The following is a 130,543-nucleotide window of genomic DNA, read 5'->3' on the forward strand; positions in this document are numbered from 1 at the left end:
CCAGGGATTTCAAAAAGTGAGCCAAATGCAGTGATATCCTCAATTTCATCATAAAGTGTATCAAAGATTATGGGAAACACAAAATCGCCGCTTAAAATGGTTTTGAGAATGAAAATACCTCATGCAAAAAATGTGTGAAACATTTCTTCTTTTACACCTGTGACAACGTTTTGTCACATAGTGAAATTATTAGCACTAATTCTAACAATAAAATTCAATTAAATGTATTGCTTATTTTCCAGCTGCCATTTTCCTCAACTATACACGCTTCAAAAATGTAAATAAAATGACAAAAATTGGCTGCTGTATTGTATCACAATGAAGTATGAGGAGCAACGATCCCATTAGTGCAATAATGAAGCAATTAGATGTCAAAATTCTACAGTAAATACGCATGAAACGACGGATAGTTCTGCGTATGAAATTTCATACGCTAGGATATAATGGGTTAAGTAAAATTATAAGTACCTGACCTGATTCTTATTACTAATTCACATAATAATCACAGTAAACACAATCTTCTTATATTGTTTGCAAATATTTCCGAGGAGTCACCAAACTGAAAGGCATAATTAGCACGAGAAAAGGTTCGAATCATTGAAGACAGTGGTTCATGGAATCCAAAATATGTCTGATGGAACCCCGACAATAATAATAACGTATCTCGTGTTCTCCTCACTACTCGGAAATCTAAGCCGGGCAGCAATTCAGGCGCATCACATTCTCCGTTTAAAATTGCCACCAAGGTAGTAGCTTGCTGGATACTACGATGACATTCTAATGTCTCAAAATTGAGCAGCTGGCAACGGTCACAATTCGGTGGTAAATTTTGCGGCTCACGGCAAGACAAGTTCCTAAGAGCTAAGCGTACGAACATTTTCAGTACTCTCTCCAATTTTAAACACCAGGTTACCCAAGCAACATATGTAACGTATGTATTTTTATATGTATTTCTTAGATAGTGGTTTGTTGCTAATAGACTACAAACAAGATTGTTGCTACTAATCAGACCGTAAAAAGTGGGTTTGTTGACTAAAAGAATTATTTTCCATTTTATTACTCCGATTCTAAACGATATTCAGTAGGTGGAGCTTATAATGTTTGATAACTGTTAGTTGAAAGTAACTGAATGCTATAGTGGATAGCAGCTGTCAGTGTTTGTTTGCAATAAGTATCGTATAAAGACCAAAACACTTGGAAACTCGTCAAATACTTGCCGACAATAAAAAAAAATTGCAACAACGAGATGGCGTTATCGATGCATCTGTATTTGTTATTTTTCTTCTGTCAACGAATCAGCCACAACGAGAAGGCGGCCATGATGCTTTCATAAATTTGTGCACCATATTCGAATTGCATATTGGTAGGCGCAATCGAAAACTGCGTCATTTGCCTGGAGCGCTATATATTGTTGTTATATTTTCATTCATTTCTGATTTTATTTGAGGGCACATTTAAAATGTAAACGTAAAATTGAAAAATTCACAGTAAATCTAGATGCGTCGGTGAAATTTAAGTATAGAAGAGCAAAATATTTGCTTTCAAATATTCCAAATTATCTTGCCCAAATAACATCGCATTATTCCAACACCGAAAATTTTCCAAACATAATGGAACTCGATTTGAAACTAGATGGCATAATTGATTTGCAATACAGCGTACGTTTTAATGACATGGTACAAATTGACTCCGCCTTGGGGCTTTTTTGGTGATGAAACAGTTGAGATCATGTTCACCCGGCTTGATTATTACACGTGATTTGGTTTCATTATTAGTTGTTAATATTCTTTTACTATAAAATATGTTGCTTGGGTTAGGTGATGGGGATTCCAAACCGGCAAGACGAACTCGAGGATTGGTCTGACCAATGCGCAGTATAGGGAATTTAGACAGTACGGATCCGTAAAATCCCGTGAAATCTTCGAAATGAGTCCCAACTGGCGATTTGCTTTCGCAATTATGTTGGTCATATGAGAATTGAAGGACAGCTTGTGGTCAAGAATTACACCCAGGTCATATTCTGCATTGACTCTCTGTAGCGCAACCCCATCGATACTGTAATCGAAGATTAACGGATCGTTCTTCCTGTGGAACGTTATCACGGACCATTTGGCAATATTTACAGTAAGCTAATTCATTCCACACCACTTCACAAAGCGGTCAAATAGTGCTTGCAGTTGGTGGCAAGTCTCGGTTGACTGGATGACTAAGTACAGCTTAAGATCGTCGGCAAATATGAGCTTGTACCCGGAATCTAACACTAAAAAACAGTGAGAAAAGCAGTGAGCCTAGATTGCTGCCCTGCGGTACACCTGATCTATTGGTAAACGGAGCCGATATACAAGAGCCCAATTTCACACAAGGCGTTCTGTGCGTAAGGTAGGAGCTTAGCCACAACGTAAGCATGTCGGGCGCTCGTAAATTGTACAACTTCTTGAGAAGAATTTCATGGGCAATTCGGCCAAAAGCAGATTTCAAATCTGTGTATAAGTGTTCACTTGTGTTTTCTCCTCCATGAACACCGGGAACATGTAGGGTTGTTTCCAAAAGTTGGGGAACTTAGCCTGGTCAAATGATTGGTTGAAAATGCGGGACAAAGGTTCAGCAAAAGCCACGGCACAGCGACAGTAGACAACAGCTGGAATCCCATCCGGTCCAGGGGAGAAAGAGCTTTTTAGCTTTCTTGCAGTTGCTATTACCATGTCGGGTGAAATCGAAAAGGTGCTTAAGACAGCGATATCTTTCGAAACAGATTTCCTGATCAGATGCTAAACAGGGAGCAACGACGGATGCGAAATGATTGCCAAACCATCCACAAGCTGTTGCAGTGGACGACGCTGCCTTTTCATCGAGGTACACATTGGAAGGAACACTGGAATTTTTCTGTTTTGAATTTGCAAAGTTCAAAAAACCTTTAGGATTACTTCGTAAGCCTACTTGAACTCGTTGTACTTACGATCTATACAGAACAGCGTTGAGATTCCGGTATGCTTCATTGGCAACGTGAAAGTCGTGATTCGTGGCGGGCGATTGTTTGCTTTAGCATGCATTTCGTTTTCTGCGAAGGACTCGCAGCGCCGATGTACTCCATGCCGAGGAAACAATCCCGTTTACTGGGAGATTATTCTGTAACCAGTCCTGAATTACTTGGCAGAAGTTTCTGGTTATTGCATCTGCATCAGCAGTTCGTCGCTGTTGTGCTATCTTATGACAAACGCCATTTTGGGGTAAACGGAGTTAGATATGCCACATTACTTGTTTAAAAAATCTCTACAAAGTGGCGTTTTCAGAAATTTGAAGTTCTACTTGGTTACTTAGATATAGCGAGAAACATGATGAGAAATTGTGAGCTTTTTGCTTCAAATCACTGTATCTAGGAATTTGCTCAAGTTATATTGAAGTTTTAGATGTTTTTATGTGTGAAAATGTCTAAGGAACACAATGGCTTAAACATTTTCAAAAGAAAATTACACGAGTTGTGAGAAAAACACAGTTTTAGTATTAAACTGTAAATAAAGGATAATTGGCAACACTGTAACCAAAAATAACAATTTTGTCTAGATTCCCTGTCTCATTTCCTTCAAAATGCATTTCACCGATTGTTTATAGGCCGTATAAACGCAAAAATATGAATAAAAATTAAAAATTGATGATTTTTTTCTATGGAAAATTTTCCATGCACGATTATGACACGTCATACAAATTTTGTCATCAATACACGCCTATGACAGTGCGACTTTTGTTTGTGTGAGTGCGACTTTTGTTTACATTCATAGTAAAAACTCGCAACATAGTCAACCGATCTTCGTAATATTTGAGAGAATAATGCAGAAAAGATAGAAGCATCAATTGTCTTCTTTGAATTGTTTATACCATTTGTAAGTTTCAAGATATTCAATCTCAAACTTTAAAAAACGTTTTTCTCGAAATGTGCTAAATGGCGCTTGTCATAAGATAGCACAACAGCGACGAGTTGGCTAGCTGGAACAACTACCGGCATAACCGGGCAACCAGGCGATTGCATCATGATAACTAGCGGTGCGTGGTGCGTGTCGACTTGCAGAAGGGGGATACTGACTTCTCGACCGAAATACACAATATTCCTTCGAGCAGAAAACTAGGTCAACGACCCGTCCAATTTGATTGGTATGTGTAAAGCGGCAGGATAGATCTGTAGCAGCTTGGAATCGCACATTGCACCGTATCCTATGTGATCAAGTTGTTTAAAGGGCATCAGAGCGGTAAAAAACGAGGCTCTGCATGACTATTGAACCAGTTAAAACGTCAATCCCACATTTCGATTCAAGTTTCAATTTATTTTTAACTACAGCAAACAAACATTTGGCACACCAAGTGTACAAAATTTGGAAGGTACCGAGCCTTAGCCAACCAACTAGAAAATTGAAAACTTTGATTGGCAAGCGATTTGCGGATGTGGAAAAATATTTATTTCTATGTCATATTTGAGTCTGTAAATGAACAAATTCACATGGAAATGCCCAAAAGTGACTTCTTGAAGTCTTACGAAGACTCGGTACTATTTGGTAGGATTTGGCAAGTTTCATTTTGCATGGTCAATCTTAGACTGACACAATACCAATAATGATGCTCTGTAATGCATCCGCCTTATCTAGAAAAAATAAACCATCGTGTAGACAAACGTCATGAAATCCCAATAAAAAAGTTGAAAATAGCCTTTTTAAAGTGTTTACACACATAAACCCTGACTTTCCCCTAGATTTGAATAAATGAGTCTCGGCAATGTGCGTGTGTTTGAGGGTATTTGAAGAACCTCGGACATTTGGTAGCGTTACCCAACCCCAAAATTTCTTCGTCTTGATGGAAGTACTTTTTATCCTCAAACAACGTCTACCAACTATGAAGGTCAGATTACACCGTCTGGGAATACTATAGCGTAGTTAATAAGTCCATGACGATATTTGGACATCGGCAACGACACCAGGTTGTGGAAATCTGAAATCGTCTTTGTTCTCAGTGTAATTTAAATCCCACTTTATTTTTAAAGTAATGTCAACACGGTTCACAGATTTGGCTTAAATTTGTAAAAGAGCCTCAGAGTGGTATGGAGTGGAAACTGTACCGAAAAGCTGGGAATTTTTTATCATCGTACTACTACAGCGTACTACTTATAGCTTTTCAATTGTAGGGGCCTCCTAGCTCAAGAGTGCCCAGGGGCCCCGTGTAGTCTTAAGACGGCCCTGCGAGCAGTGCGTGACTTAAGTATCTTCAAGATTGCCTGCCAGGAGAAAAAATAATTCTTATTGTTATTTTGTTATTTATCAGTGTGCAATCAGGCTGTCTCAACAACCCATTTCTGCAACCTATGTGCATTAACTGTACACCTACCGTCTCTCCGTTGCACTTGACAGTGTGTGCAGTGCTTTATGGTCACACCTACGACCGCGCACCCGGCTTCCCATGAGCGTTTTGGCGGCTCAGAGGCTGTCCTATGTTGCTCAGGGATACATTGGTCCTATACACATCCATGCATACAGGCATACATACGGGCTTACATTCATACATACATACAAACTATTTGGCGCAAGTTTAGAGCGTGTAACGTCGTGTCATCCTATGGAAAATCATCTTACCATCGCCTTGGGGTCAACGCCATATTGGCAAATTTTGCATTGAATCCGCTTTTGTCTTTTCCTAATCTTCTTTTTGTCTCCTAGGTCCGAAGCGGATCAATGGACTATTAATTGAAACGGTAAACATACTAGCAGTATTAGTCCTTACTCGCGAATACTTTTCTTACAACTGTGCTGTTTCTTCTCTATCTTATAACATAACTCGATTATCCCTGTTCTAGTCAATATACATAATCATTACATTATGGACCAGGCAAACCCTTAATTTTTCTATTATTATTATCCTGAGTAGCTATACCAACGAAGGTATTTTAGGATTTGGCAAAAAGAATCTCTGCCAATAAAGGCGTAAGAAATATTTATCCACTGTTCCCCATAAAGTTTGTTCGAACCAACTGTCCGCCTGGTTCGACTCAAATAGACCATTTCCTGAACTAGCCTCATACTCACGATCAAAAGAGTCGACAACTAGTAGGATCCACATGTCCCCCACCCAAGCGAATTGATCAACTTGCAAGTAGGAGCACATATCTACCAACCAGCCAAGAAAACTTCCGAATCAATGAGAATGGACCAGGCCAGTCGAAGGCCACAGGTCCAGTGCCATCTCGTACAGCGTCATTGTCATTTCTCAGCCCACACCCTGGCAAACGTTCATCCGCCCATCTAGACTCTGTCAAGATGAGAACCTACAAAGCCTATGTGCTAATCCGTATAGATTTTGGTTTGCTGAAACGAAACAAAAGCAAAATAATTGTGATTAGTATCGTAGGTATAATAAATAAGTAAACAATTTCTCATCTGTTTTTTGTTTCCTTGTTCGTAGTCCTCCTTCCTGTTCCTGATCTATTTGGGCTATTGGCTTTCCGTTTCCTTGGCCGTCACGTTCTCTTGCACCGAGTTGCATATATTGTAGCAAGAGAAACAAATGAAAAGACAAAAAAATGAAAATAAATGGACGTCTGCTATCTGTGCCTAAATTGATGTTGCTTCTCAGTTTTGCACGACCCAGGGGGAACTTGGCCTTGATCCCAATTAGGTTTTTTACTGGCACACTTAACCTCACTTTTCTTGACAGTTCACTTGTACTGTTTAAATGGACTTAGAAAAATTTGTGGACGACTAGATTCGCTCGAAGAAAATCGTAAAGAATTTTTCTAAGTCCATGTAAACAGTACAAGCGAACTTTCAAAAAAGAAAACTCAGTTCATTTGTGACGTCAGCGTAAAGTATTCAATTAGGTTTTACACCGACCGACGTAACCCCACAAAATGAGCCGGATGAACTTCGTTTGACAATTCTCGGTGGTTTGTTTACATGGAAGTTACGTGAGTTCGAATGTAATAGAGGCTGGATGTTGTTGGCTCGAATCAAAACTTGTCGAAAGTAAACAAAGTTCATTTCATATCGTCAACCTGGCGCCCAGGTGGTGAAATCAACGGGGTGCTGGAGCGTTGCCAAAAAAAAATTTATTTCCAGATTAAATTTTACTAAACTTCCCAGTTTAACTCAGCCGGAATGCTGGCTGGATCTAATTCGTATTCCGGCTCCGGTGACACAACCGATTCAAGTTAGAATGTTTAAGGGGTACCATTTCGATGCGGCTTAGCCGCATAACCGGGGCCCGAGCGAGGTGGCCACCGACCCGCCGTCGGAAGCAAGCGAACCTGTGATCCACTCGTTTGCCCGGCTTACTCAAACATAGGGGCTATCCCTAGTTTAAGTCCGACTGAGCGGTAGCGAAGTCGGACAGCACGCGCAAAAGCGATGTGGCGTAGCCACATTGGGTGCTGGACACAAAATAAAATTGGCAACGCTAGCAAAAGGTAAACACAAATGAACACTCCGGATGAACCTATCGTCAATTGACATTTCGACGAGTTTTGATTCGAGCCAATAATATGGGCCCTGTAATAGATGAGCACCCGTTGCACTCGCACTCACGCAACTGACAAGGTAAACAAACCACCGAGAATTGTCAAACATGAACTTTATTCACCATGAGTTCATTCGTGTCGTCATCTTGTAGAACTCAATTCTCTGTCGCCGATGTTACGTGATGAATCAAAACTCGTCGAAATGTCAATTGACGATAGGTTCATCCGGAGTGTTCATTTGTGTTTACATTTTGCTAGCGTTGCCAATTTTATTTTGTGTCCACCACCCAATGTAGCTACGCTACATCGCTTTTACGCGTGCTAACTTAAACTAAGGATAGCCCCTATGCTTGAGTCAGCCGGGCAAACGAATGGATCACAGGTTCGCTTGCTTCCGATGGCGGGTCGGTGGCCACCTCGCCCGGCAGATCCTCAGCGGCTTTGCGCCGCTTCGGTTCCTACACGCCACCGCAAAACTACTAAAATTCAGTATTTTTGACTCAATCTCGTGGTATCGTGCAGGAAGGTAAAATTAGGTAAACCGTGTTGAAGATAGTTTCCATTTAACTACGGCAAAAATAATAACTCAACCTTCAGTTTAATTTGCTTAAATTTAAGTTGAATTTACCTAATTTTGAGTATATCCCAAACAACTTAAAAGTACCTTACTGTACGGAAGACCTCGACTGAGTCGAATCTCTCGTTTTGTTTTTGACAACACTAATAAGTGCGAAAGCGACGCACAGCTCATAGTACCTAAATTTAAGTTAATAGAACTTATTCTGTAGGTTATTTTATGGTTGCGTGTAGGCCTCGGTTATGCGGCTAAGCCGCATCGAAATGGTACCTCTTAAACATTCTAACTACACGCAGAATTTTATTTATGCATCGATAGCATACTTTTCTATCTGTCTCTCGTTTCTTCTGCTGTAAATTTTATGCATTGGACATATTCGGTCTATCCACTCATTGAATGCTTACTAGAAGTATATGCATGAAAATGCATAAAAATCACAGCAGAAGAAAAGAGACGGGAATAAAGCATACTTTTTACTGTGCATATCTTTATTTCTCAGTGTAGAATCGGTTGTGTCACCGGAGCCGGAATACGAATTAGAACCAGCCAGCATTCCGGTTGAGCTTAACTGGGATGTTTAGTAAAAACTGGAAATAAAAATTTTCTGGCAACGCTCCAGCACTCGGTGGTTTGTTTACTCTGTCAGTTGCGTGAGTTCGAGTGCAACGAGGGCTCATCTGTTTCATTCGAACTTACGTAATTCCCATGTAAACAAACCACCAGGGTTATGTCGGTTGGTGTAACATCTAATTCTAACTCTTTTCACCACCTGGGCGCCAGGTTGACGATATGAAATGAACTTTGTTTACTTTCGACAAGTTTTGATTCGAGCCAACAACATCCAGCCGTTGGTGCGGCGTGTACGTTTCGGTGAATGTCTCAATTGAATACTTTACGCTGACGTCACAAATGAACTGAGTGTTCCTTTTTGACAGTTCGCTTGTACTGTTTACATGGACTTAGAAAATTCTTTTCGATTTGCTTCGAGTGAATCTAGTCGTCCACAAATTTTTCTAAGTCCATGTAAACAGTACAAGCGAACTGTCAAGAAAAGTGAGGTTAACTGTGTCTGTAAAGAACCTAATATGAAAATTCGATTTGTTTACATTTTGCAGTTGGGCCTTTTTCAAATATTTGGCTAGAAATGTCATCAATCAAAATACGCTGTGTTACAATGCGTTACGTTCCGACCCCAGGCAGGGTCCCCCAGCTCGAACGGAATGAAAATTTAATTTGGTGTGCTCTTTGTTTACTTGGCTGATCAGCTGTTCTTTAGAAAACCTGTGAACAGCTGATCAGCCAAGTAAACAAAGAGCGCACCAAATGTCATTCCGGTCGAGCAGGGGATCGGAAAGTACCGCTATGTAACGCAGCGTGTACTGGTCGGATCGAGCTGGCTCAGAAAGTATAACGCTATGTAAAGCTCAATTCAGACGATACATCAACTTCCGTCAACGTCAACGGAACGTCACCGTTCCGTTCAGGATAAGTTAAAATTTAATGCGTTTCTCGTGTGCCCGTTCACACGTGCTGTACTTCAAAACGTTCCGTGGCGTTGATGATGTGTATGGATGCCTTCATTTAAGGACATTATGCATGCGAGTCACAACAAAGCTTCTACGCCGCACACACCCCTCTCCCCTGCCTAACCATGTATCTGACATGAGCAAATTTAAAAATACGTGTTTCAATACACTAACCTTGCCGGTGTACCACGAAACTGCTACTTGAGGAAGCTAGAACATTTTCCTATACAATCAACCCGAGTTTTTGACGGAATTCCAGCTATAGCTCTTATTTTGTGCGAAAATATCACCCCTCTTCACTTGGGGTTTCTTTACGAAACGCTTTTATTTTTCTTCTTCTCATTTTCAAAACACTTTCAAAAGCACTTTAATCACACACCACTGAAAAAACACCCGCGAAACTTTAATCGTTTACTAACTAAACTTCAAATTTTCTGCCAATGTGCAGATTATTGAAGGAAAATGCCCGAAAACTTATTTGTGCAATTGAATTTTCACTTAGAATTCCATTTTTTCTCAATGTAAACAAGCGCGTCGGTGCCTAGCAACAAAGCCTGCATTGCTGGCTTCCACATATCTTCCCGTATAAATAAAAACCATTCCCGAAATCTTCGGAACCATTTCCAAACTATTCATATAATACTCACCATATTGGGAATACTACTGATATATTCCACCATTATAATTGAACTGTTTTACTACCATACCCATTATAGTAACCATTTGCTATACCTTCCGTGTATTCTATATTGGAGATTTGTATACTACATTGTACTTTTGTGTCAGAGGTTAATATTGCTCTGCTGGTCTTTGTTATCCGCATATCTGTTCACGCTGCTCTAAAAACCTGTAGCTTAACATGATCAAAAATCCTCGTCTTACAATATTACGGCGATAGCTCAATTGGATAAAGCGACAGTCCACTTAGCCTCAACGAAGCTCTCATCAGAAGATTGCGTGTAACAAAATAAAATTTCATCAATCGATAGAATTGAAATGTGGAATGGGAAGACGTTTTTTTCTCCACCAATATCTTATGCATCGCTAGATCTAAAATATGCATGTCACCATAATCTGTATAGTTCTTGAATGGTATGTTGTCAAAATGTATATGGAAAAAAGAATATTTTGGTATGGTGACCGTTCTTAACGACCCGTTGTTTGTATGGTTGAGTATGGAAAAACGACACTGGTTATGTTCGATATTATACCAGGCAATGGTTAATCTATTGTTGAACGTACCATATTGAAAATGGTTTTTTCGACGTTTGATGCAATGGTTGGAATATGGTACAGATTTATGCGGGTTCACCTTAACTGCGTGTAACTAATATTAGGCAATCCATGAGACGTTTCTGATCAGCTGATTATTTCTTGTTCACTTATTCTGACGTTACTCCGAGGGGTGCGACGTCCAACAATATCGTTGATTCGATCCAACATCAAACGAATCGGACTAACGAAAGATGTTTGTCGGACGAGTTTTTCTGTTCGCAGGAGTAGACCAGAGTTTTTAATAGTAGAGTTGCGTAAAGAGGATTGGCAACATTGGACCAATAATTCGACACAGATCTTTCATTAGGGCCTAAGTCGCAATGTACTCAAATGGAGAAAAATCAGTTTCAATATTCGGCGAAGGTTTTCTAAATGTAGTTTTTATTGTAGGTATAAATTACTTTATGACCGTGTTTTTCCGGAAGCATTTTTCGTTAAACCTTATGACAATATAACAAAGAATTTAATTCCTATGTGCTTTTAGTGGGTAGAAACTAAAAAAATGCTTACGCCCAATTTGCATCCCAGTCGTGATTTCGCCCTTCAGCAACCACCATTTGCGGAAGGGCTAAACCGTGTACATAATTTTCAGAAGGGCGCGGTAAATGGGCTAAACTGACTCTGTCTTGCTGGGTAGGGCTGGGTAAATGGGCGAGCTTGACAGTATACCTTTTAATAGGGCTCAGCAAATGGGCGCATAGAAACCCAATGTAAAAGAAAGGGCGCGTGAATCTTTTCTTCAAATTTCATGAAAATATCGAAATATTCGAATGTTTATGTGCAACAACTATCGAGTAGACATGATCATAGTAGATATTGCTTATCATTTATATAACAGAATCGCCGTTTATTCTTTTATTTGTGAATAATAACCGTACGCCCGCTTCTGTCTAAAAATGTAAGTTTGGCCTTTATATTCCATATGAGAAGAAAGGCCTAAGTCGAAATCTCGAAGAAAATGCATGTTTCGCCGTTTTGTTTTCTTTAATTATACATCGAACTAAAAACCATTTTAACTAATTTTCACCTCAATCTTGTAGTATTTTTGTTGCATAATGTCGTAATAGCGAAAACGCAGTTTGTTTACATTTGCGATTTAAGCCCTAATGAAAAATCTATGTCGAATTGGTCTTTTTTAAATTTTGGCAACCTTTTATTTTTAGTTAAATTTCAAATGACTTCACTCGAACGCTTCAGTTAGAAGTTAACTTTGCGCATTTAAAAAATTAAAATTAAGTGTTTAGTTTTATTTTGTAAAAATCAGTACGATAAATAACATCGTATAAAGAATTTAAGCTTTTTCCGGTTCTCAACTGATCCGCAACTAAGAACGAAATGCATTGATTTTTGCCGCTTGTCGTCTGATTGGGGTGTGACAAAAACAATCGAATTTGCAGTGTAAGATAAATTTGAATAAGTACATATGTATAAGTGGAATGCATACACAAATTTGTCAAAATTTTAGCTGCACTTTAACTATGAGAAATACCTTCATATTTCCACTGTCGGTGGAAGATTATTAACATTACCCAGAGCTGTTCCGGTGTTTGAAATAGTGCCAAATTTGAATATCAGTGAACATATATTTTTTAATAATTGTCATTAAGCGAAATATTCCTGGTTTTAAATAAGGTTAATATTACATCATTGATTTTTTCTCATAATTATAATCACATAATAACGATACTCCCCACGCATTCGAGCATTGTTATTCTTCGTGTCCGATAGGTACACTGAGCGAAATCGCTACATTCATATTATATGATATTCATATAATTCAGCGCTATTGGAATTTCCAATGATTGCGACATTAGACTCTTAATGGAATATCAAAATTATATGGTTATCATGTTGAAAGTTGCATTCCTCTCAAATTCAATTCTATCAGCTTTCCATATAACATTTAAATTCCAGTGTCAGACCCAAATCTATCAGCGCATTATATAATAACTATCTGATAACTATCATATTAAAAACATTAGGTGGTCCAATGAAATATATGTGACACTATGTTAAATGTATATGGAATGTTTAACGTGTTAAAGCATATGATTCATTTTCAAAAATCAGCGAAATTAAATGCATTTATTTCCATCAAAATAGAAATTCATAATGTATTTTGCGTTGCGTGCAATGTTGTTTGCGTTGCGTGTAAGACGTCAAAACCCTACAGAAAAACTAACCCTACATTTAACAAAACGTCGAACAAAGTGGATCAGCGTAGGACGTTTGTTAAACAAACTTTTCTGCAAGGGAGTGCAAAGCTGATGCAAAAATGGAAATTAAATGCATTTTTTCTAATTTGATGCAAATTTGTTATACATTCTTAGAGTGATCTGCCCCTAGCCTTGTACGCAGCTCTGCTGGGTTCGGTTCCCAACCCCGCACATAGAATTAGAGATTTTTCCAAAAAGAAATTTCTCCAACTCGAAAAAAGGCGATTGACCTTAGGTTAAAACCTCTATTAGTGATGTCTGATTTTTGCAAATAATCGATTATCCATTAATCGAATAATTTTTGAGAGCTTGATTAATTCATTCAATTAATCGACCAAGATAATCGATTAAAATCAATAATCGATTACTTAGTAAATCTTAGTTTGGCGACCAAAAAAAAGGTCCTGGACACGTTTTGAAAAATTTGGAGAAGCTTTGTCATATTTCTTGTTCTGCGACTTTCATTTTCAACGCGCACCCTTCATTAATTATGCTCTCGATTAATTGATAGAAGCTACTCGATTTGCTCGATTATACCGAAAGCTTGTAATCGATTCTTGATTTTTCGATTATTTTAGAAATTAATCGATTGTTTGCGTTAATCGAGTAAAAAAAGGTATCACTAACCTCTATAATAAAAAAAAATTAAATTTTAGCACAAAACTGTTGAAAATTATAAAACTGGGGATATATTTGTTTTAGTTCTAGTTCCACAATGAAACACATATATAAAAATAAAACGCTGTAGAACATGAGCTAAGGTCATTGTTTAGATTTCAACCTGGATCCAGTTTAATTCTAAAATTATTAACCCTCTAGCGCCCAAATTTTTTTTGGCTTCAAAAAACTTTTGGAGGTGGTTTCGTGATGAGAAAAACGAAAATAATGTTGATAATTCTTGAAAGTAATGGATTTTTCATTCAAGCCTTAAAATTAGTAGGCCGCCTAGAGGCGGTGTTCGGCATAAAAGAGCAGACTGTTAGCTGCATTACAGAATTTTAAATATGTGACGCAGGAATTTCGCCAATTTACGACTATACGCACAATGATGCCACCTGGCCTTTTTTGATGATAAAGTATTGATCGCGTGAGATGTTTTTTGAATAAAACTGCAAATCAACCGATACTTGTTATTATTTTTCAGCCTCAATGCTCCTGCATTTTAATTTCGGTGCACACTTTGTATTCAAAAGCTAAATTTTCGAAATTCTTCAGGGGAAAATTCGAAGTAAACAAACAAAAAAAATTTGCCTGTGGTTATATGTGGTTACATATACGTCCAAGGAAAGTTGTTTTCGCGCGCTATCGAAAAATCTAGTTATTCGTAGAACAGCTTTGAACTCGCCCTAAATAACAAAAATGCTGAAACTTAAAAACATTACCTAGGGTAATGAGCCTATTTTCGCCCTAACGTATTGGTTCAAATGGCGATTTTTGATATAATAATGGTTCATAAGAAGAAAGTAAAGATAGTGGTGCCAATTCTTACGCATTGCATCAATTGTATTCCGAGTAATTAATGAAATGGTAAGGCACCCTTCCTAATACGACTAAAGTAGGCTCTTCACTCTAATACGCTCGAAAACTCAATATCACTTACAACGTGTATGAAACAGAATTTAATGCAACATAAACGTGAAGTGCAGAACTAGAGACAGCGCCATATGTCTAATACAAAAGGAGAAAAAAGATTCCGCCAACTAGCCCCAGATTCCCCTAAATATTATTAAATGATAAGAATATCCATATTCTAACAGCAACATTCAACCAAAGTTTTTAAAACATGCTTCTTTTCAGCTAAAATTGCATATAATGCTAGTTTCGGTACGATAAATAATCACCAAAGACTGAAATTTTTTTTCGCTCAGATGCCCAACACCGCCTCTAGGCGGGCAATGTATTTTACCGAAAAACCTAAACTTCCGAATTATTCCACTAAACCAATTCACATCAACAGTGAAATGCTAGTAACAGGCTACTTGGAAATATTTTTTTTAGCTTTTGAAATTTCCAAAAACAGTTAAAATTTGTTTAATGAAGATTACAACCACAGACTAACAGACATAACACTATGAGGGAATTCCCTAAAAAAACATCGATCCGACAATTTTCCCAGAACACTAGCTCCACCTTTTATTCACAGTCCCAATCACTCATTTACTGGTGGGTTACCCCTCAGGTTTGGGAACAATTTTTCACTAGTGGTCTATCCCCCATATGCTTGTTCATATGTCAGTGGCGCCATAATTTCAAATGTGGCCACAGTCCCAACTACAAATATATTTAAAATGACCGTTAAAGCGGGCGAAGCTTTGTTTTTGAGTGTTATGTCTGTTAGTCTGTGTTACAACTACACACAAAATAATTTTTTCCACATTTTCCTCGAATTTTCAACTTTGAGCTTCAATTGCCTTTGACAGAAAGCTACGAGTATTCAAATAATGTGTGTGTATGGAAGGTGTGAGCGTTGGGAAGAAATGCTAGAGCGGAAGACAACATACAATCATGTTTTAGTAGTTTTATTTAGATCTTTATAGAGACCGCCTAGAGGCGGTGTTGGGAACTAGAGGGTTAAAATTACAGATTTGGACAATAATAATACTGCATATAAAACAATTTTATTTGTTTAGCTATTAATCGATTAAGAAATGGTTAGCCTAAAGCACAGTCTATAGAGAACAGTTGCGCAAAGAGTGAAGTCAAAAAAAGCCTACCTATCGAGCGCAATTGGAATCCATCTCTGATACCTCTGCAGCAAAGTTGGATTCTAATTTTGCTCGATAGGTAGACTTTTTTCGGTTTCACTTTCTGCACGCTCTTTGCGTACCTTTATACTAGGGCCTTTAGCCTAAAGGTTGTTTACCTAAGTGCATTAGTACATTATTAAAAATTTAATTTGAAAATGAAATTTCATAGTTCGTGGAAGAACTTCCTCATCATATAGTACATAATATGAATACTCGTTTTGAGTATATTTTCTGAACAGACCAACCTATTTTATCTTAATGGATCAGCCAATAAAGCCATTCTTTCCAATTGCTCGATTTATGGCAAATAGATTATTTTTCGCATAGTCGCTAATTGCAATCGATACATACCAAGAGATAATTGATTAATTGAAAAAATCGATCAGTTCATAAGTATAGCAAAGAAAATGGTATTGTACTTGACTGACGGCGCCGATGGTTGAATGGTAAGTGAGACCGCCGTCTCCCACCAGTTGGTCTGGATTCAATTCCAGCCGAGGTTGAACATTTTCTGAGAAGGAAAAATCTGGTCACGCCTTCCTTCGGAAAAGAAGTAGAGCCGTTGGACGCCGGTCCATGACATGAGTTGATGGGTACGATATCTAGTCCAGATAGTGGAGTCACCGCCTAGTAGCGGAAATAGGTCGAAGGAAAATAACTAGAATATGAAGAATGGTATTGTACTTGATTTTAGGATTTTGTTACTGTTAAAGGACCATCAATAAATTATGTTTTAAGAAGGAGGGTGTAAATAGGCAAATATTATAAAATAACAGTGTAGTCCACCTCTGCATTTCTCAATCTTTTTAACGCCAATATGGCACGAAAAGTTACTAGAACACTGTGAATTTCGTCGTACGTAATGGCAGTTCTCATTGCACTACAATACATTATAGTAGAGGTGGCAACATTTCTCAATTTTTTAATTCATTCTCTCCAGTATGGGAATACTACATGACATCGTTCTAATGATTGTGTTATAATACCGACATGAGACATCGAGAATTGTGTAGTCTGATCAGTTCATTAACAGGAAACAATGAAAAAACGAAAAAAAAACGCTTTCCAAAATGCTGTAAATCTCTTTTGCCTACGTGTATTTGGAATAATTTCACTAACACAGCTCGAGAAGATTGTGCTAGTTTAAAGCAGTAACCCTAAAATGCAGATGATGCAAAAACAAATTACACAGTTAAACTTTCGAAATAATATGCATGGTAAACACTGAGCCACAGACTAACAGACATAACACTCAAAAACAAAGCTTCGCCCGCTTTAACGGTCATTTTAAATATATTTGTAGTTGGGACTGTGGCCACATTTGAAATTATGGCGCCACTGACATATGAACAAGCATATGGGGGATAGACCACTAGTGAAAAATTGTTCCCAAACCTGAGGGGTAACCCACCAGTAAATGATTGGGACTGTGAATAAAAGGTGGAGCTAGTGTTCTGGGAAAATTGTCGGATCGATGTTTTTTTAGGGAATTCCCTCATAGTGTTATGTCTGTTAGTCTGTGACTGAGCTCCAACTGTTATTTTGTCCATCTATTGTTTCTTACGTTCCATTGGTCCGGCAGCATACTTAATGTTTCAGATTAAATGCCGACACATTAGGAGATGATAATTTTGCCCACCTTTCTCTTCCGCAGTAAAGTTCAGCCGGAAATGAGCTGGAATTCTGACTGGTTCTTATCTTGATACATATAAGGAGAGTGGCGACAACACTCTCAAAAATGAAACAATTACTATTTGTCAGTGTCATTCCAAACTGGTCAAATCCATGTATTTTGAGAAGTCGTTTGTTTGTCTGGATTATCACTCACAGATAATCATGACTGTTGTATTCATTCTTCTTACACACACTCTGGTTCTAGTTAGATCTAGCCAGCATTCCGGTTCATTTTCCGGCTGAACTTAAGTGGATCTACTTCGTGAACGTGTTTGATATTTCATTCTACGGCGCACCCTAATCGTCGAATTATTGTTTATTGCGATTTAAAACCTTTCTCATCTACAAATGGCGTTTCATTTATGTCCTTTATGATTCGTATGGGATTTACTGGAGCAGACTATATTGCAATGAATAATATTTGGTGTATAGCAAATTGTAACACATGAGAACAGGATAGAAAGCTAGAACGGGAGGTAGCATATTTTTACTGAAGACTATATAGTCTCCCATCATGAGATTAGTCGATAGTGGATTTTGATAGATTAAAATTAATTCATGAATTATATCACATGCTCTTGAAAAAACTACAGTTTTCATGTCACCGTGGTCGTGCCCTTATCACTGGCCCACTATATCCCAGAAGCTTCCATTCGGGTCATTAAGCCAGATGCTGTTTTTGATTTTTTCCGGTCTAGCTGACGTTAAAGTTAGGTAATCGACCTTTTCAACCTTTTTGTACGCAAATAGACGTATAAAATAGTTTTATTAAATTGAATTATCACGACCACACCTTCCATTAATCTACCATGATCCCTATTCTTTTGCAGGGATAACTGTCAAAAATGCTAACCCATATGGCTAAATTCACTGTCATGTAGGACGGATAGTGTCAGTGTTTACATATTTTTAGTAAATCAATTAAAATCATTCTGAGGTTTTAAAGGTTGAACTTATATATTGTTATATTAAGGAAAATAAGCTCTATCGGTTTATGAAATAAAAGGAATTTTATTCTTTATTTAATGGCCCAAATACCGTTCTATGTTCGAACAATCAAGTTCATAATACATGTGTAAACATTTGATCGAATATACGTCAAAACCAGGGATGTAATGCACCTCAGAGCAAATAAAGAGAAAAATAAAAACCTGTTTTAATCCACCTAGAGGTGCAATTGTGCCTTTCTCATTTCTCCAAACTATGATTTAATAGCTGGTTCGTACAATATAACTTTATGGAAATGTCTTTCATTCTTATTACACTTGGTAAGTATATATAAGAGCACCTTTTTGCATTCATCGCGGTATCGGTTTGAATCGGAGTTTTCTATGTGATCGACCTCCACAATCCGTAACTCCGGTGCTGGAAGTCGGATGGAGATGGAATTTAATATCAGTTTCTGGGGACGCAACACCTTTCATTTGAGACTAAGTTGAGCAAATCTAGCCATTTTCGAGAAACCAATATAACCGTTATTCTGACTTTGGATGCTTCCGGATCCGTCGATGGTGGCCAGTGTGGCCAAAGAGACTTTGAATGACTGTTGGGGACCTAGATCTACAAATTCAACAGTTGTGTTTACATTTTGGAAAAAAATCACCTTTTTACATTCATCGCAGAATTCGTTAGAATCGGGATTTGCTGCGTGATCATACGTATCACCCTGTAATTCAGGAACCAGAACTCGGATCCACACAAAATTCAACAGCAGCTGATGGACCTTTCATTTAAAATTAAGTTTGTCAAAATCGATTCAGAAAATTCCGAGAAACTGATTTGGAAAAATCAACAAATTTTGTTTTGTAACCATACTCTTCAACTCGTAATTCGGAACAAGATGTCGGTTGAAAATGAAATTCAATAGCAACCTATGGTAATATTATACCTTTCATTTGAATCTTATGCTGTTTTCGGTTTTAGAATCGAGTCGCCCTAGGTTCGCTCTAATGTTTACAGTTTCCATATAAAAGTGACAGCTCCGAGCGAACCTAGAGCAACTCTGATTTAAAAACGAAATCAGCATTAGTTTGTAAAAATCGGTTCAGCCATCTCCGAGTAACCGATGTGGACATTTTGTTAACAAATCCGCACATACACACACATACATACACACATACACACATACATACATACACACATACATACACACAGATATTTTGCGATCTCGGCGAACTGAGTCAAATGTTATATGAGACTCGGCCCTCCGGGCCTCGGTTAGACAGTCGGTTTTTGGAGCAATTGCATAACCTTTCTATATAAGAAAGGCAAAAGAATAATATTTAATTAGCTTAATAAACATGAGTTCAATGTTATCTTCATGTGATTATAATTTGCAAAGGTTGGTGGAATGCGTTTGAACGTGTAGGGAATGGGGGTTTAGTAGAGTGGGTGTGGAGGATGCGTCAGAAATCCTTCATCTTATTTCGGTATACGGGGTGGATGAAGGAAATCTGGGCGTGAGGGTGATCCAAGAAGAAGGGAGTGATGAAGGAGGGAGGTGTAAGGGCAAGGTGGGGAGGGGGGAAGGGGCGGCTACGCAATACTCAACTGCATATTTTGCCTTCCATTTGAGACTTGGTTTGAGAAAATCGGTTCAGTCATCACCGATGAACCGATGTGACTTTAATTGTGGAATATGCCCGGAATTCCGGACTTCCGGAATCGTCGATAGTGGACAATATATTCAAAGAATGTTTGATTGGCAATCAGTGATCTAGATCTACGATTAGAAGTAATTTGGTGACCATTTCAATAGTTTTTAGCCTCTGAGGTATTACGATTGTACCGATTTATATGGGAAATTCCAGTGTATCCTTACTAACACCCCTGTAACTCCGGAAGCAAGAGTCAGAACAGAATGAAATTCAGCAGCAGTCAATGGCATTACTGTATCTTTCATTTGAAATTAAGTTCGTAAAAATCGGTAGAGAATTCGTTGTGGAATGGGTGTGATATTAGCTTAGGAACTTGGCGGGTTCCCCGAGGGCGTCATGAACCGTCATAGGTGGCCAATGTGGTCAAAGCTGCTTTGATTGATCATTAGTGATCCAGACCCGCAAACTAGAGTAATGTTACATCAATTTTAATATGTTTTACATCATTTGAACATTATGGTGGTACCAGTTTATATGGGAATTTGTTGTGTGACCGCACTCTTCAACCCGTAACTCCGGAACCGGAAGTCGGATCAACTAAAAATTCAATAGCAGCTTATGGGAGCGTTATACCTTTCAGATGAAACTAAGTTTGCGAAAATCGGTTCAGCCATCTCTGAGAAAATTGTGTGAGTTTAAATGACACACACACATACATACACACACACAGACATTTGCCGATCTCGACGAACTGAATCGAATGGTGTATGATACTCGGCCCTCCGGGCCTCGGTTAAAAAGTCGATTTTTACAGTGATTGCATAGCCTTTCTTTATATGAGAAAGGCAAAAAGGTGCGAAATCGGCAGTCCCAAAAAGTCGATTTTCATAAAAAAAAAATTTTCGAGATAACATAAAATCTCGACGTTTCATGCATTTTAAAGATGTTTGGCATCAAAAACGAATTTGATTTCTGAAATTTCATGGGGTCCCCCCTTTGAAAAAAAATTTAGTTCCGGCTTATATGGGAATTTCATATGTGACCGGATGGATTAGTCTATATTTCCGGACGCATCCAAGCGATCCGTACGAAATTTTATAGACATCTGTGGGGATACTATAGCTATCATTTGGGACAGTGTTTGTGAAAATCGGCCCAACCATTTCCGGGAAACTGATGTGAGTACGTCAATTTTGAAAGATGGCCGCTTTTCCCGGGCACTTCCGGAACCGTCTATGGTGGTCAATGTAGTCAACGAAAGTTTGTTTGGCCGTCGATACCTAGAACAGCAAATTTAAGTTGTTTGAGAGACATTTTAGCGAAATTTTTACCTTTTTTGCTTTCATCGGAGTATCGGTTTGAATCGCAATTTGCTATGTGATCGCACGCCACAACCTGTAACTCCGGAACCGGAAGTCAGATCGGGATGAAATTAAATAACCATTTACGAAGGCGCAACACCTTTCATTTGAGACTAAGTTTGGTTGAATCGGTCTAGCCATCTCCGGGAAACCGATGTGACTGTTATTCTGAATTTGGATACTTCCGCCGGGGCTTCCAGAACCGATGATGGTGGCCAATGGGGCCAAAAAGACTTTGAATGGATGTTAGTGACCTAATACTACAAATCGAAGCAGTTGTGGTCATATTTTGGAAAAATTTTCACCTTTATACATTCATTGCAGAATTTATTAAAATCGACATTTTCTGCGTGATCGTGCTCACCACCCTGTAATTCCGGAACCGGAAGTCGGATCCATCAGAAATTCAATAGCAGCCTATGGGAACGTTGTATCTTTCATTTGAGACTAAGTTTGTCAAAATCGGTTCAGCCAGCTCTGAGAAAAATGAGTGACATTTTTGGTCACATACACACACACAGACGCACATACACACACATACATACATACACACATACATACACACGCTCAGACATTTGCCGAACTCGACGAACTGAATCGAATGGTATATGCCACTCGGCCCTCCGGGCCTCCGTTAAAAAGTCGGTTTTCAGAGCAATTGCAATACCTTTCTATTGAGAAAGGCAAAAATTTTACCTTTTTACATTCATCGCAGAATTCGTTAGAATCGAGATTTGCTGCGTGATCGTACGTATCACCCTGTAATTCAGGAACCAGAACTCGGATCCACACAAAATTCAACAGCAGCTGATGGACCTTCCATTTAAAATCAAGTTTGTCAAAATCGGTTCAGAAAATTCCGAGAAACCGATGTGGACAAATCAACAAATTTTGTTTTGTAACCATACTCTTCAACTCGTAATCCGGAACAAGATGTCGGTTGAAAATGAAATTCAATAGCAACCTATGAGAATAGTATACCTTTCATTTGAATCTTAGTTTCTAAAAATCGGTACAACCATCTCCGAGAAACCGATGTGGACATTTTGTTAACAAATCCGCACATACACACACATACATACATACATACATACATACATGCACACATACATACGCACATACAAACACACATACATACACACAGATATTTTGCGATCTCGGCGAACTGAGTCGAATGTTATATGAGACTCGGCCCTCCGGGCTTCGGTTAGGAAGTCGGTTTTTGGAGCAATTGCATAACCTTTCTATATGAGAAAGGCAAAAGAATAGTATTTAATTACCTTAATCAGCATGAGTTCAATGTTATCTTCATGTGATTATATTTTGAAATGTTGGTGGAATGGATTTGAAAGGGTAGGGAATGGGGGGTTAGTAGAGTGGGAGTGGAGGATGCGTCAGAAATCCTTCATCTTATTTCGGTATACGGGGTGGATGAAGGAAATGCATGAGGGTGGTCCAAGAGGAGGGGAGTGATGAAGGAGGGAGGTGTAAGGGCAAGGCGGGGGAGAGGGGCGGCGACGTAATACTCAACTGCATATTTTGCCTTCCATTTGAGACTTGGTTTGAGAAAATCGGTTCAGTCATCACCGATGAACCGATGTGACTTTAATTGTGGAATATGCCCGGAATTCCGGACTTCCGGAATCGTCGATAGTGGACAATATATTCAAAGAATGTTTGATTGGCAATCAGTGATCTAGATCTACGATTAGAAGTAATTTGGTGACCATTTCAATAGTTTTTAGCCTCTGAGGTATTACGATTGTACCGATTTATATGGGAAATTCCAGTGTATCCTTACTAACACCCCTGTAACTCCGGAAGCAAGAGTCAGAACAGAATGAAATTCAGCAGCAGTCAATGGCATTACTGTATCTTTCATTTGAAATCAAGTTTGTAAAAATCGGTAGAGAATTCGTTGGGGAATGGGTGTGATATTAGCTTAGGAACTTGGCGGGTTCCCCGAGGGCGTCATGAACCGTCATAGGTGGCCAATGTGGTCAAAGCTGCTTTGATTGATCATTAGTGATCCAGACCCGCAAACTAGAGTAATGTTACATCAATTTTAATATGTTTTACATCATTTGAACATCATGGTGGTACCAGTTTATATGGGAATTTGCTGTGTGACCGCACTCTTCAACCCGTAACTCCGGAACCGGAAGTCGGATCAACTAAAAATTCAATAGCAGCTTATGGGAGCGTTATACCTTTCAGATGAAACTAAGTTTGCGAAAATCGGTTCAGCCATCTCTGAGAAAAATGTGTGAGTTTAAATGACACACACACACATACACACACACACATACACACACAGACATTTGCCGATCTCGACGAACTGAATCGAATGGTGTATGACACTCGGCCCTCCGGGCCTCGGTTAAAAAGTCGATTTTTACAGTGATTGCATAGCCTTTCTTTATATGAGAAAGGCAAAAACGCTCTTTGCACTTTTCATGTGAACCACCGCTCTTCTCTTCTTTTTCGTTTTCAAGTTTCTCTTTGTGCGGTCGCTTTGCACATCGCAGTGTTTTTGTACTGCTTTATTTTTCATCGGTGTATTTCGCTCTTTGTGATACATTGTGTGAGCAAATAACAAGCCTGGTCAAAATATTTGCGCCGCCATACCAGCCTATCCCAACTAGTGGCATAACTATGCCGGCCGTTTTGAAATTTCTATACGATCAGCTATAAATTCAGTCACACTCATGCTCTTTGTTGGCTGGTAAGAATAAACACGAACTCGTGTAATTCGACACCATTATCTGATGGTATGAAATCAGAAGAAGAAAAACTTTAATGTTTTTCTAATCATATTCATATTGACGGCGCAGAACTCAAACTTATTGGATATCATTGAGGTTTAACATGAACTTTGAGTAACATTTATATGTGTTCATATAAATTCTACACATCAAATTGAGGTACGATTCATATGACAAATCTTATGAATATAAAACATATTTTCATTTTAGTTAAGATGAAGTTCAAATGAATTTCAAAACACCCAACGAAAGGGGTTCGAACGGGTCTGCAGTTTAGGTCATTTTGTCCTCTCTATACCGAACATTTTACTCACTACCCCAACAACAATCCCTCCTACAAAACACATCGCAACATCCGTTTCAGAATCAAAACTGGTTAGCCAACGTTCACCAACCCAAGATTTTTTGTCAAACCACGTAATCATTGTACGTACCTGTATTTACCCGTGATTTTTCTTTGTGCATCAGCTAGAGACCCGCTCCCACAACGAAGAAAAAAGTTTTTTAAAGAGCAACAAATCTTCAAAATTTCTCCAAAAGCTTGTCGACTTTACGTCTAAGTTCAAGTTATGAGCTACTCAAACTTAAGAGTTGCTCTCGGTCGGCCATTTCGTTTTTTTCTTGTCAGACTTCATTCCCCAACCCAGTAGCAATGAGATAACTAAGATCATTAGCTATTCATATAACTTGAATATGCTATTCTAATCTTATTCATATTGACCGCGCAAGATTCAAACCTATTGCATATCACTGAGTTTTAATATGAACTTTTAGTAACATTCATATGGTTTCATATAAATTTTACACAACTAAGCGAAGTGCGATCCATATGAGAAATCTAATGAATACAAAAGACATTTTTATTTCAGTGTAGACGTTTTGAGTGTTCAATAGGTAGATTTGCTTCAGTCTTTGCGCAACTGTTCTTTATAAACTGTGGAGTAGACCTGTTGACAGAACCCACCGCTGAATTGTCAAACAAACGTCTAATGGATTGCCTAATTGACGTTCCGTACCAGTGGCAGTGACGGAAGCCCAGAGATGCCAGATTTGCAGACAAGTCTGCAAATTGGCAGACTTTTAATTTAAGTTGCAGATTTTTTCGATGACGTAGATATTTGCAGATTTTTTAGTTTGGTTGCAGATATTTGCAGATTTTTTAGTTTGGTTGCAGATATTTGCAGATTTTTGAATATAAAGGCTTTTGGTTACACTAGCTTTCCTGACATTTTTTGTACTTCCCAGACTTTTAAAATTATTATCGCAGACATTTGAAAAAAGTACCTGGCATCGCTGCGGAAGCCTGATATATCGTGTGAATCGTACTTAACGCAGCGTATTTTGTTTGATCGCGTAGGCCAATTTTGTAATTGAAATTTCCTTTTTGTAAAAAATAATCATTGTTCGGTTTTGGATGCTTGTAATTAGGTTGTAATGTGTAATTGAAGTGTTCAATTTAGAATTGTCAACATAACAAAACTATATGTGTGAAATATGTTCGACTCCAGCAATTTATTGAATATTTGCCGTGCATGTCTGAACGATATCAGCACTAAAGATTCTGTTTTGGTGAGCACTGTCGAAGAATCTAGCGCAAAAAGTTATCACGATTTGCTTCACGAATGGCATCCTTTTGACAATCAACCGGTACCCGGCATTTATGCTAACTTCGAACATGCAAATAATAAAACTTACTTTTAGGGCTATGACAACCATTTTCCTAAATACCTCTGCTTGGATTGCACTCAACGAATCGATGGGATTCTTAAGTTCCAAACGGAAACGGTGTCCAATTCGCGACTATTGTTTGCTATTGTTGAAGTAAAAGTCACCAGCAAAACCGTTTTGTTGAGAAAATTGCTACGGTCGGAGAAATCCCGCCAGACATTGTCTCGCATGGGATTTATCAACTCGAAAGATGATGTGATTAATCAACTGCTAGATGGGATTCAGCCACTCCATTCAACTTGTATCAAACAAGAAATACAGGAAAGTGTGGAACCAAACTCTATACAGTTTCAGGATTATATAGATCGTGAGGATAAGCCGGAATACAGTGAGCTGTGCATCAAAAGCCAATTTCCGGCTTGTGAAAGTACAACAAATGAATGCAATGAAGAATTGGTCCTCAAATTCGAACCAGGAGAAGAGACCATACGTACCGTTGATACGGGGCCGACACAAGCCAAGCAATCCAAGAAAGTTGACCGCATACGAAAACGTCCTTGCCTGGTCGAGGGCTGTGAACCTGTCATCATCGGACAGACCGCTCAGCATATCAAGGAGAAACATCGCACGTATTGTAAGATTTGTGGATTGGTATTCAGTTCATACTATTTAGCTGCGTCGCACATAGCAGTACACAAGCCAAGTGAACAGTTGCTCAGTTGTGATGTTTGCTTTAAAACGTTCTGTCGGGATCAGGATCTGAAGAATCATTTGCTGCTCGTTCATGCTCGAATTGACGCCAAACATGTATGTCCATTTTGTGAGCAGGGATTCCAGATGTATTGTTAACTAAAATTGATAGTTACGGTATTCATTAAAATATTTCTTTTTCTTTTACAGGATAGCTGATCTGAAAAAACACCGTGAGATACATCTTAATTCACCATGTCATTTGTGTGGCAAAAGTGAACCGTTTAAGGATTACAAACATTTGGCCGATCACTTCCGAAAGAATCACGACAAACAGTTGTACAAATGTGGTCAGTGCTCAACTGCTTTCCTCGGTCGACGTGAGCTTGAGATCCACAATAAAAAACATCACGATGGTAGTCTAATAAACTGTGTGGAATTTGCCGTGAGACAATGGGATGATACGAACCATTGCGCGTCCTGTGAGAAAATTTTTTACACTGAAGTTTATCTTAAATCACACGCAGCTGCTGTCCACAAACTGGGCGAAGATCACGATTCGAAATCCTTAACTGCTCTTGATCAGGAGGAGTACAAGTTCAAATGTAATACATGTAGTTCCAGTTTCCGTTTGAATACATCACTAAAGAGACACACTCGCAAGGTGCACGGTTCCGAGCGAATAGCTTGCGAACAATGCGGGGCCTCTTTCAAAACATCCAGTGAAGTTAATGCTCACATTCGGTACCGGCACACCAAAGATTTCTGGTACAAGTGCGAATTTTGTGACAAGCCTTGTAACACTAGCAGTGCATTAGCGGTTCATCGGAGAACTCACACAAATGAACGACCATGTAAATGTCCGTACGAGGGTTGTGTTAAAAATTACAAAACCCACGGAGCCCTGCAAAAGCATGTTCGAGCGAACCACACCAACGAGCGACCGTATAAATGCCACTATGAATCTTGTAACAAGGCGTACATCTGTAGCCAGCATCTGAAAGCTCATATTCATTGGCACACACGGGAAAAACCGTTCAAGTGTTTCTACTGCGAGCTATATTTCAGTACATCCCCTAACCGTAGAAAGCATTGCCAAGTTCATCACCCCGGGAAACCTGTCGGTAAGGAACTGGAGAAGATAGCGACAAATGCCGATGTGCTAGACTCCAGTGTAAATGCTGAGTAGGTAAATGTGTTACTCTCTAAAATATATATTGAAATAATTATGTGATAAACTGGGTCCAATTGTCTTCGAAATTTGTGAAAGTTTGAAGAGTCAATAGTCTCGATTTTCTAAAAGATTTATTAATATACCAAAAGACAATTTTTTCTACGTCGAGTAGAATTTTCGAAGGTGCTTCAACAATGTAACAGACTGGTGATGTCAGTCATTATGCGTAAGTGTTTAAAAATGTTATGACATTGAAAAACCTTTTCTATGGGTTGACCATATCAAAATAATTTATTATAACACTGCATACATTCCTTTTTTCGGTTTTAACAAGGTCAAGATGTATATTCAAACAGTGATCTTTTTTTGTGAATTATGACTAGAAGTTAATAACGAGGATTACTTTTTGTATTGTTTTCTCGTGACGTTATCGAGATTTATCAAATAATATTATTGAACCGCTTAACGCAGGTTGAATCGTTGCGACAGAAGAGAGACAATATTTGAAACTTTTGGCTAAGCAAACTCCGGTCCATTTTTAATGTGTAAAACACCAGTTGGCGAATGGCTGATTGTGATAAGCCTTAAGCTGCCTTTTTCTATTTCGTTTGGGAAGTCCAAGTTAGAATGCATCCGGCATGAGTCCCATTGCATCGAGAAATTGACCCATCGGACTCTGTTTTACTCCAACAATCTCGATAGTATTTGTAATCTTGTTCTTGATGTTTCGCAAACGCAACGAAGCATGAATGAACGTTACTGAAATTAATAAAATGGTTGATTAATGCAGTCTAATCGATGATATCATCCTGTTGATGACACTATTTCGCAAGCCACGTACGTGAGAAGGGCAACAATATAGCAAACATCACAATCAGAACGGCATCAAAAAGGAAGAGCACCAAATAACTGCAACCCAGGACTCCACCCAGAACTGCCCATTTGTTCGGTTGTTGTTGGCCGGCCGCTGCACTCAAAGAACGTTGTGCCTCAGAAGCGAAGAATTTGATAAACACGTACATAAGCGCCATGATAATCGAGACCCCAAGAACGACCTTGTACGGATGCAGCAAACCAATCAGCACAAACACGGCGCCACTCATGAGAAAATAATTAGTCTGATAGTACAGCAAGTTTTTGACAACTCGATTGCCCCATTTCTCGAAATCCTGAACGTTGGGCAACTGGAACCGAGCCGATTCCAGAAGAAAATCGCTCACTGATCGCAGAGGCGCCAACTGGAAGTTTCCTCCTGGTTGTGAGGTCATTTTTTGCTTGATTTTTAAACTTCACTACGATGTTAGGGAACCTGTGAGATTGTGCGACATTTAGTCAGTTCTATAAATAACATTCTCTGCTTTGCATGGGACACTATACACTTACCAGCTTCTACGAAGAATGTATTGCGCACTTCCCACCAACCTGGACTCCGCACTTTCGAAGTGCGAGTGATCAAACTGCTACTGAAAACTGCGAGCTGTCAAATCACATGTATTTCAAGTGATAGAGATGGTATTTTCATGGACAGACCAGTCGAGCTAACCAGTCTATGAGAAGAATTCAATAGAAGAATAGTAAGTGCGCAGTGTGGTTAGAATCCAATTTTTACTGCCACAAGCAATAACAACTGTAGCCAATTTCCGAAACAAAGTATTATTCTGATTCATGCACCTGACAACTTGACAGGAATCGAACTGGAAGATAGCATAATTTTCTATTTTGTTCAAAGAGGGCGCTCAAGAGATTCTTAGAGCAAAGACGATGCTTTAAGGTTGGAGAGAGAATCGGCAAAAATCAAAAACGAAAAAAGCAGTTTTTTTCCACACCGAGTGTTTAGATGTTCACTGTAACAACATTTTACATAAGCTGAAGTGAAAACTCTACAAATGCATCATATCAAACATTGCGTGCTGATTTCGTTCAAGAACATTAACCAAGCTGAGTCATTCGCCTTGCGAAACAACATGCAGCACACCGCCGAATGCGGCAATGTTAAATATAGCATTCCCGTATACAACGAGAACGGCGCTGTAGAAGTTCGTGTCCATGATTCGGCTACGCATACCCCTGACAGCGTGATTAAAAAATGCTTGCAAAAATACGCAGAAGTAGACTCCGTTACACACGATACATGGAGGAATTTTCTCCAGGGCATCCCTAACGGTGTTCGTGTAGTGAGAATGCGCGTGACCAAGCCAATTCCATCATACATAACCGTCCCCTAGGGGCAGATCACTTGTGATGCATTTTTAAAAATCAGCGAAATTAAATGCATTTATTTCCATCAAAATATAAATTCATAATGTATTTTGCGTTGCGTGCAATGTTTTTGCGTTGCGTGCAATGTTGTTTGCGTTGCGTGTAAGACGTCAAAACCCTACAGAAAAACTAGCCCTACACTTAACAAAACGTCGAACAAAGTGGATCAGCGTAGGACGTTTGTTAAACAAACTTTTTTGCGAGGCAGTGCAAAGCTGATGCAAAAATGGAAATTAAATGCATTTTTTTCAATTTGATGCAAATTTGTTATACATTCTTAGAGTGATCTGCCCCTAGACCGTCACAGTGTTAGGAAGTGACGATGTTCTCATTCATCAAACATCACTAGTCACGTACCCAGGGCAAATTCCTACGTGCCAGTTCTGCACGAAGACGCTGCACCCCGGAAAAACTTGCGCAGAAAATGTTAAGGAAAACTCAACAAATCCAACTGAAATCAGCACACAACCATCTTACGCTAAACCACTAACAGCTGCAAAACCAACATCTCCGGATCAAGCACCAACAACCAGCAACAACAACAACGAAACGAATGCCAAAAACGAACATACTATAACCACAGACTAACAGACAACACTATGAGTGAATTCCATAAAAAAACATCGATCCGACCATTTTCCCAGAACACTAGCTCCACCTTTTATTCACGGTCCCAAACACTCATTTACTAGTGGGTTACCCCTCAGGTGTGGGAGCAATTTTTCACTAGTGGTCTATCCCCCATATGCTTGTTCATATGTCAGTGGCGCCATAATTTCAAATGTGGCCACAGTCCCAACTACAAATATATTTAAAATGACCGTTAAAGCGGGCGAAGCTTTGTTTTTAAGTGTTATGTCTGTTAGTCTGTGCTATAACGACCCTTAAGAGTAAAACACAAACTGGAACATCCGACCGCGAGCAGCAGGAAAGTAGTACGGATGAGGACATGGACGTAAACGATAACACGAAAGAAGACAAACGAAACGAACCTCAACTTGCAGTGGACAACACTGGCAATATTTCGCCCCCTAGAAAAAGGATCTCAACACGTAGCAGCAAGTTGTTGTAACATAGTTGTTTATTTTAATTATTGTAAAAAAAACAAACAATCGGCCTCGTCGAGCTACCGCATTTGGGCCTAAAATTTTTTATTAATTATTAAAAAAATGCCCTTTTTGACAATAATCGTTTACGCCAGCTTGACAGCAACGCCCGGTTGAAGATATCGGGCGTTCATTGAATAAACATCCAACGCATTGGACGAACGTAGGATGACTTAATCTCACTGGGCAGTTGACGTAAACGATTATTGTCAAAAGAGCCATTAAACGTATTACGAACTGAATAATTCAGACCGCCATTATGGCACGTAAAAAGCTGGTTTGGTCACTGCACAGTGACGTCACGCATTAAATTGGATAGGTGGTGGTCCTGTTGTTTACAATTTGAACTTTTATGATTTTTTGTAATCTTTGGCATATATTTGGCAGAATCTACAATGCCTTGGAAATGTGGTGTGTGGAAATGTGAATTCGCTGTGAAAAGTCCGGGAATCGGACTATTTCGTTTCCCTACTGTTGGAAAATGTCTGAAACAACTATAGCTATCGAAAGAATTGAAGAATGGAAAAGTGTTTTGGGATATGGCAATAATTTTACGCATTCCAATAAACGAATTTGTAATCATTTCCGAAGCGGCAAGAGAAAGCTAAAATACGAGTACAAACTAAACCAAAATGTGTAATCACCCTTATTCTTGTTTACGACGTATGCGAGATTCGTTTACGACGTATGCGAGATGCAGGGATGCCAGGTGCACAGATTTATCTGTGTTTCAAAGATTTTCAATATGCTGCACAGATTGCAAAAACTGCACAGATTTCCACAGTTTGCTGTTTTAACGCACAGATTTGCCCAGCTTTCTTCTAGAATGCACAGATTAGCACAGATTTCTAAATTTTTTACCTTGCGCTTAATATTTGACTCGCGCGAAAGCCAAAAAAAGGTCACCACATCTTATTTTTAACCAAATTTGTACGTTTTCCGTGACACAGATTTTTAAATGGGTCGCGCACAGATTTTTCAAAATATCACCTGGCATCCCCTAGATGCTCGTTCACGACAGCAAAATCTAATGGGCTTACTATTCGTTCGAACCGCTTTCGAACGAATCTCGCATTCCTCGTAAACAAGAATAAGGGTGAATATCAATATACAGTCGTGATTCGGTGGTTGGACACTTTTTAACTGGACCGTTTTTTAGTTGGACCTCCGCTAGTTGGACCATTGTCCAACTAAAAAGCATCTGAATGTCGAAATCTTATGTCAAATTCACTTTGACAATCAATCTAACAATTATTAGAGATGTGAATAGATGCAATTACACTACTAACGTCTCCTTTGGAGAGTTTTTGACATCTGTCAGTCGGTTCAACTAACGAATCAAATTCGTTAGTTGGACAGAGGTGTGGCCCAACCAGTGAATCACGACTGTATGTAGGAAAACCTACCCGACTCACTGATACGCAGGATCCGGATTGGGTGCCATCACAACATCTCTCCAAACCAACATCGTGGAATCTGTCATATTCGCCGCGTGTGAAGCAAAGAAGAACCTCTTCTCATCTATAAGAACCTCTTCTCATCTATAAGCATGATTCAGGCGAATTGAGTAGATTTACTCCACAACAAACTGACTTCAAACATTCATCTATTCGAACTATTACTTTATTTGATTTAACATTGCTTTCAGTCATAAAATTCATATTTTAGATGCAAATAAAAGATCCAGGGACTCTATGTCGACTAGTTCATCTAAGTCTATGTCTCCGAAGTTACAGAGTCATAATTCGGTGACATGGTTCTGGTATCAAAAATCACGCGCGGAGTGGATCACATCAACGATTTTCCGTCGCAGCCAAACAAATGAGGAAAGTTTGTCTACTAATTCACATGTTTCTAATTCTCCAGATCAATCATATTCCAAGCTTTCATATGGTAAAGTTGCATTTTACTTTTAATTATGTTCGACCATAACCCAGCTATCAGATTCCAGCCACTTAGTGTCGATTAAGGGGTTATATACAAAGTTGTGGCGAAAAAGTGAGCTAAGTTCGTGATTGTTTTTAAAAGTGTTTTATGCAAATTTTATTTGAGCAAGCAACAGACAGCTCGTTGGTAGTGCTATCGAAGTTCGAAAAAAACAAGTCGAAATAAAAAAATTAAAGGGTTGTGTACAGGACACGACCACGGTGACATTAAAAATGTAGCTTTTTTCAAGAGCATACGTTATTGCTCACTCTCCTGTTTTCATATGTTACAATTTGCTATACACCCTCCCTATTAAAACATAATTTATTAAAGGTCATTTAACGGTAATCTATTATTACAATTAATCAAGTATCTCACTAGCTGATTGGCATTATTTGGCTGATCCTTCTAGTAAAAATAGGCTGGTCTGTCCAGAAAATATATTCAAAAGAAAAGCTCCATATTGAGAACTGTGATGAAGAAGCCCACGCCCGCCAACGGAAATATACAGATTCTCCATGAAATATGAAATTTCATTTTCCATTTAAATTTTCAATAATGTACTAATGAACTTAGGTAAGGTTTTAAGGTTCAGTATTTCTTGATCGATTAGTGGTCGAACAAATGAAATTATTTGATAAATTACATTGTTATACAACGTTCGCACTACCAGTTGAAACGGGTTTTGATGCTATCTTGGTGACATTTTTCTGGATGCTAATTATTATAACGTGTTATAACTCTGTAGTGTAAACATTGTATTGTTAAACCAATTCTGCAGCGTTTTATGTTTTTGTCTCCAGTTTTCCGCGAACAAACACTACTCAGCTTTTCCTTAATTTTTGCGTTTTCACGGATAGTTATCCTACGTTTTGCATCACAACACTATTACAAATGTCAAACTGCATTGGATATAGATTCCACGCACCCACGTCTATCAGTGTAAATATATGTGCGTGCTGTCAAAAGGCTCAGCAAATTCCTCTTGTCTAAGGTGTCTGCTGTGTCTCCTTTTCCAAGTGCTCCAGTGGTTCGTTGCTTTCTTAACGGCTTACAATACGACCAGATTTCGACTGGCCGGAAGTTCCAGGGTCCAGCGATAGATTCCAACTATCACTCTCCAGTGTTCCTCTCTGGAGCCACCATGAAACGACGGCAGAGAAGGAGATTTACCTGAGCCAGTCCGTGGCTCCTTTGACGATCTTGTTTTTTACCAGTTGCTGCTGCCCTTGTTGTTTCCTGTTTTTCACTTAGGGGAGTTTTCTTTTATTGGTTAGGAACACTGTTTAATCTTTGGAACTTGAAACTTAATTTATTCAAAAAATATATACAAACGTTATCTTAAAGCTACATGTTGCCCACGCGATTCATATATCGCTGCGGGAAAATTTATACCTTTTAGTCCAAACGTTTTTCCCTATTCTCTTATTTTACGACTTAAATTTCCTGTGGTCTTAGAAGGGCGAATTTCCTATTTATTTACTTATATATTTGACCCTGCCTCTTCAAAACTGACGTATTTAACCACATTTACAGATTCTTACTATTCAATCCTGGTCCAGTCTCATAAGGGCTCACAAAGTATGCGGTTACATTTGTACCGCTTTCTAAGATTGTATTACTATCCTAACCGCAGAGAAACTGAGCAGGAAAAACCAAAGCTAGCTAGTCGGACTGCATATTACATGCTTATGTAAATTAGGTGCGGGAGGTTGGTAAATAGACAGAGTGATCCCTTTTTCTGTGTTCTTTTCATTCAATTTTCGGGATTTTAAGATCAACATCAACCTTCTCTACGTGATGCATCGATGCATTTCTTATACAAGGATGGCAATGAATAAAAATCTCGTTTGCGCGGCAACATACATCAATTTTTCCACAGCAATCGCATTCTATTATCATATCTGGTGATGCTGCTATGAATGGTTTATCGCTGTATAGAAAAATGCCATATTCAAAGAATGACACATTAATATGGTTATTATACAAATATTTCACATATGCCTTTGCCCGAGCTTCATGTTTTCTACCGTATAAAATTGCTGGTGTTTTGACAGTAAACAGATATGGATGACAAATTTCTTTAAGTAGTGAATGCTTCGAAGGAGGAGTTTCAACTGATGCACTAACGACTTCTTTCATGACAGATGCAGTCACTCTTCCTATGCGAATATGATTCAAAAATGGGTTAGAGCTTTGGCCCTGCGTCAGTTTCTCAACACTTGCAATTTCTGTTGCTTTGATCTGAAATGACATTCTTCTACCGATTTGCCTTAAATTCTCTAAATTAGCATTCTCGTATTCCATTTTGAACATTCCTTGTAGGATTACAGGTGAACCCATCGTGGCTACAAAATTTGCGCAAAACAGCTGCATTCGACCCATCTTGTTTTAACTTCTGAAGTAAATTTAAAAAGTCAGATCTGGTAGCCTTCTTACAAATTGTGTCATTGGTTGTGGCACCTGATAAATTCATCTTCTGCAGTTTAGTTCATGCTTAGCGAAACGGATTGTATAGAAGCCAAAAGAATTGCTTCCTGTTTTGCTTCTAGGCTTAGATTTTCGTCAGAACTGTACTCAGTACTGTTTTCTGTAGGGCATGTAAAGTTTATCGGTAACGCATCATCTGATTGTCGGTGGGTATTCATGTACTGATAAGTCACTTCATCAATTTGTTACATCTCCCGCAGATTTTTTTCCTGTAAAAATTTCTTTTCCCCTCACTTCATACACCGTCCCAATCCAATTTAAACAATGGAATCAGAGTACTTGCAAGAATGCACTACGCGAAATTGCATCAATCAGTCTTTGAAGGATCGGAGTACAATACTTTAATGGTTTTCCAACGTAATTTCTGCGCGACTCCAGTCCCCGTAAAAAGCTGTATACAGTCTGTAGAAGCTATCCTAGAAACATGTATTTTTCCTTCTAAAGAATGTCGAGCATATGCAAGAGGTTGTGTAATTCAAGTATATTCACGCAAGTATTGTATCTCAGATGGTAACAGCTTAGGGAGCTCTGCATTAGAAATTGTAGAGCGCAACTTTTCCGGATCTTTGTCATAAAGTCGGCATATCTAAAGTAATTCAGATGGGATTGGAAAGTCACACAAATTTAGATTTTTTTTAATTGTGACTTAGCGTCGAATTCGGAATTCCATCTGGTGTTCACTGGTTACCTTAATGGCATCCTAAATTTGATTTGCTTTGCTTAGTCCACCACTAGGTCAACCATGTCTTTAATTTTTGCTCTACACTACATGCATTTTAGATAGCAATGATGTCGATGAGTATGTATCATAACCACTATCAGAATCATCCTCTGAATTTTCGTCTATAAAATAAAGTAACATTGATCACTAAGAGGACTTCTCTGATAGTTATCCTACGTTTTGCATCACAACACTATTACAAATGTCAAACTGCATTGGATATAGATTCCACGCACCCACGTCTATCAGTGTAAATATATGTGCGTGCTGTCAAAAGGCTTAGCAAATTCCTCTTGTCTAAGGTGTCTGCTGTGTCTCCTTTTCCAAGTGCTCCAGTGGTTCGTTGCTTTCTTAACGGCTTACAATACGACCAGATTTCGACTGGCCGGAAGTTCCAGGGTCCAGCGATAGATTCCAACTATCACTCTCCAGTGTTCCTCTCTGGAGCCACCATGAAACGACGGCAGAGAAGGAGATTTACCTGAGCCAGTCCGTGGCTCCTTTGACGATCTTGTTTTTTACCAGTTGCTGCTGCCCTTGTTGTTTCCTGTTTTTCACTTAGGGGAGTTTTCTTTTATTGGTTAGGAACACTGTTTAATCTTTGGAACTTGAAACTTAATTTATTCAAAAAATATATACAAACGTTATCTTAAAGCTACATGTTGCCCACGCGATTCATATATCGCTGCGGGAAAATTTATACCTTTTAGTCCAAACGTTTTTCCCTATTCTCTTATTTTACGACTTAAATTTCCTGTGGTCTTAGAAGGGCGAATTTCCTATTTATTTACTTATATATTTGACCCTGCCTCTTCAAAACTGACGTATTTAACCACATTTACAGATTCTTACTATTCAATCCTGGTCCAGTCTCATAAGGGCTCACAAAGTATGCGGTTACATTTGTATTTTCCTAATGTTACTTAGAATAACCATTCCAGTTATTATCTGCGAGTATTTTCTAAATGTTTTCCGAAGATTAGCAGCACTATCGGTTGTGCAGTAACGTACCTTATCCACGATGTCAAAGTCGCAGTGCGCTTTGTGAATTGCTACTGCTAGAGCATCAGCTGTGTGCCGTCGCTTCAAACGCCGCACAGCGAGGGTAATCGAATTCCTTTGAAACATTTCCTCGTTCAACCAACGGGTTGTCATACTCAAATAACTCCTTCTATATTTCAACCAGTAATCTGCAGTTATCGAAACGTTTCCAACTGATGTCATTTATTGTCTTAATTTGTTCAATCATTTCTGCATATCGACGGTCAATTCGTTTGCGAGTGATGGCCTGTATCTAGCCCTAAGGCCTTCGTGCAAACCCATCTCATTAACTCGTTTGAAATACGGCGAATCGACTAAAGAAAACGATAGGCCTTCATTTATTATCAGATCGTCTATTGCATTGTCTACATCAGTTTATGTTACATCATTCATTTTGGGAGATATTCTTCTTGCCACCTTTTTATGAATAAACATTTCTCTTATTTTGTCTTCTAACCATTTATCCTTTCGCTAAAAAAAAATAATGCATAAAATGCAGCATGTCACATAAAAATCAAATAATGAATACACCCTTAGGTGTGACTTCAAATTAGTCGAAGAAGAATATCCACAGCTTATGATGGTTATTTTTAGCAGGCATCAGTGGCATAGCCAGAAATTTTATTAGGGGGAGTTGATGAAAATCGTTGATTTTTCGTCTTCGGCAAAGTTGTTAATAATGTTGAAGGCTACACAAATGCGAAAAATAACATATTAAACGATATTTGAGAAATTTCCTCAAGCCAGTTCTTTTCAATGAAACTTTTTATTGTAAGCTTCAGAGAACTATCTTGAATAGAATGCGAATTTTATTGTTTATATATACAGAAAAAAATGTTGGTAAAAATAAGAGTTTTTCACTATTAGCAAAAAAGAACCAACGCATACTCTTAGTTTAAAAATAAAACTTTTGTTTTGAGTGCTATTCTTCATTTGCTTAAAAGGAAAACTTTTACTTTGATTATTATTCTTGATTAATTTAAAAGTTTTATTTTCAACCTAATAGTTGGCGTTGGTTGTTTATTGCTAAGAGCGGAACACTCTTACTTTTACCAATATTTTTTTCCTGTGTGTACAAAGCAGAAAACATTTATCCTACTGTAATATCAGAATAACTTGTTTTAAAGCTATACAAAACATTGTTTTTTATTCGCGCGGGAGGGCACAATCCCTAACTTAAAATTACTTTTTAGCCTTTCGGATTCTCCTCATCAGTAACTAGCATCATCTTGGTGCCAATTAGATGATAAATCTAAACTAGCACCAAAATTAGCATTAGTTAGACCAACGACGTTGTACGCTCAATACTAAATCCAAAAAGTCATACGTCTTGCACGAACTAAGCAATTGGCATGTTCCGAGCAATGTCTCGGAAGACAAGCACAGAAGCGCTGGTTTGCTGCGTATTCTCATCAGCAAACCAGAGCTATGACTTTTGGATTTTTGTGATATAATCGTCGGAGAAAATACATAGTTTGGTGCTCTCTTAATTACTAAATTACCTTCAATTATAGGGCCATGAGTTTTTTTCAAACCTGCAAAAAATTAAAAAAATAAATTATTCGCGAAATCTTTGTTATCCCGCGAAAGAATATTCTTGGCCATTGTTTTCTTTTATTTGTTGACCATAGCAGTGCGTGAGGCGGTCTATTCGTGTGGTCCAATTTTGGATGACGTGTTCGATCATTTCAATTGGTTCTGTTTTCATCCTTGGTTGGTTTTTTGCTAAGAGCGGCTCTAATAAAATAAAAAGTAAACACAAACTTTAGCTCATATAGTGTAACGATTCCACATAATGTTTAGATGATACCCTGAACAGGTCGTTAGGCTCTTAAATCATGAGATGTTTATTAGGGGAAACACATTTACCAATATTTTTTGTGTGTGTATATTAAAATATATAAAATTTAGTAGAAGGTCTTTATGAAGTATGTTACGCCCTCAGGTAAATCGATCGAATTGGAAAAATGACACTATGTAACACTTTGCTTTGAATAAACCCTCTAACTCTAAGCTGTAAAATAATTGAATTAATTAATAGTACGTATTTTTTATTAAAAAATATATGTGAAATTTTCTTGCGATTTCTCAGTGTAATATGTACTTGGTTCTAGAAAAAATACGCAGGAGGTCACCTCTCACGAACATTGTTTATACTCTTTTTCCGACAGGGTCATTTCTCATCTGTCGTTTTTGACATTTTCCCTTTTTGTTTTTTCACTTCAACATAAACAGGCAAGTGTGCCAGTGTGCGTGTGCGACCCCGTTCATAATCAAAAACCCATCACCGTCGTCGTCGAGCAGTCGCGTAGTATCGGATCAGAAGCAGACTTTTTTTCGTTTCGAATCAGCCATCATCATTGTCGGAAGAATCGGCAAATGGAATCAGAAACAAGCGCTGAACAAACAACGGTCTAGGTTGTAAAGGTATGCTGTTCGCAAATCCGTTTCCAGGTCACCGTGAAATGATGTGAAATCGGTGGTTTTTGTGAAAAGTGTGCATTTTTTCCTGGAGAAATAGACTAGCAGGCGTAGAAGAGAAACAAGAAGAAAAAAGGTGCGAAAGATTTTCGGTGGAAAATAAAAGGGAGTGAACGAAGAAGTGAAGCATCAGGAGTATCATCGGAAGAATAATATTCGTAGTAAGCTGGAAAAAGTGCAGTGTTTATGGCATTTGAATAAACTCCCGTCCATGTACAAAAGTTTTTGTCAACCCAAGAAGCTGGGAAAGTGCATTTAACCTTTCCTCTGCTGGGCCAAGGGGATTAGGCCTAGGAGCAGACACATTTAGTAGTTTCTTAAACTTCCAGGAAAGCGAGTCAGAATGAGTTCCAACAATACCACCAGCAGTAGTACCACAAACAGTAGTAACAGTAACAACGGAACGAACAGCATCGAGGTCGAATACAACGAAATCGAATCCCGCAATGGCTGGTGTTCGGTTTTTCAGGTAAGTGGTTTTCGTCTGTCCAGAAACTTGTGTTTTTTTTTATTAAGATATTCGCCCACATAAGCATATGCCGACCAAGTGGCAGCTTTTCCACCAGTCCGTGAACCCTCGCACTGCCCTCAGTCGAACAACCAACTCGTTCTTTTGTCTTTGCCAATGTTCAGCCCGTTCAAGAGTGAGATCGTACTAGTTGTTCCTGTTGTGTCGTTGCTCTGTGTGTCACGGATAAACACGTACGAGAAAAAAATTAGTCACGGGCTGTCGTAACTATTGAGTGTTGCTTGCTGAAGGACGGATTCGCAGCAGCGAAGAAAATTGAACTTTTCTTCTTTCTGCAGTTAAAGTACACGCTTGCTTTAGAATCTTTGGTAGGTCCTGTGGTAATGATATATGGAGGTGGCATGCAAAATTGTATTTTCTCTGAACAGGGTGATTAATTTGTTCAATTTTTTGGCCACCAAGTATGAGTTTGTATTTAATTGAGACTGTTTTTTGGACTACTATTATAGATTATGTGCTTCTACGGTTGGTAGTAATGGTAGTAATAAATTAATAAACGTTGCTGAGTACGATTCAACTAAGGCATTGTTTAAAAAGTGACAATGCTTAAATAATACAATTTTCTCGGTCAACTCATATGGCGTTTTCGTTTTTTCTTGGTGCTACACCGGTGTAGTGCAAAGAAAGAGATAGACTGATTACACCCAAGTTTGAATGAGTGTGGCACCGACTACACCGGTGTAGTGCACTGTCAAAAACGAATATGCCATTAGTTTTTACTTCTAAATATTTCACTTTTTTGCCAGTCGGTAATACAGTAAAGACCTGATTTTATCAGCCTCCGATTTTTTCAGTTCTTTGACCAGATTTTGTCAGCCTCATATGAAACTGATAGTATTTTGATGGGCTCTAGCAGACGAACCATGTTGAATTGTTTACTTTAGGTACTTTTCCCTCTGTAAGTGGAAAACATGTTTTTCCTTCGTGAATATGCTAGTTTAGTGTTGTAGATTCATAAAAAAGAGGCGGTGAACCGAAAATTTTAATAATTCATTAACAAGTTGTACCTACCAACCTTTCTCGTATGGTTATTGTGCTCCCGAATGTAAGGCTTTTGGCGAAGCTTAATGCGGCTATGCCGCATAGCCGAGTCCAAAGATCCGAAGCGGCGCAAAGCCGCCGAGGATCTGCCGGGCGAGGTGGCCTTGTTACTTGTCATCGGAGTCGCAAGCAAACCTGTGATCCACTCGTTTGCCCGGTATACTCAAACATAGGGGCTATCCCTAGTTTAGGTCCGAAAGAGCGGCAGCGAAGGTTAGGAAAACTAGGAGTGAGGACGTCTGATGAGGAGGATCACACCTAACAATATCCACTAGGGTAGACGAGCCCTTATTCATCTCATTAGTCGGGATATCACACTCTTTCGCGGATAACTCGGCTTTCAGTGATTGGAATGCTCTTAAATCGGTATCAATATCTTTGCTTCGTTCCTAAGAAGCAGTACAATAAAAAATCTCGCCTGGAAAATGTAAAATACTCCCGTTTGAGCGAAGCGAAAAGTCGAGTACAACGCACCCTTATTCGTCCTACCATTTGAGCCAATGCGTTGAATAGAGAGAGCAGATACTGCTCTAACTAATGTGTTCAAATGGGTAGGATGAATAGAGGTGCTAAGATGAATTGAGGCACAGTAACCCTATATTAAACAAGCATAGTGGTACAGAAGAATTCAATCTGATGCAACAATCATTTAAGCAATCATGAATACACACTACAACAGAAAGAATAACTGGTAGAATAGCTGGAGGGAATTTAGTATTCGTGGACATTACGGTTGACTGCGCTCTCTGATTTACTAATAGTCGATAGATCCGCTTCAGACCTAGGGGACCCAAGAGATCAGGAAGAAGACATAAGCGAAATCAATGCGAAGTTTTAATTGCATCACTGACGTCTTAGCATGCGTCGTTAGGAGCAGATAACAAACAAAACTATGAATTTCAGAAACTGCATGAGATGGCGCTGGGCCTGTGGTCATCGACTGGCATGGTCCATCCTCATTGGTTCGGAAGTCTTCTTGGTTGGTTTTGGTAGATGTGTGCTCCTACTTGCAAGTTGATCAATTCGCTTGGGTAGGGGACATGTGGATCCTACTAGTTGTCGAGAGGCTAGAGCCTTGTTGTCCCTAGCTGTATGCAGAAGCCGTCTCCACTCCATTCGGTCCATTGCTGCTTGTCGCCAGCCTCGCAGTCTTCGAAGGGTCCGCAGGTCGTCCTCTATTTGGTCGATCCACCGTGCTCGCTGTGCGACCCGTCTTCTTGTTCCTGTAGGGTCGCCCTCAAGAACCATCTTCACCGGGTCGTCATTCGACATTCTTACGACGTGCCAACCCACCGCAAACGTCCTATTTTTGCGGTATGCTCGATGGATGGTGTTTCAACCAACTGATGCAACTCATGGTTCATTCGCCTTCGCCACGCTCCGACTTCCATCTTCACGCTACCATAGACGGTACGCAACACCTTTCGTTCGAAAACTCCAAGGGCGCGTTGGTCCTCCACGAGCATAGTCCAGGTCTCGTGGCCGTAGAGTACCACTAGTCTAATCAACGTCTTTTAAATAATCAACTTCGTGCGGCGGCGAATTTTGTTCGACCACAGCGTCCTCCGGAGTCCAAATTAGGCACGATTTCCCGCCAAGATCCGTCTCTGAATTTCTCTGCTGGTATCATTGTAGGCGGTTACCAGTTAGCCCAAATATACGAATTCGTCGACCATCTCGATTTCGTCACCGTCAATCCGAACTCGGGATGGGAGGTCCACATTGTCGTCTCTAGAACCTCTTCCTCTCATGTATTTTTTATTCGAAACATTGATGGCAAATCCAATTCTGCTGGTTTCAGCCTTCAGTCTGATGTACGTTTCCGACATCGCCTCAAAGTTCCGTGCCATTATGTCAATGTCGTCGGCGAAGCCAAGAAGCTGGACTTCCTGAAGATCGTGCCACTTGTGTCCATCTTCGCTCTCCTTATTACACCTTCTAAAGCAACGTTGAACAGCAGGCACGATACACCATCACCTTGCCGTAACCCTCTTCGAGATTCAAAGGGACTCCAGAGTGTCTCTGATACTCGAACAACGCACATCACCCGATCCATCGTCGCTTTGACTAATCGTGTTAGCTTATCCGAAAAACTGTACTCGTGCATTATCTGCCGTAGCTGATCTCGATCGATTGTGTCATATGCCGATTTGAAATCGATGAACAAATGTGCAGAACCTACCGAATTGCGAATATTTGGTCCGTAGTGGCAAACACGTTAACATACAAATACTTGATCCCTTCGCGACCATCCACGGCACCTACACCCACGATCTCGAAAACATAACATCCCGGTGATAACGTCTCAGTGCTTAAAAATTTTTAAACGCGGTCTCAATCGTGAACCTAAAAACTCTCGCGCTCGCACGATCATGAATTGATCACTTCCGGATGTTTTTATCCTTGATATCAGCAGACTAGGTCCATGCCTTTAATTGAACCAATTAAAAAAAGATAGCTCTCATATCCACTGGACACCACGTTACATGGCGACATGACCGGGAATTCTAGTGATATGGGGAAATTTAGTCCCTGTCAGAATGTGAATTGTACATCTAAAACTATCAGAATCAGTGCGGTAAAATATCAATTTCAAACGAAAATAATCGTTTCAAGTGAAACTTCGAGCCTTTCACTGTAAACATACCACCACTATATCAGTTGAGTTCGGCTGCCGTCTTCGTTTGAGTCACTCAAAGTTCACTGTCAATTGAATAACAGGTTCTAGTCATTTGACGTTTTTGCCTGTTTAGTTTCTATTGAACACCAACCTCACATTAGCACGGTCTCAGCTAATGGAAGTGAACCATTCCAATGGACCACTCACAAATGAATATGAAGGAACACTCACTGGCATAAAAATAACTCCGACCAAGATAATAAATAATATAGGGTAAAGGCTATGATAAGACGAGGCAACTCAAGACGGATACAGGTACGAGCATTTTTTCTCTGTATGAGTAAGGTTGTATTTTTTTTTCGATGAAGCTGATAAATCAGGAGGATATGAAAAAGAAAAGAATAAAACAAATGACGTAGTGGGCTTTTCTGCTTAACAAACATAAAACAAATTCACTCAAAAATGACAAATGTTCCGAACCTTTCTTTCTCTTCTTCTTGGAGAGTTTTCTTTCCTTTCTTGTGCCCTGGTGAATAATTGTTGACAGATGACTGTATGCAACTAGCGAGGTTGGCAGTGCAGCCAATTTCTTTGTCATATTTAGATATGTTGCTATAATACACATAATAATGACTGTTTTATTAACTCACATTTCGCCAAAATATATCTGGAACTAATAAATCCAAGATTTTTATCATATACTACATGTTTCTAGCAAATTTGGTCAGCATAACAGCCTATTCATCAGAATCAAATTTGCCACAAACTTTGAAATAGAGATGGACGTACTACCAAAATACAGAAATATACAGAAATCGTATTACTAGTTGCTTTATCTTGTCTTAGGTGTAAACGGGCGAACTCGTTAAAGGTCCAAGATGATAGATAACGGAAATCGATGGTTAGTCATTTTAAATGAAGGCGTAGTTGGTTGAGTGGTAAGCGTGACAGCCACCCATCCCAGTTAGTCTGGGTGCAATCCCAGCCGAGGTCGCTGAGATTTTTCTGAGGTGTAAAATCTTCCTTCGGAAGGGAAGTAAAGCCGTTGCCTAGCAAAAGCAAGTATCGGATTAACGTTCCTTCTGCGATCTACGTTCGGGCCAGGCCGGCGCCGGTTTTGTTCAATAAACACTTTAGGATTACCAGGAGTTGCACATTGAAAGATGTTTCCCTAATCCCAAGCACTACTACTGATTCCCTGTGCAACTTCAGCTAGTCTAGATCGATAACGGAGTAGCAGCTACGGGTGGTCGTACAAGGTCAAGCTCAAGCTCAAGCTCGATGGTTAAAGTCATTTTTAAATCAGAGATGAGGGCAACATGGATACCATTTGAAAGGAGGTTAGGCCATTTTGAAATCCAAGATTGCGGCCTATAGTGACCAAGAAACTGTGAAAACAACTATCAATATGGGTATCATTTAAAATAATCATAAAATACCGTAATTTATGAATTTAGGCCATTTTGAAAACAAAGATGGCGGTTTCGGGTAACCACCACAGTAAAAACCATGATCAATATATATCTATATCGCTTTTGCAATGATGGTCACTAGATGACGGAAACTGACGATTGAGGACATTTTGCAATCAATCAATCTGATATGGCGCCTTTTGGTTACCTCAAATCAATAAACCCACCTTCGATATGACCTATTTATAGCATTCATATCGAGCAGAACCTTTTCCAATTCTTTCTAAAAAAAACCTATTTTAATCCACCTAGCGGTGCAATTGTGCCTTTCTCAATCATGAATCACGAGAATGTGTGCGTTGTTTATATTCATTAAAAGCTTTTAAATGCATATATTACATTTTATTATTGTACATCACATGACAACTATATACAGGAAAATAAATCATTATTCGAGTTCTAAAATTTTGAAAAAGAAAAAACAGCCACGGTAATATTGAACTGAAAAAAGGTGCGAAATCGGAAAGTCCCAAAAAGTCGATTTTTATAAAAAAAAATTTTTCGAGATAACATAAAATCTCGACGTTTCATGCATTTTAAAGATGTTTGGCATCAAAAATACGAATTCGATTTCTGAAATTTCATGGGGTCCCCCCTTGAAAAAAAATTTGAGTTACGGCTCATATGGGAATTTCATGTGTGGTCGGACCGTTCAGTCTATATTTCCGGAACCATACAAGCGATCCGTGCGAAATTTTACAGACATCTGTGGGGATAATAGAGCTATCATTTGGGACTAAGTTTGTGAAAATCGGCCCAACCATTTCCGAGAAACTGATATGAGTTTGCTAGTTATGAAAGATGGCCGCTTTTCCCGGGCACTTCCGGAACCGTCTATGGTGGTCAATGTAGTCAACGAAAGTTTGTTTGGCCGTCGGTGACCTAGAACTGCAAAGTTAAGTTATTTGAGAGACATTTTAGCGAAATTTTTACCTTTTTTGCTTCCATCGGAGTATCGGTTTGAATCACAATTTGCTATGTGATCGCACGCCACAACCCGTAACTCCGGAACCGGAAGTCGGTTGGGGATAAAATTTAATAGCCATTTACGGGGACGCAATACCTTTCATTTGAGGTCAAGTGTAGTCGAATCGGTCTAGCCATCTCCGAGAAACCGATGTGACTGTTACTCTGAATTTGGATACTTCCGCCGGGGCTTCCGGAACCGATGATGGTGGCCAATGTGACCAAAGAGACTTTGAATGGCTGTTAATGACCTAGTACTACAAATCGAAGCAGTTGTGGTCACATTTTGGAAAAAATTTCACCATTATACATTCATTGCAGAATTTCTTAAAATCGACGTTTTCTGCGTGATCGTACTCATCACCCTGTAATTCCGGAACCGGAAGTCGGATCCATTAGAAATTCAATAGCAGCCTATGGGAACGTTGCACCTTTCATTTGGGACTAAGTTTGTAAAAATCGGTTCATCCATCTCTGAGAAAAGTGAGTGAGATTGTGTTCGCGTACACACACACAGACGCACATACACACACACATACATACACACACACACATACATACACACACACAGACATTTGCCGAACTCGACGAACTGAATCGAATGGTATATGTCACTCGGCCCTCCGGGCCTCCGTTAAAAAGTCGGTTTTCAGAGCAATTGCAATACCTTTCTATTGAGAAAGGCAAAAAGATTCTCGTAGACTATAGACTGTGCTCGTAATGTGTTCCTATATAACCAGTGTGGAAATGTTTTACCTCTTCACCATGTCATCGGAATTGTACACAGGGAACTATTGGTAGAGGTGCAAATAAATAGCTGAATTACATATTTGATTTTAGCAATGAATTTGACAGCTTCGTACAATTATGATAGCATACTGCGGCTATCATATTTCTTCTTCAAATTTTCTTAAATTCGCAGAGTTCAGACGAAAATAATGAATCTACTAATAACAGCTTATTGAAACTGGTTGCAATGAAAAATGTTATTTGGTAGTACGTTCATCTCTATAATATTTTTGTTGCAAATTTGATTCTGATGAATAGGCTGTTATGCTGGCCAAATTTGCTAGAAACATGTAGTATGTGATAAAAATGTTGGATTGGTTAGTACCAGATAAATGCGAAATGTGTGTCAATAAAACGGTCATTATTATGTGTATTATAGCAACATATCTAAATATGACAAAGAAATTGGCTGCACTGCCAACCTCGCTAGCTGCATACACTCATCTGTCATCTGGCACAAGAAAGGCATGATAACCAAAAATACGAAGCCAGTTGTCTCTTTTTGTCTTAGGTTTACCCGGATCTCATTTGACTGGTGCTCACTGGGGAAATTGAAAGCTGATCTATTCATTTGAGAGGATCAAACGAAGGAGGTTGAATATGAATTGCAACTCATTTGAAAGCAGCGGTGAGTGAAGTGCCATGAACCCAGCTTCAGATTAACAACAACTGATGCGTTAAATGAATGTGAATGCTACTGCAGACGACTGATTGACTGCGTTCATTCAGTTTCGATTGAATGAAATGAAATTTTACTGCACTGAATGAAGGTCCACGTGACCATCCAAGAACGCACGCGTATATAGGAATGGTCACACGGTTACAAAATCCAGTTTTGTACACGCGAAGTCACATGCACGCGAGCCTACGTGACAAACACGTTAACATACGAACGCTTAAGCTCTTCGCGATTAACAACTCACACCTACGCCTGCGATCACGCAAACTTGATAAAACCCCGGTAATAAGGTGAAACGTTTTAGTACTTACGAAGTTTCAAACGCGAACCTACAAACGTCCTTCGCGATCACGTCCGGAAACCATTACCCTCTGTCCTAATAACTAAGGACCAATCAAGAAATAAAGCTCATATCCACCAGACAACACGTTCAATGGCGACATCTCCGGGAACTCTAGTGATATGGAAGATCTTACTTTCTTAAAACATCTGAGCCGCACACCAAAAATAAAGTATTAAATTCGCGGTCCGCGCGCGATTATCCAAGAACACGCGAATATGCGAAAGGCACACGGTTATAAAATAGAATTTATGCACGAAAAGTTACATACACGTTAGTACACGCGACATACAAAGGCACACGCGATCAAAAACGTTAATGTACCAATGCTCGAGCCCTTCGCGATGATACATGCGATCGCGAGTCCCTACACCTGAACCGTACAATGAATATCATATTCAGAATCACGGCCCTCTACAATTGGCCTAAAGCAGTGTTTTAGTGGGCGACATTGCCTGTCTCGTATGTGATTCTAACGGGGAGCCCTTCCGAGAACCTAGCTCTGCAGCTCCAGTATGACAACTCTCGAAAAAAAAATTTCAATCCTATTTGAAATCCACATCGTCAATACAACTATTTTCCTTTACACGTACAATACTTTTTTCAATTCTCTCTAGTATGAACAAAAATATTGAACGTGTATGAACCGGCTTGATTTTGTGAACCCTATTTTGCTAGTACGGATTCCAAACAGCAAAACCATATTCTAGAGTTGACATTACACTCTTTGAGATAAATATGTGCAAAATTCTTCCGATTTGGCGAAATTTGTCTCGCGGGATGGACGGAGATCCACTAAGTCATCCGGTTGCGTCCTATAGGCCCGCTAAAAATGTGTGCACATTACCTGTAAATGACAACATCGTTGTTTCTGCCAGTTGAGAATCATTCACCCGGTCGTAACGAACCACATAACACAACTCGTTGCTGTTGTGCTATCATATGACAAACATCATTTTGGGGTAAACTGAGTTAGATATGCCACATCACTTGTCTAAAAAATCTCTACAAGGTGGCGTTTTCCGAATTTTGATTCGGCTTGGTTACTGAGAAAATGTGAGAAACATGCTGAGAAATTTTTAATTTTGTGCTTAGAACGACTGTCTGGGGATTGACTCAAGTTATTTTGATATATAAGATGTTTACTGCCTATAATCGCAAGTCAGTCCCATGTAGATAGGGAATCCCATAGAAAATGGGACTGTTTTGCGATTATGGGCAGCTTATATGTGTAAAACGATTGTATACTATTCTCCCGAAAATCATTCCCCAGAAAGCCATTCCCCAGAATTCCACTCCACAGAATATCATCCCCCAGAATGTACTATTCGCCAGGAAGTCATTTCCCAGAATGTACCATTCCCCATAATTCCATACCCCAGAATGCACCATTTCCCAGAAAGTCATTCCCTAGAATTTTTTTTTATTTCCTTCCCACTTCTATCGAACGACATTCTTCGCTTTCGATTCGGTCACATTTGAAATGATTTGCATTGTGTTGAAACCGAAAATTAGGACATTATTTATTCCGAATTAAAATAAAGAATTTGCTGACTTTCCCCAAAAACCATTCCAGAGAAACTAAAATACCGAAGTGTTTCCCCAGAATGAACTATTCTCCAGAAAACCATATCCAGAATGAACCAATGCTCAGAAGTTACACCGATATAACCATTTTCCAGACGATATTTTTGAAGTGGGAAAAAATCTTGATAAAAATTATAAATCTTTCGGAATAACGCTCCCTCGAAGAGTGCACTGCTACCAGCATTAGACAAAAGAAATATTTTTACATTCCTTTTAATAATATAAACATACCTATAGGACAAATCGCAATATTCAGTACAGGTGTGTTTTTGAGAGAACCATTTGGTAACAACCATAGAAAGCGATAGCCCCCTTCCTAGAATCCCAAAGAATGTAAGTAAGGTTATGTGGCGCAACCAAAACTTTGTACATTACCTAAGTCAAGGAACTGATACAGTGTTAAACGGCTGAGGATAAGCCGTCGAAAGCGGCAGCTCCTCGCAAACAAGGCAGTTATCCATTCGCATACCCGATTTACTCGAACATAGGAATTGTTTCCTTCTTTCAAACATGAACAGTTTTTATATATTTATGCCAAATAACTCTTGCACGCAAACTTTTGATCTTTTTGTCTACCCGTTTTATTCAAACATAGGTGTTGGTTCCTTCTTTCCAGCTTTCCCTGAATCTATATAAAAATCGAAAAGAATGCACATTTTGACAAACGGTTTGGTGTGTTTTTAAAGTATTTATCCTTCCTTTGCATTGGAATGTTTCGTACGTAAAAGTACGATCCACCCGACTGCTCGGTTTACTCAAACAGGTGGCACTAAATACACTCGAAAGTAAATGGTACTTTTACCATATAATGTCTCATGTCAAACGATATTATGCCAAATGGCTTTGTGTCGAGCAGGGTAATCTTTTTCAGAAGCTAGGACAATGTTTAAAGTATTATGTTGCACTGTTAGTGCTGATTATTTTTCATTTGAATACATTTTCTAAAAGAGCTTCCCTTCTCTTCCTTTGAGTTTCATTTTTTGGAATATTTGTTTTGATACACTTTTGAAGTTACGCAATGTTTATTCAGAGTCTTTCGAGATAGTGACTACGATCGAAGTTTCTTATTTGATGCGTTTCATTGATCGTATTCATATGACGGCTACATCAAGGAGACGTTCCTGGTTGATGGTACCGGTTACAAGGAAAAATCCGCCAGATAATTTATACAGACATTCCCAGTAGGAACGGTTGGTGTTCTGTTTGAAACCATTGGCCACGCTTTTTGTCATCGTTTCGGCTTCTCCCCAATCCAGACCTTTTGCCTATAACCAACATTTCTGAAACACTCAGAACCAATAACAGTTTTTTACTAGTCTATCCCCCGTATACTTGCGCATATATCAGTGGCGCCATAATCGCAAATGCGATAACAGTACCAATTAAAAATTTATTCAATTCAATATGACCGCTAACGTTGGCGAGGAATTGTTGTCGAATATTATGTCTGTTACTCTAAGTACCAACCAGTTAAACTCATTCCGGAACCGGTTCAGATTCCTGAATGGAGTCATTATGGTTATAGGCACAAATCCCCGACTATGTACGGGGAACGTGCCATTTGAGCCAATATATTCTGATTCCTGATTCCTGATTAGTGCAACATGTTTGAGTAAACCGAGCTAATCGTAAATTTGCATTTCCAATGCAAAAGAAAGAGAAATGCTCTAAAAACACACCCAACCATTTGGTGAAATGTGCATTCATTTCGCTTTTGATATAGATTTAAGGAAAGCTCAAAAGAAGGAATCAACACCTATGTTTGAATAAACAAGGCAGACGAAAATATCACTAATTTGCGTGCAAGAGTTATTTGGCATACAATTTCAAAGAACTGCTCGTGTTTGAAAGCAGAAATCAATTCCTATGTTTGAGTAAACTGGTTTTACAAGTGGATAACAGGTTTGCTTGTGAGATGGCCGCCATTTTCTAAGGATCATCCTCCGCAGCTTTACACCGCATCAGTTCCTTGACTTAGGTAATGAGCAAACCTTTGTCATAATCACAAAAAAACGAATAAAACTTTTTTTTTCTCTGGGGAATGACTTTCTGGGGAATAGAGCAGTCTGGATAGTGGCTTTCTAGGGAATGGTACAGTCTGGGAAATGTTTTTCTAGGGTGTGGTACATTCTGGGATATTGAATTCTGGGGAATGGTTTTCTGGTAAATGGCTTTCGGGGGAATGGTATACAACCTGTAAAGATTGTATACTATTCCCCCGAAAATCATTCCCCAGAAAGCCATTCCCCAGAATTCCGCCTCATAGAATACCATCCCCCAGAAAATACTCATTCCCCAGAAAAGCTTTATTTTTTATTAATTTGATATTTTTAACTTACTACAGTCGTGATTTGGTTGGTTATTTCTGACTGGACCTCTGCTAGTTGGACCATTGTCCAACTAAACAGCATCTTAATGTCAAAATCACCTTGACAATGAAACTGAAAATAATCAGAGATGTGAACAGAAGCATTTACACTATTAACGTCTCCTTTGGATAGGATAGATAGACGTCTGTCAGTTGGTCCAACTAGCGAATAAAATTCGTTAGTTGGACATAGGCTGTGGCCCAACCAACAAGTCACGACTGTACTCGTTCCCACTTCCATCAAACGATATTCTGCGCTTTCGATTCGTGCACATTCCACACAAAATAAAATACCGAAGTGTTTTTCCCAGAGAGAACTATTGTCCAGGAAACATGTAGAACAAATTGCAGAATCTAATACAGGTGTGTTTTGAGAGACATTGGGCAACAATCATAGGAAGCGGTAGCGCCACTTCCTAGGATCCTCCGCAGCTTTACACCGCATCAGTTCCTTGACTTAGGTAATGAGCAAACCTTTGTCATAATCACAAAAAAACGAATAAAACTTTTTTTTTCTCTGGGGAATGACTTTCTGGGGAATAGAGCAGTCTGGATAGTGGCTTTCTAGGGAATGGTACAGTCTGGGAAATGTTTTTCTAGGGTGTGGTACATTCTGGGATATTGAATTCTGGGGAATGGTTTTCTGGTAAATGGCTTTCGGGGGAATGGTATACAACCTGTAAAGATTGTATACTATTCCCCCGAAAATCATTCCCCAGAAAGCCATTCCCCAGAATTCCGCCTCATAGAATACCATCCCCCAGAAAATACTCATTCCCCAGAAAAGCTTTATTTTTTATTAATTTGATATTTTTAACTTACTACAGTCGTGATTTGGTTGGTTATTTCTGACTGGACCTCTGCTAGTTGGACCATTGTCCAACTAAACAGCATCTTAATGTCAAAATCACCTTGACAATGAAACTGAAAATAATCAGAGATGTGAACAGAAGCATTTACACTATTAACGTCTCCTTTGGATAGGATAGATAGACGTCTGTCAGTTGGTCCAACTAGCGAATAAAATTCGTTAGTTGGACATAGGCTGTGGCCCAACCAACAAGTCACGACTGTACTCGTTCCCACTTCCATCAAACGATATTCTGCGCTTTCGATTCGTGCACATTCCACACAAAATAAAATACCGAAGTGTTTTTCCCAGAGAGAACTATTGTCCAGGAAACATGTAGAACAAATTGCAGAATCTAATACAGGTGTGTTTTGAGAGACATTGGGCAACAATCATAGGAAGCGGTAGCGCCACTTCCTAGGATTCAAAAGAATGAAACAGTGTTAAGTAAGTAAGATTATATGGCGAAACCAAAACTTTGTGCATTATCGAAGTAATTGAAGTGATGTGGTGTTAAGTTGCTGAGAATGAGCTGCCAAAAGCGATGGCTCCTCGCAAGTAAGCCAGTTATCCATTCGCTTATCCGATTTACTCAAACATAGGAATTGATTCCTTCTTTCAAACATGAGCAGTTCATTGAATCTTCATGAAAATGACTCTTTACGTCTGCCCAGTTTACACTTGAAGAATTGTCCTAACTTTTGAGCAAGACTATCCTGTTCGGCATCAAGTCTTTTGGCACAACATCGACTGACATGAGACATTATATGGTAGTTGGCCATTTGACCTAACAACCGTGTAGCATAAGCACAAACATAACACTATGATTAATTATACACTATACGCGCTTCTAACCAGCCATTTACAAATTAGTTAACCCTCAGACCCAGAAACTTTTTTTACTAGTGGTCTATCCCGTATACTTGCGCATATATCAGTGGCCTCATACATTATAATCGTAAATGCTATCACTGTCCCAACTAAAAATATATTCAAAATGACCGCTAACGTTGGCGAAACATTGTTGTTGTTACTCTCCAACCAAAGATGTTGGTAGTAAACTAAAGAGAAAAGTTCTCTTTTTCATTAAATGCTGTGAACTGTGCTGTCATATGTTTGTCGAGAAATGCTCTAAAAACACACCAAATTGTTTGTCAAAATGAGCATTCTTTTCATTTAAACCGATCAGACGAAAGTATGACAAATTTGTGTCCAAGAGTTATTTGGCATACAAAATCAAAAAACAGCTCATGATTAAAAAAAGGAACAAAGCCTTATGATCGAGTAAACCGGTTATACGAGTGGATAACAGGTTTGCTTGCGAGAGGCAGCCACATTCGGCGGCATGACCTCAGCAGCTCCACACCGCATCAGTTCCTTGAATTAGGTAATGAGCAAACCTTAGGCTCCACCACAAAAAATGATTACGAACATTAACTTTTCTGGAGAACGGGACATTCTGGGGTATGATTTTCTGGGGAATGGAGCATCCTGGATAATGGCTTTCTAGGGAATGGTACATTCTTTCTGGGGAACGGTACATTCTGGGGGTTGGAATTCTGGGGGTTGGAATTCTGGGGATTGGCTTTCTGGGAAATGGCTTTCTGGGGAATGGTATACAACCGCTGTCAAATAACTCTTCTCGATTTTTCTAAAGTTGTGGGTCTGATATTGGAATAAATAATTAAAATATAATTTATTAGGGATCATCCATATGAAATGAACTAAAAATGAAAGTATTCGATAAAGGAACTTGGTATCTTCAGCACAGTTGCTCGCAAAATTATTCTCCACAACTTTGCCGAAGACTTTTGCTCATTACATGTTTGTAAGAGAAATTGAAAAATAACACTCTTAGGAAAATTAACCACCAGGTGGAAAGGTTCAACATTATCGCTGATTGTCTTGACGACACCATTGATTCGAGGCTTTTGACTTATTTGTGATTGTGCTATCAAAACTGTGTTTCTTGAGAAATATGTCATACGTCGAAAAAATCACATCGTCATAGATTTATTACCAGAAAATGATAAATAATATTCATTTTCTTCCATTTGTGCACCATTTTGATTGAATTATATTCAAATAGCAAAAAAAAAAAATAAAAATTCATCCAGCCAATCGGCAGTTTATTGCTTACAACAGCAAATAACAAATGAAAACAAACTAGGTTAATTTGCAATGATGCAATGCAATGACATGACAAATTATTTCGAAAAACTTAATTATGCATGCTCAATTTTGGAACATTGAAAGAGGCATATTTTTGATTTATTTGAAATTAAAATCTTCCAACATATTTATTGCAAACTTCGTCTGGGCGTGGTACCTGGGAATAAATAAGTTATAATCAGGGCAGGAAAATTTCGAAAAATGAATTGATTGCTGTTCGAAGCTTCACGAAGCACCTTCTCAAGCATACCACATGCAATCGATGAGTTTGACACAATCGCTGCGAACATTTAGGGGTAAAACTTATCTCTGCTCGGACGAAGCGAGCTTCGCATCTAGTTCGCTCTTTACAATGTTCGAAAAAGTTCACATTAACCTTAGAAGCACACATCGTCGAACACGAGGTAAGCTCTTGGCTCGTGGTTTTTGCGTTTTTGGAACATTTCCACAGAGTTTCGAAGCGATATTCGGTGAACACATATAAAGCGAATGCCTCGTTTATTTGAGAATCGCGAACATCGAAGTTTTATATCGCTTCAAGCATCAGCATCATGAGGCCACCGCGAACATGTTCGCTACGTGACTATCTGTCTTAAAATCATAAACTGTAAATCTTATTTTGAGTATAAATAAAATGGATTATTTTAAGATTATAATTTAGGATTTAGGGATTAGGTGCGTCGCATACCTTACCAATTTATGAGCCACGAGTTTGAATGAGCGTAGTGGTAGTGAAATTCAAATTCTTTTTTTCGGAATACAATTATGTTTACTAGCTACTTTGATTGCAAACTCGTCTTTTCTTCTTCAAGCGGAGTATATTTTCCCTGCCAAGGAGTTTAGGTGAAGATGTATAAAGTATGTTTAAGGGGGTAAGGGTTTCAGCGTGAAAAAATGTTTTTTGGTGAAATGACTCTTTTGGATGAAATGATACATTATAATGTACAAAAGTTTTGATCAATTCGCTTCGCCCAAATTTCTAAAAAAAAATCGCAAATAGTGTTTTTTAACGCTAAAACCATTACCCCTCTCTTAATAATCTCCCTATCTAAAACAAATTCTTCCTAAAAAGAACAATTTTCGGATGGAATCTCACTGCTGACGTCTGCGTTCAGTTAGACGGCGAACTTCAGTTATTTGCATCCACTGAGGGGTAGTTAGGCGTAGTCCGTTGGCCTTTGTTTTCAACTTGTTGCGGTTTCTAACGTTCTTGCGCAACATTCCTAAATCGGCTAGTCATATTCACTCAATAATATGCGATGATTTGGGTGGTAAACGTTATTTTTAATTTTGCCAAATGAATTTATTAACAAATACCTACATACTTGAATCCATTATTATTGTCATTAATTGAATTATAATTTCTTGGCATCTGTACCAAACCAAGAGGAAAGCTTCCAAATGATTTTTATAATATTGTTTTATAAGTTTATTGGTTGATTACCTAATCACAAGAGACAAAATATTTATTTTCAAACATTTTCGACAGAATCTGTTCACTTAATAAATGAAGTGTCAAACTTATTACATGTTCCACTTTTATGAAATTTATTTCCTGACTCCTGTACATGTGTTTTGTGATAAATAATGAGAAGGATATTCCAACTTGTTTGTATTGTATTTGTTAACTAATTACTGATGGAGAAACGCAAAGAACTTACAAACAATGTTCTAGTGATTTTTTTGTTGGAAATCCAAAAACAATTCTGAAAAGGACAAAATTTGGTTTATCTTCTCCATGATGTAATCTTCCCTTATTTGACTTTTACTAATAAAAAATAAAAGAAAGAAATCTTTAGGGCCCCCCGTATTTTTTTTTTTTTTTTTGAATCAGTTATAGCCGAAATGCTTTATGTAAGGGAAATCTCGGAAAATGAGAAGCGAAATAAATAACTCCAAGTAGAATGAAAGTCGTTCTAAACTCGAACTTTTTCGAATACTGTCTTTCCATTATTATTCGCTTTTTGTCGCATTCCATATTTTGATATATTATTTTGAAGACCCATATTTAAGATCAATACAATAGTAATTCTTCAAAAGGGCTAATGAGACTTTTGTAAACAAACTTATTTCGCTCATTTTTCCGCTACAGAGTTGAATTTTATGAAAAATACACATGAATCAACATCTTTGCCCTCGGTAGAATCGATTTCAAATGTTTTCTGTGTTGAAATGATAACAAATTAAGAGAAATCAGCAAAACAAAAGTTTGTTCACAAATCTTATTAGCCCTATTCAAATATTGATATGGAATAATAAAATCAATCACGATCAATTTCGATTTTTTTTTTAATTTTGCGGTGGTGTAATCCCTTAAGTGGTTGATTTAACGGCTTCTTTCAAAATTTATCGAACCTACTCCCATTCGTTCATTCGTTAGAGTAGTTTATGTTAAAGAGAGTGTACTAAATTAATAGGAACACTTAAATTTAGGAAGTTATGACCCTCGCTCCACAATACAGTTTGCGACAGAATTGCTCAACTGAAAATTATTAAATGAAATGAATGAAAACAAACATTAGTCTATAGCATTTTGTACGCATGCACTTCAGAGGTCCAAGGGTTACAATTTCTGTTCTAGTTCTCGGATCGCCAACACATTTTTTTCGATTTTTTGGCCCAGTTCTCAAGGGAAATCCAGTTTTTAACTTTTTGCATACATATTGCATTGAATGAAGAATTTAGATAATGTATTCATAAAGTATTAATAATAATTCGATTGTCCGTTCATTTTAAAAGGCTATTTTCTATAACTTTACAACTGATTTAATTTCACTTTCAAAATTTCTCGAAATATCATGTTCTAAAAGTTCTCAACCGATATAATATTCGAAAACAGTTATAAAAATGTCTCATCACACTGGTAGATGGATTCAAAGCGTTTTTTTAAATAAGTGCACGAAAAAACATGCGCCCTTCTAAAACATACTTCTGAATCAAAATGGTTTTACTGTTAGTCGAAAACAAGATTTACAAAACGACCAGAACTGCCAAATAATGGAATGGTCGAGTTTATTGACATTCCCTATTTATTTCTAGGATTCATCATACACATCATGACGTTATTTATTTAACTGATAATCGATTTTTTCCTTTGAATGGATATCGATATCTTTATCCTCAAGAAACTGACATAACTGGTAAGTGACTATAGGAACATGACTAAGATAAGCGACCCACTCAATACGTCGTGTACATTGTGTTTAACTTCATTTTCTAGCCCTAATTTATTTCATTTGAAAATTTATCCCCGCCCTGTCACGAAATCTTGATTTTATCCCTACTGGTAATATATCAGTAGGGTATCTTAAATAAACTTGTTACGTCACTTTTCAGTTAACCCCAGCATCCATAAGCTACACATTGTCACAATTATTTTTCACCTATTCCACCCTTAATACAAGGCCTCTGTCTAGAATATACTTTTTTTTTGCATAACTAGTAGGTAAGTATTTGAATAAAGAAAACTAATATCGTCCGGCGAACATGTTAGCGATGGCCCTCGCGATGCTAAATTGATATAATCCTTCGGTGTTCGCGATTCTGAAATACTTCGAGGTAATCTTTCTTTTGTGTTCGCGAACATCGCTTCGAAGCTCCGTGTAACTGTTTCAAAAATATCGATCACACGAACCAAGAGCTTAGCTCGTGTTCGTCGAAAACTACGCAAAAGCTTTTACATATCTTTCCGAACATCAATGAAATAAACAAGAAGCTTCCTTTGTCCTCGCCGAAGAGCATGCAAAAGTATCGCCCAAATGTCCGCAATTACGATGGTAAGCGATTGTGATGCGAAGCTTGTGAATACGAACCAGTAACGCAAAGCTTCGCGCTTTGAAAGTATTCGAACATAGGTTCGGTTCGAATATTTCCTGCCCTGGTTATAATACAATATCAAAAATTTAAATACATGTAAACGATTTCCAGAAATATATTTCATTACAAGTGTACGTTCAATTTTGGAGCTGACTGTCGATGTACGGTTCAGGATAAAGCAAGAGAGATTCGATATGCTTGGATAACCTTGCTGAACAGTATATCAAGTATTTATAAATGAAACCTCAATACTTTGCCGGAACGTACATTCCCTGAAAGTATGAAGCGGCAATTACAAACTTACGTTGAAATAATTCTACGCTTGGAGGTCTACTTCCAATACACGAGAGCGCAGTTCTTGGTAAACGTAACGAGTTGTGCTGAAACAACAGCCAACGATCAGGAGGAAAGAAAGGAGAAAGGCACTGAAACTGTGTTGCAATTTTGCATGGCACAATGAGAACACTGGCACTAAAGCGAACGGTGTACCGACAAATGCAAACACTGTAACTAGACGTGCCTCACCGCTACGGCTCTGCGCACTGTTGGTTGGCGGTGATGCTTTTGCCGGAATAGAATGAATGGTGGACAGACAGCAAAACGAACTCTCCTCTCTTCCAACTCCTGTACCAGCAGCCCTTTCCTACATGCCCGCCAATCATCCCAACGACACCAACGAACTGAAACTTCATTTATTGTATGAACGACGTGCCACCGAATGCAGACAACCAAACCAATAGAACGTTGCTCTAGAGCTGCGCTAAAAGGAAACGTGTGCTACTATAACGGAATACCTACAATCCAAATTTGATTGAATTGACACTTGCCGTTTGGTAATGCTATTTTTGTGTGTTTTGTCTTATCCATTATACCTGCCCATCGAAGCTTTTTTTTTGTTTCTTTCGACCGTTCGATTCGTCGTTTCCGTTCCGCTTGAAATTTCATCAAAATTTAATCTACTGTCTGACCTTGTTCCATTACAGGATATCCGCGAGAAGAGTGAGCAGGAAGCACGGCAGAAGGATTTCTCCACCAACGAGTCGAAAAAATTGGACAACCGACGGCTGAATCGGTATCGCGATGTGTCCCCGTACGATCACTCTCGAATAGTGCTGAAACGGGGCGAGACTGATTACATCAATGCCAATCTGGTCAAGGTAAGAACAATCAGGAACTACTTGAGACACAATCAAACATCAACGTCATTGTTAATAGATAGTTATAGTGCGCGATGAGTCTTTGCTATTATAGGTACTGTTCCAATAATACCAATAATACTACTTCTGTTAAATCCCCAGATGGAGCGCGCGGACCGGACGTACATTCTCTGCCAGGGACCGCTACCGCTAACCGTCGGGCACTTCTGGTTGATGGTGTGGGAGTACAATTCCCGGGCGATCCTGATGCTGAATAAGCTGATCGAGAAGAAACAGATCAAATGCCACCTCTACTGGCCGGAGAAAATTGGTGAGGAGCACAAGCTGGAACTGCCGGAAGTGCAGCTGGCTATTGAATACTTGAAGTGTATCGAGTACAAGAATTTCTGCAAGCGAACATTTCGGTGAGTGCATGATGCTCGACGATCGCTACACGCGGGTAGTTTATGGCATTTAAATTGGTTTGATGGATGAAATCAGATTGCGTGATTGGCACGATTGAGTGCTCCGATATGAGGTAGCGATTAAATCTGACTAGAGTGCCAAGCTGCCAAGCGTGAAGTTTCAAATCAATGTGGACATTTTGTTGAACAGTTTAATATATTTTTGCCATTTCTCATTTATAGATTAACAGATATGGAATCGAGTAAATCACGTGAAGTTGTGCAGTTCCATTATACAACGTGGCCAGATTTTGGCATTCCGAGTTCACCAGTTGCATTTTTACAGTTTTTAAAAGATGTTCGCGATTCCGGGGCGTTGGATAAAGACGTAGGCCCACCTATTATCCACTGCAGTGCGGGGATCGGCCGGTCCGGTACCTTCTGCTTAGTAGATTGCTGCCTGGTTTTGGTGAGTTTGAATATAATTGATCGGTATTGTTTGAAAACGGCCACAATGGCGTCTTTCAGATTGACAAGGAAGGCGAGGATAAAGTATCGGTTCAGAATGTACTCCTGGAGCTGCGACAGTATCGAATGGGGCTCATTCAAACTGTGGATCAATTATATTTTTCATATCAAGCCATCATTGAGGGTATGAAACGAATGAATAACTCTGTAAGTATCGTCGTTTTCCAAATGTGTTCTAGTGACAAAGTTTATACTTGCATAATTCGTATATTTTTAGTCATTCGAAGATTTCGAGGAACTATCTGTTGTGGTGGCCAGTAGCCAACCAACCTCGGATCAGGATACAGAGAATGACGATACCCCACCGCCGTTACCGCCACCTAGGTCGCACTCGCTGACAATCACCCAGAAGCCGCTGCCACTGATTCCGAACAGTGAAAGCGTCCACGAAGAATTCATCAGTTGCCAGGAACGTGATATGGTCAACAATCTGATGAACCTGGAGAAGAGCAAGCAATACGAGATTAGCAAAGACCGACCGCTGCCGCCTTTGCCGAAAGATAGCCCGCTGGACAAGGTACACGAAGCGAACAGCTCGGACGATAGTGGCGCATCCGGAAGTAGCAGCGAAGTGGACGAGTTGATCGAGGAGAATGACAGTGATGAGGAAGATGATGAGGAGAACAATAGTGATAATATCGAAAGTTCGGTGCTGGATGAAACGACGATAACCAGCTCGTCGACGATGACGACGACGACAACGAGCGCGGCGGCAACAGCCGTGAACAGCAACACGTCGACCTTGGAATCGAACAAGGGTAGCGAGAGATCATTCGATGCCAATGCGACGCTGCCTCCGGTACCGAACGGAGTTGATGGGAATAGTGCTGGCGAGGAGGGAGCTTCCAGCCCGGAAAGAGAACTGTAAGTATTTTTGATCTACCATGGATTTCACACCCAACTCGATGGTGAGATTGCCAGCACCTCTCATAATTTAATGAAATTTGGTGGGCCGTGATCGCTTTGTCTATATATCACATTGGATATTTAGGGTAGGGGTAACAATGACTCCGCGCATACTTATGCAAACGAAATTTAACGGCATGACAAATATCCTCAAGCAATTTGATACAATTGTTTTGTTATTTTATGCACAAGTACGTACAGCAGCATTTGATGTTGATGGTGCGGATGGACAGGGAGACATCATTCAATCGAAATATTGAATGGAACATCAGATGAGTCAAACGTCGGTATATTATAACTGCGAATATTTTTCACAGCAGGCAAGATATAATTTTTTAATTTCCGATGCTCTGACTCAATAAACTATAGTAAAAAAAACTCGCCTTTTGATGCGACCTCCCCTGGGCTAGAGTACGCCTTCTCACTGCCTCAATGGAGCTGAAACTGTTTGCGGGCAAGGTGTTAATGATCCCAAGAGTATACTAAATGGCAGTTAATACTGTGACAAAAATTGAACCAGGCTCACTGAGTTTAAATGAGGCAGCAACGTTAAAGATGCCGAAGCCTGTGGACTCGTTGGGAATTGATCCATCAGTGTACAGCATTTTGCCGTTGGTATTTATTATAAAAATATGTTTGGGGTTACTACTAAGATGAATTGATGTTCTGTGTCATGTAATCGAAGTACAAGTACATAAACCGGATATGGAATTAAGCTCGAGAAGCCTTTAACAATGTGCTATCACTATGAGAGGTCCCAACATCGATTTTTTTTAGCAGAAAGACGCCCGTAAGCACTTCGAGGCTCATCGCATGGGTCGAGTGCACATCCCCAGGTAGTTTTAGAGTCGCATAGGTCGAGCCGTGCCGCAAAGGTACTTTTAGAGTCGAACCAAACCCTGAAATATATGAATGTTGAAACTTGAGCAATGGTTTGATCTATTAATTGAAGCTGTAATTTCGCTGATTCCTAGAAAATACGACTAGCTCAGTTTTCTCCGTGGAGAACTCGATACCCAGCGGGAGAGCCCAAGCAGACAAATTGCCCAAGCTATCTTGCTGTGGTCCTTGCAAGTGCACTGCTTTGGGACCTGTTATAGAGACCACACCGTCATCTACCTTAGCGAGCAGGAAGTAACAGGACCGTGTAGCTAAATCGTTATGGTCGATAAATCACCATGCGAGAAATGCATCTGTTTTTCAGACAACAAGTTTATAAAGAGTGTTGATAGAAATAGAATCAATAGTATCCAAAAATACTGATGCCATCCACTCTTTGTTAGCAGGCCATTTGAATTTATGTTGAGAGCAACGCAAGGCAACCGTTCGTTGCCTTTGTGGAAGCCAAATTGTGTGCTTCGACCCAATTGTCGGGGCGAAACACGATCATTCCATCGAACAACTTCCGGATACAAGACAGCATTGTAATCGGTCGGTACGAGTTGTGGTCGGAGGCTGGTTTTCCTGGTTTTTGGATGGCGATGACACTCACTTGTCCCTAATCATCTGAGACAATGTCACCCTCAAGAAACCTAGTAAATAAAGCGTCTCCTGGCGGAGCCTAGCAGATTCTTCAACAGGTTCAATTTGATGCAAGTGAGAACTCAACCATCGAAAAAGTTTTTCGTTCGCGGTATCGTGAAAGGACGCGGCCTTGGTAGATCCTCTGTGTTACGGTGGAATCCGGACAAACTTTGGCGATATCGAATATCCAACTGTTTGAATATTCCGCGCTCTCGCTAGTACCGTTTCGGTTGCGCATACGTCGGGCCATGCCGCAGAGTGCTCATCGTAGTTTTCCTTGTAAACCCGTCGCCGAACAGGCGCCAGGGACTATGTTTATTGGCTTTCATCAAATATTTCATCCACTTCTCTAATATCGCGTACTGTCGATAGGTAGTCGTTCTGGAACGCTTTATACGCGGCGACCTTCTCCGCTCATACGCCTGAGCACTCTTTGTTCCATCTCGGGTTGGGATAACGTTTTTAGGTGCTCACGGCGGGTTATTGTTTCTTCTGAGCTTGAATCGTGGTATAGAGAATCGAGTTGGACACAAACTTGTAGTCTTCCTCGGGGGAAAGTACCCGTGTCGAGTGGATAGATTTGGATGTCGCAACAGCGTAGCTCTTCCAATCAATGTTTCGTGTAAGGTGATTGAAATTACAATCGGCTGCTGGTCATTACCGTGGGGATCAGATATTACCTCCTACTTGTAATCTAACCGTAGTGATGCCGAGCATGGAGATATGTCTAGTGCATTTTCATTGGTGGTCTAGGAATCCCTGTCATTTGCCCTGTGTTTAGAATTGTCATATTGAAATTGCCACAAAGATCTTGAATTGCCGAAGATCGACTATCGTCAGACAGCCCTACCCTGTAGCGTGAAAGTTACAGTCTCCAAAAAGCAGTCGTGGTGCGGGTAGGTGCTCAATCACGTTGGAGAATCTTCGGTATCCCATCATAGTCCTAGGAGGAAAGTAAATAAAAGCAATGCAAAGTTCTCTGCCTTTGATTGTTGTTTGACAAGCGACAACTTCAATGCCTGGTGTCGAATGGAGGTTGATTCGATTAAATCAGTAGCATTTTTTGATCCCAAGAAGTACCCCTTTATAGGAGTCTTTTCAATCCAAGCGAATAATGTTAAGATTGTGGAAGTTGAGGTTAATATTAAAAGTAAGCCATGTTTGACATAGGGAGAACGCATCACAGTTATTATGATCTAGCAGGTGTTTTAATAAATTAATTTGCAAGGAGGGGCCGTTGTTCAGTCAACTGTTCTAAAAATGTTCTTACTGTTGGTAGAATAGGAACCAGAAAGCTTTTCAATATTTCGCCCACAATGTCAGAAAATTTAAGGCATCCCGTTTTAGGCTAAGTTTAGCTGACTATAAAATAGGAGCACTTGAGGTTTTTGGTGCCCCGGAAAGTGTTGGTTGTATATCAATTTTCCAAAACCAGGGGGTATTATCTGTATGGAATTTGTAGCAGCACTTCTAATTGATGATTTTTATTTTGTACCCTTTGTTTGGGACAACGTAAAGCTTTTACTTGGAAGTACGGGTGAGTTTGGAGTAGGTCTTTCGCGGGGGTTCCCAAACGGAGCCAATCAATGCCCCTCGCAAGGGTCGTTACACACTTAATTTTTTCTACCGAGTCTCAGCATTTTTGCGACTTTTATCGAGATTTGAACAGCCGAGCATTCGGCAGATTCATTTTTCGCTGAGATCTCAGTAAAAGCTACAATTGTTTGCTGAGACTCGGGAAATGTGTCTCTGAAAATCAGCAAGTAAGCCGAGATATCAGTATAAACATTTACTGATTACTCGGCTGTGCGGGAAATTTCCGAGCTCAGCTAAGTGTGTAGAGGGGTTATCATCAGATAGCAAAAGACTGTATGGGTTTTCGAAGATCAGTGGAGCAGCTCTTTTAAGCATTTCTCCATAAGAGTGATCTTTGGCGGATCGCTTCAGTGTATTCGCCCGAAGTTTGTACGTTGGGCATGTCCAAAGTGTATTCGCATTCTCCCCACACTTCTCAGCGGGCCTCCTGCAAGCGTCATTCGCATGGCGTACCGCACATTTGCCGCACCACTGCTTGTTGCTACATTAGGTGCTCATATGATCTAGCTACTTGCAATTGGAACAATTCATGACCCGCGGTAAAAACAGACGCTCAGGTAGACTTAGTTTCGTTTGATTTTAATTTTACATGACGTTGAATTTCGCAAATCACGTAATATTGCTTGTGGCTCTAAAAACTGGATTCTAACCGCACTGCGCACTTACTATTCTTCCATTAAATTCTTCTCATAGACTGGTTAGTTCAACTGGTCTGTCTATGAAAGTACCATCTCCATCACTAGGAATACATGTGTTTTAACACCTCGCAGGTTTCAGTAGCAGTTTGATCACTCGCACTTTGAAAGTGCGGAGTCCACTTTGATGGGAAGTGCGCAATATTACTTCACATATAGCGTTTGTTCTAAATGATAAAAAGTGTAATTTTATGTCACTGTGCATGTAAAGTATATGTTTCATGTAAATTTAAAAGGAACACGGTTATGTTTCGTCATTTCGTGTATTGCAGTTTATCAAATTGTGTCATGTTTGCAATTACGTCAACGATAAAATTCATATTTTTAGTGTGTTCGTAAAGCGACCAGTCCCATCATTCGTCAGAATATCGACAGTTAAACCTGCATAATTTACAACACCGTCAATCTCCACATTTCGAGAAGGGGTGTAGACGCAATATTCTATCGTGAAGAGAATACTGCTACCAATATCGTTGGCCTATTTCAAATCATTCACGACTGCGCATAGTTTATTTGACTGGACTTTTTTTTTATCTCAGTCACGGTCTAGTAATGTTTTGTCAGCTCCCGCGCAACAGTTGCTGTTTACTGGTTTATTTTTGGGCCAAAAGTATGCCACCATATATGGCAAATACGTTACTCCTTGACGAAACTGATTATCTGATTCATTAAATTCTGAGAGAATGCAAGACAACCACTGTTCGAGTTAACGTAAAACCCGTCAATATTAATAAGAAATCGTTATTAAAGTTTAAGATCTTCCAAAGCTTAAATATAAGAAATAGAAATCAGAAAAAGTTAAAATTAAAATTTCATTGCTCTGGGGATGGTGAAATCAAATAGAACGTTAATCGAGTTGATCCTTATCAGAAAGAACCTTACCAGCAATTTCATCACATATCTTAGCGACTAATACTGTTTCTCTCCGTTTATCCTCTTTCAGCTCACCCAACGCCGATCTGCGCCGCCGGAAGCGGCTCGAGCGTCAGACCGCAATGGAGGAGAAAATTCGCGAGATCAAACGCAAACAGAAGGAAGTGGAGAGCAAGGCGGCGTCACCGAAAAAACGCAGGTCATTAATCCTTACCATCGCCGCCGGTGTCTGCATCGGTGTGCTCTGTGTGTATCTGTACACGAGAAATATGTAATCAGCGGATCGTTTGATTGCGAATTTCTCTTTAACGCTACCAACACCGCTGCCGTCTGTGTCCTTCCTGATACGCGGGGAGCAGACGCTCAGTGGTTGCTTTTTTTTAATTCTACATAATTTCCGTTCTCCCAGTAAAAGAACGAACTAGCTAGATAGATCGTGAAAAGCAAACCAGCCAGCCAGCAAGTCACAGATAAGTTACACTATCTGAGACCATTGCGAACAGATTATAGGCCGAATAGGAACAGAAAGTATAGAGCAGTTTAATTTTATCAAATGAGATGAACATTACCCAAGTTAAACGATTAATTGTGTAGACAAAGTGATCAATGTTGAAATGTGAAACTCAAGTAAAAGTTTCGTTTTAGTAGCGCGCAGGCTCGTAAGAAATTGGTGTCAAGTACAGGGGTTTATTCCGATATTCAAGTTGCAGTTCTTTCCAAGCATATGACTTGGATCGAACCAGCAGTAGTAGAATTGGTTCGTAGACTAGTGCGGATATGACTTATTACCTGACCGTTGTCGACACCATTCACTCACACACGTATATTTACGAAACAAAAGTAAACAGCGGGTAAACTAACAGCGACTTATCAGGACATACCATTTTTGCTTGTTCAAGATTTCGTTTTAATACGTTAAAACTATTAGATTTGGTAGAGCATTTTTTAAAAGTTATTTAAATTTTCAAGACTAGGTTCGGAAGGCTTGATGCTAAGAAGAAGAGGCTAAAGATCGCTGTTCGCGGTTGTAGTGAAACACGCTTTAGATGGATGTGTGACAGAGCTTGCAGAAGAGTCGATTTCGATTACGCTGTTTAAGAACAATTATGAACGTTTCGGCTACGTTGATTTCCGGTTCGTTGCCGGAAAACGATTTTATTTTCTAATCGAATCCCCCACAACTATATAGAAACCATAAGAAGAATGAGTTAACCGACAGGGCAGGGAAGAGAGCTCTGCAAACAGTGTATTACACAAAGACGGTCCAGGCCAGAGAAAGCAATCATGTGAAAGAGAGATAACAGTTGTATATCGAGATACGAGAACATCGTCCATGTTTTAGAGATAGAGATTTACATTTTTTCTACCGATGGAATATTTGCCTATTTTTAAAAGTATGAAAATCAAAACCGAGCATTGAGAAGAAATACTAATATTTTACTATTATTATTTTTCCTTTTAAACAAGGACGTAGTTGAACGTGTGAAATTGTTTTATAACGAAACACGAGAATCAAGCAAACAGCCAGAGTAGGAACAAAAAAAAAACAGAAAACAATGCTGAACTATATTACGGAGCAACCAATTGTATAGATGACTGTTTTAGAGAAATTAATGAATGAAAGATAAACATGAAATTGGTAAAACGAAATTACGGTTTGTTTTATTTTAGACTTTGGTTTGTAATAACAATTTTGTTTCTTTATAGCAGGAAACCAAAATCCTAAAACATATAGTTGTAGCCAGAAAGGTAGGACCATTTTCTCGTTTCTTAATAGCGACTAATGTAACATTGTTCGGCCTCTTCCCTGTCAGCGCGAACGTGAATGTGTGAGACATTTGTAGAATTGGACGGAGTGTGGGGTATGTAACAATGTGGTATAAATAGATGTGGCAGAACAAATGGTTTGTTAGTGCTGAAAACCAAAAATATGTAAACAATTCAGAAACACAATGGGTCGACGTACTAGCGTCATAGCGTTCGGAGTCGAACAATCGGTATGACGCAAGCAAGTCGATTTATTCTAGACCCCTATTTTCACAGTCAGGTCACATAGTGACTAGAAATTTTTTTAGTCTAGTGATTGTGAGAATAGGGCCCCTGATATCACTCACACCACTCATGTAAGATATATCTTACGAATACCAAAATGCCATCTTAGCCCCACCTGTATATACCACATTGGGAATGGAAGAGTATGTAGTAAATATGTGTGAAAGTGGTTGTTTCAAAATTGTGGGCGATTAGATAAACAACGTGATCGTGAGGCAATTAAGCAGCACTACTTCGTAAATCTGGAGCAACACTAAGAACTAAACAGAACCCCGTGCAACAAAATTAGCGACTAATTGAACAAATTCAGAGAAACATGAATAATCGGAGCAATCATGCAAATTGAATTATAGTTGATAAAATCGCCTCACAAGGGCCGGTGCGTTTTGGTCTGTTTCTAGTGTTGGCCTAGAGAATATTATTTTGACTCATCATCGAGTCACAAAAACGCCCTACAAGGTCATTACTCGTTGGCGTATATCGTATCCTAATAACTCAACAGCTAGTACGGAACTGGGTAGTCATTCACGGTATTCGATATATTTTTGCATTGTAATATAAAGAATATGTTTATTCAGCAATATTTCACGTTTCATGAACAAAAAATTGAAACTTTAATCACAGACATAACACTCAAAAACAAAGCTTTGACAGTCATTTTAAATATATTTGTAGTTGGGACTGTGGCCAAATTTGAAATTATGGCGCCACTGACATATGAACAACCATATGGGGGATAGACCACTAGTGAAAAATTGTTCCCAAACCTGAGGGGTAACAAAAGAGATTATAACTACTAGAGGTCGCATGTCGCTGTTAACACTGAACATTTATCATCTCGCTCTTACATATGCTAGGCCCATTAGTTTGACACTTGTTGCCCCGGGTACACACATGTCAAAGTAATGGGATACAGTGTGCTAGAGCGAGACCCCATGTTTCGGTCCGTGAATACATGGAGACAGTAGCGCTTTGCTCTCTCTAGTAGTTATAATCTCTTTTGGGGTAACCCACCAGTAAATGAGTGTTTGGGACTGTGAATAAAAGGTGGAGCTAGTGTTCTGGGAAAATTGTCGGATCGATGTTTTTTGAGGAAATTCTCTCATAGTGTTATGTCTGTTAGTCTGTGTTTAAACATCAATGTCACCAATGACGTTTCAAAGTCGCAGAGTTTTTTTGTTTTCGTCGTTTAAAGTTATATTGAAAAGCCGAAACATGCATCTTCAAAAAAAAAAATCAAGATCCATTCAGTAGATCTTTCGCAATTTATTCCCAAAAAACACCTCAATTTTAGGCCTCGAAAGTAGAGGACCCCCTTGAAATTTCTATAGTACATGATGCAACAAACATCGAAGAATGTTATAAAAAATCTTTAATATGATAGTTCGAATATGTTTTTCCTATTTTAGCCAATTTTTTGCTCCAGCCATTCCGTAGTGTGCTGGAAAGAATGAATCAACCCCTATGTTTGAGAAAACCGGTCAGACGAGTGGATAATAAGTTTCATTCCGAGGGCTATTTGGCATACATATTCAAAGAGCTGCTCATGTTTAAAAAAGGAGTCAACTCCTACGTTCGAATAAACCGGGCATACGAGTTGATCACAGGTCATGCCCTTATTGATTCATCCGCTACATAAATTGCCATCCACGGGTCAATCGGAACATTGAGCATTGAACGAACGTTCTTGCGCTTAGTACACATGCTTCTTCCAGATAAATCAGAATCCAACTACAAAAAAGCTCTAAAACTGATGAAAACCATAGCAGCTAACAACAATATTACAATTAATCCGTCGATTGTATTGACAGATTTCGAAACAGCTGAGATAAACGCCATCGCAAGGATTGTTCCCAATTCTGTGCGATATGGTTGCTTTTTCCACCTAACGAAAAATTGGTGGAAACGGATCCAAAAATTGGGATCATCTGGAATTTATTTGAAAAGCGTGCAAATGCAGATCTCTTTCAGACAAACCCAGGCCTTGGACTTTTTGAAGCCTCAAGATGTGCCTGAAGGCATGGGTATTGTTCGTGCTCCGGATCAAATGGCCCCGTACTTCGATTACATCGAAAAAAAAACTACGTTTTGGGGAAGCAAAGGGTTGGAAAACACGGCGCACAGGCACAGGCCAGATTTTTCCCTGAATTACGGACCATGTGATTAAACACCCTCAATGGCATATCCAGAACCTCAAACGCAATAGAAGGATATCACAACAAATGAAATGCACTCTTAAAAGGTATCAGTGACCTTGAATTTTATGCGGTTGTGAAAGTATTCAAAGGGGAAGAGCAGTTCACGTCGGCGGAATATATGCGATATCTGCAAGGAGATATGATAAACCGGCGTCGCTGTAAAAAAACATGCAGGAGAGACATAAAGTTAAAAGAAGTTTTAATTGCCGACCAGGAAGATGGTACAACATTAAAAGATACCATTTTATCAATAGCTCTTATATTACAAAACCAAACCTGAATATTAATACTAATATATAAGTCATCTTTAGTTAAAATATCTCAATTTCTGGGAAATGGTTTTTTTCTGGGGTATGCACTTCTGGGTATTTGTTCATTCTGGGTAACGGTTTTCTGGGCAAAAATACTTTCTGGAAAAAGGTTTTCTGGTAAAGTGGTAATAGGGATCTTTAATTTGGAAAAATTGTGCCAGTTTTTCATATGTATTGGTAGCGGGTGTCCTTACGAGTACACTATCATTCTTAAACCTTAATTATTCTTTTATGGTTTTTAAATTTAAATAAAACAAATTGAACTGAACCAGCAAACTGACAGTTGTCCTACTAAATAACGTATCTGCAAATATCTCGTTCGCCTCATTGTTAACCGGGACAGCACCCCACACAGCATGATCTGGTACTTTGTCAATCCGCTAGCAACCTGCCATCCCAAGTTTCATCTGCAAACTATGGTAGATCTGATAAGGCAACCTATAGTGTCGTGCAAGTCGCATGGGTTTGGATGTGTTATTGTCCTAAAAGGAAACAAACTAAAAAATGTTTTTTTCAATAGTTTCGGGCCAAAAAATTGAAAAAGGACTGAGATATTAACTCACGGTACTAATCTGCATCAGAATATGCCTTAACCCGCACACCCCTAAAGATCCCTATTGGTACTTTCGACGGAATGGTATTCTGGAGAATGGTTCATTCTGTGGAAAAAAACTTCGGTGTTTTAGTTTCTGGGAAATGGTTTTCGGGGGATAGTCGTACAACCCTACCTTGACACCTTGTTGGCTACAGAGTCATCTCAGGTCTTCTTCCACTGCGTATAGCCAACGTGTTCGTGGCCATCCACGAAGTCAGCATCCTCTTCCTGGCTCTCTGCTGAATATTCTTTCTTTCGACATTCGTACATGACCAGCTCATTACAGTTTTTTATCTGTTTAACAATATCCGCAGTTTTTTATACTTGGTACATCTCATGATTCATGCTTCTACCCCACACTCCACTTTCGCATATCCCGCCGAGTATTGTCTGCAGCACTTTACGCTCGAGGACTCTGAATGCTCTATCTGCCTCTTTGAATGTATCGCTTCGTGGCCATAAAGAGCGACAGGGAAGATTAGTGTCTTATATAAGGCGAATTTATCGTTTGCGGGGATCTAAGCTGGTTACGTAGGCCGTAAAAGGCTCTGTTGGCAGTTGCAATATGCTTTTTTACCTCACGGGAAACATCGTTGTCGCAAGTCACAAGATAAACGAATTCTTCACTCACTTGAAACACGTCACCATCAAGCACTACCTCGGAATCAACACCACTAGATCTGCCTCTCTTTTTACCTACGACCATGTACTTTGTCTTGGCTGAGTTGATGACTAAGCCTATCCTCGCTGTATCAATTTTAAAAGGTAGGAAGGCCTCTTCCACTGCTCTACGATCGATTCCGTCAATACCGTCCGCAAAACCAAGGAGTATATGCGACTTTGCGATGATAGTTCCGTTAGCTCCTTCAAAAGCAATATTGAGATCTCATCTGCAATTCGAACACTTGATTTTGAACCACCCAACGTCTATCAGTCTAATCAGTTTCGCCGGAAAACCATGTTCTGACATAATCTGATACAGCTCATTTCTGTTGACTGAGTTGCACGCCGCCTTAAAATCAATGAACAGATGGTGGGTCTGCAAGTTGTACTCTCGGAATTTTTCTATGGTCATCCGCAGGCTTAACATCTGATCTGTTGTTGACTGGCCCTTACGAAAACCAGCCTGGTATTCGCCGACGAAGGACTTCTCAAGCGTTCTCAGTCTGCTAAACAGAATACGCAACAGTATTTTGCATGCCGAGCTCAGGAGAGATGTACCTTTTTAAATAGCGCACTCCAGTCTGTGCCCTGCAGCTGCTCACTACCGTTTTTGAGAGGTTCAGCCGGGATCTCGTCCTTCCCAGCGGCTTTACCGATTTTTAGCACACGTATAGCGTCCTTAACCTCGTCTAGTGTTAGTGGATCCACAACTTGTCCGTCATTTACAATGCTTATCCTGTCCCTAGATACACTTTCATTTCCGTCATTCAACAAAACCTCGAAATGCTCCTTCACCCTGGCAGCCACCATAATGTCTATACTCTTTCGGATTTTAATCGTAGCCGACCAGGATACATTCACGCGATTTTGGATTTAGTTTTCTTCGCTTGTTTTGGTCGCTTTTATGCCCAAGATTCTCAAATGGAACTGGCTTAATGCTTGTTCAAACTTCCTCTAGCGTGGATCCATGCCCTCGCGTGTCTGAGCGATTTAATAAATAAATTGAGTTGTTTATGGCTGCTGCTCAGAAGTTTTTTGTGTAGACTTGCTTCATACAATAGACATCGAGCGCGTTCATCAGCTATGCTGTTCTGATCTAGGGTTGTCGCTTGATGCTTGATACCATGCTGTTTCAGGTAGCTTTGGATACCGTTGTTCACGTTGCCGATTCGTATCACTTTTTGGTTGTCAGATTGACGTTTCACCAGCACGTGAAACTTTGAAAACATCCCGCAGTTCGAAGTGCGCCCTTGTGCGGGTCTCACTCACATTGGGACTCCTAAACGGTCCAGTATTTAATGTCATCTGTGTACGAAAATGGTAAATGGTAGCTTACCCATGTAAATAGTTGCTTCCGAGCCGATCGTGGAATGCGGTCCGGATGGACAGTTGCGTACCAAATCATCATCTATCGACGCATGGCCAATTGACGGTACGTGATCCACTGCATTAGATCCAGATCAGACCAGCATTGCGCACGCACAATGTGGTCCTTCGTCGGCCAAAGCAGTGGTATAGTAGGGGAACCTCAGTCTATGTTTCTTGGCCGCGGGTACAAAGACCGGATGAGCATGTTGCATTTGTTGATGATTTTGTAAACATGAAACCTGAAGATCAGAGGTCTGTCTAGAGTTAGACCAAGAACTTCGTCGGATTATTGGATGAGGGCATCGGCAAACCGTATTTTGCAATTTTCAGATGGAACCAGCCTTTACGATCTCGAATGCGGAAACAGGATGACTTGTGTTTTCGCAGCATTGATAACAATTTTCCAGTTCGTGAAATATTCAGTTATAGAATCCAGACCTCTCAGCAAATTGTTCTTTAGAGCGTTGCTGATACGAACCTTGTACAGGATTGCTGTATCATCAGCGAACTGTGACAGGACTCCACCTCCCGGAAGAGGTGGGATGTCAGAAGTGAAGATGTTGTACAGAATGGGCCCAAGGATAGTTCCCTGGGGCACATCTGCGGAGATGGTGAATTTGTCTGAAAAAACATTTTGCAGAGAGACCTGGAATGCTGGAAAATTTGAAAGATAATTTTTGATAATATTGATCAGATACATCGGGTAATTCTATCTATGTAGTTTAAACACCAGGCCACAGAGTACAGAGATCCATGATCGAACAAAAATATTTAAAAAACGTGTGTAAACATTTGAATTACGATAAACACTAACGCCGCCACACCAACCTATCCCAACTATCCGTCAAATCCATTCCGGAACCTGTTCGAAATCCTGAATGGATTCAGTATGGAATCTTGCTCAAAGTAAACAGCCGATTCCGTCTCGGTTGATGCATTTGAGCTGGAATTCATGCTGGAAGTCTGAACCGGTTCCGGACTAGTTTGACTGGGTAGAGGAATAGCCGCTGTCAATTCTGTTGAACTCAGCCACAAAAAACATGACGACAGTAGCGCACCTGGTTTGGATATTCCAACTACCTTCGAAACCGTTAGAGATTTTACACGAGTTGAATGCTGAAGATGGACGTCTGTTCTCTGTGATCAAAGTTTCATTTGTGACGTCAGCGTAAAGTATTCAATACCCTTGTTTATTAAACTCAGCTCAGCTACTACGTTTGACGCTTCATTGATGCCAACCGTTTACTTATCGCACAGTGTATGTGTGTGTGAGTGAGTGTGTGTGCGTGTGTGTGATTATTTGGTATCCAGTGGTGTTGAATACAATTCTGTATCATTTTTGAACAATTTGATTCACAAAAACCTGTGTAAAATTTCAAATTTTAAACGTTTAAATTAGTGTTTCACTATTGCCATCTACGCAACTGTTTGCTACACGTGTTTACCAGCTACACTCCAACTGCATTATATCGATCACTGCGCCAAACGCTTGCAAAACATGCGTCAGACGTTCAAACGTTTGCAAAACATGCTTCAGATGTCTGTTTTAATCAGATTTTCAGTATCGGATATTTACACACATTCCGATTCGAGTCTAAACGTCTGTTATCTGTGGTTAAAGTTTAGACTGGTTATTTCCTTAGCAATATCAAACCTCCTAATCAACATAAGCTCAAAGATAACGGTAACAGTACTTTTGTCGAAATCGTTCAAACTACTTAAAGATCCTTTCTAGCATCAACAACAAAATGTTGGAATTTCAATACAAATTTATTTTCTTTTTTACTTGCAGGAAACAACAAGAAACGGAAAAATGATATTTGCAAATTCCGTGGAAAATTTACTTTATATGTTGCATTTAGATCAGTTATTTAGGGCCGATGCACACCGTGGAGAAACTCCTAGTCTAACTTTGGCAACGTTGCATGGCGCGACTGTACACCGCAACCGATCATTGAAAAGCAACAATCAGGAAAGGAATGTTCACAAAGAGCCAATTACTAACAATAGGATTATAGGAAATACGAAAGTTTACAACAAGAAACCAACAGCACTGACAGATACACTAATACACATAATGTTCTATGACAGAGTAACTGCATATATTCATCATTGCTACAGCAAACCACGATAGAAATCAAAGACTGCATAATTACTAACAAATAATACAGTAAGAAACACGATTACAGCAGAACGATTTGGACTAATAATAGACATATGCACTATGAACAGTCATTTAGTACTGGCCTAAAACAGGCTTGTCGGTTTCATTCCTTTGACGTAACTACACACTAATTTCAAACAAATCCGCGATCAAGTGGTCAGTGTTAAGTCAGACCGGACTAAGTGACAAAATATTGATATCGAGAAAAACGAGTTTAAAGTTTGAATCATAGCATCATTTACATTATGATTGAAAATTATTTTTTGCCATATTTCTTGTTTATTGTTACATATTTCAAATCTGGTAAAAGTCGAATCTAGCTGCCGATATCCTTTAGCCAGTGCTATCATTATCTCATTTTTTGATGTTTGGCGATTTAGTCCGGTCTGACTTAACACCGACCAAGTAATCTCGTTAATTTCCCCAATTGTATTGGAGATCTGAATTTCAATGAACCCACCTGACGGAGTCGTCGTACAGCAGGCATTCTCCATTTTCGAACAATTTGGAGACATTGTATTGATCTTCTCAGTGGGACGAAACATTGATTGTTCAAGTGGGCAAATAACAATATCTAAGGTGTAAAAGGATTTTTGATCGCAATTTTATTTTCTGAAGTGGGTAACTGCAACAAAGAGGAAGAGACCGACAAGACTACCTAGAAGTGATTAATAGATTCGCTTGGAAATCTGTACAATATTCCTACACAATTATTTGTGGCATAACACTAGCAATCAGGTATGAACTAAATAATAGCCTATAAGGTTCAGAGATAAATCAGAGATATCGCAAGGGTAGCAGTCAGGATTTGAACTAACACATAGACGGGCATAATTTGAAACTTTTTTCAATTACTACAACCTTTGTTTATGCAGTGTGGCCTGTTAGGTTAGTTGCTAGTTGATTACTTCATGCTTAGTTGAAACGATGTTGATATTATACGGTGAACAGTTTATTTTCTCCCCTGGTTGGTTGTGGATGTTAGTTTTCAATAGTGCATATTGGTAGGATGTGTTGCGCATTATTAGATTTTTGTAGCAGTTATTGACATAGCAAAGAAATTTGTAAAATTAATTGATCGGTAATAAAAGGTATTATTTAGTTAACTTTCTTCACCTTTCAATTGAACATGTATAGAAATTCCTCCCTAATTGACATTTCTGTCTTAGTGATTCCGAATTTGGTTCCAGTGTTTTCTAAAGACGCTGAATTACTGAATAAAGACTCGCCATCTTGTCGCAACTAAATAAAATGGTTTGGCAACATTATTTTCTGCAAACTAGCACCACTGTCACAGCGTTAACTTCAGTTGACTCGTATACTACAGTTACCGCATTGCAACGTCGATAATTTTTTCATCATGAAGTGCTGTGTGAAGTTTTGTGCCATTTTTAAAAATATTGGTTTTTTCGCTTCCCGCTAAACTACGACCTTCATGCGGAATGGGTCCAGTTCTGTGGTTTACCAGAAAATTACAACATTACGGATAACTGCAATGGTTGAAGCAACTTTTAGTAGGCTCCGTAATGATAAAAGTTATGTTTTACCTTGCCTTAGAGATTCGATTCAGAAATTTATTCAAAATATTTTAACTCACTATCACATTTTTTTCCAAAATTCATTCATCAGATTGCCGCAATTGACAAGTCTTCTGCTCGATTGGAATGACATTGGCAGATCTCGTGCTCGATTAGAATGACACTGACAGATAAATGGTAAACAAACGATTGACGTGTCGAGTCTTTATCCAGAGGGATTCAGCGTCGTTAGTGTTTTCAATAACGGATCAAATATAAGCTGCGTCTCTACCTACCAAACTGAAATTACGTTCTCGTGCATTCTAAGATGGTAATACATTCAACATATCATTTATTCAAAACCTTGATGGGACGCAGATCCACGTTTATAACCATAATAGTAACCCTCTTACTTTTTGTTATTGTTATTTATCAGTGTGCAATCGGGTTGTATCAACAACCTAACATGTGCATTACCTGTACACCTACCATCTCACCATGATCGCGCTTGTGGGTTCCCTTGAGCGTTATGACAGCTCAAAAGCTGGTCTACCATGTTGCTCGGGGATGCATTGATAGGTTTTATCCAAGACATTAGCATCAAGCACCCTAACCCAACTATAGTGCCAATCGCTACGTTAGAATCGATACCAGTAGGATCATAATTATGAAGGAATAAGGATTTCATCGAAATTGATCCACACACCGACAGCCACGCCATTCCAATACCCTAGTAAGGATGGGTGCCACTTCCCCGAAACGGCGAGTGGGTTAATTGTACTGGCTGCTTCCCGCCCGTTAAAACTTTGGTAGGTCTCCAAATACGTTTTTAAGCCGGCACCTTAGCCGGTAGAGGAAGGCTCAGTTGAACGTTCCTGACTAGCGCAGATCTACAGAAGCGACTACTTACTACGGGTGTAGATAGCTAATTGGAGTTGGGATTCATAAAAAGCTTGGGGCAAGCCGAAACAACAAAAAGTGTGGTGAACCCATTCACCAAAGATGGGCTAGGGGGGTCACCGACCCAACCAAACGACCAAGTGCAACAGCAAATGCAACCGCAAAAGCAGCAGCAGCGAGAGCAGCCCAGAGAGGCCATACCGAGCACGGGCGACGACAAACCAGTGGGACGCCAAGGAAAGCTAGGGTTTCAGGTGCGCACGCCAATACTCAGCATTACCCAAGGAAACTAGGAGTCTGGGTTGCCTAAAGTCGCGAAGCAGACGCATAAAAATAGAAGAGTTCTACGCATTCGTGAAAAGTAAGGGAAGCGTGCACGGACAGATCAGCGATCTAGTGATTAGCATCAAATCCGCCGTAGCACTGAAGACCACAGAGATAGCGAAAGCAGAAGCCTATGAGACGTCGAAGGGTGACCGGTATTCCCGTTCTGTGAAAAGTGTAAGGGAAACACTAGGAGAGGAGGAGAAGCCGAAGAAGTCCAAGAAGGTCGGCGAAAGACAGCGAAACAGCCGACAAATTGTGAATGAATGGCGAACGGTAGAAGAGAGGAGTAACAAACAGAAATGGTTGAAAAACGAAGGCCGCGCCAGAAAAGTTGTAGGGGAGACGCTTTAGTCTGCAACGTAATTGACGTACGGCATACGATGCAATCCTCAAAAGCGTGAGAAAGGATCCCAAGCTGAAGGAGCTGCGGAGAATGCAGTAAGAACCAGGCGCAACCGGAAAGGCGAGATGCTGTTCGAGCTGAAGAAAGATGCATTGATCAAGAGCTCGATCGATCGGGAACTCGTAGCAGAAGCGGTGGTAGGAGAACGTTCAGGAAGTAATGGTCGAGTGCAGGAATCTGGACGAGATCACAACGGAAGACGAAGTGAGGAGCGCACTAATAGAGCAATGTAACCCGGAGAATGAGCAGATGTCAATCAGGTTGAAGATTGCGAACAGTAGCACACAGACACCAGCGTTACACTTATCATCAACTGCAGCCAATCAGCTTATGTCGACCGGTAAGATCAAAGTCGGATGATCGGTGTGCTCGTTACGATTTATTTCTACTGCGTTTCTGGTTTCGACCATCGGGCGAGAAAATGTAAAGCCCGGACAGATCTGATCTGTGCAGAAAATGAAACAAGCTAGGATTACAGGAGATAAACCAGGAAAAATCAAGCATTTTCTTCGACTTCCCGGAACATTGAATGAAAAACCAGGACATGTCCTGGGAAACCAGGACGTCTAGTCACCTTAGAATCCAGTACATTGGATTGTTACGCCATGTCTTGGAAGTACAGTCAATCTTGGGCGAGAGAGAGACGCGTAATGTGGCAATTCTATCGTGCATATAAACAAACGTGTTGGGAAATGGGCTATGCAGAAGTGCGATAGTTAGAATAAAAAGACTCAGTTTTAAGTTGGGTCTTGGTAAAGCTTTTATAGTTTGACTGATTAGGGTTCACAATTCAATTGTGTCATTATCTCTTCAGGTTTCGGTAATTTATCTGAATTGTACGTCGTTTTTGAGAAAATCTGTACTAAAATTATAATTTGTATGCCAATCGAATATCGACCCGCTAAGAACGGTTGGTTTCAGAATCGTCTAATGAAGGCCGTACGTTGGACCGACGATGGACGACGTTAAAATAACCGTTCAACAGACGCCCTTCGTTGGACCCGTGTTGAACGATTTTGAAACAATTTTTTGGACGTCTCAGTGTTACACAATTTCCACGATGTGTTACAAAGCGTTACTTTCCGAGCCCCAACTCGATAGCCTACACATTTTCTGCGTTCTTGGCTTGGCGAATCAGCTTTTCTTTAGAGAATCTGAACAGATGATCAGCAACAGTAAACAAAACGCGCAGCAAATGTATTTTCGGGTTGATCTGGGGCTCGAAAAGTAACAATATGTAACAAAGCTTGTTTTGCTTCCTGCAAGCGGTTCATTCGTTACACTGCGTAACGAGTATCCCACATTTTTTATCGATGACGTTTTACAAATCTGTCAAACATCGTCGGTCAACTAAAAATGCCAAAACATCAAAAACAGTGCGATCTTCCTATTATTTCAAATTAATGATTGTTTGTGGTTTTAAACAAAGGTTCCTCAGAATTAAACGTAAATAATTGTGATTGTGACCTATTGGTAATATTTCAATAAATTAGCTTTCGACATGTTCACACTGTGGGCTCTTATCGAAGCTTCTTTGCTATGTTTAAACGCGGTGTGTATTTTACATGAACAACGATTTCTATCCAAATGTAAGTCAGTGGGTAAATCTTTCCAGTTTATATTCTAATATTCGCACTTAAATTTCCGTTAATGTCATATGAGTGATCTTTATTTTTTCATGTTTCAGTCGGATGGGGTGCTACCAACTCTCAGATCCATGGTTTTGGTGAATCACCAACGGTAAAGGCTCAAGTTTTGAATCTGGTTCGATCCATTCGAACGGTGGCTAAAAGTAAGTTTCGGAATTATCAAACATATTTCAATTAAACTTTTATTTTTTGCAGTACCTCTGATATTTCTCAACATTGTAGCGATACTATTTAAACTCGTGTTAGGATAATGTATACAGATTAAGATTGTAATATTGATTTGAGTTAAATCTATAAAATCAATTTGTAAATTATAAAAAATAAAGCTAAATAATAGGTATAAATGCTTGATGTTGAAATGCACCTGGCATTATTTGATGAGTTCCAATCTGGTCGCGGTTCTACTATGACAGTTACCCAATAGATTCGATTTAGAATCTACATGGTTGCAATACGGACATCACTCAAAATGAGAAAACGATCAGTACAACAAGGGCTGAAACTTTGATTTCTAAATAGCAAGACCTTTCCGAAAGACGGGTATATGTAGCGCTTTTTACTGCCGTTATTTGCTAGCCAAATCTCTAATAATAGAATTATTCTAGGTTGTACCACCTTATTTTTTAGCCTTTAACGTCTTGAATTTGTTCTCTAACCGCACGGTGTACGAATCAAGTTGATATGCCGCCGCTTCCAGTTTATCCACAGTCGATTCTATGTCTTCTATTTTTTTCAAAAGCGGTTTCTGGAATATAGTTTGCGAAAATCGATCTACACCTGGAAATATTTTCAACCTTAACACTTACCAACTCTTCGTACTTCCGGTTCAGTTCACTGTTTTTGGATGCGATCGACTCCGACATTTGCTTCATCTCAAACACCTTCCCCAGCATGGCTTTGTTCATGTTCTCAATTAGCTTGTAGTCTTCCACGGTGGAGCTTAGTTCGTGTGAGATGTAATCACCGGTTTTCTGGAACATCTTTGTTGCCAATCGGGACAAGTTCGGGTCATGAGCATCAAAAGGCTCAAAGCTAGATGTCGATGTTGAGAGGGTGGGTCCTCGTTTGGGCGAATCCGTAACGCCACCGTAGTCGTCTTCCATTGTACAGAATCGACGCGTTTACAATTACAAATATTTTTTTGTAATGTGTCTTTTTCCTAGTTTTATTAAATACGATGAACTTGTATAGTACAACTTTGAATCAGGTCAGAAAAATAATGCAGACATATTTACACGAGACTGCAAATCAAAACACAGTTGCAAGAAAAAGATTTTGTTTGGATTGTGAAAGATCAAAAAAGTTTGTTTTATTTACATCCTCCAACGTGCGTTACAGTTTGGGTGGTGGAGATGTTAGCCGTAATTCTACAAACGTTGTGGTTTTTTGAAAAAGACCAATGAGGCAAAAACACGCTGTGTTACCCCACATTACCACGGCAGATGGATAGCTAACTGAGGGCGAGATGCCCCACCTGCCAACACCGATCGCCTCAATACATGCCGACAAGTGACGGGCGAACGAAATGCAGGCTCAGATGCAACAACCAGGCGGATGGCTGCGTTTTTTGCTATGAATATTAGCCCCGCCATTCGCATGCCTTTTGCCTGCCGTTCGCACGCCATCCGGTCGCCAGCATGCCTGCCGGCGGATGGTACCTTCGGGTGGGGCATCCCGCCTCCCATAGAGTAACAAATAATTCAAAGTTGTTCTAAATCAATGAAACGTGTAAAAGCTGTCTGTAAACGTCAAAATTTGACGTTTAATGACAGCTCATACTCCTTTCATCGATTTAGAAATATTATTCAGGAAAAATTGAAAATGTTTTACAAAGTACATTTAATATTAGTTAATCTGAAAAAAAGTCCTTAAAGTTTTGTATTTCTGGATTTGTGTGGATAATATCTGCATAATTTGTTTCGGAATTTTGGACTGCAGTATTTGAATTTTCTAGTTGTTTAATTGTTTGATTTTTCAGTTGTACTTATTAACATTAGTAACAGTTATACAATGCTCTACCAAGTGATGTTATGCAGCAAAGTTAGTGTGATGCAGCTTGGCCACACAGCTGAGGCCAAGTTTCCGCTGGAGAACGTGTTTGTAAATCATCCGTCGGAAGTGCAATCAAATCTGTGATCCACTCGTTCGTCTGGTTTACTCAAACATGGGTTATGGCTAGTTTAAAGCCGACTAAGCGGCAGTGAAGATGGATAACGCACATAAATGCAATGTAACGTTGCTACGGATGTAGTACTTTGATATTTTGTATAAATGATATGCTTAGGCACAATCACAGTGCGTTTTTGTGGATACCAAGTTACTGCAGATCAAATCGATACCACTCAGTCGGCTTACCCGGTACCTGGTCAAACCAGTCTACCTATCGAATCCAGTTGAAAGGCAACAACCGATTCCGAAACCTACTGAGTCAGAATAGGTTATTGCATTTGAGCTAAGTCGAAATCCTTATTGAATTCATTAAAGATACCGAACCGGTTTCGGAATCGGTTTGACTGAGTATATTTGAGTAAACCGAAGGCACTAGTACCCAGTTAAACTCATTCCGGAACCGGTTCGGATTTCTGAATGGAGTCATTATGGATTCCAAATCAAATGCAACAACCGATTCCGACTTAGAATCGGTTGTTGCATTTGATTTGGAATCCATACTGACTCCATTCAGGATTCCGAATCAAATTCCGAATGGTTTGACCGGGTACCCTCTAAGAACGGTTGGTTTCAAAATCGTCCAGTAAAGGACGTTCGTTGGACCAATTTGTACAACGTCCAAATAACCGTTCAACAAACGTCCATCGTTGGACCCGTGTTGAACGGTTTTGCAACAATTTTTTGGACGTCTTAGTGGGTATAAAGGGGCGCAAAGAGTGCAGAGAGTGAAGCCAAAAAAGTCTACTTATCGAGCAAAATTGCTACAAAGACGGATTCCAATTGTGCACGATAGGTAGACTTTTTTGACTTCACTCTTTGCGCAATTGTTCTCTATAAACTGTGGAGTAAATCGGACAAATAAGTGAATCACAGGTTGGTTTGCACATCCGCCGGCGGGTTTGATAACACCTCTTCAGGTGGACCGTCAGCGGCTTTGTGCAGCTTGGTATCCTTCGCTGCGACTATGTGGTCCAGCCACACAACGCTAGCTTTGCTGCATAACATCACTGGCAGAGCACTACGTCACTGTTACTAGTGTTATTAAGCACAACTGAGGAATGATAAATTCAATAATTTGTGAATTCAAAAACTGAACGAAATTCTAAAACAGGATAAATTATGTACATTATAACAATCAGAAATACAAGACGTTGAGAGCGAAAAATTTATAGTTTTTTGAAAATAAATGACAGAAGTAACAAAAATATATAAATTGCTTGCTAAAAATATCTAAAATTCAAGATATCTGTAATCAAAAATTTAAAAATTTTGAGATTAGAGAATTCCAATAACAACAACAAACATCCACAAAAATTAAAAAAATGAATATTTCAAAATTAAACAATGTTATTATTAAAAAAAGTCTAAAATTAAAAAAATCAAATCTTCAAAAATTCAGGAAAGTTGAAGAATTCAAATGTTAAAAATTATAAACTTCAAAAATCGAAATGTTCAAAAAGTAAGACCCAAAAATTCAGGAACACGATGATACAAAAATTCATGTAATGCAATTCAAGTATTACAAATTCAATAGTTCTAAAATACAAAGATGCAAAAATTCCAAATCAAATTAATACAACCACAATAAAAATACAAATACAAAAAGAAAAAATTAAAAATACAGAATTACTAAAATTAAAAAGCACTAAAAATACAAAAAAAAATGAAAACCCCTTCTTAGCACAAAATTCTCAAATTCAAAAGATCAAAAATTGAAGACATCAAAAATTCAGAAATTCGAATATTCGAAAATTCAAGAATTCGAAGATTTTTAAAATCCAAAAATTGGAAAAGAAATAAAAATTCAAAGATCCGGTAATTCAAAGGTTCGGAAATTCAAAAACTCGAAAAATTATTGATTAAAACATGCAAAAATTTGAAAATTCTGGTTTCAAAAATTCAATAACTCCCAATATTCAATTATTAAAAATTCCAAAATTCGAAGAGCAAAGAATTCAAAAATTCTGTAATTCAGAAATTCAAATTCAAACATTCAAATATTAAAAAATATCAAGAATTCAGCAATTAAAAAATTCTTGTTTTCTAAAATTAAAAACTTCTGCAATTCAACGCAACAACACAAAAATTGTATTGTAAAATTGTAAAAATTGCGTTTGTAACGCAAAAACACAAAAATACAACAAAAACAAAATACAAAAATATATAAATGCAAAAATTCAAAGGATCAATAAATTAAAAATTCAAGATAACAGAATACTAAATATTCAGAAATTGAAGAAATCATTAATTCGAGTATTTAAAAGTTCAAAAAGTCAAAGATTCAAAAATTCAAGAAGATGAAAATTTTAGAAATTTCAATAACCAAGAATTCAATATTTCGAACCATTCAAAAATTCTAATGTTTAAAATTAAAAACCTCGAAAATTTATAAAAATCCGATATTGAAAAATTCTTAAGTTCAAAAATTCAAATTTCAGAAAAAGACAAAATATATAAATCCAGAAATTCAAAAACACAATAATACAAACAAACTAAAATACAGAAATACTAAAATTCTAAAAACATAAAAATTTCAAAAATACAAGAATCTATAAACACAAAAAATATAAAAATACAGGGATAAAAAAGTACAAAAAGTACAAAAATGTTAAAAATACAAAATTATTGAAATACAGAAATATAACAATCCAACAATACAAAATTACTAAAATTCAAAAATGAAACAATACAGAAATACAAAAACTCATACAAAAATATAAATAAAAAAATAGAAAAACTCAAAAATACCATAATACAAAAATACAAGAGCATAAAAATATAAAAATACAAAAAATTCAATGATACAAAAAACTAAAATACTAAAAATACAAGAATACAAAAATACTCAAATACAGCAATACAACAATACAAAAATACAAATATGTATGAATACGAAAGTGCCAAAATAGGCAAATACAAAAATTTTAAAAAACAAAAAAAAAGAAAATGCAAAAATACAAGAATGCAATAATAGAACACATACAAAAACACAAAGATACAAAATCACAAAAATATAAAAACTCTAAATCACAAAAATACCAAAATACAAAAAACAAAAGAGTAAAAAAACGAAAATACAAATATACGAAAATACAAAAATACGATATTACTAAAAATGCAAAAATACCAGAATACAAAAATACTGAAACACAAAAAAACGAAATGCAAAAATACGAAAATATGAAAATACAAAAATTCAGTAATGCGAAAATACAAGATTACAACAATACAAAAATGCTAAAAATCCAAGAATAAAATAATGCAAAAATACTCAAATACAGAAATACAACAATCCAACAATACATCAATTTAATAATACAAAAATAACAAAATACCAAAATTCGAATATACTAAAATACAAAACTACGAATACGAAAATACAAAACTTAAAAAATACAAAAATACAAGAATAGAAAAATTCAACATACTGAAACCCAAAAATACAAGAACACAAAGATACAAAAACACAAGAATATAAAAACACAAAATCACAAAACTATAAAACACAAAAATTCAAATAAACAAAAATAGAAAAAAACAAAATTTCATAAATGCAAAAGTTCAAAGGATCAATAAATAAAAAATCAAGAGATGAAAATATCAAATATTCAAAAATCCATAAATTAAATTATTTAGGAATTCAAAAAGTTAGATTCAAAAATTCAATATTTCAAAAAGTTCTAACATTCAATCATTTAAAAAATTAAATAATTTCAAAATTCAAAAATAAAAATTTCAGAAATTCACCATAATACAATACAATACAATGAAAATAAAAATTCAAATTTGAAATGATTCAGAAATGCAGAAATACAAAAATACAAAAATTAAAAATACAAAAATATGAAGAAACAATAATACAAAAACACAAAAATGTTATAATACAGACAAAAAATCCAAAATTACAAAAATATAATAACAAAAATGCAATAATTCGGAAAGGTAGAAATACAGAAATACAAAATTTAAAAATACAAAAGTACGAAAACACAAAAATATAATAATACAAAAATAGGAAAACACAAAAATGCAATAAAACCTGTTTTAATCCACCTAGTGGTGTAATTGTGTCTTTCTCATTTATCAAAGCTGGTTACGTTCAGTATAACATTGAGGAAATGGCTATTACATTCTTATTACCCTTGGTAACTATATATGAGTGCACGACTGCTACGAACCTGATGAGCAACATGTCGACTCTGACACACTTGAGACAAACAAAAATATAATATTTAATTAGCTTAACAGCGCGAGTTCAATGTTGTCTTCACTTTAACATATTTTGAAATGCGCAGTGGAGGGAAATGGTAGGGGCATAATTAGTGGGAGGGGAGGATGCGTTAGGAAAAACCTAACATATTTGGGGTGAAGGGAATGCGGGTGTGAAGTTTGTCAAAGAGAGGGGGAGGGGGTGAAGGTAAGAGAGTTGGAAAAGGGTGTGAGAGGAAGGAGGGGTAGATGGGGGGGTGCAACTTCATTCTATGCCTTCCATTTGAGACTAGGTTAGTGAAAATTGGTTCAGTCATCACCGAAGTGTCTTTGATTCTGAAATATGTCCGGAACCCGGGACTTCCGGAATTATCGATAGTGGACAATATATTCCAAGAATCTAGGCTAGCGAATCGAAGTATTTTGATGTTCATTTCAATAGATTTTTAAACTATGAGGTGTTACGATTGTACCGGTTTATATGAGAAATTCCTTTGTAACCGCAATAACCAAACTGTAATTCCGGAACCAAAAATCAAGGCTGAATGAAATTCAATAGCAGTCAATGGAAGTATTATGTCTTTAATTTGAAATCAAGTTTGCAAAAATCGGTTAAGAGTTCGCTGGAAAATAGGGGGATATTAGCTTAGGAACTTGGCGGGGTATCAATAACCGCCATAGGTGGTTAATGTGGTCAAAACTACTTTGATTGGTTATTGATATAGAACCGTAAATCCAAGTAATGTTGAACCTATTTGAATATGTATTATATCACTCGGGCACTAGGGGCAGATCACTTGTGATGCATTTTTAAAAATCAGCGAAATTAAATGCATTTATTTCCATCAAAATAGAAATTCATAATGTATTTTGCGTTGCGTGCAATGTTTTTGCGTTGCGTGCAATGTTGTTTGCGTTGCGTGTAAGACGTCAAAACCCTACAGAAAAACGAGCCCGACATTTAACAAAACGTCGAACAAAGGTGATCAGCGTAGGACGTTTGTTAAACAAACTTTTCTGCGAGGGAGCGCAAGGATGATGCAAAAATGGAAATTAAATGCGTTTTTTCTAATTTGATGCAAATTTGTTATACATTCTTAGAGTGATCGGCCCCTAGCTCGGTCATCATGGTGTTACCAGTTTATAAGGGAATTTGCTGTGTGACCGTACTCTTCAATTCTTAACTCCGGAACCGGAAGTCGGATCAACTCAAATTTATACAGCAGCTTATGGGAGCATTATACCGTTTATTTGAAACTAAGTTTATGTAAATCGGTTTAGCCATCTCTGAGAAAATTGAGTTAAATTATTTGACACACACATATATACACATACGCAGACATTTTGCTATCTCAAACTGAATCGAATGGTATAAGAGACTCGGCCCTGCTGGCCTCGTTTAATAGGTCTAAATTCCGACCGATTGCATAACCTTTCTATATAAGAAAAGCAAAAAGGTGCGAAATCAGCAAAGTTCCAAAAAGTCTATTTTTCTCAAAAACATTTTTTTCGGTGTAACATAAAATCTCGACGTTTCATGAATTTTAAGGACATTAAAGGAAATACGAATTAAAATAAAAATGCAAAATACAAAAATGTAAAAATTCAAAAATACAAAAACGCAGAAAACTAAAACACAAAAATGCAAAAATACAAAAATACATAAATACAAAAATACAGAAATCAAAAAATACTTGAACGCAAAAATACAAAAATTCTCAATACAAAAATATACAAATATAAAAATACAGCAATACAGAAATTCAAAAATGCAAAAATACAACAATACGAAAATTTGAAAATACAAAAATGCAAAAATAGAAAAATATAAAAATGCAAGAATACAAAAATACAAATATACTAATATACAAAAATATAAAAATACCAAAATACAAAAATACGAAAACACAAACATACAAAAATGTAGAAATACAAAAATACAAAATAACAAAAATGCGAGAATACCATAATACAAAATGGTAAAGTACACAAATACAAAAACACAATTATGTGTTATTTATTACAAAAATATAAAAGATACGAAAATGCAAAAGTCCAAGAAAACAAAAAGTTTAGAAATACAAAAATACAAATTGATAAAAAGTACAAAAATTCAAGAGATAAAAATTTAGAAAAAGCAAAATTTTCAAAAAAAAAAAACAAAAATTCAAAAATTTATAATCAAAGAGCTTAAAAATTTAAAAACTCTGAATACAAATATTCAAAAATACGCAAATAAATTGAAAATTTCCAAAATTCAACAGCTCTAAATATCAGAAATTGATGCTTTTAAAAATTATTATAAATTATAAATTATTAAATTTTTAAATATTGAAATTTATGAATTTTTAATATTTTAAACTTTTAATTCTTAAATTTTTAAATTCCAATTTGAAATTTTTTTAATATTGAAATCTTTAAATTTCAAAATATTTTGATATTCAAATTTCTTAAATTTTTGTTTTTAAATCTAATTTTTGCATTCCTTAATATTGAAATCTTTTAATTATTAAATATTTAAATTTTTAGATGTTTAAACTATTAAATTTTTAAAATTTTTAGGTTTCTCAATCTTTAAATCTTAAAATTTTTAAATTTTCGAATATATAAATTTTTAGATTCTTGAATATTTAAATTTTTAGTATCCTTAAACTTTTTAAATTCAAATTTTTGTATTCTTGGATTTATTTACTTTTCAATTTTTTAATATTTAAACTTGAAAATTTTTAAATTCATAAATTTTTTATTTTTTGATCCTCAAATTCTTTTCAATTTTGTTTTTTCCTAACTTTTAAATCTTTGTTTTTGAAATTACCTTTAAATTCGAAAATTTCAAAAAATTTAAGTTTCGAAATTTTAAACATTAAAAACTTTTAATTTCTAAACTTTTAAATTAAAAAAAAAATAGTTTCAAAAGTTTGAATAGTTAAATTTTTACATTCCAAGATTTTAAAATTTTTGGATTCCCAAATTTTTGAATTCCTAAGTTTTTAAATTTCTAAACCTGTAAATTTTTCCAATCCTCAAATTTTCGCATTTCTAAATTTTTAGGTTTTCAAATAATAAATTTTCAAATCTCAAAATTTTTGAATCGGTAAATTTTTAGATTGACATATTTTTAAATTTATGAAACTTAATATTTCCAAATTTTTAAATTTATTGATTTTAAAATTTCCAAATTTTTAGATTCTTAAATTTTTTGCCGAGTTTCTATGTACGCATTTGAGTAGAATACGTGAGTATGGAATTTAAGGAAGTCGCTATAATTGGGATTGGTTTTGATAGTCATTTGCATAAGTACCTGGCAATGAGTATGTATTAGGTTTGGATTCTCCTTAATTATGTGATGCTACTTAACACTTACAAATACTTCATCACATGTGTGACAAATCTTCTTATCGTTTGATTTGCCTTGAAGCGGAGAGAACTATGCAATATTAGGAAGCTTTTCCTCCTGACAATTCTGATAAACTATTTCACAATTGTACATGAAACCCTTCACCTTGACTAGGACAGTTGCAGTACACGAAAATTGCTCCGGAGCAAAACATACTTACTCCTTTTTACTCCGGTTTACTAGCAGAAGAAGAAAAAAGAGAAAAGTAATTGTCTAGTTTAGTGACTCTAGTGATAGAGGGCCATTTTCAATGAGGTTTTTTTGCCAATAGGGTGTATTTTAGCCTGAATAAACCGAATCCGAGAGCGGAAATGTGAAATTTTTAACCAATGTTCAATAAACTGAAAAGAATAAGTTGTGATTTATAACACTCATAACACTAACAGTGCTTAAACAAGTGAGCTTATACAGTGGAGCTAGTGTGATGTGGCTTGGTCGCATACCCGAGGCGAAGGATCCGAAGAGGCGCAAAGCCACTGAGAATCCGCCGGACGAGGAATTGATTAACCCGTTGCTGGATTTGCAAGCAAACCTGTGATCCTCTCGTTTGACAGGTTTACTCAAACATAGGGGCTATAGTTAGTTGAAAGCTCGTACATCAGAAAGTGATATGGCATAGCCACATTAGTCAGTATTCGGTTGACTAATGTGGCTACCCCACATCGTATTCTGGTGTATTGTCAGACTTCGCTGTCCAGGCCCGTAGCCAGGATTTTGTTTCGGGAGGGGCTTGAAAATTATTGCATAAATGTATAAATTCTGATGACTTGAGATAGTCACAGTAAACTGAATGTAATTATGAAATGTTCTTAGTGAAAACAATTCCATAACTAAGACAATAGACACTAAAAACCCTAAAAATATATTGTCTGTTACAAGAAAAGCTATAGTGCATCGACGAATTAAATTTGATTATTATTAGTTTATAAGATAGAAATTTCTCTCAAGATTCATCAAGAGATCAAAGTATTTAGGGCTGATTGAAAATGCTACGCATTCTAGACTACACGTTTACAAGGTGTAGAAGACGCTAAATTGGAATGAGTACAAAAATATCCAAAAACCCGCCTAACGAAACTTTACACGCATTTGCTAAACAGGAGAACGAAACCAACGTCAAGGTTGTCTCCATGGAAAGGAATATATCAGTGTGAAATCCAAGTTTATCGATGCAAAGAATGTCCGAACAAAGTGAACTTCAACTCCTATTTTCATGATCAGGCTACTATTACTAGTTCTGTGACTTCATCCGAAGTATGCATTAACTCAACTTTATGAAATTTCTGTTTAAATGATACTGATCATGTCGTAATTATAATCCTGAGAAAAACACATGTTTTTTCATTTGACTCTCGTGAGGAATGGGTTAAACGCTATCTTCGACAATATTATCAGGCAACTGAGAATAACTATCTATTTATTTATTTAAGTAGATTCTTTTTAGATACTTTCATATCATTGGACTTACGAATTAAAAATATCGTAGACTGATTTTCCCAGATCCCTGAAACTATAGTAAAAGTCAAAATGTAAAGTGAGTGCAAAAAACTACTGATTCCACTACAATGCAAGAATAAGATCATTAGCTCATTGACGTTCAGAATTTTGCAAAACCGTTGGAACTTGAGAAGATTACCTAGATTAAGTAAATATTATATTTGAACATTTGAAGGTATTATTTCGGATTTCATGGGTTTTTGGACAATGTAAAATATATATTTCAATGATTTAATCTACTAATGAAAACTACCCAGAATTTAATCTACTGAGCGAAACTGCTCAGAACTTGTTCACTAATCGAAAGAAAATTACTTAGTACTGATTCTGAATGCTTCTAATTTACGTAAAATTAGGTAAATATGTCACCACCAAAATAACTAGAAACTATAAACACAAGTGAGCTTAATAATTTCAGCATCACTTGCTTCCGACACATGGAAGAGAACACATCGCACTTACATCTAATTTTCAAAAGAGGCTTTCTTTTAGAGTTGTCTGTTTTCAAATCACAGCAAATTATCCGTTTCCTGTGAAACTTTTGCAAAACTTTATGTCAATTCGTCAATTTTGCCTTTATGTTTGCGAATGTCTGATTTGTTCCTTGCTTCTCGCTCTCAATAATTATCCTTCCGAATGGATTCCGTTTCTCCCAAAATTTGACATTAATCTGCGAGTAAGCGATATCCGATCTTGTAGCGGAACATTGATGTTCTCATCGTCCATATATAGGAGGATCTTAATTATAGCATTGTCACTTTCAACCATGTGTTTTAAGTTGTTCGAAATAAATGGTTTCATCTGGGCTAATTTGTTGAGCGCTAAATGCCTGACATGGTAGAACTCGCTTCCGAAAGTCCAACCTCCATTTACACCTTCAGGAAATGTTCCACATTATGAATACTCGGTCCTAAGCGAATCATCAATAATTTTATAATCACCGTATTTGGCTGGAGCACCACTTCTTGCTTCTCGACAGATTACTACAGCAACAATTATAGTAACAGTTTCTTTTATTCTTTAGGCAAGACACACAATATAAAAGTTACTATTTTTATCGTTCGCGTCGCACTGGCTCGAGCAAAAGCATAAAGTGACTGAATTTCGTGACCATTGCCTTTGGTGGTTAGAAATAGCCTTCTTCAACTTTTTCTCAAAGATTTGTTCAAACCAAATGAGCAACAAATTTTGTTAAACACCGCCGGTTTTTGAAATTCATTTTTGAAAAATTTCGGGAGGGGCTTTAGCCCCCTAGCCCCCCCTCTGGCTACGTGCCTGTCGCTGCCGCTCAGTCGGCTTTAAACTACCTATAACCCTTATGTTTAAGTAAACCGGACAAACGAGATGATCACAGGTTTGCTTGCAAATTCCAGCAACGGGTTAATCAATTTCTCGTTCGGTGGATCCTCAGCGGCTTTGCGCCGCTTCGGATCCTTCGCCTCGGGTATGCGGCCAGGCCGCATCACACTAGCTCCGCTGTGTAAGCTCATTTGTTAAAGAACTGCTATTGTTAAGACTGTTATTAAGCACAACTTATTTCTTCAGTTTATTTAACTACGGTTGAAAATTTCACATTTACGCTCTCGGATTCGGTTTATTTAGATTGAAATACATTCTTTTGGCAAAAAACCTCATTAAAATTGGACATCTTTCACTTTCTAAACTAGATAATTATCAAGAGAAAGAAGAGACTACAGGAACGATTTTCTCATTGTTTCCTCCGGAGTACTTCAAGTTTCTCTTGGCATTGGAACAAACCTAACACTTTCTACGCAATATTACTCACCGGACAAAAAGGCGTGAAACGAGAAATTTCCACAATACATCGTGCAGCACCTCCAGCGAGGGTTGCTGATGTACGAAGCAGCGCGGTGGAACAGTCACCCTCCGGGTACTAGATCACAAATCCTCAAGGTGAATATTTTAGAGCAAAGCAAATGACAAATGAATGCAATAATCAGTGGATACAATTTAGTTTGCAACACTCCGTGAACTAGCAAGTGTTTATCGACTGCTTTTTTCCAACACGCAATCCACAATGAAATTTCTTCGCCGAATCAACATCTGAATAATCTTGGCTCTACTGGCTACTTTACTATCAATATAATACTTCGCTCACCTCTGGAAGAAACAAATATTTTCAAGCAGAAGAATTTGACAACGACATCAACATCTATGATCGAATATCACTATTTTGCACAACAGCAACTTTTCTTATTGAAAACACTTTTGATTGCGGAGATTCGGCTCGATCCGTAAATCACTTGCACTAGCAGTATAATCCGCTCCCCCGAGAACGGGAGGAAACACCACCGAAATTCACTGCTGTGCATCTCCAGTAAAATACCGTAAAGTCCCAAACAAAAAATCGAAAAAAAACTATGTCCCGAAAAAACACAAGTCCCGAAAAAATCGCGAAAACGGCTAAGTGTCAGCCGTCGATGAAAAAAATACAAGTCCCAAAAGCGGGCTGCGCTATTACGATGTTCGCCCGCCGTTTACTAGCCATGGCGGACGAAATCAAAATTTCATTAGCCATCATGCCTCAGCAGAAAGTGGGACATCCCTCTAAGAACGGTTGGTTTCAAAATCGTCCAATAAAGGACGTTCGTTGGACCAATTTGGACATCGGCCAAATAACCGTTCAACGAACGTCCATCGTTGGACCCGTGTTGAACGATTTTGAAACAATTTTTTGGACGTCTCAGTGGGATAGAGTTACTTTCCGAGCCCCAACTCGACTGGAATGATACCCACTGACCCAGTGAGCAGAGCTGCCAGATTATTTTTTTGAAAATCTGTATCCTCGTTACAAAAAATCTGTTTTTGTCTGTATTGAATAAAAAAAAAAGATTTTGGTAATTGATTCCCATTTATAAGCCTCAAGTATTGTCTACTATAAATTCAAGCATTAAACCGGAATTTAAATTGTGTACTTTAAAGTAATCTGTACATTTCCTAACTCAAGTTTTAAATTATTTAAAAGTGTTATCACAGAGAACAGACGTCCATCTTTAGCATTCAACTTGTGTAAAATCTCTAACGGTTTCGAAGGTAGTTTGGATATCTAAACCAGGTGCGCTACTGTCGTCATGTTTTTTTGTGGCTGAGTGCGACAGAATTGACAGCGGTTATTCCTCTACCCAGTCAAACTAGTCCGGAACCGATTCGGACTTCCAGCATGAATTCCAGCTTAAATGCGTCAACCGATAGAGTCGGAATCGGTTGTTTTCTTTGAGCTAGATTCCATGCTGAATCCATCCAGGATTTCGAACCGGTTCCCGAATCGATTTGACGGATAGTAGGGATAGGTTGGTGTGGCGGCGCTAGTGTTTTTCGTATATTAATTCAAATATTTACACACGTTTTTTAAATATTTTTGTTCGATCATGGATGTCTGTTCTCTGTGGTGTTATGGTTCATTTAACAATTATTTATTGAAGAAACGGCCAAAGTGAATGAAAATGATTTCAGAAAGGGTCCGCCAATTGAAAATTCTTAAAATCCGTGTTAATCTGTATTGTGTATTGAATATCTGTATTAAATCTGTATTCTGTATCAGGTCTGTTTCTGTCCTTAAAAATCTGTATAATACAGATAAATCTGTATAAATGGCAGCTCTGCCAGTGAGCAAATTTTCTGGCAGAGACCGCTCTGCTAGATTTCTGTAAGTCTTGGTTTGGCAGCCCTGTCAGATTTCTGCGTGCATCCTGTCGGGTTAGTTGAGCTATGGGCGCAGTGTTGGGAAATTATCAAAAAATCAAAAATCGGTAACGCATAAAATTACTACTGATTCTCTTACTCGATATTTATTATCAGCAAAATCACGGATGAGTTTAGCAATACAATGAAAATGAGAAATCCATTACGCCTTCTTCGATCTCATCATCGTGATAAGTTTTTCTTTCACACGTACTCATAAAATCATCTAAAGAGAAAATCAATCTCACCAATTATCAATGAACAGGTTGTTTTTTTTTCGCTGAAAATCAGTTTTCGGGTTGCTGCCCACTGAGAAGACCAAAAACTTGTTTTAAAATCGTTCAACGCGGGTCCAACGATGGACATTGTTGAACGATTATTTGGACGTCGTCCAACGTTAGTCCGACGAACGTCCTTCATTGGACGATTTTGAAACCAACCTTTCTTAGGGCGTGGTGACCGGTTAGCCAAAAATCGGTTTTCAACGAGAACCGGTTTTCATCCAAGTGAAGAAATTGCCCGTTATTGGCTCTCAAACGTGAAACTTTTTCGCTCGATGCGCCAACTGGATTTCATTTTTGGTACTAGTCAAATGATGATGAAAACATTTTCTTGCATTGATGATATAGGATGGTTGTTCTATTTTAATTGTTTTAAAATAAATATCACATAGTTTCACAAAAAGCTTGATTACAGGTGATTAGAAAACACTCGTTCTTTCGTTTGACACCAAAACATTCAGTTGAACTTAATATTTTATTACGAATTATTGAGATCCGGAATTATTTTTGTATTGTTGAGGTTAGGTTGGTTGTTTTAGATATGGAAAATGTTTATCTAGAAATTGGACTTATCAGTGGATAACCTCGACTACCAACAACTACACTCTTTAATCCAGTGATTTTTGCCCACCTTCGTGTTTTCTATCGAAATTTCAATCTCTGAATTTCATTTTAGTATAAATTGAAACCGGAAGAACAAATGTGAGTGAAGTAACAAGAAATTTACCATCTGGATATTTTTCAGAGGTAGGAAACACATTTTCTTCACCAATATTACTTTTCATTAGAAGAAATAACATTTAATTATAATATTGATTGAATTTAAAAAATTCAGAATTTACTTTCCAATGCGTTTTGACAGATGAAAATAAAAACATCATCATTGAACTTCCGTGCCCTCTGGTGGTTGACATCTAGCGTTAGATCACGAATTGTTTCTGATCAGCTGTGCTTAAGAAAATCTACACATAGCTGATTAGCTTCAGTAAACGCGCACTTTACTGCATTGAGATCTCAGTAGTGATGGGCTTTTTGAAAAATTAAAACGATTTGGCTGCATCGATCTGTTTAATTCAAATAAATCGATGTTTTCAAACATCGAACCGGGAAAGATCGGATGAAAAAATTAATTTTTCGAAGTAAAAAGATCGATTGAGAAAAAAATCGTGTCGTTTTCGATGGAAATTTTGGAATAAAAGCCGATTCACGAAATCAAATTCGTTAGTTGGACAGAGGTGTGGCCCAACCAGCGAATCACGACTGTATTAGAGATGTAAATACAGTCGTGATTCGCTGGTTGGGCCACACCATCTGTCCAACTTTTGACAGATGTTAAAAACTCCAAAGCAGAGTACAGTTGTGATTCGCTGGTTGGACATTTTTTAACTGGACCGCTTTTTAGTTTGACCTCCGCTAGTTGGACCATTGTCCAACTAAAAAGCATCTGAATCTCAAAATCTTATGTCAAATTTACTTTGACAATCAATCTGACAATTATTGGAGATGTGAATAGATTCAACTACACTACTAACGTCTCCTTTAAAGAGTTTTTGACATCTGTCAGTCGGTCCAACTAACGAATCAAATTCGTTAGTTGGACAGAGGTGTGTCCCAACCAGCGAATCACGACTATATTAGAGATGTAAATACAGTCGTGATTCGCTGGTTGGGCCCCACCTCTGTCCAACTAACGAATTTGAAAACTCTCCAAAGGAGACGTTAGTAGTGTAGTAGCATCTATTCACATCTCTAATAATTGTCAAATTGATTGTCAAAGTAAATTTGACATAAGATTTTGACATTGAGATGCTTTTTAGTTGGACAATAGACTTTTCTACGGCCCATGTACGTACACGCCACATGACACAAATACTACATCACAAGCTGGTGGAAAATAATAAACAAAGACGGCAAAAGTAAATGGGGTTGTTTTCAACCAGGAAGCTTCATTAGTGTTCGTGAGATCGGCCGCAAAGAACTCAATGGTCCAACTAGCGGAGGTCCAACTAAAAAGCGGTCCAGTTAAAAAATGTCCAACCAGCGAATCACGACTGTATTGTGGCAACTATGAGCGAAACAGGCTCCGTAGATAAAAAATCTCAGTATCGGTGACGAACACGTAACTGAACGCCAAACTAAGGTAATCTGATAAGATTTTTCAGATAACATACACAAGGACTCCCGTATCTTCCCCAGGAAATATGGGAATTGCTTTTTGGGCTTCATCGCACGAAGAGCCTCGATAGAGCTGAGGCTGTCCGAAATGATGAAGTAGTGATCTGTGGGCAGAGTGTCGATGAAAATACGGACTTGTCGGAGCTAAAACGAGCGTCGTAGCGCTATAGTTTCTCTCAATTTCGAAGTCTGAACAGCAAGCGGCATTGAGAGGCGTGAGATTGGCGGACACCATTTGGCAATCACTATCCATCAAAATCAAACGAAACTTCTTCTGGACTGACTACAGTCGTGATTCGCTGGTTGGGCCACACCTCTGTCCAACTAACGAATTTGATTCGTTAGTTGGACCGACTTGCAGATGTCAAAAACTATCCAAAGGAGACGTTAGTAGTGTAATTGCATCTATTCACATCTCTAATAATTGTCAGATTGATTGTCAAAGTAAATTTGACATAAGATTTTGACATTCAGATGCTTTTTAGTTTGGTCCAACCAGCGAAGGTCCATCTAAAAAGCGGTCTAGTTAAAAAGTATCCAACCAGCGAATCACGACTGTACAGAGATGTCCTTTTCTGGCTCAACTCGGATGCAGCCATTGCTTGGCTTTCCGCGTCAGCGAGATCTTCGAGACGTCAAACGTCAACGAGTGATAGAGGGCTGCCAATAAAGATGAACGTGGACATGAGCTCCGGTTATGACTGTCTCCAGTCGAGGGTTTCGCGGTGCTTTATCCAGAATTTATCGCAGGGTTTAAATTTGATCCGTTACGGATCGTTGTTCACGAAACCCTCTTTAGTATTTGCTGACGAAGGATTCAGCCAATGGGTGCAGTTTGCTAAACAGAACACAGAAGATCTATCCTATATGCCAAAATATGGAGTTGGTAAAAATAAATAAAAATGAACATGAAATATGAATTCAACGTCGTAAAATTGGCCTAAGGTAAAGTTTGCATACAATTCGGGCAACTTAAAATTTTGTTGGAGGGTGATCACTGTGCGTTGCAGTGTCTGTCATCTTTATTCATTGGCATTGGCTTAAAACGTTAGGGGGACTCTCGATTCGAGTTTTCCTTGCGCTCAAACACGAGTATATCATCGTCTACACTGGTTTTTGGGATCGAAGCAAAGATATCCATACCAATAAAATACCTAGGTCGGCACCCTCCTCAATAGGGCTACTACACTACAACGACACACAACCTAATAAAAGTAGGTCAAGAATTTTGCGTTTCGACTTCATCTCTTCAGAACCATGGTCAATTTGCGTTGACCCTAGTATAAAAGTTAAGTGAGGGTGAAAAAATCGGTCCTAATTATGTAAACGAAATTCGAAAATCTGAAAATTGGTAGATTTCAACCAATATAATCCCGCCATTCAACGACAGAGGACAGAGCACGGTCATATAGAGACATTTCCACCGGAACAATTTCCTGCGATTTGATCAAAAACAGTGTCACGTTTGTTTGTCCATGGCACACTGATGCATCTGATTGAGGTGCAGGGTTAATCCCAGATTTTCAGGTAAATATTTTCAGATGTGGACAACACACAATGACTGGGTGATTGTGCATATAACATTAAACCAAAATAAAGGTTAACGTACACTTGAAAATGTACTACCACGATAGGATGAAGTGCAATTATACCGTCTTAGATCCCACGAGAGAAGGCAATCAATCGAAATGATTTCTCGCAAATTTGCGGCTGTAGGCCGTCATGCGTGTTTCCACTGTGTGTATTTACAGTCTTATGCCGATTCCGTGTTTGATTGAGGTCAGGATAGATATATATAAGCTTACACCTGTTTGCACTACACTTTCTCGTTTACTCGAAGAACAAAAGAAACCCGTACAATACTAAACCGGTCTGAAAATGAACAACATGTCTGCAGAACCGGATGGTGTGACTACAGTCAAGGAAATAATAATGAGGGCAACATCTCAAGAAGTGAAGCATATTTATTGGAAGCCGGTGTAGTTTTGTCTATAATATACGTAAGGCCGATGACAAGCTGAAGCGAAAAGCGAAGCGTCTGCGGACGCGTCAGAGCACTCCACAGTGTTTTGCCGCGTTCGCCGACCCTTCGCCCCGCTTTTACTATGACAGTACTATGCCAAAGAGAATAGGAAAAGAGACGAATAGTGTGAAGCCAAAAATACCTTATTGAGCAAACCAATCGTGCAATGTAAATAAACATTACTCATGTCTGAGTTGGAGGAGATAAGTATTGTAAATCTATCAAAAAAAAATTTGAATTTTCGTCAGAATTTAGTGCAATCGTGATTGTAAGGTGCATTCTAGAGTAAAAACAAGTTTTAGAATTATTTCATCTCTTTGTTTCGAAATGCACATCGTTTGATAAACAAATCCAACGATCGACAAAAGGTTTGTTTTCAAAATATAATAGGAGTCATTTAAAGTGCTGCCTTTGGAAACGGTTGCCAAATTCTAGTGTTGAAATCATCGTAAAGGGAGTGTTGCCGTTTTGACTGATTTTCACTCTGCGTCTCTTTCACTATTCTCTTTGTACTATGCGTTCTACATGCACACGCCACATCAGAGATAAGTCAAACGCAATCGCTTCGCCTACCGCTACCGCATCGCAAATCGCGTAAGCATGTCATTGGCCTAATACGCTCTAGAATATTGCCAGTCCAGTCTCTAAACAAAATCAAGGTAAGCCAAAAACTGATTCGTGGTACGCAACTGTGACATTTGATCCGCCCCCCCCCTATTAGACTGCACAGAATAGAAAAGAATTTTTGGGAACTCAATCTCCCTACTCCTGAGCTTCCTGAGTCCATTTCACGTCCCACTAGGACTGTCAGCTCTATTCCGAAATCGCCAATCGTGTGTTAGCTACAGTACAGTTGAAAGGATAGGTGATCCGACTCGCCGTGACAATCAACGCGGATGTCAAAGCGAATAGTTCCGAAGGTATATCTATTCTGACGCCGAGGCGAATTGTTTGGCAGAGCTTCTCTTGGTATTTCCCACTCATAACGATTGCCGAAACATTGTGTTAAATCTATATAGCTGTTGGTGTGGGTTTCTTGGATCGTGAGACAAATAGGGGAATATCTAGTATATTAACAATCTGTAGCTCACCTAGATTGGCTCGAAGTTCGTTGATGTTCCATTGTATTGCTAGGGTAGAATCCTTTTCGTCTGGTGGAGATGGTCGTGTGCTGAGGCTAGAGTATCTCCGAAGGGTAGCGGTATTTGTTGGACTTGGCGGTATATGAATTTCTAACACAATTTGAAACGGCCGGGAGACTGAACTGCTGTACCTTTTATCTGTTAGGCTTTCATACTTTCCAGGGGTCTTAGAGGGTTGCTTTGTTCAGTTTCATTGGCTGAAAAGTAACTCGAGGCCCCCAACTAGCCAATGTTAGAGATTATTGTGAGGTGATTTACCCGGGTAGGAGCCGGGCCCTCTGCACTAGCAGCCGCCAGAGGCTCATCGACTTGCTACGGTATATCCACGAACGGAGACGATGTAGAGGAGAGGGCTTTTTCACTAGCAGCATTACTGTCTTTGGTCTGTCGGGCTGGTATGAGGTGGCGTCGAACTAACGGACCACCCTCCTGGGGACATAGAGGTGTTTGGCGAGAGGACCGCCGAGCTTGAGACTTCGGGGTTTATTTGGCGAGTTCCGTAGCTATTGAATACTTTACGGTGACATCACAAATGAACTGAGTGTTCATTTTTGACAGTTCGCTTGTACTGTTTACATGGACTTAGCAAAATTCTTTACGATTTGCTCCGAGCGAATCTAGTCGTCCATAAATTTTATAAAGTCCATAAAGTGCATGTAAACAGTACAAGCGAACTGTCAAGAAAAGTGAGGTTAACTGTTTTAGTACTGAACCTAATTGGGCTTAAGAATAGAAGTGTTGTTGCCGGCATACTGATGGCGAGGTTGTAGTTCGTGTCTTTTCCACGTGATGGGATGATCTAATCTGTATCGGAGTTAGTCTAGTTGGCGCTGGATTGTACTGTCTGCCGGAGCGAATAGAATAGCCTGTAGCGACGAGTGTTGTCTTATCTGTGTTTACTGTTTACTTTGATTTTCTCTTTGTCGTTCTTTTGATCAGTGCGGCCAGACAGTCTTCCTCTGGTGCTTCCGAGCGAATGCCGATCGAGAGTTTCTGGTTTTCCAGAAAATGGGCTAGTGGGTGTTGCAATTAGCGTATGAGTTGTATGGCGTGTTGAAGGACGCGTTTGGCGAGCGATCCGCCTGCGCAATTGCCCGCGGTAGCCCGGGGGAACGGAGGCGACGGATTCTTCCGTTTCTTGTGCGTCGTTTGATGCTGTGGGAGAGAGAGATAGGGTAGTTTCTTCGGTCAAATTTGGTTGAGTTGCGTTACTTACCTGGAAACGTACCGATGGTCCCATACCAACGGCGGCCGGGGGATCGTCGGTGAGGGCCGGTACTTACTCGGAAAGGATCGTTGTGGGTACTTCTGGTGTTTTTGTTGCAGCATGGGTTATTAAGTAGTTGTTGTTTAATTGCAGCTATTGAGCTACTTAGTCTCAAATGTCGGTGGCTGGGTTACAGCTTTGGTTAATCAATCTAAACATTGCGCGGTTGGGATTTTCTTGATGTAGTTGGTCTCGGTCTTTTTCGATTTGTTTCGCTTTCTGATTGTTTTAAGGTTGTTGGGGTGTTCTTTTTCACAGCCGTAGTTTGTGGAGTTGAAAATCATGTTACTGGTTTGGTCGCCATCGTTTGAGATGTACTTGTTCCGGGCCAGTTGAGGGGGTCCTTGGTACGAGCTCCCTTCTCAGTGCCGTGAAAACCCGTCATCTTTTTTCGCAAATCTTTATTCTGTATGTTCTAGTACAGTAGCTGCTCTTTTAGTTTGGCGATCATCAAATATTTGACGTCATTCCCCGTTTTTTGGGTGCCTTTGGTTTGCCACGTGAGCAGATCGTTCGCCAAATCATGTACTTATAGGCAAACTTTGAAAGTTTCTGCTTCCTTACTTTTCTTACGTTCTTCGGAACATCAAACTTGTGCTGGGCGGTGAAGAATAGTAGCCCTGGAAGCTGCCGGAAGTCCGTCTTGACGGATCATCCATGATGAGACAATGAAGCTTCTATCTGGGTGTACAGTTTCCGCGTCCGTGACCTTCCCACCGTATTTTGTCGTTCGGAACGATTTGGAACCTTCTGTGCTTTGTGCGTATGCGTCCCTCACGGTCCTTGGTTCTCTGAACGAAAGACTTGAACCGATTCAAATTTTTGGCCACATCCCTCACCGAAGCATTGGGATTCCATTTAAACGCTTTTACTACACGCTTGTGATCCTGTTCACTAATAGAACATTCTGACCGCATTTCTTCTTCCGTTAGATACTCATAGTTTGGTAGTAATGTTTAATTACACGACTCACCGTTGACTGCACGATTCAGAGTTGTTTTTCGATGTTCCGATGAGACAGTTGAGGATTCTCCAGGTGCTTGCGCAAAATCAATTCGCGATGTAGCTTTTCGAGTGCCGCCATTGTTTCTAATTTTCGAAAAAAATGATAGCGATAAAAATACAGTGTAAACAATACATTCTAAACTATTTCTACCTAAATTTTCAAGAGAAAATACCCAATGCAATATTTTCTACAGCGTACAGTGTTTTTTTCCGTGATGCAATTTGATGTGGGACGCCCTTTATGGGGGAAGGGGGAGTAAGCTAGAACGTTATGTAACATGTTTTTACTGAAGAAAAACATTTTTTAAAAGAATTTGTTGCGTAATGGAGGAGGGGGGGGATAGATAAATTTGTGACAATTTGTTAAATGGGGAGAGGGGAAAGCCAGTTTTGGGCAATTTTTGCGTTACGTAATTTATGAATGGCCCTAACCGGGGTTGGTTAATCTGCATTTTCATCTTCATTGTCCTTCGTCACAGGTAGCAGTAGAGTCTGTTGCTCGATTAAATCACCGGAGTTCATAAAGGCTGATATGGAGTGACTAAGTGGTGGGTCGTCTCTCTCCTCACCCCAATGCTGGTATAGGGGTGCAGTGCAGGTTTGCACGAAAGAATCGGGGAAGCCGGGATTGAACTGTCCGTTGACTCTATCACTCTATCAAATCCGTTTGAGGCTCATCACTTGTAAGTAGGGGTTTGCCCACTACTCGGGTTCTGGTTTGCCCGGCGAACCCTTCTTTTCAGGGCGGCCTAGGTGCCTCTACCGGAATTTCGGATTTTCGTAACACTACAAACTAATAGGACACAAATAAATAAATTTAATTTTACCGTGTTTATTTCCACCAACTCTTCCTTCACTGCTGGTCGATTGTAGATTCACTGCTGCTGGCGATGGCGGAAAGGCGGAGGTTTTTTCCCGACTGGCCGGGACAGCAACGGCCGAGTTCTCCTTGTTTACGTTGGCTGCTCCGGCAGCGGTCCTTAACAATTAGCTAGGGAGGTGAGCTTTGCTCCTTTGTCGGAACCTCCATAGCGACGGTGGTGACGAATCACCGGATTCTTTGCTCCCCGCAAAGAATCCCGGAAGACACCGCAGTGTTCTTCCCAGGGGGAGCCGTTGTCCACCCTGCTTCGCCCTCCTTGGCTATTAGCTGGGAAGGAGAGCAAGGCTCGTTCGGCTTATCCTTCCCAGCGAGGGCGGATTGGTGCGTCTGGATCCTTTGCGGTTAGCCGGGGAAGCGAAAACTCCTTGTTGATTAGCTTCCCCCGACGGCGATCCAGCACCAGAAACACTATGAGTGCCCAAACCACGGGCCGGCACTTTCCGACGGATATCCTTCCGTCACACACGCGCACTTCACTCAATTGTCGTGGCGGTCAACTGTCCCAAAACAGCGTATCGGGGACGTCTTTTCTAAACCGTGGTCTGTCACTATCTGTTCACTCTAACACGATGGCCGCCTTCCGCACTCGACTATCACAAACCGCCAACCGCCTTGTCGCACAGCTGTCAACGATGAGCAGCATAACCAGTACACACGAATTTTTGCAAGAGGAGAGCGGTAGCCTACCTAAGCCCTATGTTACTAATTCACAAACATAAAACAAAAATTATCTAACCTATCTGTACGAATAAAACCGTTCACAAACGCGAAAATGAACAAAAATTTACAACTAAATGTGAACGGTACCGAACAGCGGTGAGCATAATTTTACGTAAACAATACACTCTACGGAGTGTATACGCAAAAAAAGGGTATATTTCCACCCAGTGCAAAATTGTTACCCTGGCGGGTTACAATCTCGCCCACACCGGGTGGAAAAAAAATTGGAAACAATTTTTTTCTAACCTAACACCTAACACCGATACAATAATAATGAACGAAATGAATAAATAAATAAATAAACAAAGAAAAACTAACTACACCTAATTATTTCTTCCGCAATTTATAAATAATTCATCCAAAAAAATTAATCGACCGAGTGTCCTCATCGGTGAAATGTTTGCTCAAGTTTGGTCTGATAATTCTGACAGCATACGCGAAGCGAGAGGCTATCAGCCATCGTCATTACTCGGTTATGGGTTGAACCCTAAATCCAATCCGAATACAAGATCGGTAACAACTCGAAAATCCCGAAATTCTGCAAGTGGCATTAACAATTTTCAATGTTTCAACTTGCAGGGGAACGGTTGTCGGCATTATATTGTTCTTTTTCATCGACTGTCCAGAAATGTCTTACGTGTCCTTACGATACCAGTACTACACACTTGTGTTGGGGATTCAATCCAAATACATTCATACAATCCCATTCATTCATCCTCAATCACTGGCCTGCTCGATCATTCACATTCCGATAAGCACTTCGAATTAACCCCAAAACAATTTTATCTTATCATTCACACATGCATTCATTCACTGTGTTCGATTCCACACTCATACATTCACACATACAAGACCGCTTAACACGTCATCATTTCTCCCACTCGCAGACATTCCGGACAAAATGTTTGTATATTCGTCCCTTTTCGCCTCAAAACGCTTCGTACATGGCAAAAGAAACGTTTGAGAGGGACCAAAGAATGTCTTTCGCATAATTTAAACAGATCAAAATGATTCCCGCTGGAATCAAACGAACCATCCCAGGTTAAACCACAAACCCAAAATTATGCGAAATAAAATTTTATTATTTGATTCGAAATCGAAGACGCGGTATAGTTTTACCCCATTCGCTCTTCCACTCATACTACTCTGATCCAAATCGGGCTACACCTGCATGATGCAGAGCATTGATGCGAACATCGGGGAAACTGTCAAAATTGATGATGATATTTTCATCCATCTGAATGGATGAATGAATCATCCTCAAAATATAAATAAAAACAAAACAGTTCGCGAAATCGGTTCGCAAACTGTTTTTATTATTCCGTTTACGGTCGGTCCCGGAGTAGTGGAACCACTCACGCGAACGAAGTGTCCCCGGCGAAGAGGGGAAAGGTGGTTTTTTTTATATAGTGACCCAAATAAGGAAAAATTTTATATAATTTAGTGCACCCGTAGGTGCGAGTGTTCCCCACAGAAAGGGGTTTTTGAAAAATTTTATGTTGCCGAACACGGCAGAAGAATGATGTGTATGCATCCGGCGGTGAAAAGACGGTACGATAGGTTCGTTTTGTTTCTTCCAAACACTGGTACTGGTTTGGTAAGAAAGTTTTGTTTACCGTAACCGTCTCGACCGCCGGAGCAAAGCAAATTAGTGGATAATTTGGTTACCTCACTGTGCGAGTGGGGCGCAAAAGAATTTTTTTGTATTTGTTTGCCGAACACGGCAGGTAGTGTATTTAGATGCGTCCGGTGCCCGGGAGAACGGCACGGTATAAGATTAGTGTTTTTTTTTTTAATAGAGTATTCCACCCTACCGTAGTCGTCATCGGGGCCGGAGCATATATTTCGTGCGAGTGTTTGTTTACCACACTGCGAGAGTGTGGCTCTGAAAAATTGCAAGAAGGTGTTGAAGAACCTTCTCGCGGCAGAGTTGGTCTTCCACAATAAAAATAGAGAAAACGGAGAAATGTTTTGTTTTTTTTTTATTCGGACCAACGTCCGTGTTGTTGCCGTCGGGAACTGACGGCTGCTTTTGGAAAACTCCCAAGTGAGTAATCCATATAAAAGCATACCGTCAGTCCACAGACGGCACGGAAAAGTTTTTATGCTGGTTTAAGGAGATTTGCTGGCCAAACTCCGAGATTTTTACCTGCTAAATCCTCCAGCTCGTAGGAGGATACACCTTTTTTGAGACAATTTTTGCCGGTAAGTATTGTGGTCCAAGTTTAGCATTGTAAGACTCGAGTGCATTCGACAACTTCATGTTTCGACGGTATACCATTTGTCCTGTTTCAAAAGGTTTGGAGAACTTTCGATGACGCAAGTTGTACTGATGTCGTATGCCCTCGCTTGCCTTTGCCAAATTTTTGACCTCAATCTCCCGGATTTTGTCTATCTGTTGGTGTCTTGTTTCTAGGTCACCCTCACCGGAAATCCTGCTGAAGTCATCGGCAGATGCCATTTCACACCCGTGTATAATGAAATGTGGACTAAACCCAGTGGAGGAATGAACGGTAGTATTTAGGATGCGCTCCACATCGGTGATGTGGACATCCCCGTTGCGCTGCTCGGTTCGAGCATATGCCCGGATTGCGGTGTTTATCGAGCGATTTGTTCGCTCCACTGGGTTAGCCTGCGAATGATAGCGGGAGTTCAGCCAATGTTTGACGTGGGTTTCTTTTATGAATTGACTGAACTCCTTCGAGGTGAAAGTGGAGGCATTGTCGCTTAGCAGAATTTCCGGGCTGCCATGGCGATTGAACCACTGTTCGCGCAGTATCGTACAGAGTGACGTACTAGCGATTTTGCGAACGGGGGTTAACATGACGTACTTACTGAAGACGTCGAGGACGACAAGCAAGTGTTGATTGCCACGTTTGCTTTTTGGAAGAGGACCAATATAGTCCACAGAAACCATTCGCCATGGTGCATTAGTCGCACGTGACTTACCCATTTCGGGCTGGACTGGGACGAAAGGAGCTTTGATTTCCTTGCACGTCCCACATTCTCAAATAAAATTTCGTACTTCAGATCCCATACGAGGCCAGTAATATCGTAACTGCACTTCGTGGATCGTTTTATCGTATCCCACGTGAAGCAAATTTTCGTGGGTACGTTGAATCAAATCTTGACGGAACTCGGGTGCTGGGACGAGTTTCCAACTGAACCGCGAGTCGCACGGAACAACTTTCGAGTTTACATACTTGAAAAGTTGATCATTTTCTACTTTGAAGTCGGCATAGTCGTCAGGATTTTGGATAACTTTGGACTTCATGGAACAGTACCAGTCTGAGGTGGACAAAGCGGAAACGGCTGCTACGGCCCGGGATAACGCATCTGGAACGACATTGTCCTTGCCTTTCCGGTGCTCAATAGACATGTCGTAGAGTTGCAATTCTAAACTCCAACGACTCAAACGTGAACTGGTTTTCCATTTAGTCTTCAGTATCCATGTAATCGCTGACGAATCAGTGACCAGTCGAAAATGATAACCTTCCAAGTAACCTCGAAAGTGTTCAACCGCCATTATCACCGCCGGACCTTCCTTTTCAGTTGCATGATAGTTCCTTTGGGGAGTGGTCAGTTTGTGCGAAAAGTAAGCAACTACTTTCTCACCCTCGGGATACTCCTGCACCAGAACAGCAGCGACTGCTACGTCACTAGCGTCTGTCTGAAGAATGAATTCTTTGGAGAAGTCTGGTGGGACTAAAACTGGAGGAGTGACTAGAAGTTCCTTAATTTTAAGGAACGCGAGTTCTGCCTCGGAGTTCCAAACTAAGCTCTTGGTTTTCGTTTTGAGCAGATCGGTCAAGGGAGCAGTGACCTCACTGAACCGATCAATGAAACGGCGGTAATAACCGCACATATCTAGGAAACGACGAAGTTTCGTCACGGTAACCGGTCTCTCGTAGTCGAGAATCGGCTGAATTTTGTCAGGATTGACCTTGAGTCCGTCCCGATTCAACAAATAACCAAGAAACTTTAGTTCGGGGACTCCAAAACGGGATTTTTCCAAATTGATGGTTAGATTGGCTCTTGCTAGACAATCGGCCACTGCTTTGAGCAACTGTATGCGATGCTCGAACGTTTCGCTTACCACGATGATGTCATCTAGGTAGACGAAAACGTAAGGTTCCCATTTACCTCGTCCTAGAACCTGGTCCATCAGTCGCGCCAGAGTAGCGGGGCTGTTGACGAGACCAAATGGTAGACGGGTAAATTGGAACATACCCCTGCCGGGAACACTGAAAGCGGTATATTTGCGACTATCCTTAGCCAGGGGTACCTGGAGAAAGGCCTCCTTCAAGTCTATGGTAGACAGGTACTTCGCCTTGGGTAAGCCGCCCAATATTCGCCCAGGGTGGGGCAGAGGGTATGCATCCCGTACAGTACGCTCATTGAGAGGCCTAGCGTCTAGACAAAGGCGGATTGAGTCGTCTGGTTTCGTGACCGCCACAATATTAAGCGACCAATCCGAATCAGACTCCTCGATAATTCCCATAGACCGCCATCGGTCAACCTCTTCCCAGACCTTTGACAGTTTCTTTGGGCTCATGTGATAAGGATATCGGCAAACGGGTGCCGCACCTTGGAATTCATCTTTGATGACAATCCTGTGCTCTGTGAATGAGGTTGGGCTTAGCTTTCCGGGCTCTACTGCCTGGAAACACTTCTTTACTTCTTCTACGCGCGCTAACTGTTCCGAAGTGAGTATCGACTCACGCGGTACTTCATCTTCTTCATCGTCTTCTGATTCCTGACCTGAGTTCAACAGAGCACAGTTTTGTATCTCAGGAGAAATCCCAAAGGCGCGCCAAAAGTCCATACCTAGAATGGAGTTGACGGTCAGATGCTCTACTACACGAGTGCATAGGACCTTTGTCAAATTTTGAAAAGTATACGGGAGATACGCTTGTCCAATGATTGGTAAGGATTGACCATTTGCAGAACGTAGTTCGAATGGTCGTTCCAACCTTTTCAAGGGACTTTTCGAAAACTTTCGGTATAGCTTTTTAGTTATAATTGTGGCGTTACTACCACTGTCGAGCAAGGCTTTGAAGGATTTGCCGTACACTGCGACTATTGCAAATGGACGGTTATCGAACGGGTCGTCAAGGACGATGGTTTCGACAGACAACGAATTATCATAGTCCTCATCACGAGCCGGTCGAAAACTGTCGTAAATCTGGGGATTAATAATGAGTTGTTGTTTGGAGCGCTGTTTTACTGCCAACTGCGACTTCAGTTGGTTCTGATCCCGTTTTTTAAGCAGTAAGGGCAACGAGAAACATCAAAACCTTTTAATCCGCACACTATGCAGAAGACCCGCCTTGGTTTCCGGCATTCCTCATATTCGTGTCCTTTGTCTCCACAATTGTAGCAGACGCCGAGCACTGGAGGACGATGCTTTTCCACCAAATATTCTAGGCACATCATAGGTTTCTGCGATGGTTCGATCGGTTTTTGATTGTTTCCCTCGAGATTCTTGCCATCCTGATTCCCTTGCTGTTTCTTTTTCTGGTTGTCAGGAGGCTTGTTTGAATCAAGACCTGCCGGTTTGGCATTCTTGCTCCAAAACGTTTTGGATTTTGCGTTGCCGTTATTCTGTCCACCTCCCTTTTGGTTTTGATTATTTTGTTTTTGTTTGTTTTGTGGTGGATTATCAAAATAAGCAGCAACTTCCCGAGAAGAACCGAAAACTTTCTGATAAATCGGCGTCTTGGAGGCGTCGATCGATTTACCAAGACTCATCAATTCTGAAAGCGTGTTCACTGGCCTGAGAATCAGCATTTGTTTATAATCGGCTTTCAGGTTCCGCTTGAGCACGTCGAGTTTTTCGCTCGGTGCCATTGGAACCGTCATAGCACGAAATATTTTTTCCATTTCCAGGAAATATTCCTGGAAAGATTCGTTACGCATCTGCAGGCGCTGGAGAGCCTTCATCTTGAGCGTAGCATCAAGTTCAGGATGTACAAAATTTACCTTGAGCTCGCATACAAGATGGTTCCAGTTGAACAACCGGTTTTGCGCACGCATAGCCTGATACCAGGTCAAAGCATTGCCAGTGAACAAATGCATCGCAGAATTGAAAAGTTCGTCTTCGCACATTTGCTCACACGCAGCGTAACTCGCTACGGTGTCTAAGAATTCATTTAGTCCCGTTCCTTCATCAGTTCCAGCATACTTCCGAATTTTCCAATCAGCGACGCGTTGCGGGTTACGCGAATAATTCCTTGGGGCTCCCATCGATCCGTTTCCCGCGTTGGTAGATATTGAAAAGTTCGGATAGGATGGCCCCGTCCGCTGTTCGGTCCATTCAGGAACGTGAGGCTGGTTCTGAGTTTGGTACGGGGCTGTGAATCCAGTATTCTGTTTCGGTTTCTCGATAGGAAGTGATGGACATAGATTTTGTTGACCCGAGAATCCTCGCTTCAACACAAATTGATCGGGACTGGGCGCCAGTGTTGGGCGAGGAATCTCTGGTGCATCAAATGAATCGGGTACGTCCATCAAACGCAAATCTTCCAGATCGGTCTGCAGATCCTTCTCGGAAGCACTTTCCTTCTGATGTACTAGTGCCCGAAGCTCATTCACGGATTCACGAAGTGAGACAACTTCTTGAACCGTCTTTCTCAAAACTGACGAAATTGTTGTCAGTGAAGCAATCCTGCCCATTAGCGTTTCGGTAGCTTTTGAAAAAGCATCAGACCCCTGAGACGCTAGGGCTTTATTATCGTCGGATTGCTGTCGCAATTGTCGAATCTCGTCCCTCATCTCGCACAAGACACGCAACAGGTCGTCTCCTACGAGCTGTTTGGAAAGAGATCCTTCGTTATCGACCCCAAATGAAGCAACCGTGTTCGGTAAATCTCCTTGTTTGGGCACCGGTACTGGAGATCTTCCTTGATTGTTAGTAATTTACCAAGGCAGATCTCCTTTTCTTCACCCACGTCACCCCGGAAATTGCGTACTAATTCCCTCCGAGACGACCGCTCATGCGACAAAATTCCCCGAAGACGCCGCTGCCGCTGGACACCCGAAAGATCCGAATCAGGAGAGATAAAAATGCTTCGAGATAGCAACTCAAAATCCAGCTCATCGAAATGCAAATGATCGACGCGCATGAACACACACGCTTGGTTGAATTTCTCCAACGCCATCATAACTTGCGCTATATTGGAAGAAATCACCAAGACACAAAGCATGTAAGTACCGACACGGTATTATTTTCGATTTTTCGCCCACTAACGATTCCCTTAAAATTTCAGGAAATCAAGCTGTTCCAAAAATGTCTCAAACCGGATTGAGAATTCAAGGCGATTGGCCACCGCAACCGAATAATAACCACAACCTTCAAACTACTCGTCCGGCAGACCAAACACAAACAACGCAATCCACAAATTCGGACAAAAAAAGAAAATGCAAAAATCAAAAAACAATACCAAAAATGTAAATAAATAAATAATACGACCGCGGAACAATATTGCGGAAGAAACCTCACCACTGTTCTACGAAAATCCTCTATTTAGTAGAAGCACCCCACACTCCGGAAGAAAAAAATATTTTCCAAAATAGGAAAATATTTTTTTCAGTGTGTTTTGTGCTGTGCGCCACATGTAAGTAGGGGTTTGCCCACTACTCGGGTTCTGGTTTGCCCGGCGAACCCTTCTTTTCAGGGCGGCCTAGGTGCCTCTACCGGAATTTCGGATTTTCGTAACACTACAAACTAATAGGACACAAATAAATAAATTTAATTTTACCGTGTTTATTTCCACCAACTCTTCCTTGATTCACTGCTGCTGGCGATGGCGGAAAGGCGGAGGTTTTTTCCCGACTGGCCGGGACAGCAACGGCCGAGTTCTCCTTGTTTACGTTGGCTGCTCCGGCAGCGGTCCTTAACAATTAGCTAGGGAGGTGAGCTTTGCTCCTTTGTCGGAACCTCCCTAGCGACGGTGGTGACGAATCACCGGATTCTTTGCTCCCCGCAAAGAATCCCGGAAGACACCGCAGTGTTCTTCCCAGGGGGAGCCGTTGTCCACCCTGCTTCGCCCTCCTTGGCTATTAGCTGGGAAGGAGAGCAAGGCTCGTTCGGCTTATCCTTCCCAGCGAGGGCGGATTGGTGCGTCTGGATCCTTTGCGGTTAGCCGGGGAAGCGAAAACTCCTTGTTGATTAGCTTCCCCCGACGGCGATCCAGCACCAGAAACACTATGAGTGCCCAAACCACGGGCCGGCACTTTCCGACGGATATCCTTCCGTCACACACGCGCACTTCCCTCAATTGTCGTGGCGGTCAACTGTCCCAAAACAGCGTATCGGGGACGTCTTTTCTAAACCGTGGTCTGTCACTATCTGTTCACTCTAACACGATGGCCGCCTTCCGCACTCGACTATCACAAACCGCCAACCGCCTTGTCGCACAGCTGTCAACGATGAGCAGCATAACCAGTACACACGAATTTTTGCAAGAGGAGAGCGGTAGCCTACCTAAGCCCTATGTTACTAATTCACAAACATAAAACAAAAATTATCTAACCTATCTGTACGAATAAAACCGTTCACAAACGCGAAAATGAACAAAAATTTACAACTAAATGTGAACGGTACCGAACAGCGGTGAGCATAATTTTACCAAAGAGAATAGTGAAAGAGACGCAGAGTGAAAATCAGTCAAAACGGCAACACTCCCTTTACGATGATTTCAACACTAGAATTTGGCAACCGTTTCCAAAGGCAGCACTTTAAATGACTCCTATTATATTTTGAAAACAAACCTTTTGTCGATCGTTGGATTTGTTTATCAAACGATGTGCATTTTGAAACAAAGAGATGAAATAATTCTAAAGCTTGTTTTTACTCATACATAGACTCTAGAATGCACCTTACAATCACGATTGCACTAAATTCTGACGAAAATTCAAATTTCTTTTTTGATAGATTTACAATACTTATCTCCTCCAACTCAGGCATGAGTAATGTTTATTTACATTGCACGATTGGTCTGCTCAATAAGGTATTTTTGGCTTCACACTATTCGTCTCTTTCCCTATTCTCTTTGAATTTTACGTAAACAATACACTCTACGGAGTGTATACGCAAAAAAAGGGTATATTTCCACCCAGTGCAAAATTGTTACCCTGGCGGGTTACACACTACACTCTCGTATATATCACCGGTGATCGGTATATTGCCTTGGCACCTATCTTGCAGGAGTGCAGGGGCACCTATCTTGCAGGAGTGCAGAACCACAACGATAAGGAAAACACACCGATCACTCCGAGTGATTCTGATTGATACGATCTGTCAATTTGTGTTTCTTTGAACTTGGGCAGAACTTAAATAAAGCCTTCGTACAGAAAAGCCACTGTACAAGATGCCATCGGTTGACCGCTTTTGCGGCTCCAGATGACAGTTTACTACAGATTTTCTACTGGATTGAAATTATCTGCCAAAATTGTAGCATGGCTCTTGGGCTACTATACAACTGAGTCATACGTTACACTTCGCTAACCCTAACCTTCCTATTCCGTTGGGCTGCTATCGTCGTTTATTGGGTGGGTTCTCTTCTATTTAGAGAAAATATCCGGGATGCTTGCACTCTGCTCCGGTCAAAAATGGATATTTATCGGATCTTTACTGACCTCAACCTTCCGCTGGACCATCTGTGCGTTGGTTAACAATAAATTATAAAACAGCCCAGGAGCGGATCCAGAAAAAAATTTCGGAGGGGGCCAAAAGTTCGACTTTGAAATGTTCATTGTACAATACGTAATATGTAATATCCTCATTTAATTAAAATCGGTTGTGGTAATCGAATTTGGTTTGGAATGATTTTGAACTTAGAATGAATTTAAAATAGAAACTATTTTAAAATTCCTCAAGAAGTTAAAGTTCATCGACGTCAAATATACGAACCACTTCTGCAACTTCTTAGACGCCAAGTGTGCAGAACTAGGAGGAGTCGCGCGCTTTGTATTCCTCCAATGAGTGCGGTCTTATAAGTAGACATGGCTCAGGGCCCTGCTAGGCAGCCATTTTTCCTTCATACATCTATCTTTGTGAAAATGTAAATGCAAAAGCATGGACTAGGCCCACCATATTAGTGAGGGGAACGTCTGGTGTAGAGGGCAAAAATAATCGACCTCTTTTTTATCCGCTTAATTGTCAGTATTGAACCTCTAGAAAGGTCTCCCGATATCTCGGTGGCCACACTGTTCTTCTTTTGTTTTAAACAGCCATGCATTCCATCGAATCGTCGTCATAGCCTTGCCAGGGGGCTGACATGGTTGCGATCGTGCTAGTCACAATTCACGAATCAGCTAATGTTCATATACTAGTACGCAATGTGATTTTAGTACGAAATGACCTTTTTTCACAAGCTACCACCGATGATCGATTTTTAAGCGTCCAATCGTTTCGTAGTCTTCCAGACTTTGATTCTTTGTAAAATTTCCTATTAAAACAACATAATGATTTAGTTTTAGGAGGCGATGGATGACTCATGGAGGAATTATTTAGTTGAAGTCAATTTTACCATGCAAAATCCCATGTAATCTTTATCGGAGCAGGAATCTAAATCTTGTCCCATCCTATTGGACATACATCAAACTTGATCAGCGGGATTTGTTTTCTGTGCACCAACCGTCATAACGAATACATGTGCTGATTATTAAGCTCTGCCATAAAGTAGTGTTAAAGGGTCCATAATCGCTTGTACTCGTACTCATTTAGCTTCCACCGCAGATTGGCACAGTACCAAGTTGTCCCACCATTTGATGACCAATTAGACCAGCTATCTCTATAATTATTCACCACACTGTTTTCTATACGTAGCTTTGGGAGATTAATTGTAAACGAACTACCAATCAATCAGTCATGCATCAGAAACTCAACTCCAGTAGCAAACTCATCCTCATCGGTGAGCTTCATGAGAAACAGATAGATATATTCCACGAATGTTTACATGGCAACAAAACAAATGCCGGCGGTGTGTGAAAGCAATCCACAGACGCACTGATACACGATTTCCGCCCGGCATGCTCAGTTACCACCAGAATAACACTATCCGAGCGCTTCAATACTAGGACTCGATAACGAGAAAAAACTCTGTAGAAAGTTTTTAGTTCGACGTAAGTGCAGTGTCGATGCATCCCTGATTTAATGAACTTTCTGTAAACTTTATCAAACTTTATCAAACAATAGTCCAAATCTAATTTTTGAAGGGAACTTAACCAATATTGAACTGATACTGAATAAGCCTAATTTTGCATGTATTATCAAAACATTTGAAGCTTAAATTATAAACTAGCAGACTTCAGAAATTTTCTGTCTAATATGCACAGCCAATACAAGTAGGGATCCTGGAAAGTTGCGGAAGTTCATCTACATCTTGGCAATAAACTTGCAGACTTCAGATGTTTTAACTATAATCTAGCATACGTTATTTTTTATTCGTGCAGCATTATTCAAAATATTTGGAATCAAGCTCTAGATATGTGCTTTCACACTGCTCAGACTGCGCACATATTGTTCATGGAAACGTAATTTCATATACGCTCTTTTACAAACATCCTTTAATTAAGATCATTTAAAGAGATATTACAATATATGATTTAGAGACTTGTACCTTCGATAAATTATGTATTATTTTCATAATTTTACAGAAGGTGAAAAAATTTCCGGAGAAAGGATTTGTATTAGAATAATCGGTTCATTAATCTCTTAAACAAAATTGATTGCAATAGCAACTTTGCTAACAACTGACGGTGCTGGAGGTTGAGTGGTAAGCGTGACCGCCACTCACCCCAGTGGGTCTAGGTTCAATCCCAGCTGAGATCACTATGATTTTCTGAGGTAAAAAATCTGTGGTCACGTCATCCTTCGGAAGGGAAGTAATGCCGTTTGTCCCTGTCCGCGTGTTGATGGTGGTCCGATATCTAGGGTCCAGATGGTGGGGTTACCTCTCTGGAGTCGATGATTGGTACTTAGTGCGGACAGAGGCCGAGAAAAAAAAAAACAAAATAAAAAAACTGCAGGCAACTTCGAGTAAATTCTATATCAACTTTTGAATAGGGCTAATAAGTTTTGTAAACAAACTTTTGTTTTGCTGATTTCTCTTAATTTGTTATAATTTCAACCCAAAAAACATTTTTTCCTCTCTCTCTCTTTTTTTTTTTATTAACGACTTATAGTGAGTCAATCTTTTTCCTTTTTCATATTGTAACGACATATAATTAGCAAGGGACTGGAAGGTGAAGTATTTTTCAAATATTACTCAAGGGAGAGCAAGGATTTGAAGTAGGAAAGTTTAGAAAAGCGTGGAGTAGGGTCAATGAACAAGCTTAGAGTTTCCCGGTTACTTAGCTTTTTGTCTTCTGCAGCGCAGGAGTCAGGATCTTTTGGCATTAAATGCGAATCACCTGAGTCTGCGGCATGTCCGGACAAGCGTAAAGTCAATTTAATGACTTATGCTGTCGGAGCCGACATTTTAAATTGATTCTACCAAGGGTAAAGATGTTGATTCATGTGTAATTTTTCATAAAATTCAACTGGGCAGCGGAATAATGAGCAAAATAGTTTGTTTACAAAAATCTCTTTAGGCCTTTTGAAGAATTAATATTGAATTGTCGATAATTACTTCTAGAAGGATTAATCACCTAACTAATTATATAAAAATATGTGAATTTCTATATCTTTAACATTCTAAACTTTTGAAAGAAACCTATTATTTATTTAAAGTAATTTGATTTACTTAAGGAAACATACTTTCAAACATTTATTTCATTTTTATTTATTTTAACTTAAACATGGTTAATACTGTATTTGCAGGCTTATTTGGCAACTATTTCATAGGTTAAAAGATTATCCAAAAGCTCAGAAAATCCGCTTTTTTCACAGTATTACATCTAGGGTAATGTGCCTTTTATGGTACCGCACCATTCGGTTTCGGACCAAGCAAACGAGGTATAACAATATGTATCTGGATGAAAAAGATGTGCAAAAATAAGTTAAAGCTACATTCTTCATTAGTTATTAAGAACTATCGTCTAAATGCAACTTATAATTAAAATGGCAGTGAAATCAAACAAGATTCAACGCGTTAAGCAACACCACAAATTATGAGCGGACAATTACTGTTATTCTGACACTAATATATTGAACTTTGCACTGATACATACCTTTATTTTAGCTGGAGCCTCCATTTATGATTAATTCACTATAAACGTACTCGTTAATCGCAAGAGTAGGCCCAATGTAATAATACTTGATACAGAAATATGGGGTTACACGTTATCGCTATGTTTTCCAGATACACTAGCTTGGGCGCGAGTATAGCGTAGTTGGTAAATGGATTATCTTGTACGCAGCTCACCTGGGTTCGAATCCTAACCTCGCAAATAGGGTTAAAGATTTTTCTTAAGAGATTTTTCCAACACGAAGAGACGAATGACCTTAAGGTTAAACCCTCTATAATCGAAATAAAAAAAAGATACACTAGCATAATTAAAGCAATCTTTCTGCATCCAGCATACAACAATTTTCCCGATTGATATAGTGACAAACAAGATTCAGGTTTGATTTAATCAATACTGTTGCTTGAAATTACCAACAAATTCATTTGTTGGCTTTTCAATAGTTTCAACAAATATTTCCTTTGAAACAACAAAATCATGATAAGTTTAACCTAACAAACAGGTTCGAAGAAACAAAAAAAAAATAGCACTAACCAAAGGAGAGAACAACTCAAGTTTAGTTGAAATCAAACAAAGATTCTGTTGGTTTTTAACAAAGGGAACAGTTAGATCTAACAAATTTTGTTTTGTTTCAACAATGTTTCTATTTAAAATGCAAACAGAAGTATTTGTTGAACTAAACCAAATATCAAATGCTTTCGAGAAACGCCCATTTCAGTTTGAAACAGTCATTCGTGAAGTTTGAAATTCAACTACACGTTTTGTTATTTAAAAAAGGCCTGATTTTTCTGCGTGCACTTGTTAGCCTTCCATGGTTATCTCCTGCGAGCACAAATTCAGGAGTTCTAATTCTAACAGTAGATGAGGTCCATTCATGTGTGTTATATTTATGTTTGTCAGGGTCGGATGAAAAAAGTAGAATCATTCGTTTTACAAATTCTGGCAATGGCATCCACGATCCGAATAACTTCTTAGACATTTTTCGGAGGAATGGAATATAACGCATTTAATTTTAACCAGACTAATAATTGGAGATGCCTGAAATGGAGACATTTCTGCTAAATATGTGTTATACAGATGTTTAGGAAACAGTATACTGATACTTTATTCTGAGAAAGGTTATCGATAATATGACACGGAAAAAAATGTATTCCCAAAATCGTGAATAAAGTGCCATGAATTCTGGAACAATCGCGTTTTTGCTTTACGAAAACAGACCATGAACAAAAATCATGTATTTTATAATTATGTTCCATTTTCATTCAGTGACGCCTGCCTACATAACGCTGTTATTAGTGGACATATTTGTTTTTGTTTTGTGAACTTAGTCACAGATTCCGCCATGCCATTATAAAATCGATTTTCTGTACGTGAACTTATTCATAGCTTTCGGAACATTATTCAGAGTTCGACTATGCGACGCGAACTGATTTATGATTAGCTACATCTTGAACATGATCTGGTTTTCGTGGTTGTGAAGTAGTTCACAAAATTAAAACATATTTGTTCGTGTACTATTTCACGAAATCGGGAATATTAATCATGAATCCTTTCAATCATCGTGAACTAAGTCATGATTCTTAATATAGTACTCACGATTCAATATCCGTGCTCGTGCAATAGTTCACAAAATCACAAAATGTTATTCATGTATACGTGGTCTGATTTCTGATTTCTAGTGAATTAGTCACAATACATCATTCATGCTCATGAAATAGTCCACAATTTTATGTATTCGTGAACTAGCAGATGATTCCTAGTATAATAGCCACGACTTGCCATTCGAGAACGTGCAATAGTTCACAAAATCGAAAATTTTTATTCATGTACACGTGAATTGATTTATGATTCCTAGCGACGGACCATTCGTGCTCGTAAAATAGTTTATAAAATCATGAAATCTTATTCATAGGAACGTGAACTAATTCATGATTCCTAATTTCATAGTCACACCTGACCATATGCGCCCGTGAAATAGTTCACAAAATCATAAAATAGCGTTCATGTGTTTGTAAATTGGTTCATGATTCCAAGTATAATTTTTACGACTGTGTAATGGTCACTGGCCATTGGTGCTTGTGAAATAGTGCACAAAATCTTAAAATATTATTCATGGATTCGTGATCTGGTTCATGACTTGTAGTACATGTGATATTTAGAAGACATCCGTAATCATTTTCAATTTCATGCCACTCTGCAAATGGTTTTGAAATTTTCACGTGAAGTAGGGAAATGTGCATATTTTTACCACACTAAGGAGGGTGTCTCACTAATTCATTAATTACTCGGCCTACAATCTATGGAATGCGTACAAATTACCATCAACAGTTTTGCTACGTTGTTAAGAACCGAGATAAAAACACAATAATCTAGTCTGTTCACTACTCTGCCAGAAAAATCCAGCACGAAAACGTGAATAGTAATTACGAATATCGTGACTAATGACCCTAAAATAAAGCGTGAACATAAATCGTGCTATTCTGCTAGAAAAATCTGGTAATCAACTCATGAATAAAATATCACAGTGACTCGATGACAAATTACGAAAATCACGACTAAACTTCTGAAATCATGAACATCGTTTTAGGAACCATCCATAAATTACGTAACACAAAAATTGTCCGAAATGGACTCCCCCATCCCCTCACGTAACAAATTGTCACAAATTTCACTATCCCCCCTCACCTATTACGTATCAAATTCCTTGAATTATTTTTTGTCTTCAGCAAAAACATGTTACATAACGTTCTAGCTTACTCCCCCTACCCCATCTGTCACAACATGTCGTAAGTTGTCGTAGACAAAATTTGTATGGCGTGTCATAATCGTGCATGTAAAATTTTCCATAGAAAAAAATCATCAAATATTAACTTTTATTCATATCGTTGGCTTCATTTGGTCTATAAACAATCGGTGAGATGAATTTTGATGAAAATGAGTCAGACAATCTAGGAAAATAGTTATTTTTGGTTACAGTGTTGCTATATTTCCAGTTTAAAACTCAAATTGCATTTTTCTCACATTTCGTTCATTTTCGTTTTGAAAATGATTATGCCATTGTGTTTTTCAGATAGTTTAACATGTCAAAACATCTTATACATTAAGATAATTTGAGCCAATCCCCAGACACAGTAATTTGAAGCAAAATATCGCTATATCTCAGTAACCTAGCAAAATGTCAAAATTCTGTGAACGCCACATTGTAGAGATTTTTTAGACTTGTAATATCTAACTCAGTTTACCCCAAAATGGCGTTTGTCATAAGACAGTACAACAGCGACGACTTAGTTTCCTGAATACGAGGTTTATTATTCATAATTTCAGAAACTTGATCACGATTTTCGTTAATCGTTCAGTTCACGAAATCGTGTTTTTTTATTCGCGAATTTATGAACGGATTTTTTACCGTTGTTCAAAATCAGTGGGGCCCTCACCCTAATTGGGCTAAAATACCCAAGTAACCACAAAGCATTATAACGTAGCCTAATATCTTCTTTAGATCTACATATAGGACAGTCTAAAAGTACGTTCAAGCACTATATCCAGATATAATACCGGTATTACGCCAGAAAAAGCGAAATATTGGGCTATTACTGTGGAGAGATTGATAGACAGTTTTTGCGTTACTAAAGCTATTATATAGCACCAGTGTACAAACAAAAAAAAGAAAGCCTAATGTTGTCACTACTTATGCTATTAGAAAGCTTGAATTGGTTGTCATTTTTCGCAATAGTTTTGCAACGGTTTTTTATGTTTCCTTTTCGGTATGATAACCCACAGCATCACGATAGCATTATATCGGCTTTATATTTGCTCTTTAATATAACTAAATGCATATGTAAAGCATACATGCTTTAAAGATCTTTGAAGAATGCACGCGTTATATCAGCTTTATATACGTATACATAGCAGGTGATAATGCTATATTTGAAGACTTTTTTCAATAGGTCCAATCTACAAATGAGAGCCTCTCTTTGTTTACTTTCTCTTCCGCGAATTACTTGGTCACCTTTCTGATTTCCCTTCAACTATTTGCGTGATAAGCTAGTAAAAACCTTGGTCTTTCGAAACATACCGATAAATGTTTAAAAAGCTTTATGGTTTTGCAGTAATAAGCGAAAGAGAAAGCGAACAAAGAGTGCTCTCATTTGCAGGTTGGACCTATTGAAAAAAAGTCTTCATTTCAGCTGTGCATGTATGCATTTACGATTCTAATATAGAACTTGCATTGTAAATGCTACAATTGAGTTTCAATGCAACATTAGTGCAAATGGGTAGCCAATACAGTCGTGACTCGCTGGTTGGACATTTTTTAACTGGACCGCTTTTTAGTTTGACCTCCGCTAGTTGGACCATTGTCCAACTAAAAAGTATCTGAATGTCATCAAATTTACTTTGACAATCAATCTGACAATTATTAGAGATGTGAATAGATGCAACTACACTACTAACGTCTCCTTTGGAGAGTTTTTGACATCTGTCAGTCGGTCCAACTAACGAATCAAATTCGTTAGTTGGACAGAGGTGTGGCCCAACCAGCGAATCACGACTGTAATCAGGTTTCATATTTTCTGTAATCAATTGTATTGGAATTGTTCTCTGATTGTTTAAAACTGCATGATATAAATGAAGTGAAGTACAGTAGGATTCTGTTTTTGGCAACAATTTTATTTTTTCAGTTGCCAAAACCGGAACCGTGCCAAAAACGGAACTTTTTTTTAAGTTTGGATTTTGAATTTACGTTTTCAAAAATGTTTCAAGGATTTTTAATCACATGTGAAATGGAATGAGATGAAAGAAAAAATAAGCAAATTCAGTTTTATTCATGTTTTTATCAAATTCATACGTCGTACAGACTGTGCAGTGGGGCAGAGTGCTACTTTCGACGTTCAAAACCTCTAGCACCCTGGGTATATATCCTGGAGGATTAGCGTCTTTAGCAAAGTATCTTAGATTGAAATGATCATTATTTTGACAACTTTGGTTTTGATCTAGATAAGTAGAAACTGATCTATATCAGTTCTGTCTTTTGGCAGAGGTGTTCTATCAAAAAACTTTCTTCGGCAAAGTTGCTTGTTTGATATTTTTAACACATGTACTGAAGATATTTATACTTTATAACTTATGGAGATGGCGCTACATGACATTTAATAAAAGAAAACTCGAGAAAATGAGTTTTAATAGATTTTTATGAAAAATATATCTAGAAATAAATGTTTTATTCCTAAATCTTCTAAAATATAGAATAATAGCTTCAAAGAGTTATAAATGTTATCATGACATTCGCTCCTGGGATTATTATTTTTTCTTTCGTGAATATTAATGAAGAATTAAGCTTAAAAATCATAGCTCTTTTGAAAAATAAATAAATTTTGTTCTCCATAACCAACCAATCGTCGATCTTCCAGATGAAATTGATAGATTGAAAATCAAATTGAAATGTTTGAAGATAATTTAAAGGTTTAAAGGAAACTATTTTTGTTGTAAAAATCACAAACAAAAGGGATTGAAACATCAGTGCTACGGTGAAAATGTGCTCCAATAAAAGTTCCAAAAAATTCTAGAACAATGCATTTGCGAGAAATTAACACATTAAAAGATAACATAAGCAACCCTATTTTTCAAGAGCCACTCTACCTAAACTCTTTAAAAGAAATCATAACAAATTAACCATTATAGTTAGCCTTGTCTGTTCATTCAACTTGCTTCAATTCATTTGTGTTATTATATTTCCGTGCTTTTCCAAAAGAGACGCGACGATTATTTTTCGTCGCAGCAAGATTCGTAGCGCTATTCGGTGCACGATTCATCATAATGTATTTCTTATGGGATGAATGACACTAAAAAATTGCAATTTTGTGTAAAAACCTTACAATAAGTAAAACATACGAAAACCTGAAACTTTAGAAGCACAGTTTTCAGTCAGTTTTATTGACAAAAAGTTAATAATTAGCACACATTAAACTTGGGTAATACATATTTTTCGACGTTTTTGAGTATTTATTATCAAATGCGCCAATTCAATTCGTGGCATCAAAATGATTGAATGGATCGTTTCCAATGAAACGTACAATATTGTAGGGCATTGCGCAGATAAACTTCACACATCTAAACAATCGATACTTTGACCACCTCAACCTTGCTAAAGACATCACAAAGATACACAAAACATATATGGGGGGGCCATCAGTTTTGTATTCCTAAATACGGCTTTGGGACGCACTATGATCAGTTTTGATATGTGCTGGAAATTTAGTTCTGTATTGATGTCGTAATAATCCAAAGAGAAAGAGGCTCACAATGTAACTAAGGTTCAATTGAAAATTTACTCCAGAACTAATCTTATTATGCAGTGCAGCGCATTCCTCTGTACTTGACTCTTAAAGTGCACAGACTCTGAGTCTTACTATAAAAATTGATTCCGTCAGACACTAGTTACACTATTACCTGTTATATTATACATAAATAATACATCTCTATACTTATTGCGATCATTCCATACAGAACGTATAGTGTAAAATATAGGTAACCCTTAAATGCATAACGATGTTTTAAAACAACATTGCGAAAATCATCTTAAAATTATCACAGTCATGTATTGAAACTAAGAGACAATTTTCAACAAAATTAAAAAAATGATTTGCGCCTTTGAGGGTTAATATGACTCCCAAGTTTGGACATAAAGTCAAATGTGATATCAATTGATACAAACAAATATCAATTGCACATTTTTAAAAGACTTATTAAGTACAACAAAAATGTTGCCAAAAACGGAACCCATTTGTTGCCAAAATCGGAGTGTGCCAAAAAGGGAGCATGCCAAAAACGGAACGTGCCAAAAACGGAATCTTACTGTATACATAAAGTCTCAATTCCATCAATTGTTTCGTTTTAACGCCGGACCAAAAAAATGCGTCATTACTGCACTTTCATTTTCGATTAGTACAGCGACGTTAAAAAACTTTGCAACAATTTTCAGTGCCTTTCGGACAGCGATGGGTCAAACATAAATGTGACCTAGTTATTAACCAAGGAGAAAGTAGACGAAGAGAGGTTCCCATTGATTCCTACGTCCTATTGCAAATTTACTCCAGAGCTCTATGCCTTGGTACACTGAGCAAAATCGCCATACTCGAAAAGTGTCTCATCGCCATACTCTAAACGAGACTGATGGGACGATTATGCCTAAGTATGCAGCACGAAGCGAAAGGTAGTAAAACTGAAAAGATCTCATGAAACCAGTACCTAATCGTCAAACGTCACCGAAGTCATTCATTTCGTTTGATAAACATTCAATAGACCACCGAATCCGGAAGCGGAACACAACACACAGCGTAGTGTATGTATCGAACATGACCCATTAGGCGTTACTCATAAATTTGGGGATGAGAATCATATTTGACCCTTACAGAAGGGTGAGTGGGACCAGTTCCATTCTACGGTGGAGTACGAGCAGAGCAAAGAGAGGCAACCAGGACGGTACATACCGATTTGTAGAGAACTCGTTTGGAATGATATTGGCGAGCGCCTGGTGTTATTAGATAGTTTGTTTCGCATGCAACATCTCGAAGTAGTTCGCATATTATTTACACAATTGTTCTCCAGAGATAATTTACCTATAAAAATATGGGGAGATGGAGTGTGTAGGTATCGCAGGCGCTAGTTTAGTCCTGTCACTAAGTTCGTGTTGGATTCTGATGAGATGAAGTCGAAACGCAAATTTCATAACTACTTTAGTTATATGTTTTGTACTCTTAACGCACAAAGACGGTTATGAACAATTTATTCGGTAGTGGAGAAAAAATAGCTTTTACTTAATAGCACCTATAACATAGGACATATTGCATTGGCTTGCTAAGCCAAACAAAGTTTCGATTTCGTTGATTCTCATCAGCTTAATCAGAACGCCTTTTCTTGCGGGACATCGTGTGGGACTAGGGGTTTGCTCGGAAATACAGTGTTTTCGTTTTTTAGAGCCGATCCGGCGCTAGCATAGTTCTTAGTTGTCACTAAGATAGTGTCGGATACTGATGAGACGAAGTCGAAACGCAAATTCCACAACTAATCGTAGAATAATGCTTAATATATAATAAGGTTGATCCAGGCGATTTTTGAAAACATGGTCCTTGGAAATAAAAATAAGAATCAATAAATTTGGATATATTTATTATAGTCTCGACAAATATATGATTGCGGTGTACAAGCCAGAAAATTCTAGACAAGCCATTATTCGCCAATCACGGTTGTTGATCGTAAGCAAAAGAGAGAAGTTTTCTTTTCGTTGACTGCTGTGGATTGTGATCAACATTTAACGGTTTGTCTGGAATTTACCCTCAAAGAGAATTTCGACAGTCGGTTTATACGCCGTAATGGTATGTTTGTCGAGTAGTCCTAGTCATCTTTGTTTTATTTTTTCATATTTCGCTTACAAGTGCGCACCACGATGCTGAAATTCGATATAAATGATTCTGAATTAATTTTAAATGTTAGTTTCATCTCGTTTTTATGGCTTCGTGAAATGAAATATCTATATTGCGTTTTTTCACATCAGTTGCCCCATTTATCATATATTATATTTTTAGAACGTTTTGTGGTGTTACTCTTGGAAACGCAGTAAAGATATAAAAAACAAAATTCATTTTTGAAATTAAGAGTGGCATCCAGGCTAATAGCATTAGAATACTCTTGCGTATTTTAAGAAATCTCTGAACCAAAATTGCTCCCATTGTATGGGTCATTCTAGCCGCTGAATGGGTTGGACACGGTGAATACGTTGTACCAGCAGTTACATACTCCCAGTCAAACATCTTTAGCCGTTTTTCTTATGCCGAGCACGACCAGGACAGTCCCTCGTGATTTTTGGGGTGGCACATGTTGTTCGGCAGGCTTTCGGATCTCTCTAACCGGTCATGCTCGCTGCACTGGCACTGATATCGTGTTTTTGTTTTGCCAGAAAATTGTACCCCCTTTTGTTGTGATGCATCGATGCACCTTGCCTCCGTCGCCGCATCATGTACTTTGTGTAAAGCATTAAATTGAAGCTGGATGCAGTTTAGATCGCATTCGTGCGTTGTAGGTCCGAAACGTTTCACGTGGAAATGCTTCCAACCGCACGGGATACGGGTATGGGTATGTGTGTGAGTGTGAAGCAAAATGTACGATTGTGCGCCTCGCTTGTCGATATGATGGTGTTGAAGGTCAAGCACTAAAATGAAGCTGAGTTACAACACAACAATGTCGTACAGTGGGCTGCTTGTGGCGGCAGTTAAAACAAAGCACAACTTCGGGAAATTTATCAAATAATATTTTTTTTATTTTTGGGCTACCTGTTGAAGGCTTGCCTTTTCGACATTCCTGAAGACGATTCAATGTAAGAATTTTCTGTTCTGCTTCCTTTAACCGTTTGCTGTCCAATTTATTGTTTTTCTTTCTTTCTTTTTCTTGTTCTTGTGTAATGAGAAAATCGAACGAATGAAATAAATTTCCATTTTACGAAAGTAACATATTCTCAGTTAATTCTCAAAAATCTCCAACTACACCATTCAGGTCCGTAGATAGGATTTCGTTACCGGAGGGGCTTGAAAATTATTGCATAAATGCATTAAAGTATGGTTTTTTTAGTGATTCGGATTCTCCTCGAAAGTAGCTAACACCAACTTCATGTTAGTTACATAAGTCTAAACAAGCACCCTATTGGCGCTTGTTAGACACTAAAATCCTTAAATCAAGTGATAGTTTTGATAAGTTTTGATAGTACGCACAGATAGAGTTCTGTTTGCCGACGAGAAATGTGAATCGAAACTGTCTTTTGGTATGAGGACCAAACGCCTGGTACTATGCAAAATTCCTAAACGGGAAAATTGTGGGTAAGACCAAATTTTTTGTGCACAAGGATTTGTAGCTAGTTTAGACTTATCTAACTAGCATTAAGTTGGTGTTAGTTACTGACGAGGAGAATCCGAAACACTAAAAAATTATACTTTATGTTAGGTCTTGTGTCCTTATGCACAAAAAATTGGTCAGCGATAAATAAAATAATTTGTAATCAAAAAATAACTAACAGTGAATATTAAAAGTGCTCGATGTTATTGTTTAAGTTCCGAAACTCGTGTATGAGATTTTAAAGAAAAACGATCAATAGCCGAATGTGCGATAAACATTTTCTTTTTAGATTCACCGTAAATATCAGTTGACATTAAACTGAACCTTCGGCAAAGTTTGACAGCTCTGAGTAAAATCAAATTTGCGAGATTTCAGTTATTTAGAAGTGAGTTTTCATTTCACAATATTATTCTGCAACTTTTTAAATAGAATATTTTTTGGTTGGACTAAAATAGAGTACCCGAGCAAAAAAAAATCAAAATATTTTTCTAGAGGATCGATGACTTCGACAAAGTTGTAAAATATTTTGTTTTGCATAACTTCTTCTAAGATACACAGACATCAGACCTCATTTTTGAGGAAAAATCATGATTTTTTATAAATATGATCTAAAAATCAGTTTTCTACGCTAAAAACCCTAATTGATTACTTTAATATGTTCTACAAACTTACAGGTATCACTAAAATATAACTTTTTGTTGAAGGTACTAATAACGTAAAATCAATATTTTGGCTTCTAAAACTATTTTTCTTATAAATTTGCTCAATTTTCGTCAAAGATTTCTGTTTTTGTGCACTTTTGTGTATGCAAACTTCAGCTATTCCGATACCCTATGATTCCTAGAATCTATTTATTATTGCATAGAAACAGGATATAGTGGGACGCATGGTTTGGGTGACCATTCATGTTCGATGGTTTATAACATAAAATGTGTTTATATCATTTTTAATTAATATACATAATATTAACTATTACCAAAATGTCATGTTTTACACGCACCAACAAGCATGTATTTTTTTAATTTTTTTTGCTCGGGTACTCTACTTTAGTCCAATCAAAAAAATTTCTATTTAAAAAGTTGCAGAATAATATTGTGAAAATATCCTACGAAGAAATGCTGGCTCTAAAAGTACATCTAAGGCCTCAAATAGGTTTTGTCCTACCTTTTTTGGACTGGTCCCACTGTGCAACGTTCCGAACATCATTTCGACCACACAATGGCTCTCGAATTCATCAGATACGAATCCAATCAATTAATTTGAGAGAGCAAGGTCCGAAGTAAAAAATACACCAGCCTCGAGACGCTGAAGAAACCCATTATCCGTGAGTGGCCGAAAATAGTAGCAAGTCACATTCGGGAAACTTGCGATTCATTTTTTGACCGTTTCATGGCCATAGTCAAGGAGCGTTTTTAAACAGGCCTTTTTTCTTTATTTTATGGCAAGCAATAATTTTCAATGTATCCAATTTTTTGAAACACCTGAAAAAATTATATTTCGTTAAGAACCATCTGAACAAGGATTATGAATAGAATATAGAATTTTAGGAGCTTTGTGGAATTTTAGAAAAATGATTGCGCTTAAGGTATCGGACTTGCCCCCGGTTCCCCTACAACGTTCCCATAGGCTGCTATTGAATTTCATTAAATTCCGACTTCCGGTTCCGGAGTTACGGGTTGAAGAGTGCGGACACACAGCAAATTCACATTTTTGCCTTTCTCCTACAGAAAGGTTATGCAATCACTCTGAACATCGGCAACTTAATTTTTTTGACTTGCATAGGTTTTCTGCCTTTTAACAGGGGCGTAGTTAGGGTGATATTGTGAGGGGTACCCCCTCCCACATCACTCAACACTCTTCCCTAAACCGCCCTTCCCTCATCAGGTCCTCCGGACTCCGCCGCTGGTTTCAAGTGTTTCAGCGTCGACACATTGTATCTCAAGTTCGTAGCTGTCGATCCATTGTATGTATGTGTAAATCGCACTGAATATTTAATAGACATTTCCACCATTACATTAAGCATAACCGGCCATGGAATCGTTGTTTGGATAAATGAGAAAGGTACAATTGCATCACTAGGTGGATGAAACGAGCTTTTTTTCGATTAGTTTTATGTAAATCCATTTGAAGGCGTTGAACGTTAAAGGGTTAATAGACACGTTAGTAATAGTAGCCAATC

The 130,543-nt window shown here is 38.8% G+C and overlaps 5 protein-coding genes across 9 annotated transcripts; 3 read left to right on the forward strand and 2 right to left on the reverse strand.

Annotated features, from left to right (window-relative positions):
- The first annotated feature begins 25,529 nt into the window (after positions 1 to 25,529).
- Positions 25,530 to 39,654, forward strand: LOC131693742 (zinc finger protein 454-like). Its single transcript, XM_058981857.1, has 4 exons — positions 25,530 to 25,874; positions 25,929 to 26,734; positions 26,796 to 27,774; positions 39,538 to 39,654. The coding sequence occupies exons 1-3, from the start codon at positions 25,722 to 25,724 to the stop codon at positions 27,772 to 27,774; spliced, it is 1,938 nt and encodes a 645-aa protein (XP_058837840.1). The 5' UTR covers positions 25,530 to 25,721; the 3' UTR covers positions 39,538 to 39,654.
- Positions 28,021 to 29,454, reverse strand: LOC131693744 (PRA1 family protein 3). The gene is made up of 4 exons (XM_058981861.1): positions 29,381 to 29,454; positions 29,143 to 29,160; positions 28,601 to 29,068; positions 28,021 to 28,518 (listed from the first exon to the last, which is right to left on the reverse strand). The coding sequence occupies exons 3-4, from the start codon at positions 29,025 to 29,027 to the stop codon at positions 28,382 to 28,384; spliced, it is 564 nt and encodes a 187-aa protein (XP_058837844.1). The 5' UTR covers positions 29,028 to 29,068; positions 29,143 to 29,160; positions 29,381 to 29,454; the 3' UTR covers positions 28,021 to 28,381.
- LOC131693743 (tyrosine-protein phosphatase non-receptor type 61F) lies at positions 39,655 to 77,131 on the forward strand. 3 transcript variants are annotated; one of them, XM_058981859.1, is made up of 8 exons: positions 39,656 to 40,252; positions 59,996 to 60,169; positions 60,311 to 60,573; positions 60,796 to 61,021; positions 61,081 to 61,227; positions 61,298 to 61,944; positions 66,745 to 66,873; positions 75,654 to 77,131. In XM_058981859.1, exons 1-8 carry the CDS (start codon positions 40,127 to 40,129, stop codon positions 75,676 to 75,678), a joined length of 1,737 nt encoding a protein of 578 aa, XP_058837842.1. In that variant the 5' UTR covers positions 39,656 to 40,126; the 3' UTR covers positions 75,679 to 77,131. The 3 variants fall into 3 exon arrangements, with proteins under 3 accessions (XP_058837841.1, XP_058837842.1, XP_058837843.1); XM_058981858.1 differs by lacking the exon at positions 75,654 to 77,131 and having other exon boundaries at positions 39,655 to 40,252; positions 66,745 to 68,324; XM_058981860.1 differs by lacking the exons at positions 39,656 to 40,252; positions 75,654 to 77,131 and adding an exon at positions 59,731 to 59,845 and having other exon boundaries at positions 66,745 to 68,324.
- A 3,373-nt stretch (positions 77,132 to 80,504) lies between these two features.
- LOC131693747 (immediate early response 3-interacting protein 1) lies at positions 80,505 to 81,151 on the forward strand. Its single transcript, XM_058981863.1, has 3 exons — positions 80,505 to 80,761; positions 80,860 to 80,964; positions 81,017 to 81,151. Exons 1-3 carry the CDS (start codon positions 80,674 to 80,676, stop codon positions 81,070 to 81,072), a joined length of 249 nt encoding a protein of 82 aa, XP_058837846.1. The 5' UTR covers positions 80,505 to 80,673; the 3' UTR covers positions 81,073 to 81,151.
- Positions 80,775 to 82,153, reverse strand: LOC131693745 (biogenesis of lysosome-related organelles complex 1 subunit 2). Of its 3 annotated transcripts, none has more exons than XR_009306310.1 (4): positions 82,049 to 82,145; positions 81,628 to 81,980; positions 81,020 to 81,566; positions 80,775 to 80,958 (listed from the first exon to the last, which is right to left on the reverse strand). XR_009306310.1 is itself a non-coding variant. In XM_058981862.1 (3 exons), the coding sequence occupies exons 1-2, from the start codon at positions 81,922 to 81,924 to the stop codon at positions 81,438 to 81,440; spliced, it is 426 nt and encodes a 141-aa protein (XP_058837845.1). In that variant the 5' UTR covers positions 81,925 to 82,153; the 3' UTR covers positions 80,775 to 80,958; position 81,437. The 3 variants fall into 3 exon arrangements, 1 of the variants encoding a protein (XP_058837845.1); XR_009306311.1 differs by having other exon boundaries at positions 82,057 to 82,075; XM_058981862.1 differs by having other exon boundaries at positions 81,437 to 81,566; positions 81,628 to 82,153.
- Positions 82,154 to 130,543: the final 48,390 nt, after the last annotated feature.

This window comes from Topomyia yanbarensis, chromosome 3, assembly GCF_030247195.1.
Source record: "Topomyia yanbarensis strain Yona2022 chromosome 3, ASM3024719v1, whole genome shotgun sequence".
Taxonomy (NCBI): domain Eukaryota; kingdom Metazoa; phylum Arthropoda; class Insecta; order Diptera; family Culicidae; genus Topomyia; species Topomyia yanbarensis.

Coding starts and splice junctions, on each gene's coding strand:
- LOC131693742 (XM_058981857.1), top strand. CDS start 25,722: ATGTTCGACTCCAGCAATTTATTGAATATTTGCCGTGCATGTCTGAAC. Junction 25,875..25,928: donor ATCCTTTTGACAATCAACCG/GTACCCGGCATT, acceptor ACTTACTTTTAG/GGCTATGACAACCATTTTCC. Junction 26,735..26,795: donor TGTGAGCAGGGATTCCAGAT/GTATTGTTAACT, acceptor TTTCTTTTACAG/GATAGCTGATCTGAAAAAAC.
- LOC131693745 (XM_058981862.1), bottom strand. CDS start 81,924: ATGGAAGACGACTACGGTGGCGTTACGGATTCGCCCAAACGAGGACCC. Junction 81,567..81,627: donor ACCGGAAGTACGAAGAGTTG/GTAAGTGTTAAG, acceptor ACTATATTCCAG/AAACCGCTTTTGAAAAAAAT.
- LOC131693744 (XM_058981861.1), bottom strand. CDS start 29,027: ATGACCTCACAACCAGGAGGAAACTTCCAGTTGGCGCCTCTGCGATCA. Junction 28,519..28,600: donor TATATTGTTGCCCTTCTCAC/GTACGTGGCTTG, acceptor TATTAATTTCAG/TAACGTTCATTCATGCTTCG.
- LOC131693747 (XM_058981863.1), top strand. CDS start 80,674: ATGTTCACACTGTGGGCTCTTATCGAAGCTTCTTTGCTATGTTTAAAC. Junction 80,762..80,859: donor ACAACGATTTCTATCCAAAT/GTAAGTCAGTGG, acceptor TTCATGTTTCAG/TCGGATGGGGTGCTACCAAC. Junction 80,965..81,016: donor CATTCGAACGGTGGCTAAAA/GTAAGTTTCGGA, acceptor TATTTTTTGCAG/TACCTCTGATATTTCTCAAC.
- LOC131693743 (XM_058981858.1), top strand. CDS start 40,127: ATGAGTTCCAACAATACCACCAGCAGTAGTACCACAAACAGTAGTAAC. Junction 60,170..60,310: donor TCAATGCCAATCTGGTCAAG/GTAAGAACAATC, acceptor TTAAATCCCCAG/ATGGAGCGCGCGGACCGGAC. Junction 60,574..60,795: donor TTCTGCAAGCGAACATTTCG/GTGAGTGCATGA, acceptor TCTCATTTATAG/ATTAACAGATATGGAATCGA.